Source organism: Netta rufina (genome assembly GCF_964035555.1).
Source record: "Netta rufina genome assembly, chromosome: 1".
Classification (NCBI taxonomy): Eukaryota; Metazoa; Chordata; class Aves; order Anseriformes; family Anatidae; genus Netta; species Netta rufina.
The window spans coordinates 203,409,140-203,527,322 of NC_140123.1; the positions used below are offsets into that span (position 1 = coordinate 203,409,140).

Sequence of the window (118,183 nt, forward strand, 5' to 3'; positions counted from 1 at the left end):
GTGCTGAAGGCCACGTGGAGATGGGACACGTGCTGGAGAGCACAACGCTGTTCTCCAGCTGGGCTGCTCAGCATCGGCTTTTCAAGCAATTTTTGTTGCACACGGGGACAGCGGGCGGGTTGTAAACCTGGAGGGCGGCTGCGTGCTCTGGGCTTGCTCCAGAAACATGCCTGGGAATATCACACAAGGTAACGACGAGGAGGGCTGCGGAAAGACCAAGGAAAGAAGCCCAGGAGTATATTGAGAGGGTTACAAAGAGACTGAGTGGGCTAGGCGGTGAGTAATGAAAGCGTCACTCCACGAGATGAGCTCTTTCGGTGCACGGAGTGCCGCTTTGTGTTGGGTGGAAATTTCCAGGTGTTTGGAACAGAACTGGATCTAAACCTCAGAAAACTGATTAGATATTAATCTGCTGCTGATTTTCCATCCTCTGTGAACCTCGTTTTATATCAGCTTCATCCTCCTGGATCGTCAGCAAAGATGTTAATGAAGCTTGCTCCTGAATCCCGACTCTTGTTCTACGCCAGCCGACGCGCCTTGCTCGATGCAGCACACCCTTGTTTAGGATTACTTGCTGCATTTCAATGTGTTTTCAGTTTGCACAAACCGTATTTCAGACCAGTGCTTTTTTTTTTCCTAATTTTTTTATTTCCTAAGACAAAGCAAAATGCATTAGTCAAAATAAAAACATATGTTCGCAAAGGCTGCGCTCCCTACATCCTCTGGCTCTGTCATTCTCCAGCAGCACTCCTCTTTGCACCAAAAAGAGCTGGAAAAGAAGAAAACCTGGCCATTTTCTGTGCCCATCATCCCTCCAGTCTGACTCTTGTCTCATGGTAATTTTACTCAGCATCTGGCTTCTGCAAAGTTTCTCCCTGTTGACACTATTGTGTGGACAGAACCAAGCTCTAAATACTTCATCATGATCTTTTCTTAAATATTTGTTCTATTATTTTTATAGGCTGGTGATTGCCAAAATTATATTCTCTCCTTTTCTGTTTTAAATCACCACCACATTTCCTTTCCACTGCCTCTCAGGATCACGTTGCCCAATGATTTTATAAAAAAGCCACCCAAGGATCAACATGCTCATTAACAGATCCTGCCATTAGCAGCTGAGGATGAATACCAGAGGATGTCTGCAACCTACACAGGTTGATAGCTTAAATCTAAAGTTTCCCAAAAACCTGCTTTTGGGAACTCGGAGGACAGGACTGTAAAGAGGGCACCGAGTGTTGGCCCTTCTGCCTTGCCAGCAATTCCATTTCCCTCCTCACTCGCTTCCCTGCTACACTTTTGGGTGTAAAAGCCCTTCTTCCATGAAAATACAACCAGTCCTGCTGCACGGCTCGCTGACCTTCCCCAGCAACCCTCGGCTGCCTCAGAAAGCTCCCGCTTGGCTCCCTCGGTTATTCTCCATCCCCGGGGTGGATGTTGACCAGGCAGAGGGCTGTGCCAGCTGGAAATGTCACCGTGTCCCAGCCACTCGTTGATGTCCTCAGTGCTCTTCACTGCAGTGTCAACGGCATCATCCTGACCCCAAATCCTTTGCTCCAAGCGATGCTGCTCCGTGCTGCAGCTGGTGGGTGGGGATGGACGGCTGGAGGGGGAGCAGGGCCAGTGGCACAGCTGGATCCGGGAGCACACATCAGTCCATGGCTCCCCATCCCCGAGCAGCCTCTTGAGACTCAGCCTTGGCCAGCTTTTATGTTGGACGCCCAACTGGCCTTCAGCCACGGGTAGAGCCTTGTTGGGATTTTCCAGCCTTCTCCCTCACTACTGGCTTCTGCATGCTCTTCTTGCTCTCCTTTCAAGCAGAGATTTAAAAAAATCCAGATTCCTGTTTTGCTTTCTAGCCCTTAGCAATCCTCTTTGCGGTCCATGCTGCACACCCAAGGTCTCCCATCCACTCCCAACCTCTAAGAAGCACATTTAGGAAGGGCTCCAAAGCGTAACCCGTCCATCGCATGGGTGTGTGCCGTGGGGTCTTGCACTGGGATGGGGTGCTGAGCTGGAGAGGAGCAGAGAGGCTTTGGAGGATTGGCTGGAAAAATACAAAATATCATACAAAATATGTTGAAACAGCAAGCCAACACGAGCCATTAGTGTTAGGGTGCTCCTTCAGCCTTGCAGGTTGAGCCATCCACAAGGCCACCGCAACAGATGGAGCTGATCAGGCTCCCCAGTGGCCAAGGACAGGCTCCTTTTGGAAGCACCGTGCCATCCCCTGGCACCAAAGAACGGGCAGCTCGAGCAGGTTGACAGCTTCGTCTTCATCCTCGCTGGCTGTGCTCCATGACCCACAGAAATCAGCCCTTTCTGATGGCTTCATCACCTTGAATGTGAGCTGCTGGTGAGGGTTGTCCCCAAAATAAGAGGGAGGAACCTGGCTGGGGGTCAGGTGTCCCCCATGTTGGCCTTGTTTTGCAAAAATTCCCCGTTTTGAACCAGTGTCTCTGTGCTCACCATCCAAATGTGCAGCTGGGGAAGGGGGAAAGGAGCAGTTCAAGTGCAGATGCAGCCCACAGAAAGCCCCAACACCAGAAAAAAAATAAAATAAATCATTTTGCCTTCATACACACCGTCGTGCTTAACTGCAGAACCCACGATGACTTAGTGTGCAGCCCTGCGATCATTGCTGAAATCATTGCCATGGCCATGCGGGGCAAACAGAGCAAAGATGCCAACCTGCATGCTTGCCAACGGTACTTTCCTTGTGTTTTACCTTCCAGGTCTTTCTCCTTTCCCTGCAAAGGGATTTCCCTGAAAGGATCGCAGAAACTGGGTGTGATTTTGCCAGCGGATCCTGGTGTGGGACGTGAGCAAGCTCATGCAAAGCCCCTGAAGGTCTTACTGTTTTATCTGCTTATGTTGGGGCTCAAGGAGACTAAGCAGGAAGGGAAGGTCACAGGCTTACGGGATGCTGGGGCTGGCAGGGACAAGCTCACCACAACCCTGGCTGTAGCTCTAGGGGGAGAAAAACCCCAGAAATGCCCCAAAACAGAACCTCTGCAGCCTTTTTCTGCTGGACAAGGAGGTCAATTCACAAGGAAACAACCCAGACAAGCCCCAAATACTCCATCAGTGCTCCTTACAAACTCTGCCCTGGCAGGGATGGGCTATTATTTTTCAAATCACAGCCTTTTCCCTTCTCTTTCCATGACAATAGGTGGTCCTTAGCGGGTGTTTTCCCTGCATTAAGCCCATGCCAGGGAGCTCTGCCGTCACTTATAGTGAGGGAAACTGAGGCAGAGACAAGATAAAGGAATTTTTCAATGTCAAGGACTTGAGACTCCTCCAACTTTCTCTCCTCCACCATCCTAACAATAGCTGGGAATCAAAAAATAAAAGTACTTAGGAAAAATTAAAATACTTAGGGAGAACATTCCCCAGAAAAACACTGTGTTTACAACCTATGTCCAAAGACTTTCCCCTCCTGCCCTGGGCAAGCCACAGAGTTTATTTGTGCATCACAAACAACGCTGCCTCCTCCTGAGCATCGTGAGGGTGCAGGCAGGAGAGCATTGCTAAAATCACCTGCTAACCGTGGATTTTGGAACCTGCTTCTCCTCTGCACCATTTAGCAACACTTTTACAGTTGCTGTCTATTTAGGAAGAATTATTTTGCGGCAAAAGCTTCCTGAGTGGTGTTTTGACACCTGCCTCTCCTCCAAGAGGCTCGCATCCAAGACGCAGATGTGCCATGTACAGCAGCGGATTGCTGAAGGAGGTTCAGCCCGAGCAGGTTTGGTGTACAGAGGGTCCTGATGTACATCACCTGCTCTCTCTGTGCTGTGACGATGCTGTTATTCGTGCTGAAACCACTGGCAGAGTTTTCATCGACTCGCCACGCTGCATCAAGGCCCACGGACGGCACTGAGCAGGAACACGACTGGTGATTTTACAAGCGCAAGCCAAAGGTGGGTGGAAAATCCATCCCGGGGACTGCCTTGGTAGCACTTGGCTGCCTTCTGGAGCTTCACCAGGAGGTAAAAAAAACGTACCTGGCACTTTGCAGCTGTAAATGTGGTCTTCCCAGCCACGTACAGCGCTTCCAGCCGCACAGATGCTACTTATCTTTGCGCTCTCCTGGAACAAAACCTCACTTTATTTTTCTCACTTCCAAAATAAACTTCCTTTTCTGCACTCCCACAGAGAATCACCACCGGGAAGAAAAGCTGTGCAGAGTTTTCCATCCAGCAGATTGCCTCTCTGCTCCCTCTACCCTGAGAACCTGAAAGCAGAGCAGGGCTACTGTTTACAGAAAAAAAAAAAAAGGGAGAGCATTTAAAGCTGTCTTGTTTCTAAATACATCCATTTCTGATTGAAAGAAGCTGAGCTAGTCGCACTGAAAGAGCTAATTAAAATGTAAACAGCACCGCTTTTAATTGCTAGCGCTAAAAATTGTCATTATTTATTTTAAAAGTCGAGGTGCATAAGAATATGTGTTTAATTGCAAAAAGGAGGAGGAGGTGAATGTTAAACGTGCTTTGGAGATGCTGCAGGCTGAGCTCTGGCTGGCTGTTTCCATGAGAAAAAAAAAGCAAAAAAAAAGCAGTGGGCTATTTTCCTCTGCAAGTCCTTCTCTGCCGTCACACGGTTTGATTTTCTTCTCTCATTTCGTGCATCTGTTTGTTTGTTTGGCCGTTCTTCCAAACCTCGTTTTGCATCTTCTGCAATTCTCACTCCTGGAGGAGCCTGGAAATCAGTCCAACGTCTCAGGATCAGCCTTTATTGGATGTTTTTCTTTTCACGCTGGTAAATGGCTCGATTCTGTGTAATTAGTTAAAGATGTGAAGTGCCGACTAAGTGCTAAGTAACGTTACATAAGTGTAAGGTATGGCAGACGCACTGTGCCACAAAAAAAAAAAAAAAAAAAAAAAAAGCATAATAGTATTTTGCACTTAACTAGCACCTTTTACCCCAGGTTGGCAGAGCTCCTTGCTCCCGCTGCTGGAGGCTGTCAGCACCCCGGCAAATTAGGTTATTGTTTTAATACGAGTTTACAGCTGAGAAAACTGAGGCAGGGAGCAGTCGAGGCAGCACGCAGCAAAGTTGGGCATCTCTTGTGCCACCGCCAGCTCTGGAGAGGAGTGATGCTCCCTGCCCAGAGCTGGGACCCCTAACCCTGAGGTGAGGAGGGCAGTTGGAGGATGGAGGATGTTTTGGTTGGGCTCCCTTTTGTAGGTGGGTTGAGAAGAGCATCTTCTGTTGCTCAGGAAGGCTTTTAGCCTGGAGGTGGGAATAGAAAGGGATGGAGGACCCAACTCTTCCTTTTCCACGTCAACTGCTTGTTAGAAAGAGTAATTTCCTCTGGGGGTGGCAGGGTTCTGCTTCCAACCACGTGTTTTTGTAGGGTTTCCTCCTCTTACTGGTGAGCGAAGCCTCTTGCAGCCTCTCCCTCCCTCCCCAAGGTGTCTTCTCCTGCCCTTGACTTGATTTTGTAACTGTGCCCTCTTCGGGTTTTCAACACCCCCTGGCAAATGTGATTTCACGCCGTGTTTGTACGTTTAGCAGGAATAATTCCGAACACCAAAAACAAGCCGTGCCCTGACTGGCGTTACATAGCATTTGTGATAATTGGATTCTCGGAAAGCCAAGCACTTTCTGGGTTTTAATGAGATTCAAAGTTTAATTACTGCGTCCCTTTCTCAGGCATGCAGTGGGAGCAGGGAGGAAAATGACCATAATCAGGTCTTCAGCGCGGTGCAAGGGACGGCCTCGACGGATTGCATTTGGTTCCCTAATTAGGGGGCCATGCACAGTTGGACAGCCACTTTCTGGTGCCTCGTGGCCAACATTTATACCCCTCAGGGTTTTGGAAACAAACCTCTGCCATCTCCTCTTGGAGGAAGGGACCTCTCCGTTGGTGGACAGCCAACAGAGATGGCTCCTGGACCTGCAGGACACAAGGGAGAGAAGGATGTGTCAAGGGTGGCGTGGACTTCCACCAGGTCTTGACCACAAGGGTGGTCCTTGGGGTCCTGCAGGACCAGCATCAGCTTCTTGCGAGCCTCTTGCATGGCTCCTCTCCTCCTGCACGGCGCAGATCCCGGGCAGATCTTGCCTGCAAGGCTCGATGAGTCATTTGCTGGCTTTCTCACTCCCCCGCCTCCATCCCGGAGGATGCGGTGTTTTGCCGAGCCTTATCTGCACCGAGGTTGGCGGAGGCAGATGAATGCAGAGGTTTCGGGTCTGCAGCGAGACGGCTTCAAGGGAGGTTTGGGGTTGTTCACAGAGGCACTCCGACTTCACCTGGGAGGCATCGAGACGCCGCCTGGTCATCCGAGAGGGCCTTTAAATTGCGATGTTCAGCCTGTGCGGTGGTGTTTAGATCCAAGACAAATTAATTTCAAAAAGAAAGGGCTTTGTTGAGACACTGTAAAATCAAATCCTTCACAAACGAGTGGATAAACTGCCTTTACTCTACTCTCACAACCACTCATTTTGTAGACGGAGAAAAACACTACCTCCATCCACATGGTCTTAATGGCCCCATGGCGTAGTATTCATTGCTCCCTCCTCCTTTAGACAGCCAGGGATTTAGGTCAGGGCCTTTCCCCTTGCTGTATTTGGGACTGAAGTCGGAGTTGCCATGTAAAAATTTCCAAGACTGCTCTTCTTTCCATTCCCCGACCTCTTTCCCAAGTTCCCAGCTATCTCCCTGGTTTTCCATCACTTGGAAAAGGTCACCGCTGCTGCTGCTTTCCCTTTCTCAGCAATCCGGAGGACACGCTGTCCTTGCTAATACATCTGAGCATTTTCTTGGCATTCCTTTTTTTTCATTGCTAGCCGCTGTTGCGCACTCCAGATGCCTACGCAGGGAGATGTGACTGCTGCCTGCTGGCATTTCTTGACTATTTTCTCAGGCTGGTGTTCTGGCAAACCCTTCCCCTCCCTGAAAGTGCTCTGTAGCACCAAGCTCAGCGTTCTCTTGTTGCTTTTCCCATCGCCTTCCCTTTTCCTGTGTAAACCTGGCTCGGTTCTGGCTTTCTTCTCCTCCTGCTTTGCCCTTTTTCATTTCCAGAGTGAATTATTTTTATCCTCGGAGCTGTGTATTCCTGGAGGGAGCCACGACAGCTGCTGGTAAGCGCTCCCCAAGCATCACTGGGCAACGTGTAGGGGTGTACTCGGTGAGGTTATGGCACACTCTCAGGCTCCCTCCAGTTCTTCACAGAGCCAGATTCCCCACTCTTCTCAAAGATGTCCTGTTTCATGGCAAAGGGCAGAAATAAGGGTCTTGGGGAAGGTAAGAGGACAAACTGGAGGGCTCCCATGGGCTTCAGCGCCTCACCTTAAAGGCATGGGCAGCCTTAGACCCTAGCAAGACAGATTTGGGGATCAAAATGCCCATGTAAAGGCTCTTACCATGGGGCTTATGCAAAACAAATGTCTTCTCTCCCTGTAGGAACTGAGGATTTTGACTTTCCCTCATGGATGGGCATGAGTATATCAGTAAATAACGTGATGACCTGTGCAGGAAGCAAGGTCCCTTAGGAGGTGCCCCGTTTGGAGACGGGCAAGCTGCCCTTCCTGCTGTGCACCCAAAACTGGGAGAAACCAGGATCTGTTTGGCTCATGGCAATGCAGCACAACTCCGGGGCAACCAGATTCCTTGCTTGGATGTCACCTCGTCCCCTGATCCAAACCAACAAGGGGAAACCCACGCTGGATGAGGAACTTGTCATTCTCCAGCACATGTTGGGTGAACGCTCTCTGGATGGGGCATTTCCAGGTGCCCACACTGAAGGACGTGGTGATTTGGGTCATCCTCTTACCTCCTCGTTCTCAGCCATGTGGAGAGGTCCCTGAGACCCCGTTAGCAGGTCAGGAAATCAGCAGGGATGGCACTCAGGCGGCTGCCCACAAACCCAGCGCTGGCTGCCAAGCCCACGCTGATGCCTGCCTGCAAGCAGGAGCCTGTCCCAAGCCTTCAGCAGTCACAGGCCTCTGTGTCCCTCCTCTCCCCAGGAAGCAGATTGCAAAATCACACAACCACAGAGACGAGCAGTATCGGAACGGGCTCAGGCACCACTCCATGCCCATCTGTGGCTCCTGGGAAGCAGCTTCCTATGGAGCAGGAGAAGCTGAGTGTGGTGAGAAGCGAAGCCTCCCGCCGGGTACGCGGCTCTCCTGCCTCCAGAAAACAGAAATGCTTCCCTCTAATGGGCTAAAAACGCTGGGATCTGTAGGAAATAATGGCCATCTCGCAACATGAGCAGCTGGATCTTGCTTCTGGACCATCCCTATGCCATCCCCCCCCAAGCCTGGCAGCCCCCCGGCTCCAGCAGCATTTCCCCTTGCTCCTGCGCATACAGACCCAGTGTGAAGGGCACAGGAGAAGCTGTGATGGCCTTGTCCCGTGTGCCACCCCTCTGCAAGCAGCTGCTGCCCCTGATTTCTCTTAGGGTTGGGGTTTGGACAGGACAGATGAGGCTGTTTGGGTGGATTTGCTGCTGGAGCAAAGTCTGGAGGAAAAAATGTGCAACTCGTGATGCCAAGAATGCCCTGCCCTGAAAGGAGATGCTTATTCCTTCATATAAATTTATCTGTTGGTTGAAAAAACTCATCCCACTTCATGGGAGCAGCAAGTCCCCTTTATTTTCCACTTGAGCCCGAGGGTCTCAAGTGGAAAGAGCATCCAAGCCATGGTTCGGAGGACGGTCGTGATAAATAGGTACATCCTTCCCCAAGCCCTGCCCTTCCCAGAAGTGCTGCCAGTATTTCCACCTCCTTAATACAAACACAGGAACAGACACAACAGGAAGCGGTTCTCGAGGATAAAGCAGGCTTTTAGAGACTTCAGAGGCAGAGGTTGGGCACAGTCTCTCCCCGGGGAGCAGTCGTGATGGGGCGGCGGGTTTGGCACGCGGCTCCTCCACGGCCGGCGACTCACCCACGGCGGCGTGCCTGCCAGCTTTCATATCGTCAGGGCTGGCAAACGAAAGGATGCTCTGCTTTTCCGGAGGTCAGGCATCACTCATCCTTACGGGCAGCTTGCAAAGAGGGGTGGATGCAAGCGGCGGGGAGGATCGGTTCCGGGCTGTCCGTGCTCCTCTTCTCCTCGCTCCTGGATGCGGAGACGTCCCTGCAGGGCGCAGAGAGGCTGCTGAGATGGTCTGCGGCGGGTTCAGCACTGCTGGGAAGATGAGAAGGGAGCTGGCATCTCCTCCAAGTGGCCTGTGGCTGGCCACTTGGCAGGAAACAGGGAGAGCCCAAGAACCTCCCTGGAAAAGTCATCTTTCGCGCGGATCAAAGCGTGAGACCGTCTCCAGGATGAGAAAATAAATAGAGAGCGTGAGAAATGTCAGCTCATTTAGAAAAGAGGCAGCAGGAGGAGAATGGGCTTCCCTGGCATGGCCAGAAAGCCCAGGAGCCTCGCTCGCAGAGGTGGGACACCAAATCACAGCAGCTTTTCCAGGATGGTGCAGGGACAGAGCTGAGGGTTGAAGAGTTTTTCTTTCTTTTTTTTTTTTTTTTCCAAATCCAACGTGGTTAAAAACATTTGTTTGTGAAAGCCCAGTGTAATTAGCAGTGAGTCACGGAAAGCACTGTTCCAGCCACGGCGAAAATAAGGCGGCGCTGAAGGGTCTGCCGGTCGTTTGAAAGCTTTGAGAGCTTCAGCCCAGGATTCTTTCCTTAGCTGCACCACTCTTGGGCACTCGCTCCAAATTAAGCAGGTGGGAGCAGAAGAGAGCTAAGGCACCGCTCTGAAAGGCTGACTCTTAACCAAAGCGTCTCTTGGACGTTTAACCTCAAGAAGGCACCATTGAAACCTCATCAGTTATCATCAACAGACACGAGGAAGGCTTAAAGTTCATCTTTAAAGAAATCTGCAGAATAATAAAAATTAAAGATGCAAAATCTCTTTTTAGGTCGAGGCTACTTCAGTCTCCGGGGAGACAGAGAAAGGTTTCTGTCCTGTGCTTCCCACCGTGCTGCACGCACGCAATAAATGCATGGCAAGAAAACTTTCCCCGATGCACTTTTACGACTCGGAGGATGTTGCTGATCAAGAATTATGCTGTGCTTGCATACCCGAGCCCTTTCTGTGCTGCCCCAGGCATGTTCCCTGCCTTTGTCATCATTCTCTTTCCAAAGTCCACCGAGCTATTGTCACAGCTCTCCTCCTGGATCACTGCTGCCCTTGGCATCCTCCTCCTTTAAACTCTTCGCCCAAGTTCCCAGCGTGACCAGTGAGTGGGAGCGATGATCCCGGGGACACCCTGACATCCCCGACTGGAAACCAAGACTGAGCCCTTCGCTTCCCACTGTGCTGCTGACAGCAGCACCACTTAGTGCTCCTGCCCTATGACGCATTACCCAAACACCAGCTAATTATCCCGCCTGACTCCTTAGAAAGTAGGCAATTAAGCAGTTGGCTCCGCTCTCCAGATGGGGAAACCCGGGCACAAAAAGAGGTGAAGAAAGGGGAAAGGCTGATCCCGTGGTGTAGGGCGGAGAGCATCCCTGCTGGTCGGAGGAGTGGCGTGGAGCACGGTGCTCATCTTACCTATCTCAGCTGCCTGCACTGCAGCTGGGCTTCTTCTGGAGTGGGCACCAGAAGAGCAACACCCCAGAAGGAATAATCTTTGCCCAAATTATGTCCTGTTGCTGTAGGTTCAGTCATCTTCCAGGAGGAGCACCCAAGGAGTCCACCCTTCTCCATGCTGCCAAAGGGAAGGTGCAGGTGCCCCGAGCAGGCATTGCGAGCCCTCTCCAAACCATAGATGTTGGCAGGATCAGTGCTCAGCAGCTCCCAGATCCTGGAAATATCCTGCTGGTGTTGCTTAAGCTGACTTTGGAGTGTGTTTTGGAGCACCCAAGGCCAGGGCACCACAACTCCCGGGGTGCAGAGAGCAGGCTGCAAACCCTGCCCTTGTGCTCCATCAGTGCCATGAGCTGGGGCTGTCTCTGGAGGCACACAAGTGCTGAAACAAGCTATTTTTAAAGCAGGGAGAAGGTGCTTAACAGAAAGGTCTTTAAAATACAGCAGCAGAAGGAGTCCAAGCCTAATAACAGGCGCTCCAGCCATTGTGACTAAGTACTCCATAAAAAGCGTAATTACGGCACTATAGCAACTATTGAATTCCAAGGCACATTTTGCATCTGAAACAGAGGCCGGAGCATCCTCTCCGGGTGATTCAGAGAAATAATCACAACGCCCAGGCGCTGCTCTTGGAAGAGGGAAGAGGCACCGAGGGCGCGCGAGTGCTGGAGAGGGTGGCACGGGGGTGACATTCGAGAGGCACATCCTCCCGAAGCACCCGGGGCAATATTTGTGCCCATCTCCGCAGCTTTTCCTGCCCTCCAGCAGCCTGTTTCAGCTCAGCCAGGGCTGAGCATGCCAGGGCACCAAGATCTTTTTTTTTTCCTCGACGTGGCTCAGAGCCGCTCGCATCCCTTAAGTATTATTTTCTGACTCAGATGCGCTTTCCCCCCTTGTCTGGGGCACGTTGCTTTGCAGCTGGAGATGGATGAATGGAGCTGAGTTACTGACCTTGACGCAAATAATATTAAAAAAAAAAAAAAAGTGTGCTTGTGCTTTGTAAAACAAGCCTTTTCAAGCTGGCTTTTATGCAAAGAACGATGCCAATACGCACGTGGAGGCTCCGGTATTTAAGGCCCCTTTCAATCTTCTGGATTGCCAGCGAGCTCTTGGGCTGATTTAAGCCTTTAACCAAAGGACAGATGCTGCGAGAGCTGGTGAAGAGGGCTCGGGCAGGTATTTAAGTGCACGGCCTGGGAGCAGATGCTTGGATCAGGGCCTCCATAAGAGCAGCTCTGTTATTATGCTGAAGGAGGCATGGTTTTACCGCGTTACAAGGAGTTACAGGTGATCCCTCTCTCCAAACGGGGGAGGGAGAAATGAAGCAACCCGTTTTTGAGGCTTGCTCTCACCCCTTTTTAGTATGGAAATGCATCCAGACCCCGCAGAAGATGGGTGAGCTTTTCCAATTTTTTTTTCCAAACCTCAATAAGCTTTCCCATTTTTTTTTTCCTCCATCATGTCATCAAAATGAGATAGAATAATTAGCGAGACCACTTTGGGGAGCGATTCTGGAATTACCCCTGCTCTTGCTCTGTCCCGTAAGTATTTTTTTTTGAAGATCCTATGGGAGGGAGCACACATTTGGCTTTGGGACATGCCAAGGCTGCAGCACAGCCAGGCAGGGTTCTACCCCCTGCAGCCCCGGGTTAAAACCAAGCCCTGGCTCTGCAGAGGGAGCTCGGCGAGGTGAGCAAGCCTTGCCAAAATCTGGTGTGACAATACCCCATCAGGCCAGCACTCCCCTTCCGCTCGCAGAACAATAGGAGTTTACACAACTGCAACCCACTGGAGGTTTTCGCCTTACTTCAGGGCTGAGCAACGAGACCCCAAATGTTACACAGCTCTGCCTCATGTCCTTGGCTCCGTCCCGCGCTGGAAGGAAACACGCTGTGACCAGCGCTGCCAATGCTATTTCCTCCCGCTCGTCTTTAAAGGTCTCTTTTTCCAACAGCTGATGGGCTCCGCAGCTCCGGGGAGGACGTGAGATCCGGCTGGCCCACGGTCTAGCTGGTATGGCTGCGTGCCATGTTGTTGTTTGTGTTGCTTTCATTTTTTTGGCGTTACTTGGCTCCTCCACGCAACTTGTTTTCATCCTGAACTATGCGCTCATTACATATCTCAACACCCACGCAGGTTTTGCATGAGGAAACTCGAAACACACGCGCAGCAGAGGAGCGCACACACACACACACACACACACACACGAGGTATTTGTCTCGAGGCAGACACAAGCAATCCTCAAACCCCTGAGCTGTCCGTGGCTGATGACAAGCAGGTTAACGCTGTGCACGCATCCTCCTGGCGGAGGGAGGCAGGGGACAGCTTTTGGGGTCACCCTGGCCTCTCCGGGTGATCCCAGCTACTGTCCCAGGCACCCATCCAAGGACCTCCTGGCATGCTCCTCCACGTGCTGCTCGGTTCTGCTCCACGGCCCCATCCATCAGGTCCTCCAGACACCAAACCCTGCTGGAGGATTTCAGCCAGATGCCAAGCGATGGGGACAGGAACGGCCCTGCATGTTTTTTGCTTCCTAAGTGCCCTTTCTGCATTATTTTTCCCCAAAGCAGCGGGTCTGAGAGGCTGCCGGAGGTGGCACAGGACAGCATCCCTGCCATCACTGTGAATCCCGTGTTGTATTAACGCAGCAAAAGCCTCGCAGAACAGGGTCAGGCACTCATGTTTTCCGAGTCTCTCCCATTTTTACGGCCCTGCCGCTGAGCTGGGGCAGATGCAGCGAGCTCAGCTGGAGCCTCGCGAGCTGTCCAAACCCGCAGCACACTGGGCTCCTCCTGGCCGTGCAAGGCCCTCTCTGAGCGTGGAAAAAACCCTCTCCTGCCACCGCCTAAAACTGCGTAGAGCCGGGCAGGCTGAGCCCGAGAAGCTGGGAGAGTCGCCTTGCAGCTCTGCAGCTTGCAGTCGCTTTGCTTCCTCGCAGCCTTCCCATGCTGCAGACGAATAAAGATATTTATTTTTTTTTCCAGGGCTGTCAGTACTGCGTATTTCACCAGCTTTTGCTGCGCTTTAAGCCCAAAATGCGCTAAAAATAAGCTGGCTTGGAGTCCGCATCCTGATCCAGGCGGTAACAGGACGCCGGGCGGAGAAAGTCCCGGGGCGGTTTGCTCCGTGCAGCGGCGAGCGGGGAGCTGCTGGCTCTGCCTCTGCCTCCTCCCTGCCGCAGGGCTGGCACTCACCGCTCGTTTGCCATCTCCAAAATTTCGCATTCGGAGGTTACAGGTCTCATATGGCATCGCTCCTCTCGGGCTGCTTGTTAGCCAGGCTCCCAGACGCCGGGGTAGCATCCCTTCCCCTGGGGTTGGGAGAATATTATCAGCAAGGTCCTTGCTGAACTATTTTCTCAAATGCTCCTGCAGTAAATGGCAGGGGAAAAAAAAATAAAATAAAAACAGACCCACGGGCTAGAAGAATTTTAGATAAGTGAAAGCTTAAATGCCACAGGAAGGCTACGAACTTCTAAAATCCTCATTAGTGCAGCAGCAGAGGAAGGTGGTGCATCGCGTGCAGGTTTTTGTTGTGCTCTTTCGGCACCGTGGGGCTTTGATGCACCAAAACCACGGTGCCCCCTGCTCCTGGGAAGGGGTCTGGAGATGAAGCCCTCACCGTTTCCCCTTGGTTTTTAAATACTCGGCTGATGTTCAGCCTCTGAGGCTGCTGGTCGAATTTTTCACCCGCAGCCGGGTTTTGTTGCCGCGTTCTCACTCGCTTTCCTAAAATAAAGGAGGGGGAAAAAAATAAAAATCCTTGCGTTAATTTAATCTAGCCAGGCATCTTGCTGTCCTGCCTGATAACATCTCCTCAATCTGTCACTTCCAACCGACAGCTGGTTAGTTGCTGGTGCTTTATTTTCTTCCTCCCCCCCCTCCGGTCTTGAAATATCTCTTCTGGTTTCTTGAGCATCCCAGAGCTGCCCCAGGATGTCCCAAAGCCTCCCCTGTGATTTAATGGGGGCTCTGGGTGAAAACTTTCCCCTCTTACAAGAAAAAAGGGGTAACAACAGCGAAACCTGTCAAGGAATATCTGATTTATGTGCTGAATTATGTACATGTAGGTGTTTGGGATTATGTAGGTGTTTGGGATTTCAGGTCCAGCCTCCTGGTGTGTGTCCACACAGCGGGCAAAAGCGCTGGAAAATATGGGGCTTCCCTCTAAATATGGGGCTGGGGAAAATATGGGGCTGGGAAAATATGGGGAAAATATGGGGCTGGGGAAAATATGGGAGCTTCCCTCTAAACCAGGGACAGCACAACGCAGACACCCAGAGGTCCTGGCACTGATGGTGAGCTCCTCAGCAGCATTGAGAGGAAAAAAAATAATAAAAAAAAATAAATTAAAGTTAATAAATATGACAATGTGCAAGACTTGGGAAACCACTTGGGTTCCTTCCCACCGTCTGGACCTCCAGGCTACCTCCCCGCCAAGACGAGCTGTTGTACGGCCTGAAGGAGAAAAAAAAATCACCCCCAAAAAATTTAAATCTGACTAATTCTGGGGCTGTTGGTCACGCGTTGAATCTGGGCACCACCCGGTGCCTTTTCATTTTTACTCGCTATTTACTTTTGTTTATGTGTTTCCTGTTATTTATGGGGGCTTTAATTACTCCAATTCCTTTCTGGGGGAAAAAATAATAAATAAAAGGCAACAAAACAGCCTGTTAAAACTGGCAGGATTGTCAAAACAAGCTTCTCCTGGGCCTTCCCACGAAGCAGACACGGAGCAACACCCGGCTAACCACACAGAGCCGGGGAGAAGAGGGACGGGGATCACTGCAGGAGTGATTTTGACAGGCCCTCTTCCCCACATCCTGGGCCCCATACCCCACTGGGCATCCCCCTACAGCCCCATAGCCCGCTATAGCCCCATAGTCCCCTACAGCCCCATGGGGAACCCCCAAAAGCCCCATAGGCCCCTTGGGCCCCATAGGTCATCACAGCCCCATGGGGCATAACCCTACAGCCCCATGATCTCCCTTCAGTCCCATGGGATGTATCCCCTTTGGGCCCTGTATTCCTCTACAGCCCCATATACCCCTTGAACTCCATATCCCCCTACAGCCCCATGAGGCATTTCCCTACAGCCCCATATACCTCTTGGGCCCCATATCCCCCTTGGGCCATTCCCCCACAGCCCTATATACCCCTTGAGCCCTATAGGACATTCCCTTATAGCCCCATATCCCCCTACGGCTTCATGGGACATTCCCCTTGGGCCCCATATACCCCTTGGGCTCTACATCCCCCTTGGGCCCCATAGAATATTCCCCTTCAGCCCCATATCCCCCTACAGCTTCATGGGACATTCCCCTACAGCCTCATGTGCCCCTTGGGCCCCTTATCCCCCTACAGCCCCATGGGCCATTCCCCCCACAGCCCTATATACCCCTTGAGCCCCATATACCCCCTTGAGCCCTGTAGGACATTCCCTTATAGCCCCTTATCCCCCTTGGGCCCCATATCCCCCTACGGCTTCATGGGACATTCCCCTACAGCCCCATATACCCCTTGGGCTCTACATCCCCCTTGCGCCCCATAGAACATTCCCCTTGGGCCCCATAGGACATTCTCTTCTAGCCCCATATCCCCCTACAGCCCTATAGGATATTCCCCTTGGGCCCCATGAGCCATTCTCCCGCAGCCCTATATACCTCCTTGGGCCCTATAGGACATTCCGTTATAGCCCCATACACCCCTTGGGCCCCATATCCCCCTACAACCCCATAAACCCCATATCCCCTTACCAACCCCATATCCCCTTACCAACCCCATATCCCCTTACCAACCCCATATCACCAACCCCATATCCCCATTCCCCCCCCCCACGTAACTCCGAGCCGCGGCCCCTTTAAGACCAAGCCCCTCCCCCTTTCCCCTCTTTAGCCCCGCCCCCTCCCCTCCCCTCCGCGCTTTCTGCCGGGCCGCGGGCGCCGACTCCAAGATGGCGGCGGCGGGGCCGGCGGGCCCGGAGAGCCGGGTGCTGGGCTACGGCCTGCACCGCTGGAGCAGCTTCTCCTCCTCGTACCTGCCCGAGTGAGCCCGGGAGGGAGCCCGGGAGCTGTGGGGGGACGGGGAAGGGTCGGGGGGATCCGGAGGGATCCGGGGAGTAGGGTACGGCCTGCCCCGGGGGGCTGCGGCCTGGCGGGGGGGGGGGGCGCTGAGGGGAGTTTGGGGGCTCTGAGGGGGGAAAAGAGGCGCTGAGGGGAGAAAGGGGGTGAGGAGGGGATGGGGGTGAAGGGAGGGGGGGTGGAAGGGGTTTGAGGGGGTTTGTGAGGGGAATATGGGTGGTCTGTGGGGTTTGGGGGCGGTTTGGGGGGGATGGGGGTGTTCTGTGGGGGTTTGGGGTTGTGGGTGAGGGAAATGGGGGTGTTTTGTGGGGTTTGGGGGGCTGTGTGAGAGGGAAGGGGTGTTTTGTAGGGTTTTGGGGCTGTGGGTGAGAGAAAGGGGGATAAAAAGGGGTTTGGGGGGCTGTGTGTGAGGGAAAGGGGTGGTCTGTGGGGTTTGGGGGGTTTCTGGGGGGTATGGGGGTGTTTCGTAGGGGTTTGGGGTAGTGGGTGAGAGGGAGGGGGGTGAAAAGGGGTTTTGGGGGGTGTGGGTGAGGGAAATGGGGGTGTTTTGTAGGGTTTTGGGGTTGTGCGTGAGAGAAACGAGGGTAGAAATGTTTTTTGGGGGTTGTTTGTGAGGGAAGGGGGTGTTCTGTGGGGTTTTGGGGATGCGCGTGAGGGAAATAGGGGCATTCTGTGGGGTTTGGGGGGCTGTGTGAGAGGGAGGGGGGTGTTTTGTAGGGTTTTGGGCTGTGGGTGAGAGAAAGGGGGATAAAAAGGGGTTTGGGGGCTGTGTGGGAGAGGGATAGGGGTTGTTTTATGGGGGATGGGGGTGTTCTGTGGGGTTTGGGGGTGTGTGTGGGAGGGAGGGGTGTTTTGTAGGGTTTTGGGGTTGTGGGTGAGAGAAAGGGGATAAAAAGTTTTTTGGGGGGCTGTGTGACAGGGAAGGGGAGTTCAGTGGGGTTTTGGGGGTAGTGTGTGGGGAATGGGGGTGTTCTGTGGGGTTTTGGGGTTGTGGGTGAGAGAGAGGGGGATAAAAAGGATTTTGGGGGGCTGTGTGACAGGGAGGGGGTGTTCAGTAGGGTTTTGGGTGTGTGTGTGAGAGAAAAGGGGGTAAAAAGGTTTTGGGGGGGCTTTGTGTGAGGGGAGGGGTGCGGGAAGGTTTTTGGAAGGCTTTGTGTGGGGAGGGATTTGGGGGGCCTCTCTGTGGGAAAAAGGGGTGTTCAGTAGGGTTTTGGGGGGCTGTGTGTGGGAGAAAGGGGGTGGGAAGGTTTTTGGGGGGCTGTGCGTGAAGGAGGGGCTGTTGTGTAGGGTTTTGGAGTTGTGGGTGAGAGGGAGGGGGTAAAAAGGTTTTTGGGGGGCTGTGTGTGGGAAAAGGGGGTGTTCAATAAGGTTTTGGGGGGCTTTGTGTGAAAGGGGGTGTTCAACAGGGTTTTGGGGGGCTGTGTGTGGGGAAGGGGGTGTCCAGAAGGGTTTTGGGGGGTTGTGTGAGATTGGGAGAGGAGCTGGAAAGGTTTTGGGGTGCTGCGTATGGCTCAGTAGGGATGTGGGAATACGTGTGAGAGTGAGGGGTGGTAGAAGAGTTTGGGGGGCTGTGTGTGGGGAGGGGTTTTGGGGGCTATGAAAGTTTGGGGGGGGTGATGAAAAGGTTTTGGGGGGTTGCGTAGGGGGAAGTAGGAAGGTTTTGGGGAGACTGTGTGAATGGGGAGGGTGTTTAGTAGGATTTGGGGGGTTGTGGGGTGATGGGCAGCTTGGGAGGGGGCTGTGTTTGGGGTCAGTGGTGAGCTTGGGGCTGTGTGGAGAGAAATTTGGGGGGGAGCTGTGATTTATGAGGGGTTTTGGGGGAAAGGGGCCACCTGGCGCCCCGCTTGCTGCGATTTTGGGGGATTTAGGGGCAGCCCAGGGTTGTGCTTCGGGTCGATGGCTCAGTGCTGCGCCGTGGCCGTGTGCCCACCCTCAGTGGGATCCTCGGCCTCCTGGCAGGGCCTGTTAACTTTCCCTGCTTACCGAAACCAAAATTTGGGATGAAAACAACGCGGTCTGGCCGTTTGGGTTTTGCTGCCCCTTCCCGCAGCCCTTTAGGTCTTGGGGGATTTTGGGGAATGCTTCGTTTGGGCACCGTGCTGGCCACGGAGCCTCGGCTCACCGAGTTCAGTAACCTGGGGCTGAGGTCGCTCTGCCACCCGGGCTCCCCAAGCAGCGGGTAATTTAGCTGTTAATTGTTAATTTCACGGATTATCTCCCTTTGCCAAAAGGAGGTGAAACTTTAACAAAAGTTTTGCTGCCTCAACCCGCAGTGGTTTTATCTTCCCGTACCTTTGCTTCTTTAGATATGAAAACGACCCGAGCTCCTTTCTAATTAATTCTTTTTGGCGATAATGAAGTAATCCTCCTGGCCTTTTTTTTTGGTTAAAAAGCTGTTAAAGCATTTTTTTTTTTCCAGCTCTGCGATCCTGCTTGTAGTTAGAAATTGTTGGCTGCTGAAGGAAGGGTGACAGTCCAGTATCGATCTCCCTGATGCAACACGCAAAGATAACTCTGCTTCTCCTCGATGCTCTTCTCTGAGGCTCCCCTTAGCCCTTTTTGCCACCTTCTTGCGAGGATTTAATGCTCTCGTGGCACCTGCCGTGCAGTCCCGGCGATGCTGGGGCTGTTTTCCAGCTCTTTCTGGGAGAGAGCTTGAACGTGGCCTGAAGGGGAAAGCCTACTAAGGAGTTATGGGGTTTTCACTAAGAATTTAGGGTTTCTACTCTAACCCTAAAGGCTCTCTGGTGGTCCCATACGTAGGAACACACGACTCTGTTCAGTGTGTGGCCTGCATTGGGAGCTTGCTGCTGTGGTGTTGGGAGTGGAGTGCATTCCCTATGTCAGCCAAGTGTGATTTAAACACGTGTCTTAAACAGTTTGGTGCTTTTAAATGTAAAACCCAAAGCTGAGATAGAAAAAATTTTCATCGCTGCCGTCCGTAGAAGGAACTGGATATCCAGTGTCTGTCTTCTGCATATGGGATGCTGGGGTGACACTGAAACTTTTCAGAACACCCAAAGTCATCCAATAACTGCAATTCCTCACTAAAAAGCCAACGAACAAAAAACCCACCCTGTTTTTCACACACCTGTCTCATTTAGGATCAGCAATCTGTTGATAACCGCCGGTTTTCTGTAAGCAGCCGAGCATTTTCTCGCAGTGAGCGTTAAATTTTCTGTTGTGCTTGGTTGGTACAAGGGGACTGGTAAGTGCCCAACCAATTTCTGGCCACGTTATCAGTGCCACGTTCATCTGCACAGCCCTTTCCACACGTCACGTGAGGATTGTCCTTCTCCAGTCTGCAGAAGAACAGCCCTAGGGGTTCACAGGTGGCTGGAGTTGTCCTCTGCTGCCTTGTAGCTACCAGCAGGTACACCGGCTTGGAGAAAGCACTTAAAACTATGCGTGCTGATCTGAATGAGTTGGTCTGATGTCTAATTTAGCCTGAGTTTTGGGGCAAGTTGTTCCTTTGGGAAGAAAACTTGTCCAAGAGCAAATCTGCTCTTGAAACGTGGTGTTTCCAGGGAGCACTCTGTAGCGAGAGGCTTCAGCCTGTCCAGCTTGGAAACCGTTCAGCCCAGCCAGTCGCTGACGCTTCCTCATCGGATCTTGCCTTGCTTCTTCATGGTTTCTCCCCAAAATAAAGGAGCCACGTGGGAGACAGCTGCCTGATGTCCCACAAGGAACCACCCTGAGGATTTCCCAGCCACCAGCAGTGTGGTCACTTGGTGCAAGCCACGCAAAATTCTGGTGTAGCTCCACGTGCCCTGAGAGAGGCAGACCTGGACTTTATTCCCTTCTCCCTCCTCCGGCTGTCCACAGAAAGCGATGAGCTCAGGCGCTTCTTTTTTTGGACAGGGAGGGAATAAACAATTTATAGAAGGTAATATAACCCCCGTTCAATCTTCCTTTTTTTGGTAAGGGAGAGGACCAAAAGCTCTCTCTTTGTTTTTGGGGAGAAGCACTTTGTATCCCGATCTTTCCAATAGAAAAGATTTTGTACTTGAAATAGAAAAAGATGCTTTTTGTACTAGCTCCACTTCAAACTCGCTGCTGGTGACTACAAGGAGCGGTGCCGTGCTCCCTGCAGTGGCAATCATGTGCCCTTCTCTGCTGGAAAGTGCCTCAGTGCTCTGTCCTAGGACCACGGCTTTCCAGTGGTTGCATCAGATTCCTGACTCATGGCATCTTGCAGCTGGCAAATGCGCCCAGGTCCTTCTGGCACTTTCACACGGACTAACAAGAGTTTTTTTTTTTTTTTTTTTTTTAAAAAAAAAAAAAAAAAAACAAACTGCATTATTCTGGTCATGCAGCTTTGCTAGGAGCTTTCATCCCATTGCCGTTGCTCAGATCTCCAGTCATTTGGGTCTTCCTGTGTGATACTTCTGTAGAAGAAGGTCAAAACATCTATATATTAATTTATTTTTATATTTTCAGACTTTTTTTTTTTATTGACACTTCTCTAAGTTATTTCTTGTACTCCTAAGACTGTAAGATGGGTTTCTAAGCTGATGATTCAATTTCTCAGCTGATGTTTCAATCCATCACTGGCCCTCTCCTAAAAGTCAGCCACTTTTTTGTTGCAACCCCTTGTTATTTATTTCCCTGTGGACTTCAGCTATTCCAGCAATTCCAGTCTTTTCCAGTGTGACACTTCATGAGGTGCTGTATCGAGTGCTGAAGCCTGGATAACTCTTGTTTCTTTCCTAAAAGGCTCACTGGAGAAATAAGGGGAAAGTAAGCAAAAGATACTTTGCTCATCAAATTAGGAGTGACTGGGAGCCTTCCAAAGTGAGAATGCATTTTTTTTCTTTTTCACTAAGTGATGGCAGAAAGTTCCAGCTCAGACAAACCAACCATCCACTGCTGGTTTACCCTGAACCAAAGATGTACTCCCTCGTGTTTCCAAATCTAGGATATTACAGAGCATTAGACAGCAGGTACTGAGAATGTGTCTAATGAGCTGCTTTTTGGGCAAGGTCCGTAGGATTTTAAAACAAACAAAAAAAACCCTGAAAATATCCTGAATTCCAGCTAGCTGGGGCAGGACAAAATGTGAGTTTGAGGCTAGTGGAAGGGGATTGCAAGCCCTTACTCCAAGCAGGTGACAGCGGTGAGTCAGGTCTGTATCTCGTGGCTTCATAAATCTTGTACAGATCTTGTTACAGATCCAGGTCTTTAAGGATCTCGCCCTTGAGCTGAGGTGGGAAATGTCTAACACAAAGGTTGGCTTTTCCGTTCTGTTTTCTGCTTGCCGAGTGCTGGGTCCAGCTTTCCTGGCAGGGCAAACTGCTCCTCGTCCGTTCGCTGGACGCCTTAATGCTGCAGCTCGTTTCTGAAGTACCTCTGGTTACGTAGCCCTGAGGACTTCCACATTAGCTGTAGAACCACAACTTTTGCACCTTTAAGCCTGCATGTCATTTTTTCAACTTAATTTGTCAGCATTTCTGTCTGGAGTTACGTGCTCATGCAGTATTTGCAGTTAATCGATGCTTTTACCAGTTCCTAAAACAGGCTGGGGATGCAAACACTGACTGCTGAAGAGAGCTGAGTGGCCCCATGTCTAGAAACATCCCCAGATCTGCTTCCCTTCAGCATCTATTTGAAAAGTTTTTTCACTTGTGTAGCTTTTTTTGGATGTTTCTACAAGTTTTCTTTTCCTTCCAGGCATTTTCCTCCTTGCTTGCATCACGTCTGTAGCCTAGAATTCTCCTCTGCGAGCTGAAATAGAGCACTTCAGATACAAAATATTTCTGCAGGAAATAGTTAACTCCAGGCTGAGTGCACAAATATTGGGTGATTTTCTGTCTGACAGCTCAGTGGAAACGTGATGAGAAAAGAAGATCAGAAGGGTGAAAGAGAAAAATAGCACAAAATGATCAAGTTCATGCCTTACATTGGCGTCAGGAGTCTGATAGCTCTTCGTGGAAGTCCCTTCCCAGGTGAAAGCACAAATGCTGTGTCAGGTGAAGAAATTTTTGTTGAAACACAGCCATTATTTAGGAGGCTGGGCAGTTTTATTTGCTGGCAGAAGGCTGAAGGTAAACTGCTAATTGCCGTGGTCCCACGGTGTGACGAAGCTGGCAGGATCTCTAACGTCCAACCCTGGCATTTTTGGGGAATCATTAAGGTTGTAAGATTTTCATAGGAGGTGTTAACATCGCCGGACTATGGATCATTCGTTCTGTGTATGGCTTATATCCTTCAAGCTTAATGAAAGCTGGCTAGATGGTGATTACTAATTAGTTGCTTAAGGACTAAAACTAGTTGGAGCAGAGCGCGTTTTCCTCGTGGTGACTGTTGTTACTGCTGAGACAGCATGTACAGTCTGATTCTTTTTTTTTGTGGCAAGGAATATAGCTTCGTATTCTGCACATTCATCTTTTTAGCAAATCGCTGTTGAAATGCGCTGTTAACTTTATCACCACGATTGATTTTTATGATGTGATCAAGGTTTTTCTGTTGAGGCTAAGTGGTGTTTTCAGTACTTAGCTGGAGGTCAAATTTTGTCAGCTTCCAAAGCAAGCCAGTGCTTGATTTATTTTAATTGCATGTTAATATAAACCTCTAATGATAAATGTATATATTTTGACTACAGCCTGTAGAAATTTGTAGGAGCAATGGCTTTTAAGTGTAGCTTGGTCTGAATTCAATAATACAGCTGCTGGGAGGAAAAGGAAGGAGCAGTGAAGACATTGAGTGGTTTGTCACCTTACTTAGTCGCTCTTTTAGCCATTACTTGACACTCAGCACGCATAATCTTGGAGAAATTATTCCCTGGATTGATTTTGGTCGAGGAACACAACCAGGTGTGTGAGTTGAGGACAGCAGCCAGTGTTCCAGGTGGGTTGAGAAGGCTCGCTGTGCCTGGAAAATGGCCTGAAATTGGTGGGGGGTAAAAACTGTGCCTGTCATTTTGGGTTTGGGTGTGCTCTCCGAACTGATTTTCCTCCCCAGCCTGTGTTTGGTGTTGCTGTCAAGCCCTGGGAGGCAGCCCGAGGTGGAAGGAAAAAAAGCTGGATTAGGTAAATGTGACCCGTGAGTAAGGAATTGCTGACTGAGTGCCCGCTCTCCTCTCTCATGATGGAGTGCTGTTGCTGACTTTCGGTTTGTCTTCTAAAAAAACCTGCCGTCTGGTACAGGATTTTGAGACTGCCAAACCTGAAAGGAAGGCTGCTTTGGGAGCTGTCGTGTGCTGGAGCATGGATTCATGTATCGTGCTGCAGAATAAGGAGTTATTCCATAATGCAGCTCCACGGGCAAACGGTTCTGACTTGTAGCACGGCTCCCTGACCAGCCAGTTCTTGAGATCACTCTGTGGTTTGTTTTCCTGGGCCTGGATTTTGTTTTCTGAACTCCCTGAGTTTGAATTAAAATGTCAAAATTTTAATTTTGAAAGGGAAGCTCACCCAGTGGAGGCGTTTCTGCCAGGAACCAGGAGGAATTTTTTATCCAAGTTAGATTTAAAAAAAAAAAAAAAAAAAAAGGTTCTGTGGTTGACCTCAGTTTGGACGTGAGGGGCTTCAGTCTGTTCTGTTGAACGTAGCCTTCTTTAACTTCTTTTACAGGCATCAGTGTTTTGGGTGAACGTTTTACTGAGTGTGAAGTTACAGCACTAAGGAGTATTAGAGAAGCATTTATGGCTTCTTTCGTGGCTTTACATCTTTACATGCAGTCAGTCTGGTTTCTGTGGATTCCTCCTTTGGGTGAAAAAGCAAAGTGGCATGTAAAAACATGGCTGCGGTGCTGTGAAATCATGGGAGTCCTGAGCTTGCTTCTTGGCCTTGGTCAGATTTTTCCATACGTGTGTTAGTTTAAGCAGCACCGCTCCCAACAAGGCTGTGTTGCTTTCAGAAGACAGCACAGGGACAGCACAGGGGATTCACCCGGACGCGTGCCTGATGCTGCTCTCCTCCAACCTCCTTGTGTAGCGTTAGTGGGCTCTGCTACCGGTATTTCAGCAAGATTTGGAAAGTGCAAGGTCAGGGACTTCTCTGTTAAATGCCATCAGTAGCAATCTCCATGTTCAAATACCAGCTAAACTGCATTTTCTTAGCAGGGTGCAAGTTTTTTTTAAATTAAAACTAAACTTTGTAATTAAGCAGCAGTGGCTGTTGATATCCTGAACTCTAGCGAATTTTTACTGCAGTGTTTCCTCTATTGACTACAGATCCAATGAGCCGCAGAGCATAATCTCCTCATCTTTGCTGAATATTGAAGGGTAGAGTTTGTGCTATTCTTAGTCTTCTTATCAGGCCTGGGATTTATTTCTGTTCTGGAACCCTCCAGGAACGTCACCGAAGCTGCCTGCACGCTGTGATGCTTTTGTTCGTAGTGTGTAGATCACTTAGGAAGCCGGATTTCAAACGTCCTTGAGTCTTAGATGTGTAGAAACGAGCACCTGAGTATGAGAAGAAATGGTTCCAGGTAGTCTCGTGTGCTAACTACATCAATTTGCTGGCTAGTCAGCTGCAAATAAAATCATCATGAAACCAGCACTTCATCATAGAGTTGCTGAGGTAGGAAAAGACCAATTCTGACATTCCCAATCTGGAGCCGAGGCCTCTCGCTGCTCAGGAGTTGGGTTGTTCAGTGTCTTGCTGCAGTCAGAAGTTCAGGCTGTGCTGTAGGGTTCTTGAGCACAACTGGAACAGAAATTAATTACTGGGGCACTCGCTGTGCTGGTACAGTTGTTAAAATGCTCAGCTCCTGGTGTGCCAGGAGGAAGAACCATCACAGCAGGACGAAGCCACGAGGGGATGCGCGGTGAGGAGGAACGATGGGGATTTCTGTGCCCACATCATTTTGCACTTAAGGAGAGGTTAATTTGTACCAAGGGCCTTCACCTGTCTTTGTATGGCAATGATAAAGGTATCAGAAGTTTAAAAAAACACGAAACCAACTGATCCTTGAAAGGTATAACTGAGAAACTGATTTTCATGACTATCACACCAGGGCGCAGCGGTGCCTGTTTGGCTGTCCAGCACAGCCAGTTGTGATCTGACGAGTGCGTTTCTGTAAGGTGGGTGCTAAATGCAAGTTTTTATACGCTGTACTTGCTTAGCTGCTTTTCTTTTTGACAGAAGTGCATTTGTAATAAATTGCACACGTTTGTGTAACGGCTGCTGAGAAGATGGAAATAAATTTGAGCATTAAGTTGGCAAACCTCACGACAACATAGTATCTCAGGGTGCGTGCTTACGTGCACTATTGTCTCGAGCTTCCTTTGACTTACTAAGCAAGAGGTCCTTCCTCAGCTCTTCGTGCTGGGGCTAAGAAATCCTCTGTTAACTATTTAAACCAAGCCTCAAACAGAAAATACCATTTCTTCACTGTATCCATGTACTACCTAGCAATTGTGCGTGATTTACTGTGTTCCAACGCAGAAATTTCCACATCCTCACGCCCTTCTGCCATGTGAGGCAGGGAACTTTCACAACAGAAGGAAAGAAACTTTGCAGTGAAATCTAGGAAGCTTCTTGAAATGCTTTAGGGGGGAGCTTGTAGGTGCACGTTGCTCTTAAAACATCACGGCAGGGCAGTTTGAAATCAGTGTTAATTAAAAGTTTGTGGGAGCTGCAGTGAGCTGTAGGGAGAAAAATTTCTCAAGTTGTTTCCAGCTCTATGGAATAGGGTTTAGGGCTTCTGGTGGTGGTTTTTGTGTATGTGGGGGGGTTCTTCCCCTTGGTTAAGACAGTTCTAGTGTCTGGGCTGGGCAAGAGCGTCTCTGTTGTTGCGTTGTGTTGGCAGGGCTCATGTTCTACGTGGTTGGCCTTGCACATCTCAGTCCTCCGTGGACTGGGTGGAAATTTTAGTCCCCGTTCTTAGTTGCTGAACTCTTGCTACTCTGCCCTGGGATGGTTCTAGGAAAAAATAACATAAAAAAGACGCAGGCAACCCTGACGAAAGTACTAAGTTGGATTCCAGTCAGCTGCTCCTTGCTCAGCACTCCCTCCCCTTTTTGCCATGTACCGGCGTGGTGCCTCGTGGTTTTCCAGCAGGGCTACGTCCGCCTTCCACATCCTCGTCAGGATGTGTGTGCCCTTTTCTGCTCAGATGCTCTCTGGCCGTGCCAAGCAAAGCTAACATTTTGGAGTTGTTTGTTCTTAAGGACTTCTTTCAAAAGTCATCGGCTTTTTTAATAGAAGCTTCATGAAAATACTCAGGCTGGGTGCAAATTATATCAGCCTAAAACCTAATTTGCTGCACGTTTTGCAAAGTCACCTCCCTTCTCACCCCTCTTCCTCAAAGGCGAGCTCACCCCTGGTGATTGCCACGTCAGAAACCACCGAGCTTTGCCCAGCAAAGTCCTCTGGAAGCGCCAAGTGCGGGGACGTTGCCATAATCCCGGCAGAGTTCAGCCCGTGGTTGGTGCAGCGGTTGGTAAACGGAGAATTTATCTGCTTCCGGCAGCTGTGAGAGCAGTGTGTGCATGGGTAATAAAAAGAAACTTCCCCTCGGTTCTTCCAGAAGCGTTTTTCAGCATGGCCTCAACCATCCTCTTCTCTTACTGGGGACGGGAGCGCTTGCAGTAAAACCTGAGACGCAAATTGCCTCGAAGGAAGCTGGCTCAGGGATTTAAGGCACACCCTAATGCCTCCGCACGTGTTCTCGCTGGTGGTGTGCAAATAAAGCTTCTCCCTCTGCGTAGCTTTTGGTTTGGGGTAGGAGTAGCCACGGAGTAGCTGACGTGCTGGGCCAGCCAGTTTCTCCAGAACTCATTCCTTTATGGGGGAGTGGCATTGGGAATTTATGCCAGCGGATCCTATCCTTTTTTTTTTCCCCTATTTTATGCTGGCACTGACAGTAAGCAGAACTGGAGAGCTGATGTGACTGAAGAAGTTATTTCTGCCAGTCTTTTTTTATGACGGCTGCTGGTGGAGGGAGGGGGAGGATCAAGCACGAGTGGGTGGACTAGTCCCTCTTGGCAGCGTTGTGGATTTATGCTAGACTAGCTCTTGTATCTACAGCTTCTGATTATGAATTATCTCAAACCACATTTAATGACTTCCCTTTTTTTCCACGGAGAAAGCCGGCACAACGGTACCGGTGCATGGAGTAGCTCAAGGGCTTACAAATACCTTTTTTTAACGTCTCCTAAAAATGGCGTGGACGGTCGCGGAGTTGGTGGAGTTCTCACTTCTGAAGTTTCTCAGAGGTTTTAATTGAGGTGTCACATCTGGGAAGCCTGCCTCTAGGTGCCGTGTAGGATTTCTGCGGTGTCTGGAGTGAAGGCTTTACGTGGCGAGAGGCATCTGTCCCTAGGAGACGTTCGTTTCTTGCTGTCTCAGGAATGCCTGAACTCCTCCAAGTATTTGAGCCCATAAATTTTCCCGAACCACGATGGTAGATTAACTTTGTGCATACCAAATTCTATCTTCGATGTTTGTTTAATCCTAATAAACTAACAACCCATGTATTTTTAAACATATTTATAACTTTCTCGATGCTGCTGGCTTTTCTGATTTCAATTTCTTTTTAGCCTTAATTTTGTGAGAGCTACGCTTTCTTCTCTCTGCAGGATTTTTTTTATTTTGTCTGGTTGTCCTCAATGAGCTCCTCGTTGATTGTGGCAAACTGATCTTTGACCCGGAGAAGCAAACAAATCCACTTCTAAAAATACGATCTTTGGGATCTGGCCCAGTTAGAAAATGCCTCTTTCCAGCAGGGCGTTATCTGACCGCGTGACGGTGCCAGCTCCTGCAAATGTTGCTCAATGTATGAAGGGCCTATCCCGTGATGTTTAAACAGATGCAATATAAATAAAACATATCCTATAGGGTGAATTGGCATTTGCATGCTGAGGTGAAGTTTCAAAGAGGAGAAAGCTGGACAGCGTCGTGTTTTTGTCTGCCTTCACGTCCATTAAGTATCAGTATGAGATTCACATCTCCTTCAAATACAGCTTTTTCTCTCTCTCTAGCTATTAAAAGGCATTAAAACACTTCAAAGTATCATTTCACCTTGCCTGTGGCATGGCATGGCCATGGGTTTGATTCTTCTTCCAAGCGCTTTTTGGTTTCTGGAGGTGACAGCACTGCGGCTGGCAACTTCTGGTCGAAATCAGCGCGCCTTAGCAGCTTCCAACTTCTCCTCTCCTGGGAGAATTTGTCCCTGCTGGAATTAAGACAGACAGGAGCTGTGTTTTCTTTAGGAGACAAGCTCTTTGTGTTGCAAACTGGATGTTCCCAGCTGGCAGTGTAACGGCCTGACCTTCCCTGTTCTGGGGTTTGAGCAAGAGGGCAGCGCGTGGCCGTAGCTGCTCCCGTGCACGCTCTGTGCATACACGACTCAATCAGCTGGCATTGCTGGTAGGAAGTGCCCCGCTGTGATGGCAGCTAGCTAAAGCAGAAGAGAGGTTGGGTTTTCTTCCAGTGCTGTAAAAAAAGAAGTCGTGGCTCATGTCCTGCAGAAGGCAGCCGCTGGGTCGACGCTCAGTGGTGAGCCTGTGGTGTGGGACTGCCTGGATCCCGCTGCTGGTGTGGTGATTTTGGGCTGCCCGATGTGGAAAGAGCGAGCTAATTTCTGCCTGGTAACGCTCAACCTCTGACTTAACCTCTTTCCCTTCCCGGCTTTCATACGAGCATTTTCTTTTCCTCCGGTCCTTTGTAGTAATCCAGATGCTCGTGTTCTTTTCCTCCTACACAGCAGATGGAGATGGCATAAGCCTTTTGATGACTGCGTCCTTCTTTTTACATAAGTTTTACGAGCTGGCAAGTTCTTTAGTTGGACTTGGTAGGGCTTTGTAAGCCCTGTCCAGCAGGTGGTGCGTTGTTACCTTGCCAGCAGGGAACAGAATAATTACATATTTTTAGTTTTTTTAATTTAGTTTTCAGCTTTTAACTTCTTTTGGAGGTGAACTCGAAGAGCCTTACTGTACTGTTACAGGAAAGAGGAAGGGAGGTCCTTCATAAGGATTATCCTGATGAATGTGTTTTGTTTTGGCCCAGACACTATTTGGAGTTGGTTAATTACCCCAGCGCTGTGCTATTTCAAGCTGTACGCAGGCAATTAAGGGATTTACTTTGCTAGGTGAAGAGTTAAACTTCAGCTTTTCTGTGCGTTGCTCTAGGCTTGTAGCTCATGAAAAATACATGTTCGAATTTGGCATGAGTTAGACGGTCATCTTCCACACTCCCAACAAAACTTAAGTAGGTTAGCAGCTCGCTCTCCCTGTTCCAGTATTGCCCGTCTAGTAAGGGACGGATTTTGGCTCGCTCACCGCCTTGCTGCTCATCGGTTTTAACCTCATTGAAAAGTTCCTACCCCGTCGAGGTGAATGAGACCGTTTTTTCCACTTCACTGCAGGCTTGGGCCTACGTAAATTCATCTGTTTCACATTTATTTCACAATTTGGATTTTTGTTTCGCAACGTGAGATTCCATTTCCCAACCACATGGCTTGGAGACTTTGTTTTAATGGGTCTGGGAGCAGCGTAGTCTCTGCCCAACATTTTGGGGAGTTGCATGGGAGTGTTATTGATCTCCGTGTTTGACAGCTCTTACTGGCGATGTAAATACAGTGTGGCAGCTACTTAAATTACTTCTGGCTTCTCCTTTTTAGGAATATTTTGGTGGACAAGCCTAATGATCAGTCCTCGAGATGGTCTTCTGAAAGCAATTATCCTCCCCAGGTAAGCACCCGAATCTCTGCTCCTGTACAGCTGCCTTGTGCAACTTCAGGTACAATGGATTTTTTATTTTAAATGCAGTCTGCTACTACTTGTACTGGATTCCTTGATAAGTTACCTTCTCTCACTTCAATACATGGTGTTGGTATGTTAGGTATTTACTTTTCCAGCAATCTCTTCACGATCTGTCAAGGAAAGATTTTTTTGCAGGGGAAGAGCTTCGCGTTTCATCCTTGAAAATCACAGTCACGCTGGAAATAATCCAACCTTACGGTTAGATTAAGCTGCTAATGAGGCGTGCAGGTCCCCCTTTGTTCGTGCTATTGGAGACTGTTGGAGGCTGCTGGCCTTGAGTCCTAGATCTAAGGAGCTTGTATTTGTTTCCCCTAATAGCACGCTTAGAAATGTAGCCTCTGTTAAAAAGAGACATGAATGTCACCTCTGCCGATGGTTAATCGGTGATTATTAAAACAGAATCTGCATTGATTTTTAGCTTCTAATTTGCCTTCTCATTATAATTACATTGTTAGATTATACAGAAAAATATACTTACCCTTTCACTTAATTTTTTTCCCCTCAATAAATGTGTTACCCTTCTCATTTTGGCAGATCTGTGTCTTATCACCCTGGTCCTGTTTGCTTAGCTTCTCCTGTATCTGTTACGCTGGGTGTTTTAAGTTTTTTTGTTGAAGTACTGATGCACAGCAGAATGTGTTGGGGTAACTCTCACACTGAGTTGCTGTGCACAGAACATAAGCACGTTTAATTCAAGTATTCTTCATGAGTTTAGCCCTGGGAATTTTCCTCTAGGTAAATCTTGCTTTTGCTCTGAAGATGTGCTAAAAATCTGTACTCTTCACTGGAAGCTGCAGATCACAGCGGGGTCATCCCATCCTGTTGAAAGGCTTCCTCCCGAATTTTCATGATTGTTTTCTATACTGCTGTTTGTGAAAGTGAGGGTTTTTTTAATATGGGAAGAGAACTATCTTGTCTATACTGTTGGCATGTTTCATAAACCCGCTTGTCAAGGCTGATAATTTTTCACATGCTTTGATCCCCTTGATGCCTGTGTGCATCTACTGCTCTTTTAATTTGATTTTTTTTTATTAATATAAATATTTTGTTAAACAGCCAGGGAGTTTAAAACTGCTTCAAGCTATGGATTAATCTGTCTAGGAACTACTGATTGCAGGGTAATGGGTTTTGAGCATGTGTTGCATCTCACTGAGCCATCCTTTTAGTTTTTGTGCAGAAAACACGTGTTTCTTAGGGTTTTTTCTTGTGTTCTCAAGGCAAGGTTGGATGTGGTGTAGCTTTAGACTGACCCAAGGTGCGCATAGGTCTGCCTTTTATTTTTTTGAGGGATCCTAAGTGTTTTGTTCTGTTCTTAAACTGATTCTGGACCAGAAATTCATCTCTTGTGGCTGGATGCTTTAACATATTCCCGTCCTATGCTTAAAGCTGCCAAGCAGTGATCCAGGTTGTTTCAAGCATGTAGATTAAGTGAGGAATAATCAGAATCACTTAAATACAAACTACATAAACTTGTTCAGGAGAGATCTTCCAGCAAGTTTGTTCATCGAACATGGCATGAATGAAGATGCTATTGCAGATCTACTGAAGCCAGCCCTGCAGAGCTGGGCACTGTCCTGCATGCTAAGCAAGTAATGCAAACCAAGCTTTTGATTGAAGAGTTACGAATGAAATATATATATTTAGATGTATGGGGGATATCCAGATAGCGACAGCTGAGATAAGGCAGTGTCCGTGTTGTATTTTATCTTCTTTAAAGACAAAAACAACAAAAAACCCAGCTGCCTAAGAGGAAAAGATGGTCCTGTTGGATTCTTCTTATTTGACTCTCTGTATCCAGCAGCGAGAATATAAAACACTGCTTATTGTCCATGTATTCAGCAAGCCCAATCTTGAGTGCTGAGAAAGAAGATGTATTTGCAGTGCCTCCTAATATGTATTTTAGTGAATTCTCGTGCTTCTCACCTGAGTGTTTCATCACTTGTTTAAAGCAATTTGCCAGTGTAACTTACCTGTTGTAAAAACAGCTGGGAGGAGGGAACAGGGAATTGAAATTTGCAGAAGCCTTCGTGCAAAGAATGCAGTTTCTGCTGTTCCTGTGCACGTGGAGAAACTGTTCCAAGTTATGTTGTCTCATAGGTGACCAAAGAATTTCACATTTGGTAAGATTTTGCTCATCTTGAGGTTTTGCACCTCTGAACAGCAAAATCTTAAGTTTTTAATCTGTGAGCAGTGAAAGATTGCCACACTATAATGCAGGTAAAACTTTTATGCAAGTGTTCTGCTTCCTTGTTTTCACAAAAGCTCTAAAGGCAGAATCTCAGCTTGGGAAGCGTCAGCTGAAATAATAATTGACTGAATTATAGTCGTGGTGGGCAGAGAGGCTGGGGTGAGATTAATCGCTTTACGTTAGCAAATGGGTATTTCAGATTCCAGCACTAATAAGTACACACGCACGTTATTTTTTTAATCCCCAAGATAAACAGGGAGCATCCTATGGGAAATGAAGCTGCGAAGCGTTTTATGGCTTTTGTGTTGGCACCGCTCCGTTTCAAAACCGGTCGCTTTTACAGTGACGCACTTGTTACAGCGCGTGGGCGGCCGTAATCGTCTGGGACGGGAAGTGCACAAAAACTCAGCGCCATAAAGCTTGCCTTGTCTCAAAACTTTATTAGCTGAAGCTAAGGCGAGGACTCAGCATGAGGACTAATGCCGTTCATGCTCGCTGGCACACGCTGTGAGATATTTTAATACGCTGCAGCCCCAATCGCTGGTGTCTGTCTCCTCCGTGTGCCTCACCGGAATGTGAGGGTTTGCTAACTCCCTGCCCAGGTGATGTTCTGTGCTGCCTGAGAGGTAAAAAGCACTGCCTAATATGAAGTGATCCCCTTTCTTTATTGACTGAAGCCGTAACACTTCTAGGCACCTTGCTTTGGGAGCATTCCCCTTGCTAAACATGAGTCTGTAAAGCTCCGAGTTTGTCCCGTGGCTCAGGGAAGATCTGTGCTTTGCAGCAAGCGTGGTGAAGCCCACGCTAAAACTTTCTGAAAAGGGAAAAGAAAATGAAAGTGGAAGTCCGGATATTTGAAGTACTGCCCCGTGGCTATATTTAGTAAAGGGTCTGCCTAGTTTGTGGGTATGGTAGAGTTAAATCATTCCTGAGGCCATGAAAGCCACGAGTTATGAATGAGTGCCAGTGGAAGGAAGCAGGACAGCTGTTTTTCTGTTTATTAAACTAGGTATCTATCTTCAGCCTTGAAATAGAATGACCCAGAAATTACATATTCAATAACAAACCTGTTATGTAGTAACCTATTCGGGCAGAAGAGGGCTGGTAGTTCTATTTTTGAAGGAGTTCTTACATGGGAAGTGTGAAGCAGCAGGGCTGGTAATGCCGAAGAGCACGGCCCTGCCATCCGTGCGCGTCCTGATGGCTGCAGCCGTGGTCTAACTGGGAGGCTGCGTGCAGGAGAACCTCTAATTACCCATAGTGGCTTGATGAATAACGTGCAGAACAAAAGGGTGGGATTTTTGTTTTAAAAGACAGAAGCTTAATTGCAAAAACATTGGGTAGGTTTGCCTAGTGGCTGCTGACAGCCCCTGCCGAGGAGCTGGGTTATTTTCTGCTTTTATTTTCACAAATGTCATTGCTCCCTAATTTAAAAAAAAAACACACACACAAAACAAGTTTGCAGGGCTGCATTGCAAAGGTTGATGAGCAGAAAATGCTAAAGAGAAATAAGTTACTATAATGTGATGCGTGTCTAATTGCCCAGGCAGCTTGCACAGTACGCTTTGGAATCCGGTCGAGCTTATTTGATTCAGAGATGGAAAACTGAAACCAATTGTTCGGGGAGAGCCGCTAACATCCTACACATGCTGTAGCAGCGCCGGATTTGTATCTGAGAAGAGCAGTTTCCCCCTCTTGATTTCCATCCTGCTGTGTAGATCATATCAGGAACTAATTTAAAATCCATTAATAAAATTTACACTCGGTTGTGTGATGCAGAAGCGATGCATATGGTTGTCATCAAATGGTAGCACAGACCAGAGCTTCGGGAAAGCTTGGAATGGGTTGCAGCTCCCGGTGCCACGGGGCTGGATTCGCTTTTCTGGGGGCCTGTAAGTGGCTGCCGAGGTGCTGAAGGGCCGTATGTGACTCGCCGTGCTCTGCTCTTTGTGCATCTCCGCTTGCAAATGTGTTTAATCACCGAGCAGAAGTCTTGCTCTTCTGATGCTTTGTAGCATCTTGTTTGCAAGGGCGGTAATTTGAGGCTCGACAATTAGGCTGAGGTTTTTTTTTTTTTGTGCAGTTGCTCCAATTAATGTCAGTGCGCCGTGCCTCTAATGAACAAACACTTGAGCTTCCAATTTGGATTGCTGGACTGCTTCCTGAATGCTCGGGTGTTAAAGGCACTGACGTCGCTTAGAGCAGCAGGACTGGAAAGTGTTATATAACTCGGAGGTTACGAGGTTAAGTCTGTGAGGTTTCAGACAAATATATATATAACTTGTTCTCCCTGGGCTTAATAAATAATTTGAACTTACGTGCTCTTCTGTCGCATCTCTCAAAGCTGGAGAGAATAGTCTGTCGCGTCTGAAATCCTGGTAAGAGTCCAAAACATCCCTGCAGCCAGCTGTTTGCAGCACTCGAGGCAGCACTTCGCATTTTTGGGCATCTGTGAGACGTGCAGCCCGCAGCCAGAGTGGCGTGTGCGTATAGACACATCCATGAAACCGTGCACGTGTGGATGTATTTTGATATATGTTGTGTAAGCATACAGGTGCGTACACCCCCAGATCTATTAAAATACAAAACGCACAGATTGTTTCAGGTGTCAGGCCGCAGGCTTTGAAGCAAACCTCTCTTTTGGTTCCCTGTCAGTGAGATAAATTCACAAAGAGGTTGTCTGGAGCTTCTGTGCCTAATGTCCGCGTGACTCAGCAGCACTGGGCTGCGTGGGAGCCTGGGGACGGCTGCAGAGTTCCCCCCCTCTGTCCGTAGGCTCGGGAACTAATTGCTGGCCGTGGGGAATAATTGCTGTGCCCTGCTCCGTTTCAGACCTGCATGCCAAGGTAGAGGATTTAACTGCAGCCCTGGAGTTCTCTCCCTTGATTTAGGGTAAGAATTGAGTAACGCAGGATGAAGAGCGTGCCAAGCTTCTGCAGGGTGGCTGAGAAAGTCTGTCTCTGTGACCCAGGCATGAGGGCTGCGACTCCAGCAAGATTAAAGCACTGCAGTCGCTGTTGCTGGTGGTGCTGGCGTCACTTTTTCATCGCGAGGAGAAAACTGCAGGGAGGCTACGGTGGTGGAGGAGGAGTTCGTAGACATCGGGGCGTACTGGCTGTTCTGCACAGGAATTTTGGCCGTGGGCTGTGCCATGGATCTGCTGTTGCCCTCTTCCAGGACCATCCACTTGCTCATCCCTTCCTTTTCTCTGTTTCAGCAGCTTTTTTACATAGAACTGTTGTTCTTTTCTTTAAGAAGTTTGGTGATTACTTTGAGATGGAAGCGTGGCTTACTGCTAGTTTAACAGACATTGGGTTCTGACACTTGGGTGGGTAGCACAACACTAAAAAGTGGTCACAGAAATACTTAAAAATATCTGGAAGAGCACCAAAACATTCTTCCATTGCATCCTAACGCTGCTGATACTGGCTTGTTTTCTTCAATCTGGAAAAAAAAAATGAATTGCTGGAAAGATCCTTGGCAGCAATTCCTCCTTATTCTAACTAGGTACCTGTCTTGTCTGCATTATTTGGGGTAAATGCTGTTTGGGGGAGTATTCCTCCTAAGCTAAGCTCTTTGTAAACATAGTGAGAACCATTCCTTGAGATCCTGCATTTATCCTGATGCTCTCAAACATTATCAGTACTGCTCCTTGGGTTCAGAATTGCTTACTTTATAGGGCTGTGGCAGAAGGACCAAGAAATAAACAGCAGGGAAAGCTTCTTCCGTTGCTCACCCCAAAGATGCACTTGGAGGGTAAGCTTGCCCCACTGATGGAGCTGCTCAGCACAAGCAGAGTGGTGCAATGATTTTTGTATCTCCCGAGGACCTACAGAAGCATGCAGATAACTGCTAAATGCTGATGAAAGACCCAAAATACCGCGTCTCGGCTGCTTTGGCAGTGCCCCTTTTCGGAGGCAGGGGCCACCAGGAGTGCCTGCAGTGGGAGGTGTTCCACAGCGCCGTAGCTGTCTGCTGGGAACGTAGCCTCGATCCTAAGGTTTTGTAACAAAATCCAGGGCGATGAGTAATTGGGATTCTGCTTTCCGTCTCATTTCTCTGCTGTGTGCTGCTTATTTCTGAGAAATTAAAAAAGACAATTAACCACCTTGTTTTTTAGGTATGAGTTTTAGTGTATCCTGCAAAGCAGGGTGTCTCCAGGCTCCCTCAAGGCTTGCTTTGTAGGGGAAGGTTAAATAAACATTGTGCTTGATGGTCCCTGATGGATGGTGCAAACGTTTCTCTGCGAGTGATTTTCAAGGGGAATAGATCTTTTCCTCCAGCAGCGCTGGGGAAGCTGGTAGCTGGGGCCTGAAAATAAATTATTTGACTTAGGTTTGTGTGCTGTGGGGGGACATCTGTGCACAGGGGAGAAAACGTTCAAAGTGAGAACATTTTCATCATTATATGTGTAAAGCCCTTTCTTGTCAGCGAAGTGGTTGGGTTTTATTTGGGATGGTTATTAAGCAGTTGGCCCCTGCGTTAGCCACAAATCAAACGTAGTCTGTGTTCAGTGGTTAAATAGTCTCTTCTAGAGAGGAAAAGTAATTTGATGTTCTCTTAGCATGTGGAACATGCTGTATTTATCTAATTGTGCATTCAGTTTAGGTTTTCTTTCAGGCTGGAGTGGGCGTTTGAATCATCGTCCTCCTTAGCTCGATCCTATTTGCCAGATTTCAGGAAGTCTTGCGTCCAACCTGAAGGAATGTATGTAAGCCTTGAATAGCAATGCTAGGAATAGGCCCTTCAACCCAGTCTTTTTCCTGGATAGGTTTTTAAAAAACTAATATTCCTAAAAAGTCTTTGGTTAGTTCCAAGAACTAGGGAGAAAATATGATAATTGGGGGGGAGGAGGAATCGTCTTAATTTTCATTTTTTTTGGCTTTATAACTGAATATTTGAAGGCTGTGTTGCTTCTCCCTTGGTGTGTTGTGCAGCCTTGGCTTTAATATTGAAATTCACTGTTCTCTCTTCCACAGTATTTGATTCTGAAACTTGAAAGACCTGCCATAGTCCAGAGCATCACGTTTGGCAAGTACGAGAAAACGCATGTCTGCAACTTAAAGAAGTTTAAAGTCTTTGGTGGGATGAATGAGGAAAACATGACAGATCTCTTATCGAGGTAAGACGTGATTTCGTCAGCTGTGGGAAGCAGAAAGGCTGGACCAAAAAGCTCTTCCCCTTCACTCCCGAGCAGACAGTGTAACAGAGCTGTTTATGTGATCCTACAATTAGCTGCCCCTGTGTTTGTGGTCAGGTCAGTGAGCAACAAATCTCTGTGCTCGCTCCAGGAAGCCTTCCTTATCCTGCCCTAACCACAGAGGATTTGTGGAGAGTGAACTCCTGGAGGTCTGAAAGAGCTGAGAGCAAGGTTCAACACTGCTGTGTTTGCGATTCCTTTCTTCCTTGTGCCTGAGGCGCAGTAGAAATGATTCCCCAGGTGTGGGTAACTTCAAGAAGCTTTTAAAAGCACAAGTAACCTGCCTATGTTGAGAACCTCCTTGCAGCTGTAAAGCTCTGGCTGGTCAGCTGCTCTGCCTCGCTTCAAATGGGTAAATAAATAGGATAAGAAAATAGAAAACCTTTGTATTCCTTTTTTTTTTTTTTTAAATGAAGGAGCTTTTTGGATATTCGAGGCTGATCGTGAGCTTCCGAGTAGTTGCTAACAGAAATTTTCACGGGCCTTTTAAGGGGTTTTCTGTTTTAGAAAGGGAAGTGATGCTTAACTATCTAGGAGTACAAGAGCAATGAGGAGCAAGAACTAGTTTTGGAGGCCTACAGAAGGAAGCTCCACCTCTGGGGAATGTACTGGGGTACGTGATCTTTACTCAATTAGAACATGATCTTTACTCAATTAGAACAGACAGGGGGAAACATGGGATGATCTCATTGTAGGTATCCTTCAAAGCCATACAGAGACTAGTCACAACCTTCCCTGTCCCTTCCCTCTCTTTAGGTAGACCAATCTAGCAGCTTCACTTTACTGCTGCTCAAATTTTGGGGGAAGAGATTTTAGTAGCACAGTAACTACCGATACCTAATGTCACAAATTCAACAAAAATCCTTGTTTTGGGACCTGTAGCTGCATCTTCAGTAGAAATGGACTTAGGAGTTTTGATAAGTTATAGCAAGTATTTGGTATTTTATAAAGTATTGCTCATAAATGGATCACAAAACGCTTTGGCAGTGTGATTAGTCTGCCTCCAACCTACCCAGGAAAGCGTGATTCAGATCGCTTGCTGAAGTCGCAGGGACGCTAGCACAGACCAGCAGCATTGGTCTGATGTCAGTTCCCCCTGAAACCACTAGCCAGTGCTTGCCTCCCAGGGAGATAAGATGGTGGATAGCAGTCCAGGCGTTGGTCCAGCATGGGTACTGATGATTTATAGCAATATGAAACAAGCGTCACATTTCAGGCATGACCTAGATTGCATTTATTAGCTAGTCCTAAAATACAAGGTAAGATTTAGTAACCTTATTTATTTTTTCCCACAGTGGCTTAAAGAATGATTATAACAAAGAAACATTCACCTTGAAGCATAAAATTGATGAACAGATGTTCCCCTGTCGATTCATTAAGATAGGTAAATGCATTTTTTCGGCATTCTGAGTAGAAAATAATCTTTTCTGATACTTGTGCCAGTCTTGGCACTTGTGACTTCATTGTACTCAGGCAAAGTATCCAAAATAGCTGTTCCATTTCATGATCTCTTAGGTTGGTTAGATTGGAACACAGTGAAGTCCTGTTACTAAGAAATAATAGAATTCCTAGGGACTGAAAGCAAAATACTGTACTTTTCAGAAACGCAGTTGTTGAGCCAACTAATTACTGGAGAAGCTGCTTGCTGTCCTACTATAACTTGCTATATCGAACTTTAAAAAAGATAATAATTAAGTTAAATACTAGTAAAAGTTCCAGTATTGGTAACCTTGGAGTTTGACGAAGTTTCCTCTTTTTTTTTCCTCCAAATACGCTTGCAACATAAAGCAATAGCAGAAGCCTTTCCTTTTGCCTTCTTGCTGCTCTAATCACGAAGTCTCACTTGTGGCTAAAGATGCTGTCCAGGAGCAGAGAAGAACTATGCTCCGTGATGTCCACCAGTGTAATTTCTCTGGCGGGGCATGCTAGAAAGGGTACTAATTACTAATTACTATGACTTGTGATGGGAGCTGGGGTGGCTGCTCTTTTCTTGCTTTGCATGGGCTAGAGAGAAAAAGTGTCTTACACTTGCCATTATTGATGCTGGTTGGTTTTAATCCAATAGTTTAGAGCCTTTCATCTCTACATGGCTGAGTAGATTTATCTTCCCCTTCCTACCTGCTGAGACAGTAAAAGAACTACTGTTTTTATGCTCTTTAATTCTTTTTGTTTTTTTAAGAGCAAGGAGATAGTTGCTGAAAAATGAAATGAGATCTCGTTGACTTAGAGGAATTTAGGAGCGTTTTGAAGACTTAGGTAATTCCTTTGCCAAGATGTGGATGACAGTGGCTGTGTAGGGGCTGTGCGTGAAAGTTTGTTTAGGAATCAAGTAATTGTATGTCATAAACCACGGTGTTTCCCATGTTTAGGCAAGTGGAGAAGTGAGTTGTTGGTTGTTTGTCTTTTTTTTGCTACTTTTGGAAGCATCTGTAGCACTTAGCTTGAGGAATCCTGAAGTGGAGCAAATGAATGGTTTAAAGCTGAGGTCATGGAAGCTAAATCGATTTTGAATGTATTCTGAAGCTTTCTGTGCTAGCTTTCTGGGGGCATGATATTTTTTTTTAAGGGCTAACAAGCAGCAAATGGTTACTGTAGGGCTAAGGGGTTGAATGGAAAGATTCCTAGCTACTGCTCTGGAAGATTTAAGTTATATTCCTGCAGAATACGTTGCAGATACGTTCAGATGTTACGAAGCGTAGCGTGAAGTTGGAACTTGTTAGGAAAGTGAAATGTTGATTAATTCTACTACCAGCATTTTTTTCTCTGACATGACGTGAGTGGGTATTAGGTTACATGGCTCGTTTTGTTGGGATGGGTTTCTTACTTAAGGAACGTAAAATTAAGTATTCTTGTGTGACAAATACGTATATATTTGTCCTTTTTTCACCAGTTATGTTTTGAGTTTTCCATTTTAGCTCTATCTACGGCCTCTCATTTCTTGAAGCTATTTTCTGCGAAGGAAATTCCTGTGCTAGGAGAAAAATTGAAATGCTTTTTTGACCAAACCCTGTTAATTTCTAGTTGGTTCCTAGCGTCGTTTTGTTTATAAAGTTGCGAGTGTTTTTCTACTGTGAAACAACTGTAAAATGATGTTATGAAATTGTTATTTTTCAGATTCGCAGCGTGAAGATGTTTTCAGTTTGTTAAAATTTCCAAGCTGCTAGCCAAAGTAACTCAAAATTTGAAATACCGTGCTGTGTTCCTTGTAATGCTGCCAGTAAACACGAGGCCAAAATCTGCCCTTTTGGACTCGGAGAGGCTGACACCACACGAGTTACTGTTATCAGCGAAGCTTGCGTGTTTGGAGGAGGCATTGTTTAGTTCGGCAGCCGCTTGCAAAAGGCATTTTCTTTATAATTCTGCAGATAAACAGATCTGTACGCTGCTTTTAACAGCACAACAGGGAGGATAATATATTTTTTTGGGGGGAAACAGGAGGAATATGATGGGTAGATCTATGGAAAGTGGGAGAAAAACTTCTTAAAACTTCCATTGCCCACGTGACGTTTGGCTGGTAGGAAGCAGAAGTAAGTTGCTTCTCTCAACTTTTGTCAAGACGAGGCTTGCACTTCTTGCAGTTTAATTAGTTCAACCTCAGTTCCTCAGCACTGAAATGCCCAGTTGTACAGGCTCCTGACCTACTTGACAAGTAATTTTGTGTTTCATGTAGCACCTTGTTAAAGAGCTTGGGAGGGGAAAAGATGTTTATCTGGACAAAACAGTGAAGAACAATTTTATAATGTTGTGAGCTTTGTTTCTGGCTGTTTGCTTGTGTGGTCCCTCCAAGCAGAGATTTTTATATCGTGCCATTGAAAGCAGAAGGTGTTGTGAAGACTGATTGCCATGAAGGAGCTCGAAGAAATTCTGAGTGCAGTTCCCATGCCAGTTTGTTACTAGCATGGGAATTACTAACTCTGCTTTGAGGCTTTTGAGCTTTTTTGTATTAAAAAAGAGCAGTGCTCCTTTATGGATGTTTCCAGTATTAGTTGGATTGACTACATCCATACCTGCATTTTTCCAAACATGCCCTGTTTGTGTGACTGCTGCTGGTAGATGAGGGATACAGAAATTATCTTGAGAGGTGTATTTGAAATGGACTGTTCAGTGACTCTGTTGTTTTCTGTATTATACGGGGTTGTAATCCTCGCCCAGGCATAGCTTACAATTATTGAGAAATATCCCCTAAAATCAGTCTTGTGTGGGTAAAAAACCAAACAAACAAACAAACAAAAAAAAAAACCTGTTTAAGTGACCTAAATACCTTTTGTTTCTGTTAAAGGGCTATTGATTTTTTTTTTTATTATTTTTCCTCTCTGCTGGGCACCTCTCTCTGTGTGGTAACACGGTAGGCTGAACAGTCGTTTGCATTTCAGGACAGATGCAGCAAAAAAAAAAACAAACAAGCTGAGGTCGCTTTTTGGTTAAAAACTGGAGAAATACTGGAGTGGTAGGTTTCAGATTCAACACTTTTAATGGGAGCATCTTTCTCCCTTAAGGGTGTGTGTCTGTGGAGGGAAAAAAGCAATATGGCAAAGAATGTGAAGAATAAGGTTTGGCCCCTACAACTGTATTGTAGGGTAGAGTTTCCACTATATTTTTTTTTTTTGAGGGGGACAAATAAAAAAGCAGCCACTGGGAGACGTGAGCAGAGAAATGGAGTTGCACTTAGGAGGGCTTCCTCCAGCATCTTAGGCTACTTTTACCTCTGTACCACAGAAATCGTGATGTAAAAATCCCTGTTTCTGATGAATTGTTGATTACTCAAGCTGGTAGAAGTTGGCATAAGTTCTCTGAATTTATACCAGAGGCTCTGCTGGAAGGAAATCGAGGTGGACACCTCTGCTTTATTTTATTTTATTTTTTTTTCCCGGAAAGAGGTGGTAAAGTGGTAATGCTTGATTTTTTTTTTTTTTTTTTCCCCACCCAGTAAAGTCAACACCACGAGATTGGCCTCAGGTTCACCGTCAGGAAATCGATGGCCTCAGCCCATTTGAGGTGGTCTGTGGTTTGGTTCAGTGTTTGAGTGCAAGGAGCTGGTGAACAGATTGGGATTCCTTATGGCTGAATGAGCACCAGATTTAACTTCAGTTTGGGCTGTGCATTCCGGTTTGAGGACAAATTAAAGGGGTTGCCTGTACTCGTGGTATTTTCTTAGTCTGTCATCCTAATAGGTAGGATGCCCTGGGTTGTCCATGAGCTCTAGGGTTTGGCAGTTCGCTGTCCTACAAAGGAACATGAGAAAAGACTCGTGTGGTTGCTGTTGATGCCTTTTTGTGTCTCTGTGCAAGGAGGGTAGCATTTTTTCATACAGAACACGCATCAGTTACTGTATCAGTTCCCATATCTCGCTGGTAACAACTTTAAGCTGATGCACTTGGAGTTAAAAGTAGTAAGGTTTTATGGCATTGAGATAAAATACCTTGCTTAGCTTTGTCCCATGGAAGACAGGCTTGGTTTTCTTTACCAATTCTCTTGTCTGTCTCCACTGAGATGAACCTACTAGGGGCTGCTCTGAGAGCATCTCACCCGAAAGGTTGAAGGATCGAGTAGAAAGGAATTATTTGGGGTGATTTGAGAGATGTTAACATACGAAGTACCTACGTACTGATTTTAGAACCTGTTAAGAACTGCATATGCAGAGTCTGTTTGGATCTTTTCTGAAAATCTGTTTTCCTGATGACTGTTCCTAGAAGTTGTCACAAGCCTTTAGCAAGAGGTTTGTAGAAACACCCTTTAAAATTTTAGGGTATTGTGCGTTTGAGCATATGCTTTGTGCCCACATGCATTGTGGCAAATAAGGGGTGTAGCTTGGGGAAGCATAAATACTTCTGAACCTTTAACAGGAACAACTTTAAGACAAATCTTGGCTTCGATTTCTTCCGGGGGTGGGTCAGAAAGCCCCTAGTTGAACAAGTCAGCAGTCTCAATGGCATTTCGTGGCGGTTTGAGGGGTAACAAGCAGCTTCTCCGTGGGAAGAACAGCTTCTGTGGAAGGGAGGAAGCAGTGGACTCCACGCTGCTGCTGGTTACTACTCATTCATCTCCAGTGCTATCTTTTCCTGTTTATCAGTTACGGTCAAATAGAGAGGAAACAGAAGTGTTTGAGAGAAGCCACTTGATTTCTCTGCAGTTTTCAGGAGCGAGCGCTCACGTAAAAGCAGTGCGGGGGCTGGCAGTGCTCTGAGAAGCAGAACAAACTCTTAATCTGCAGGCTAATCGATAGATCGATGCAAGACCGTGGATGTTACCACAGAGAGGCCTTAAGTGAGAGGCTGCAGTGTGTTTCACAGGTCACTTAGTGTTTTAAATGTTTGTTCCGATAGCCAGATGAAACAGGATTAGCCAAAAAGCTGCTCATGTTTGAGATTTAAAAAAAATAATAAAAATTAGATACAGTTTTTAAATCGGAGACTGACAGTTTTCCCTCCTTCCCTCCTCCACAACTTGCAGACGTTCCTAATTTTGTAAAATTTAAAATACCCAAAGCTTCTTGTCTTCACCATTAGGGAAAATAATTGTTGCTGACAAATGTGAAAATAAATGTACTGCGAGGAGCAAATACTGTCTCTGGTATGCTCGTGATTCCCATCCATGTCAAAGCTTGTTGCCTCTCCGAGCTGTTTTAAATGATAGGATTTTTGCTCTTTTGCTTAAAGCGAGCTGCTGCTTTGCCATGATCTGCTGCGTTAATGTTGCTTAGTACAGGTTGCTTTAAATGACAGCTTTACTGTGATGCGTGGTGATTTTTTTCCTAAGCTTTCCTAAACCTAAACTTATGTAAAATCATAAGTACTGAATCTTATTTAACCTTCAAAAGCATTCTGTTGAAATAGCACTGTGTATAGCCTGATAAGACGAATGCAATGCTTGTTTGATGTTGATGCCTCCTTTTTCTCCTTTTCCTTTCTCCTCCAGTTCCACTCTTATCCTGGGGACCTAGCTTCAATTTTAGTATCTGGTATGTTGAACTTAATGGCATTGATGATCCAGATGTGGTCCAGCCATGCCTCAACTGGTACAGCAAGGTAGGCCCTGCATTTTAGGTGCCTGTTTGCGTGAGGATTTGTCGTCTCGGAATCTGGTGAAACTTCTCGTGCTGGAATTATGTGACCTTTTCATTCCTTGAATATCTGCTATTGAAACAACAAACACGCGTAGTTAAAACTCAAACCTCATGGCTGGCTTGGACTCTGAGCCTTGCGCCTGTAGGTTCTGCAAAAGAAACAAACAAAAACCTGCTAGGTAGACGTTGCAAGGAAAACTCGAAGGAACGTGGAGTCAAAAGGGGATGATGTTATTAAAATAATTTGTCGTGGAAGGGAAATAAATATTAAAGATCCCGTTTCTCCCTCTTGTTGCCTTTTAAATAATCATTCTTTTACCATGCTAGTCCTTCTGCAGAGCTGCGTATGCAAGTCTAGAGGCTTCTGGTTTATATATGCAGCTTTTATGCAACAGGGGTGAGGTTGTTTGTAGAGATCCCACTTCAGAGTCTTAACCTATTGCAGATCTTTGCACATCTTATGTTTACCTCTCATTGGCTTTTTCTTGAAAATCCTGAAACGGAGGGGAGCTGACGCCGCTGGACTGAGATGAGATGATTTATGCCATTTGTCACTTTGATGGATAGCAAGTTTAAAGGGCTCTAAACATTATTTGTAAAAGCTGTCTTTAATTGAGCACAGCAGACGCCTGTTCTGTGGGCGGGAAGCGCACTCTCACAATGAGAAATCAGTTTGGTGCTGTTTTTTTAATGCCTAGATCTTCTGGAACAATTCATGCAAGTCATGTGGTGCGTTACAGAGAAAGACATCCTTCCCTTTTAAATACGACTGAGTGGTGGAGCAGCATCTCTCTGCTTCCGGAACGAAAAAGTCAAAAAGGGGGTAAAGACTGGTGGTAGATGTGATGCTGCTGACTCTATCAGAGCCGTTAGCATGGCCCCAAGGTTCTTTACCCCGCTATCTGGCTCATAAACGTTTGCACCAACATCACAAGTGACTTCGTGGAGGATTTAAAAGCAGCACTAACAGTCACAATAGAAGCTGTCAATAGCAGCTTTAATCGTAATGTGACATCGTGGTCATTACCCTGCTCCTTACTCGTGTCCAGTTCCAAAAAGCCCAGCTGACAGAAGCTGCTGATGGTTTTCTGTGCTGCTGCTTCCCGATGGGGGCGTCTCCGTCATTTTTGACTGGCTGCTGCAAGTAGGAAGCTATGGGTTTTCTTTTTTTTTTTTTCTGTTCTTTGATGATGATGTCAACATCTGTTTTGTTCTCTCACCCCATGGAATCAACACATTTCACGGTCAGCGTGTCTGCAGTGACAGCTTCTTCGAGGGGTGCCAGCATTGTTCTTCTAAAGCTCCGAGCCCTAAAGCAGCGAGGCAGGGACTTAGTCATGACTGTCTGGATGAGTTGCCAAGCTTTGGGTGATCAGCGTGTGTCACTGATGTTTTCTTCTCTCATGGTCCTCAGGCCGCTGTTCCCAGAGCCGTGTCAGAGGGTACGTGCTGACCCTTAGGTAGGGAAAAGCCAGGATTGAGCTCTTCCTTCCATTCCTTCGATGTAGTGTGGGTATTATCTCGTGTGTTCGTGGAAGCCTGAAAACTTTGCAAATCGAATAATTATCCTCTATTGTCTGAAGCCTTGGACAAGAAGGCTCTACGTGAAGTTGCCCATCCGTTTTGTGGTGTGTGCTTCAACCAGCAACATATTCCACTCCCTCCAGGAATAGGAATTAGGTGCAGGAGATGAGGACAGGGAAGCAGCAGGCACGCTCCTCAGTTGGCTCCCTGCTCCTGCCTCCTTACAGCCTGGCTCAGCCGACAGCCTCCTGAAAGCCTTCCTACTCTGGTTTTACTGAAGAGCAAGCAGACTTTGGCAGTTCAGTGATGACTATCATTTTTGGTTTTGATAATGAGCATTGAAATATTTTTAATTCTACCTGTGTGTTTGACAGCGTGAATGTCTTAGTCTCATGCTCTCATTAAGATTTTAACCAAAGGAATTATTTACAAATTCAGATCAAAGCCATTCTTTGGTTTGTCATCTCTTTAAAGCTGCATGACAGCATGTAAAAAAGGAGCCTTTTATATACTTTTTAGACACCATTTGCGTACAATATTTTTACATTTAGCTTCTGTAGTACTACTGTGATGCCAATCACATGCAAACTTCTACATTACATCGAGTGGCCAGCCTGCATCCAACAGTCATTTGATGTTTCGGGAGCCAAATCCATCAATCACGAGAGGCTCAGCGGAAATACACACAGTCTCAAATTTGTCTGATGGCTGAACTAGAGGAGCTGAACGTGCTAAGGTGGTTATTACTGATGTGCAGCTATCCTTCTGCTCCCTTGGCCCAACAAAGAATCCAAGGTGCTTTTGGCCTTGACTCATTCAAGTGAACATTTGCTTAAAGTCAGTGTCTTAGGAATCTCTTAGAAAGGAGGAAAAAAAAATCAAGAAACCCATTTTTTTTTTTTTTAATTTGTGCTGTAAAGCCATGTTTTAGCTTTACTATTCCTTTGCCAGCGTATCCCACGTTTTTTATTGGTACATGTCCTTGGCCTTTCTCGTGTGGGCTGGGAACCGACTTTCTAAAAATGCATGGTTCTGGCTATTTGCAGCTGTGAAATACTGATGGATTAAGAACTAAAAATACAGCTCGTGGCCGTGCTCTCGTTAGCTGTTTCAGTTTGAGATTCTTGCTATAGAGCCATTACTTCAGGAGCACTAATGTGTTTTGAATGTTGGTATTAGTTTCAGGGTTTCCGAAGGATTCTGCTCATTTAAATGTAAACTGAACTTTCAGCAGTGGCTTCCACTGAAGAATAAAATCTTTTTATCTGTAGTTTGATCAGTCTTAGAGGTTCTTAACTTGGATTTGTTTTTGACTGCACTCCATGATGCGTCTTAAAGATGGAAATTGAAAGTTTTTCTTTAGTGCCTTGGAACTTGGGTTTGAAGGGTCTACATAAAAAAAAAAAAAAAAAGTGGTTCTGAAGGTCTGAGCTGCTTAACATAAAAATCTGTTGCTTGTGCATATTGTTGGCAGCTTTGAATATGCAGTGGAGGATTTGGTAGGTTAACTGCACAAGCTGTAGTTCTTAAACAGAATTTACTATTTTCTCCTCCTTCTGTACCTTGATTTTTGATCTAGCGGGGATTTTTCTAGCCATCCTTGTTCCCCCAATCGAGTGGGACGCGGACGGCTTTGACTGATCCGTAGCATGAAAGCAGGGGCTCTGCTTTAAGGCATGTGGAACTGTTCTGAAGGTAAAATTTTGGCCTGACTGTAAATTCTTGCTGTCGTGGATTCAAAACCCTTGCGAGCTTTGTGGTCAGCCATACATTCTGCTGCTCCACGGCAGGAGCAGCGGTCACCGCCGGTATTTCTATTCCAATGTGTGTTTTTTTTTTCTCGTCTGCTTCTAGAAAAGCTGTGACCTACTTACTCTTCTAAATTATTTTGTTACATAAGAGTCATACAATCAAATTATGTAACGCTGATAGCGAAGGCTTTTTCCTGCTCTGCCTCATGGAGGCCTCAAACAGCAGGACCGGGTGGATGGGGGGGGAGATAATGGTTACTTCAGAGATCCGGGACGCTGGGCAGCCTCCTCTTGTGTGCCTGTTAACCTGGGTGGCATGAGGCTGTATAATTTCTGTGCTGCTGGAAAGGAAATGTCTGCACAGCTTCTAATGCCTTTCATACAGCGTTCCTCTGTAAGCTCACGCACGGTTTATGTGCAGCGTTTAAGAGCCTGTTCTGCCTCCAGACAGGTTCACAGGTAGTCGCCAGCAGGGCCCGTCAAAGGCAAATCTACACGTCTCATAGGCTTTCTTGTGTTCCAGTAGTACCGTGAACAGGAAGCCATTCGCCTTTGCCTAAAGCATTTCCGTCAGCACAACTACACCGAAGCTTTTGAGTCGCTGCAGAAGAAAACCAAGATTGCGCTGGAGCACCCCATGTTGACAGACCTGCATGACAAGCTGGTGTTGAAGGGAGACTTCGACGCTTGTGAGGAGCTGATAGAAAAAGCTGTGAATGGTAAGGGAAAGCGGAGGCAGTCGCGTATATTAATTAAAAAAAAAAAAGGCATTGAAATGTTACTGCTTTACATGTTAATGTACACAGCAGTGGGATTGTCTAGTCCATGTTCTATTCATATTTAGCGTGTGGTGTCCTATCCACTTCTGGACTTGTATGTGCATGATGTAGGCTTAAAATTATGAAATCATTTATCTCTGCTACTTTTGAATCTCTCTTTTCCCCTAAAATGACAACGTGGTGCACTTAATGGGTGAAGATAGGTCCTGCATGTAAGTATTTGGAAAGCTGAAGGTGGGCACAGCTATCAGGAAGGTGTTCCGCAAGGATCTGCATCGTGATCTCCGGTCAGGGCTTTCCACCTGCTTGGTATTTCAGCAGAACTTGAGATTGTGAACGCTTTCTTTGGGAGCAATGCTCCCTGGAGGAGAACTTAGGCGAAGTCATAGAGCTTGGAAGCAGAGGCTGGCTTTGCTTACCGGTTTCATTCTAACTACTATTAATTTTTTACTTGGAACTTTTCATCTTAGAAAAGCACTGCGTGCAAACAGCTTTCAACCCCTAAGATGGGCGAGATTTACTTTCTGTTGATGGCATGGGATGCACGAATTGAGCTACTGCAGTGAGGTGTCTCCAAAGGCCAGTGCAGCATTTGGATTGCAGCTGGATAAACAGAGGTCCTCATGCCTGCGGGTGTCGAGCGTTTTGATGACGTGCGATTGCTATTCCTGGGAAATCTGTGCTGGCATGAGAGCTCCTTGTGCCTACGGACTTACAGACTTAGTGCACCAATTTAATGGGTGTCTGGCACCAGAGTTTTGTTTTTTAATTCTGGGCTAATCAATCATTTTGGAATCTCTCTTGGATAGATGGCAGTCTGCCTGCCTGGCCACCTCCGTGCGTTTTGTACCACTGAAGTTGCAAGTGGTTCTTGGGATGTGATAGAAATGATAGCTTTAAGGTCTGTATTCCATGAAAACCACAATGTTTTCGCGAGGAAGCCGTTCAGCGGAGCATGGTGTTAAGGAGTTTATTGCAACAGGTTGTCAAAAACTGCAGTAAGTGGCTTTCTGTGAGTTTTGGCTCCAGGTTTCTCAACCGTAGAAGCAAAACAGCTCAGCTCTGCCCTGTGCTGAGCTCTCTGAGCAGCTGCAAGCATTGAGACTACGTTCATCCTTGTCCTTTGGAGTGCTGCTTGCCCTCCTGAGACTACACAGTGTTGTTGGCTGGGAAGGGAGCATAAACAGCTTCCTGCAATGCAGGGGCATTTTGCAACCGGCAGTTTTCTCCCGAGTCTAAGGGCACGCTAGGGTTGCAGGAGGAGAAAGCAGCAGGGAGCTGTGACTGGCTGCTGCTGTGTTAGGCACACGAGCGTCAGGGGCAGCCGATGAGCCCACCGAATTGAGTCAGGATCTGCTGAGAGCCCGAGGGGTGCTATATGCTAACGGGGATGGTTTTGCCAACGCATCGGTCTGCTGCCTTGGCGGCTTAATCTCATCAGTGCCTAGAGGCCATCCTCTTTCCACTTCATCGCAGGGTGTAGTAGAAACTGTTTCTTGAATGAAATTTCACTAGAGGTCCAGAATGTGCTGAATAAGGTCCCTCAAAAATTGACTTTTTTTTTTTTTTCCACGGGCGCTAATGAATTGAATGTTTGTGGCTTTATTTTCTCTGCTGTCTGTCACATGTTCATTTCTTTCACTCCCGAGCATGCTGCATTTATTCCCTCCAGCAGTTTTTCCCTAGGGCTTGCATCGAGGTGGTGCTTCTGTGTCTCCCTGGTTCGTTGAGAGCGGGGTTGCTGTCTGCAGTGCTCAGCTTTTCCAGGTGTGGAAGTACTGGCAGTAGACGTGCCTGGTAGAAAAATCTGTCTTGTGTTGCGCTGGCTGGCAGGTGGACGCTTTCTCCTTGTCAGATTTGATGTGAATAATCCTGGTTCTTGTAATCATGTCCCTTCTTGGAGGTTGGAGAGCTCTGCATCTCTTAAGCAACCTAGAGAAATGCTGTAGTTTGTTTTTTCAGTCCTTTTTTTGTCCCAGCAAGTACAGAAGCAAGTATTTTTGGTAACAGGCTATGGGTAACTTAGCAGGAGAGTCTTCAAGGAGCACGGTTAAGTTTCCTCACTGCTTCTGAGTGACAGAATAATATGCATGGGCATATTTATATTGCTTTCTTTTAATCTAGCACTGGGCTACCTGAAGTTAAATGTCAGCTTGTGCATCTCCCATTGCTCTGTTGTTTATCCTTAATGATTTTGCTTGGCTTTGAATACATTAACCTTCCTTCCCCTATCCTTTTGCGATTCTTTTTGCTGTCTTCAGCTTTTGTACCCGTTTAAAGCTCTATCACCTCCCAGCAAGCACCCTTTGGAGGGAAGTGCTATCTATCCCGAGACACCGAGGCTGCATCCCGTTCATGCTGTAAGCTGACAGAACTTTGCCTAACTGGGTCAATCCAGCCCCTGCTCAGGACAGTGTGTCCCCTGGCGCTGGTGCTCGTGCTGCCACGTGGCGAACCAGGTCAGGGAGCTGATCCGGCTAGGATGGGGGAGAGGGCAGGAAAACCCTCTGTTTGCCACAAAAAGAAGCTGAAACTGCAGCTGAGTTTGTCCTGAGTTGTACCAGGTGACTGTAAATCAAGTAAATGGATGTATTTGGTACCTAACAGCTGGGTCCTTCTTCTCCTTGGTAGGACGGAATAGGTGTTTTCAGTCTCCAGCTCTTTCTCCTACAGCATCACTGCCATCTGCCATCTGCTCCCTGTGGCCCTCCGTGGTTACCTGTCCTTGCTCCATCCTGCACGTCTCTGAAGCTCCTCAGTTTGAAAGAAGCTCGTCTGCACCCAGCGTTTTGCCTCTTTTTAGCAGCTTCGTTGTGAAATCTTGGGAGCTTGCAGCTGAATCTGGAGGATGCGGGGTGTTCTCGTGGCTGAACTCCTCTCCGGTGCGGTGTTCTTTCAAATAAAAGCAGGTTAACTTCAGTCCTGTGTAGGGCGAGTGCAGTGGAGTTCAAGTGTAGAGTTAATTGAGGCACACAGATCCTTAAATTATCCCTGAAATGGTTCGAAGAGCAAACTGTTCTGTGACAGGCTGGATGTGAATATGTGAACTCCTGACCTCCCGCTGTTCTGAGAGCCCGTAGCCTTAAAGGAACAAACAGCAGTGCCCTGAGGTTGACGGAGATGCTGCTTGCTCCGCGCAGCCTAAAATCCTGATTGTAGAGGCCGATATTTGCTGCGGTAGGTATTTAAGAAGTGAGAAGTGATGCATCTCTTGCAGGCTATTTCCATAGGCTTAGTCATGTAGAAAAAGTGTAGGTGGTCAAGAATTAGCGCTAGCAGAGCTAAACTCTTGTTCTTTTGCATTGCTAATGATGAACGCTGTCTTCCACCTCACGTCACCAGATGATTTCTTTTGAGAGCTCAGTGGCAGGCAGCCACACTTTTCCCGCAGATTCTTTTGACTTGTGCATTACACTTAGAAAATGGGCAAATGGAAACTCTGGCAGCTGCCTGACTTCCTCTCAAAAATAAAAAGGTTCCCTAAACCTCAGCTGGTTCACAGACTTGGTTCAAATGCTTAAAATTTGGATTCATTCCTATAGCTTTCAAGCAGCCTATATTATTGAAGGGAAAAAAAATCTGCTTAATATTCCTACAGAGAGCATGCGGCGTGCAAATCACTTGGTGGACTGTTTGCAACTACTGTAAACACAGAAAGCTGCCTGAAATGGATTGAAGATCGGGTAGGTTTGCTGCCTATTAGTATTCCAGGGACCGAGGTGTTCTTTCTGGCAGTTCTCATGTCCACATGAGACGTGTACGGGGCTGACTTCTCAACAGATAGCGCGACGAACCAGGAGATGTGAGGTAAAACCTGCAGGCTCAAATGTCTCCCCAGACTTGGGATATATGGGAACAGCTGTATTCTCCTGGAAGTTATTGACATTGACACTTTAATTTTTACCTTCAAATACTTCTGGATTCACGTCTGAGAAAGTATAGACACTGATTGCTGTTTTTATAGTACTGGGTTATATGGAAGGGAGAAGCTTGCTAGGAATCTGAAGCCTGTGTAGGTAGATGGTAGGGTTTGCTTAGAAGAAGTGTATCTTTTAGGAGAACGAACCTGGATCCTGCTTCATTTTCCTTAAGATGTAAACACGAGGTGATGTGACAGCTTTTGAGGCTTGAAAATTCATGTATTTCCTTGTTGTGCCCACGTCTTGTGGAAGTTACCTAGAGGCTGGACTCTTACCTGGCATCCTCTTTGTTTTCTGCTTCAGATTTTGTTTGGAACCATCAACAAAACAAATAAACAGAAAACACCAAACCAGAAGTCATGGGCTAAATGTTACTCTGAAGTTTTTCACACCATTAGCCATAAAGTGAACAGAATTCAGTAACCCCCTCTGGAGGCATGTGTTGTCTGAAGTGAAACCTAATACAGCTTCTACCTGTTCCAGATCAGCTTCACCAAGTCAAATATTTTTGTCTGCAGTGTTTGCTTTAATCCTTTCTAGGTAACGTGTAATTGGCTGACAAAATAAAACCTTCACTTATCAGGGAGGTGGAATTTACTAGGCCTTAACTACTGTGAACTTGGTGTTGTCACAAGCAAAATGCGTCACAACTCGCTGCGAAGTGTTTGAAAATAGTACAAAATAAAAGTTGTCTGGCTGCAGTTTTACAGAGTAAACATGGACATTGAAATGAGAGACCTCAGAGGCTAAGGAAGCGACTTCCTTTAAAGACTGGAGCTTACCACATTTTCTACAGTGGAGTTGAAATTTATTTTAAACTACCGATTCATTGGAAACAGCTGACAGATGTGAGCGGGCTTAGTTCTGATCTTCAGTGCCTTGCAGAAGCTTTGGAGACTTTTCGGTCAGCAGCGCTATCCTGGCAAGAAGCAGAAGGAGTGCACTCGAATAGGTCTGGCATCAGACACAGAATCCACCTCGAAATTCTCCTTTTTTTTCCCCCTGTGGTGTCGGACAGGTGGTGATTCAGCTTCCAAAACAAGCCGCCTCTGGTTTGCGGTGCAAGTGGAATGAACGTGGAACGGCTCCCAGCAGAAAGAAACATTTCTGGGAAGCAAGCTGGAGTGCTTCCAAACCAACGTCCCATGGAAGACAAGAAGCATTATTAAAAGAGGCTGAAGGCACAGTAGGGGAGAAGTGTCATATCTTGACAAGTGCAGCCTGTGGGTGTTGAGCATGGGAGGGAGGTTAAATCACCCTTTCGGATCCTATGTGGTGTAATTCATCCTCTTGAGCTATTTATGTCCAATTATCCATTGGCTGCCGTGGGGATGAATACAGCTTTGCGTTCCGTCTTGAAGACCCAACGCTAATGATAACCAAAAGGCTGAATTTCTATCTAGGTTTGTGGCTAGAAAAATCTGAGTCAGTGTGGGGTTTCGTACAGTGCATACATTTGTTCTGCTGGAAGTTGGCTCTCGTGAATCAGGACTCACGAAACCTCAAGTTTAAAGCCTCTCGAGTCCTGTCCCAGCTCTGCAAGTCCTGAAGAAGTCGGAGTAAGAGCCCTAGTCTTAAAACCAAAACAAGCCCTCCTACATGTGCTGAGCAAACTTTTGGCTTTCCTCAATTACCTAATGCTAGGGGAGAGCTGCTGTTTTTGGCTGCAAGGCAGGTGAAAGTAAGTCTGCCCTGCTTTCACAGTGTATTGGATCTGAACAACTTGCAGAGCTGAGTTGATGAAAGTTGAAAGCACTTTTGTATTTTGAGACCGAATTCAATACCTTTCAGGAGCTCCTGAGTGCCTTTACTTTGCTATTAGATGGTCTTTAAATAGAGTATTCATCTTCTCCCAGGAAATCCTTGCAGGCCTGGGTTTAATTAAAACCTGGATTTCAGTCACAGAATCACAGAATAGAAGGGACCTTAAAAATCATCCAATTCCACAACCCCGCCATGGGCAGGGACCCAAACACCTATAACCATCATGAATAACCATCATGACAAACTACAGGATAGCAGGAAATGCTTTAAAACATTCTCTGAACGTTGTGTCATGCTTGGAAAAGATTCTTACCTTTTGGTAAATAAATAGGTACGAAGGCACTAAGGAATTTTCTTTCTTCATCTGTGTGCTTACCAAGGGATTTTGTGTAAATAAATGGAGGCATTCGTGATCTGTTACATTCTTACCTCAAAGCCGCAATTACTGGGGTTGGAAGAACTGAGAAATATCATATACAACTAAATAATTTCATTTTTCCTTCCTACGTTTTCCATTTCTTCACAGAATCACAGAATTCAGTGATTCTGTGATTCTTTTTTTTGTGGAACGTACAACTGATTCCTGAACTAGTTTGCTGGGTCCCATCCTGCTGAATTGTGAATCTCATTACATCATTATGTGATTTAAATCATTAAATCATTACATGATTTAGGGCTTCTGAACTCATTCTATATCTGAGCGAGCAGCCGACGTGCAATGTACTCTTTTACTACAGAGCTGTGCAAATCTGACGTTGGAGTTCTGAATTGGTCTGTGTTAGTTACAGTAGCATACTGGTGTAAAACTGGCTGTCTGAACTCACTTTTTTATTTGATTACTGTATGACAAGTGTTTGTAGTGCATTTATAAAGAGCTCGTGTCTTGATATGGTGGAATATAGGCAAGTGAGGGCTCAAGGAAAGCTGTGATCGAGGGACTGGCCCTTAGGAGGCTAAGGGTTTGTTATGCATGCAGAAAGTTAGGAAGTTTGTCTTATTGGAGTCATCTGAAGGCTGATAGCAACAGGTTCCCCAAGCTCCTTCTCAGCTCTTTCCAAACTGAAGGGCAGTCCTGGAGAACGTGGGTGTTGTGAATCCCCTCTTCAAAAAAATTAAATGTTTGTATAGTAGACTGATGACATACACAGATCAGAATTAAGAACTGACCTCTGGATGCTGGGAAAAAAATGTGTGGTAGGTGTACAGAGGGAGAGGAAGGCACATGGGGAATGTGGATAGAGTGGTGCAATTAATGCTTCTTACAGAAATGCTGCAGTTGGCATATCTGGCCAGTGACCTAATGGTGCTTTGGTTTAATTGCTTAAATCTCTGAAAAGAATGTAAACTAATATTTTGTTTTTCATCTGCTGCTTGGTTGTCTCATGTTGTAGCATTTAAACAACCTGCTTTTCTTCCCTTTTCTTCTTGGATGAAGCTCCAGAGATAGTGCCTCACCTAGTTTCAACTTGACGCGTACTAGAAAGGTTGAATTTTACATGCACTGGCAACTTCTCTTTCCCTTAAGTGAGGGGGTGGGATTCTAATCTGAATTAAATACACCACACTGGAGATTTATGGATAATTGGCGTCACCTGACAGGCAAACAGGGTAATTCTTGATTGATCTAGTAATATGTATTCTTTTTATTATAGTGCTTACACATTTAGTTCATTATCGAGTTTAACAAACTAAATGATGTCTGTAGAGAATTTATTTAAAATGAAGACTTTGGAGAAGCATACTGGATTGAGTGTGGCTGAAATAACCTGCTTTAAAAGTGAATTTTTGCTATACTGGAAGCATGAATGTTTTGTACAGCGGCAATTTTGTTTTGCAGATGGTTTATTCAATCAGTACATCAGTCAACAGGAATACAAACCTCGCTGGGGGCAGATTATCCCCAAAAGCACCAAAGGTAAGGATATTTCTTAAGATATAATTCTCATCCTGCTAGTTCTATCGTGTTCCTTTTTGGATACAGAGCAAGAAAGCCTCCTGTCTGACAGCTGTTCAGGGGAAAGTTTTACCATTTGTGAAGTCGGTGAAAAGCAGCGTGGTCTCAGGCTGAGCAAGGAACGCAACAGGAACACTAGCTGTAACTTTAAGCATAGCTAATCAGTTCAAAAACGAAACTAAGAATGTAGGTTAAGCATAAGAACAGTTAGCTGTGAGACTGGATTTAATGCATGGAGTCATCTTAAAGGGCAACGTACAGCTAAGAGTGGTAAATAAATGCTTTATCTTAACATGGAGTACTTTAAATTTGAGACATCTTATGAAATCTTTGCCTATCATTCAGAAAATTCTGCAATTTAGGTTTATCTCCGGTGTTATCTGCCTTGAAAAAACGTCTCGTAACAGCAGCCTTGACTACAAAATACAAAAATCACTGTCATATATCAACCCTCGTATTCAAAGTGACAATCACCAAACGTGGAGGCCCGTACCCAAACCTCTTGGGAAGGGTTATCTATGACTACAAGTAGATTTCTCTTGCAGCAGAACGCGGGTTGTCTTTCTAATGTTGCTTCCCACGGGTGATGCCTGTCCTGAATGTTTAAGAAATCTGAAGTGCTTGGGAAGCTGCTTTAATTGGACAGTTGGAATTCCCTTATGTGAGAATAAATAATTGGTGCAAAGCTAACAACTCTTCTGTATCCATACCATTAGCTCTTTGCTTCCATCCCTTGGGTACGGAGCCGTGTCATTTGAGTATTTGTTCTCACTCATCTGCCTTCAGGCAGCTCTGGGTGAGAGAAGAAAGGGGAGCAAAAGGTTCCGTGTCCCTGGCACTGCAGAGCTTCAGAGAGAGCTCAGACCTCATTTGTGGGGACCTGCATGCTTCAGGAGCTCCCGAGCTCTGATGCAAGGCTCGCAGAATTGCAGTGTGGCACTGTATTCAATTTAGCTCTCTCTGATACAAGCCAAACCGAATATTTTTATATTGCACGGAAGAATGCTACCTGGAGAAAGCTTTGTTAGTGTTTAAATGGCACGTTGTTAAGTTGCTCTGCTTTTTTATAGTACTTAAGTTATTATATATTAAGCTGTATATTTTTCATGCAGAGTCTTATTATGGACCAACACTCTCTCCTTCCTCTTTTTTTTTTTTTTTTTTTTTGTTTTTCCAAGGTGATGGGGAAGACAGCCGGCCAGGGATGAGAGGAGGCCATCAGATGGTTATAGATGTTCAGACCGGTGAGTAGTTGCTGGGTTTCTTAACTACCTTAATTACTTAATGAGATATTCTTCATGTAAATGTGCAAAAGTGTTCTTCAGGGAATGTCTTAATTTAAATTTCTGAGGTAAAATTGCACTTTTTAGTAGTTATATTAAATACTGTGCTTTCATTTCTACTCCAGCTGCTTTTCCCACCCACTTCTTCCTGCTCGTTCTCCTTTAGGCCTGTTTCGCTAAGAAACCAAGAACAATTGGTTTTAATTCTTGTTGTTCTTCCTCTTCTTTTTGAGCAGATGCTTAGACAAGAGAAAAGAAATTAGGGATGATTGTTTCCCTTATCTATTACATATTGCGTGCTTTGGAATAGCACTCAAGCAATAGAACTGATGTGTTGAAACATTCATTCTGTTTTGGTTAGGGTGGCTTCTACCTTCCGCTATTTTTGTGCAAGAAACCATTTAAATATAAATTATTTGAGGCTTTTTATGGAAATGCTTTCTATAGCAGTTTAAAGAATGGTTCAGCTTCTGTTTCAAAGAGCCCACAAAGAGAAGAAAGGGGGGTATTGGTAACAATTCTGCTGGATATTGTATCCCATAATTTTCCATAGCTTTGTCTTGCTTTTATTTAATCAGATTTTTGGTACATTATACCGTACTAAAGTAATCTTTCAGTTATGCAGCCCTGCTTGCATCTTTTCTAAGCAAAGGATTTGTATGAGTAAAGCAACTTTCCTTAGGTAAGGAGAAACAAGATCAGGGTCGTCAGTAACAAAAAGGTGTCAGTGGGGGAGCTGGCACAAGCACTACTGTGGCCATATCTGTTGTGGTCATATGGAAAGGGATTGAAGCATGTGACAGAACAGCACCTTCAAGAGTAATTTGCTAAGTCATAGTGAACAAGCAAAAATGCAGCAGTAGCTGCAGTCTTTGGCTTTTACTCGGAATGTAGTTACCAGGCTAGAGAAAGCACCCGAGTTATTTTGTAGATGAAAGCAAACTTTTTCGGTGGAAGAGATTCATTAGAATAAAATGCTGCTGGAGGACTGCTGGTGTTTGCCTGCAAAAGAAGCTGTGAACGCTCCCTAGTGGTCCTGGTGAATAAGTAGCAGTGTTTGACGGGCGTGCTGAAGTAAGAGGAGGCATGTGAACTTGGCAAGGGGCAGTCCTTTAGACCTGCTGAAAGCAATACAGCTGTGATACTGTGTCTTCATTTCAAATTGGTTTGTTTAAGTCTTAGCAAGCATATCATCTCTGCCTTAGACTTAGGTTTTCACTCAGCTCTAATAAGGCAGTAAAAAAAATTGATAATTTTTTTTTTTTGACTTAAAACTGGCTGGAGAGCACGTGCAGAAGGAGTCCCAACGCTTCAGAACTGGATCTCCCTCTGACATCAATCCTCTCCTGCTGCAGCTCTCTCCAGTGGGGGCAGGATACCTTCCTTCAGGAAGTTTTGCAGTGGGATATTTGGGATGTTGCCCTTAGTTTTGCTTCCAGGCCCACTGAGGCTTGTAAAAGCTCATATGTTATTGAAATTAAAAGGTTTGCCCTGTAATTCAGCTTATGGACAGGCCAAGGGGAGTTCTTGGTGCTGTTTGAATTCTTAAACCCAGCTGCTGCTGACTGCTTGAGTTTTCCTTTTGAACATAGGTAGCATTAAACGAGACCATGGGATTTGGCCAGCTATGTCAGGATGTGTTTTGCAGACTGGAGCTGGTCTCCCTGGCCAGTCTCGAGTAAATCTAGTATTAATGGAAAAAGGAGCAGCAGCACGCTCAAAGAAATCATCCCTTCCTTACCCACACGCTTGTTGAGCTGTATTCTCAGAGGAGGTGAAGTAGTAGTTCACTTTGTATTCCTCATTAGATCAGGGAAGTCCTTTTCAGAAATTACTCTTTTCCTCAACTTTAATCCTCTGTAAGCAAACGCAACAAAATCAGACTCATAAGGAGGCTCTGATGTTTCATATCACACAGAACAGATTCTGGAAGCAAACTTTAATCTCCGATGTCAAGCCCTGCTGTAGCTCTGGATATAACTGCAGAAGGTTCTGCTTTTTGATTAACCTCAAAGAAATATGAGCCAGTTGTTACTGATTACAATGACAAACGTTTATTTTTACTAGGTTTTGTATAGAATTGAGCCTGCCAGATGCACGTGTTAGTGTCAGGATAGGGATATGGGTTGGTAAGTAGTTGAGTTACATCTCAGGTTACTGATAGCCAGTTGAGTCACCACATCTCTTGTTTATGCTCTAAGTTTCAGGCAGAATATAGTTTAATTTCGCCTTAACTGCTTTTTAGCATGTCTTATCTTCCCGTTAGGGGAGGCTGAAAGTAACTAAAAGAGCAGTTAAGGCATCTCTGCTGGCAATCAGTGACTTGTGGTGGTGTAGCTGGTTTCTGTCTGATGTTCACGCACTTAATACTTGCTGCAGCTGTCTTGGAATAAGCACAGTGCTCTTTGTGCTTTGAAAAACCTCCGTAGCATATGGAAACGAGGGCACAGGCATTTTCGGATGCGGAACTGAGAAGGCAGCTTGTTGTTGTCCCATGTCAAAAATGTGGTAATCATTAATTCTCACAATTTTTTCCAGGCTTTTGTTTGCATTAGCGCTCAGACTGGAATGACCCTGGGTGGCGGAATTAGGAAGCTGTTCTTGGTATGCCTATAGAGAAACGTTTACAAAGAGGCATTCCTACTTACAGTTGGAAACCGCTGGTGTGTACATTAAGGCTCTGGGCTGTAAATGAAAACAGAAGATTTAGAAGATTTATGCTTCTGCTTTGCCTGCAAGGCGCATGCCTCGTGTAGCTCTCTATAGGAGGCCGGGGAGTTTCCTGCACTCTTTTACGAGGAAGGAGACGTGTTAGGGTAGTCACAGCCTTAAACAAAAAAGCATCCCCAAAACACCCAAAGTGAAAACAACCCTAAAGCTGTACAAGTGCGTTCTGCGTTAAGTGAGCTGGATGTCTGTCATGAAAACCTCCAATTTATGTAGGTCCTGGTGAAATGCCCAAGCACTAAAGGGTAGGCTTGTACAGCACAGTGCTTTACGGATGCATCAAGTGCTGATAGAATGATTGCCCAAATGCAGTTTTGGAAAAAGGTCTAGGTGTCTGTCTAGCATTGAACCTTGATTATCACACCGCTGACTATTCCCCCTCAGGCCTTTCTGCAGTTCAGATATGACGTGTTACGAAATGCCAAGCCTTACCCTGGAAGAAGGTGGGAATGGGTAAGCAGACTGCCCCATTCAGGCTTTAAGGAATACCATCTGTATTTCAGAGGAATATCCAGACTGGATTTTGGATGTCTGGTATATAATTCCATAGGTAAAGTGGTTTTTTTCCTCCTCTCTTGTAGAGCAAGTATAATTTTATATGAATGATAGTGTAGTCCCTCAGGCCACATAATTTGTTTGGGTAACAGAACGATGTTTTTAGGATTTGAAAAGAAAACAAACTAGTATGAAAGTTATTCTATTTAAAAGAGACTCTTCCGTGATATATTCTAATTATTTTTCAAGGTTCATCTTTATTTCATTTAGATAAAGCCTCCGTATGTTTTCTGACTAGCCCGTTAGAAGTAATAGCTAAGCAACCAGTATGACTTTTGTCTGCATTTCTCCTAGCTATGGCAACTGAAACATTTTCTGAAGGAAAATATTAGCGAAGCGATCTTTATCAGTGTTTGTGCTACCTCTGTTCGGTCTCTGAAGTGAAACTAATTTGTGATTTCAGATGTACATTATTTCCCCTTTCCCTTTTGTGAGGAATTCTGCTCGCTTCATTATGTTAGATAAGTGAAAAGAAATCTGTAGGCTGGAAACAGTGGGAGATTGAAAACGGTGGGCACGGTATGCCCGTGGTCTACGTGGAGATGGTGAGACTGGCCCAAAAGAAGCATAGAGAGATAAAAAAGACGAAGTGAGAGCAGCAGACACGAGAAAAAGATGCTGTTTTGCCTGAGGAAAACACTGCTATCCATAAGATATTTTATTTAAAGACAGGGCTTGTGTACAAGATGAAGAGATCTCCGAAACAAAACACAGATGGCTTCTAAGCTCTGAAACACAAACAGCTGCTGCATCCTGGAGGTTACTCAACTTCATGGGGCTTTTGCATTTGGGAAGACTTTTTCTGCGTTGTGTGCCTACCCAGACCAGCCTGAGCCTGGAAAAAAAATGCATCCAGCCAGCATCTGCACTGAACAGTGATTCAGAAACCGAGTGACAAAGGTTGGAAAAGCCCTCCAAGATCTGGTCCAACCATCCCCCTACCACCAATGTCACCCACTAAACCATGTCTCCAAGCACCACGTCCAACCTTTCCTTGAACACCCCCAGGGATGGTGACTCCACCACCTCCCTGGGCAACCCGTCCCAGTGCCTGTCTGGCTGTGCACTTGTTCTGAGTGTTCCCTTACGTGTGCAGCTTGCAGATAACTAAAGCTGTGCTCACTACAGGAGGTGCCATCCTTTAGTGGAAGGCTTTTCAGGTGCCTTGCACCCAGCTTTCCCGGGACAAGTCCTCCAGATCTAGGAACGCTGATTCTCAAGTGCACCCTTGGCAAGTTTGGGGTGATAGCAAACCACGGAGGGAGCTGATAATAAACTGGAGGACGGGACTGTAATCAGGGGCTGGAGGAGAGAGCTTCTGTGGGAGGCTTAGCAGAAGCAGGGCCAGGAGGCTGGGACACATTGATGTCCCTCCACGTGGTACTTGTCTGGCTGCCTATGTAGTGCTGTGGTACAATAAAGGTGACCTCCTGAAACTCAGTCCAGTGAAAGGATGGCTGGGGCTGGAGCACCTGATGTATAAGGAGATGTTCAGGGAGCTGGCTTAGTTCTGCTTGTGGAAGACAAGACTTAGGGGAGAATTTATGTTTTGTCTTCAAACAGGTGCTGGAAGAGGGTGAAGAAGATGGACGTTCATTTTGGGGGTGTGCAGGGATTGGATGAGGGGCAATGGACACAAATCGCAGCAAGAGAAATTCCAGTTAGATAGTACCAAAAAAATACCATAATGAAGATGGTCAGTAATTGGAGCAGGGGTCCAGGTATTCTGAAATATCCATCCTTGGAGCATAGCTGAATGTGTCTGTGCATCCTGCTCTACTCCAAGGGGTTGGGGAGAGGACTCTTGGACTAGATGGCTTCCAGAGGTCTTCGCATATGAAGTAATTTTGAACCTGCAGAGGACTGTTTGGCATGCACATGGAAATACCATGTGGTCTGGGGGATTTAACAGGGATTGGAGGAAGGCTTCTTAATCTACTCTTCTGAAAAATGGAACTTGCAGGGAGGCCATCAGGAAATAGGTTAATTTTTTTCTCTGATACTTTGCGGGTTGCTCCAGTACCTTCCAGTCTTTTGGGGAGTAAGGAAAAAGAAGAATTCAGACACTCCAGAAACATTTCTGGCTGAACGAGCAGTTGAGAAATTTTCTTCCAACGTATTTAATTCAAAGTGTTGGATTTTTTGCTCAACAAGGAATGTGCAGGAGATAAGGCTACGATGCTGGAGGAGAACTGGTAACAGCTTTGGGTAGACATAACTGCTTTCATGTTTTTCTTGTTGCCTTGCAGGTAGATCTGAAGATTCTTCCAGTCTGTCCTTAAAGCAGAAGAGAGGCTTGCTTTAATAAAGCAATATCAATATTTCTGTGTTACATAGCACTTGGGTACAAGGAAGAATCTCTTCTCTGAAGAGAGGGATGCCGTGCTTGCATCTCGAGTTCCCTAGTGCTACCGAAGTAGAAATAATTACATCGATGGGAGACTGATGTTTCCCCTCAAGCTTCACACTCCAGCTGCCTCTGAGTTTGTGCTCTGTTCCCTCTTTCTGCCTGTCCTCCTCTTTGAGCATGTGCTGATAATGTTGTTGAGATGTTGTGGAAATGCATGGGAATACTGGACGTGTACTCTGGGTCCATCCTGCTGGGTGATTTGCTTGAAGAGCGAACAGATTACCCTTTCCACAAAATCTGTTGAAAAACAGTGGGAGGTATGATGCTGGTAGTGGAACAGAGCAAAGTTCAAATCTGGTTTTGGAGGGAAAAGAAGAAACCACGAATTTTTCCTTATACTTTGGGAGAAGAGTTATGAACTTCAGAAGAACTCTGGAGAAGCTATTTACCTGGCATTACCAGCAGCAGATGAATTAATATATTAAGAAATGTTCCTGTAAAAATACAGAAACTTGCCATAAAACTGTATGCAACTCTGTAATAAGATTCACAACGATAGTCATTCTGGATCTAGGTAGTGGCGGAGCCTTTCTTCATCTAGACAGTGTTTTTATATCAAGATGAAAAATAAACTTGGTAGGCAGTCAATGTACCCTCATGTGTTGCTCTTGGACTCTGGGGATGCTCATGGTTCACCCTATAAATATATGATTCTTCTCCTTTTTCGGTGCTTACATGCCACTTAGTTCAGCCAGCTTGGTTTAGGTAACTTAAAATCTGAGTTTTCATGAAATTCATTCAGGTTTGCTATTAAATTTCATCCGAGACGACAAAGCCTTTGCAGGCAGGCATGACGTTTTGGCAAGGCCCCAGTAGGATACTTAGCTGGTGCCAAATCTTTTATTTTCCTCGGCTATCAATGAAGCTGTTGTGGTAATGTGGGTTTTGTGAGCTGTGAGAATTTATGCGCACAAAGGGACCTGCTCTTTGCAGGGAACACTGGGAGCCCTGAGTCCAGGAGGAAGGGTAATTAAAGTTAATGAACCAGGGTAACCTTTCCATGGTGATGACCACTATCCTGATGGTAGGTGAGGGTCAGGGACCATTCCCGGTTTATAATCGCACTTGTAGCTCTGCTCTTTAATTGGGGTTGGATTAAAAATTGGCCGTTACCTTCGTAATAGAACTGGCTTGTGGATTTTTAAAGGAGTTTTTCAAAGCTCTGCAAGTCTCCAGTGGCTTGTTCTTCTTGGACTTGGTTGTATGTTGGGTTTTAATGCAGTCAGAAGACGCAGTATTTTTAGTATTCGAGACCAGATAGTGAAGTTTCAATAATGGAAGTGGCTTAGTCATCTCTCAATGTCAGAACAGAGACTTCTTCCTTAGATGCTTCCCATGTTCGGGGCTTCATCTAGTTTGATCAGCAAGTCAAGGAAGCCTTTGAACTTGGCGTGCTTGGAGTGGTTATGAGTTTAAGGTAACGTGCTCTAGGGATAGGCCTGTACTGCTGAATTACGTCTGTTACTGTTCTACTGGCAGGCTTTTGTGGCATCAGGTAAATTACATTATGCAAGCTATTCCCCTTGAAGAGGATTTTATAGTCGAAGTAAATTTTCCTTTATAAGGGATTGACTAAACAGGAAAGCTTTGTGGCTGCTCTCTCAGAAGTTGTCTTGGGCTGTAGGTTTTGCATCAATCAGGGACCAAACTGCGATTTCACTGACAAGGACTAATAACGCATGGCATCCAAAATGTTAAATGCTGTTAATTTGCCTGTCTTGATTTTTTAATCAGAAAGCTGTGGATTTGATTGCCTTGTAAGTAAAAGTAGAAATAGAAAATGATTCTTCAAGAGTTGGTAGTATATCAGTCCTGAAAACTTCAAATACTGAAAATCAACACTTCTTTCTGTCCTGGTGACTGGTTCCAGTCAAAGAGGAACAGTACTTTGTAAGAATTGGTTTCGCTTTCTTTTCCGATGGTCATTAAGACCTACAGTCTATTTGTCTAAATTGTTTTTTAAGTATTAACCTGTTTAGAGGCATTCTCTATTTAAAATAAAGAAAAAATTAACGTGTTCTTTTTTTTCTTTTAATTAGAAACTGTTTATTTGTTTGGTGGCTGGGATGGAACTCAAGACCTGGCTGACTTTTGGGCGTATAGCGTGAAGGAAAACCAGTGGACTTGTATATCCAGAGATACCGAGAAAGAGGCAAGTTCTACATCCATTCTGATGATAATATATGTGTTATTGTACGGAAAAATGTCATGCTTCTAAGTGCTCGTATTGATATATAGTGTGCTGAAAGAACCACAAAATTCAGACCATAAATTTTTGAAGACTTTTGAAATGCTCACCCTGGGAAAATGTGAAATGGATGTGAATTTGAAGTGTTAAGCCTTTCCCCTCCGGTAATCATTATTTCTCAAGAGCAGACTGATCAACCAAAATCAGCTCAGTGATTAAAACATGAGTTTAATAATTTGATAGGACTGAATAACCAGACTGCTGAATAAACATTTCAGACCTGATGCTGGTGCTGAGCTTCAGAAACAAATTATTTTTTAGCTTCTGTCAAAAATGTGAGTAGAAATAGACAGCTAGGAGTTAGAAATGAAGAGAACAGAGGGTAACTGCCAGAGGCCACACAATCCTAAGAGTTTTTGTGGCATTCAAGCAGTTTTCCTTGGCCTCTTTCGCTTTCTATTTGACGTATGAAACCTCTGAAATTAATGTAGCTTGGGTTATAGAAGGTAGCAAAAAAAGTGCAGAACCTTTGGCTCATGTAATTCACATTACTATATACTGTGAAATGTTAAAATTTCCTGTGGTTATTGTGTTCCAAGTTCGTTACTTGTTTGTCAGAGCATAACTTAAGGAAATTCCTGCAGACTCCTCCTGAAGGTCTGAAAAGTTTGAGATTCCACTGCTTTTTGACAGATAAATTCAGGAGTTGATTTCCCCAACTATTTGAAAAAGGCATAAACATGTCTTCCCATTTGAATTTTTCCACGTTCTCGTCACTAGCTTATTTTATGAGCTTCTGTGCTAGATTAAATAACGCTTGAATATTGCCATTTTTTTTCCTGGCAAAGGTGTTTAGAGGTTGTAATCAAGTAGGACAAATAGCATGAGCTGAAAATCTCGCAGTAAGGCACTTCGCTAGCCTTTAAACCTGTTTGTCATGCACATACTGTTTTCAACATCCTTTACAAAATGGGCTATAACAAAACTGAATGTGATATTCTAGTATCTATCTTCATATTGCTACGTAAAGGTAAAATTGTCCTTATGTTTCATATCCTTGTGCATAAATTTTTTTTTACTCTTTTCATCACTGCTCACAGCTTTGTCATTCTCGTGGCTCCTCGCTTGTTTAGTGATAAGATACTCAAGTTGGATTTGGTCTTTCAGGGTCCAGCTGTGTAGGCTGGGCTTGTGTTGCCTCTGTTTACATCTGGAGCTGTGGGTTTCACTTGACGAGAAGTTGTCACCTAATGGGTAACATCCCTAGGATAACAAAGGCTGTGTGCGACATAATTACGAGGAAATTGGGACTTTACCACATGTTGACAAAAGAGATTAAGATAAAGCTAGACCTTCCTTTGCTCCAGAAAGTAAAGAACCAGCAATATTAAAAATGAACAAAACCAATTTTAACTGTCTCTTCTTTTTCTTTCCTTCTTGCTTTGTGTACCTACCTAGCATGTACGTTTGTCTCAGGGTGCAACGTAATAGGGCCTTCCTGTGTAAAAGGCTGGCCGTGCTTTCTCCCTGCCTGCACCAGGGTGGGTAGTTCTGGCTTTTCTTTAAGGGATTCATTTTCTTTTTTTTGCTGGGATCCTTTCTTATCCGGTTGAGCTTCTGTAGAGCTTGGGAGGCCTGGCTGGGATGCAAGGCATCAAGCAGTGCCAGAAACAGCGTATGTTTTCTCCAAGTTCCTCATGCCTGACTCTAGCAGGGTAATGTTGGGATGGGAACGAAGGAATACAAAAAAAGGACGGCTATGGAGGAGACACAGATTTTGGAAGGAAAAAAATTAAAAAGTGCGATGGCAGGTCCAGAAACTCAAGTGGAAGATGGAAGGGTCTTGGACTGAGAGGAAGCAAGGTAGGAGAATTAAAAAAAAAAACGAAGATTGAATTAAATGCATGGGTAACTTTGAAAAATTGATGGACTTCCTAGAGGAAAGTGGGAAGAAAGCGTGTAGATTTAGAAATGGAGTTCCAGAAAGGTTTTAGGTGTGGATATAGTCTTTGGTAGATGTCAGAAGGCAGACTACTGAGGCATAGTCCAGGATTTTGGCGACTTACTGAGGTATTGTGAACTGGCTGCTGCTAGCACTTAGAGCAGTCCAGCAGTATTTTTTGTTTTAATTAGATCTGGATAAAACTTGATTTAGAAATGAAAAGGTCAATCTCAAATGGAGAAGTAAATTCAAAAACAAAGACTCCAGATGTTTCTCTAATAGGAACATCAACTGTTCACAAACAATTTGCTAAAAGGAAATGTCTGTTGACATGGAATTTCTGAAAATATTCAAAGTAGATTCCAGTAGAACTTCGTCTTGTTTTTGTGTTATATTGTGTTTGTTCTACTTCTTGCTTTTTTTTTTTGTTCTAATTAATCAGTGACACTGGTGAAATTAGCCACCGAATAATTAAGCTTGGACAAGAGCATAATACGGTAGAAATTGCATCTTATCCAGTGTCGTCTTAAGGGTAACATAGAGCAACATTTTGGGCTAAAGGGACTGATAGCTTCTGTTGCGATGCCAGATTATCATCGTCTTCCCCTTGGCATTGCGTTACAAAGCTTGTGGTGACCTTTTAGTAAACCGTGTTGCTGCTGTTTTTCGGAATTTGCTAGCGAGTTGGAGAAATGTTTCTTTGTCACCTTAAATTGCATTTGTGATTTTTAACAGTTCAACTACCAATGCTAATTTTCCATAGCCGTTCTATCGGAAAAATGCTCACAGCACTACTGGAAGAACTGATCACCCATGTTCTTTGTTATTTTTAAATAAGTGTTAAGGACTTGAGCGTGGTGTTGGGTTGAACCACCAGTATACACATCACAGCTGCCGATGGACAAACGGACCTGAATTTGACCTTCCCCACCATCCCTCCAGTGTATGGAGCCAGCAAGGCTTCTGCAGTCCTTGTCAAGTCCTCCTCTACAACTGCATCCTTCCAAGGGAGGTACACCGTGACCTTTTAACTGGCCCCACAACTTCTGTCTCCTCCTCGGAGTGCTTGGGCATGCAACAGCTCTACAAATCAGTTGGCACGAGGCATGGCCAAAATACATGAAGCCTAAGAGCCTCTAAGAGTTTGTACTCTGAACTGAGTGGAATGTTCTGACAAATGCTGTTGTCTCCAGGGTTTGTTAGTGGTTGTAGATTAGCAGACCTTTTCAGGATTTGGGAATAAATAGCTTTGAGAAAACAAACATTGTCATTCTTTGGGCATTTTGGTCCTAGGCCAGTGTCAATTAATAGAGAAACTTAACGTGCATATTTTGGTGTCTAATATTTCTAATTTCCAAGCAGTAGCTTGCTTTTGGAAAGGGTAATTCAGTGAAAGTCAGTACAGGAGCACAGTTGAAGTGGATAGGTGACTGTAGGAAAAACTTAATTTGGAGTAAATTACTAGTTACATGGACTTACAGGATCAAAATGCTGAGAGATGTTTATGGCTTTGGAGATTTGCTAAACAAGAATCTAGAAGCACAATAGTAGGCATTTTGTATGTCACTGTTATTCCTGTGCCTTGTTTCAGTACTTCCTAGATATCAGAAGAGATGAAGGATCTTCCTTCAAACATTTTTATTGTGCAGAGTAGTAGCTTGTTGTGCATGATATGTTGACTCATCCGCATTTTGGCTTTCTTAGGCTCGCACACAAGCTCTGTGAAGGACGTGGAAATTGCATAGATGGTTTAGGTGACACTGTATTTCCCAAACTTTTAAGTGTTTCTTGTCTAAGACTGTTAGGTAGCAGACAAGGTCTTTTCAGGGGTTAATTGGTTAAGAGAAGAAATCATTTCTCACAATGAAGGAAAGCGTAGGTCAACAAGTGCCTCCTGTTCAGGAGGTTCAAAGTGATCCAGAAAATCGGCATATGCTAAGGTGACAATTTGCTGCTGACATCAAATGCTTTTCCAGGATACTGACAATAAAAGCTGACAAAGGTAGAAAGATCTTAGGGTAGTGAGAGCCAGGGCGAATTTCATCTGCTATTGTATTTCCAGTTAAATTTTTTATGGTGTATGGATGCACTGCTTTACGTTTGTTGACATAGTTGCATTTACCCAAAGTTTCCGGTGTCATATTACCACACAAGCATTTGATGCATTTGGAAATGTTTCTGACACCTGATTTATTTTTTTTGTGGAGTGGCGTGATGCTCAAATACATCAGCTCATCCATGTAAAGCTTTACTCTCTGCTGTTTTGAAGTGTAGAACTTGAATTAGTCTCAAATATTGACTCCTTCTTGCAGATGGTGATGTAGTTTGGAAGATGCTTTGAGCAACTTGAGGATTTTCTGTTTTGAATACTCTAATGTTTACGGGCTTGGGATCTAATGCACTGAATCTGCCATATCCGAGTAGTTCCAGTTGTACAGATGCTCAGTTGTACGAGATGCCTGGTACTGCAGGAGCACATAGGGAGAAAGCAGCTGTCCCAAAAAGCCTGCAATAGAAACTTGGATCCTGCGGGTATACCTCTGAGCCAACTTCCTAAATAGTGTAAATGCCTACAAAATTAGGGACAAAGAAGGCAGATGCCGAAGTGAACCCAATGAAACGTGTTCTAGGCTGATCCTAAATATTCCTGTTTTATTTCTTCCCCCCTGCATAGAAGGATAATGATATAAAAATGTTCTAGCCTGTATTCATTCTCCTAAATGTCAGAGAAACTTTTAGATACATCTGACTGGCTTCTCCACTGCTTTCCACATAGGTAGCTTAAAATAAAAAGACCCTATTCAAGAGTTTCTTATTTTCAGATTTTTTAAATGTTTTCCACTTTTAAAGGTGACTTTTTGTTTATGCTAGCATGTGTGACTAAGAGCTCTGTCCTCTTAGCTCTTGTTTATTTGTCTTTTAACTGGCATTTTTATAAAAAGAAAAGATAATCCTTATTTTAAAACAGCTCAGAGCCTTAAGGTATTCAGTTCCATTGCTAAGTGCCTGTAGTTCTTGCTTCCAGCATGCAAAAAGTGCAGAAAACCGGCCAAACTTGAGTTATTCCTAACACCAGATGTTTCATGTGTGGAGGTCCCTTTCGGATTTTGAAGCCAGCCTTGTAGAGAAGGGAGTACTTAAATAAATGCATTATGCACGGGGTTCTGAAGGCTGCGAAATTTTGGCAGTCTTGGGGCTTGCCTGTGCCAGTCTTCGGATTATACGTGGACTTCCAAAGCATCGTGAAGCCTTCAGTTGCAAAGTTCGTGGCTTGCAAAGTGAAGAACTACTTCTAAACCTTGGAGTAACGTCTCCTGAATAGCTGATCTGTGGCATTTGTGCAGTGGTTCAAAACAAAACAAAGCCCACCACGGTGACTACCTTACAATGGGCTTACTGGGCTGATTCCCTTATCTGGAATTTCACTTTTATGGCTGTGTTAGGAAGGTGTTGCATCATCCAGTCCCTTGTGAATTACCGATGAGGCACGATGCAGAGATGTGCTAGGGAATGCATCTGGGGGAAGATTACACGTTTTCAAACTGCTTTAAGTATTACAGAACTTTCAGGTAAGGACTTAGTAAAGCGAAGGATATTGATCTTAAGAAATGTTGATTTACATCCTTTTGGGTTTTAATGACACTAAAATATGCAGCTGTAAGACAAAAGCCAGCTTGAACCCCGTGTTCCCCATTGACTGCATGGGGAAAAAAAGATTGAAACAATGATTTTAAATAGAGGAAGGTGGGAGGTAAGCGTGATCTCTTGCCAACAAGGTGAAAGTAACTTCATACACCAGTCAACTTTGCCTTGGGAGTACTCTTATTTCAGCTAGCAGCCTGGGAAAGGCTTCTGTTACATTAACACTCCTCAAGCTGTACAAACACGGGAATCTCTAAAGAAATATCAGTTTTTATCCCAGTGTGGTAACACGGGAAACGTTCTCAAGTAGCATCACAGATGCATCCTTAGCTAAATCATCTGGATAATAACATATTTGAAAATCTGGTTGGTTTTTATGGTTCTGCCACCAGGTTCCGAAGCTGATTAGGACTTAAACTTTCTGGACTGTCTGTACAGCAAATATTGGCTGAAAGGATGGATAGCACATGGATACGTTGAGCTTTTGGACTTGAAAGCGTTCAGTATGTTTAGTAGAAGAAATTGAAGACACCTTGTTCCTGAAGCCGTGACAGAGCAGAGACTAGCGGTGTGCTGCCCTCAGTGGTAACCGATGCATTCCTGCAGCTGGAAAACCAAATTGTGTTCTGAGAGGAGCTGAAAGGTGATACGAACAAAAATTTCCCAAGCTGCATCTTTCCTCAGCTGTCACTTACTTTGAAAGAAGGCACGGCCATCTCCACAGTGCTGTTTTTTAACATAAAGCAGACTATTTATATGTATTTTTCTTTACATGTTGTTGTACAGACTTCATCTGTTCGCTGTTAAACCCTACTTAGTACCTGTACCCTTGGATGGCAATCTCTCAGCCATGAGTTAGCTCGAGGGGAAAATGATACAGACACTTTAGTGACGTTTTAACACATCTAGGTACGAACTACTCTTTGGTCCTCTCTTTAAGACTATCTTCACTTTCTCAGAAAGGTCTGAGAGCCTGTGGCTGTCATAAACTGCTTAGGCTGACAAGTTCATATTGATCTATCGCCAGCTTTTCAAAGATAATTATAATAAAAGAACAAAACTCTTATTTCTAGCCCTGCTATGTCCCTGTGAACAGGGGGAAACTGTTAACATGTCTCACGTTTTTGGTTAAACAGTCGGTAAATGACTAGTTAAAGGATCTTCAGCCTCCCTGCCTGTGGGTCTGCAGCTCAGCTGAATAATTTGCATCCATAGAAGAATCCCTCCCTTGGCTGGACTTTCTTTTTTGCGAACCTTTGTTACGGGTAATGAGAGGACAGCGTGAACTTAGGATGCGTTTGAACATGACCTCATTCAACATCCTGCAATTGTTAATGGTTAGTGAAATTCAGCACACGAGGGATGTTGTCCTGAGGGCCCGGCTCTCGGAGCTGGTGAAAGCTCTGCTTCTCTGGTAGGTCGTCTGTTTTATTTCAGCAGTGTTACTGAAAGCAAAGCTGAGCTGATAATGTGTAACAAACCTACAGTTTGCTTGTTAAAATTTAATAAACTGCAGTTTTTACTACTCACATTTCACCACTGTGAGTAGCGCTTGGTTTGCAGGTAAATTGTGGCTTTTGTTAGGAGTAGCACAGTAATGTCCTTCCATTGCAAGGTTGTTTTGTAGAAAGGTATTGCTTCCTTCACCTGTTAGCACTTGGGAGCTGAATCATGTAGGCTGGATGACATTTTTGACTGTAAACTGGAGCTTAAGCAAGACTTTCATACGTGTTCTTGCAACCTGCTTCATAGAAATGAATGAATTATTATTGCTTGTTCTTCGCGTGCTTGAATTTGTTTCTTTTTTGCTTTTTAACTTTCCTAGAAATTCTCTTGGTCATAAGATGATGTGGTCTGCTGTAACGTGAAGTTATGCAGTGCTGGAAGTCCTTGATGATAGCTGGGCATGTGAGCGAGCCAGGTGAGAGCACGCTGCTCACACTGACCCAGGACCGTGGCTCCCTGCATGGGCAGTGTCGCAGCTACAGGTTGCCAAAGATGTTCTGCACAGTAGCTAAACCCACGCCATACAGCTGTCAAAACAGGATATCTGTGCTTCGGATAATCCATGAGCCAATTTATAGGGCATGTTTTATTTCTTCGGAGTTGGATTAATCGGGGTTCATCGGAAGCCGATAGGTCGCATGCCAGTTCGTTCGCTTTCTGCAAACACCTTGCCCTTGGTTATTTCTTCAAGCAGGCCTGCCAGGAGACTAATTTTTAACAGGTAATTTCATGGGAGGAGAACAGGAGGTTCTGCTCATTTTCATAGCCACGTTCATGTGCTGCACTGAGCCTCTGTGCTCATCCGTGCTGTAATGAACCTGCGCTGATCCCCGCGGGATGGAGCAGGCAGCCTGAGTCAATTCTTCCGCAGGGCAGGAGGGGTTGGCCTGCCCACGGGTCACCAAATCCCACTCACCCCTGTTTTAAGGGTCACGCCGTGCATCTCTGAGCTTAATCATTTGATTTATAAGCTCATTGAACTGCCTTTCAAAAATAGCACACGGGAGCGTTTAATTGCGCTTTAAGCGAAGAAAGTCTCTTTAGGGAACGTTTAGCTTGAGGCTGTGTAGTCTCAGCACTGACTATCCCAAATGTGTACATGCTTTGGGGAAAAAAAAAGCTTAATCCTGTTTAATTTTTTTTTCCCCCGTTTAAAGTGAGCGGAACAGATGAATCAAAACGGTGTGCTAAAAGCTGCCTCTGACTTTAATCTGCTCCATCATGTCTGAGTCAGATGCCCAGAAAGGACTTTGCAACTAAATCTATTTAGTTGCATTGCTATAGGAGGGTGCTCGTAAGCAGATTAGCCATAGCTCAAATACTATGTCAACTGTCTGACTGACGGAGAGCTTCCTTGTCTTAGCTGAGACTCCATTTATTAATAGCCAGCTATTTGCAAATACTTGTCAGAATCTTCCTGATATCCAAGCCTAATATTTGTCATAACAAACTTCACATTGTGTGAAGCGTGATGTAGATCCGTGTCTTCCCAACACTGGTCAGAGTTTTTAAGCGTTGTGCTTCTTAGCCAGGTTCTGATCCACTTAATAGATTTCCCAAAATATTTATTGGCAGAACATATGTAACTCGTGTACTCTCAAAGGATCTTCTTTATGGCTGGCACAGCAACTATAAAATCAAATTGGAATATCCCTTATCCCCTATAAATAGGGGCAAGAGTAGCTTAAGGTTAAAGTGAAGACGAGCGGCTGCCAACCTAGCGTAGCTGTTAGCTTCATTGCTCCTTAAAGCTTTTGCTTAAGGCAAACTCGCAGAGTAATTGAATGAATGGAGTGCACATTGAACGTCCAGGATTATTTTTTGGAGCTTTCTTGTGCTCCTAAACATTTGAGATCCCAGTTGAATCCTTTTCTTCGTTTGAAGCAAAGTTAGAAGGTTGGATTTTGAGTCTAGTGGTGGAGCTCTCAAGCCATGGACATGAAATGAGACCCAGCACTGATTTCTGCCACCGTATGGGGTGGGGAAGGGTGGCTGGGGTGTGCTGTTCGTGGGAGGCTCTCGCACCCTATAGGAGCCATCGCAGACAGCACCCACCCGTGGGGTGCTCACGTGCCGGGCTCTGCTGCGTGCCTTGGCACTGGTGGCATGTGCTCGGTCATGGTACGGGCGTTCAGAGCAATGCGTCAGCCTCCACTCACTTTTATCTCGTGTTTTGGGCTGATGGGCAACGCAGATGCCCTGTGTTTCCATAAAAAGCACTGGATTTATTCTTTTGATAGGTTTCTGGCATCTGAAGTTATGAGGGACTTAAAATGCCTTCTGTGAGCGACTAAAGGGTGAGGGTTTCTTTTTGTTTTGCATTTCTTTTGTATGGCTGTAGCTGTTTCTCTCGCTGAATTCAGCGCTCATCTGAAGTAAAGCAAATCCTTTTGAGCTACTGCTTCGATTAAACATTTGGGGAGTACGTGTCACCTGAACGCTGGCATCGTTAAAGCACTAAGAAGCATCTGAAGAAGCGTATAGACTTGATTGAATGCCAGGGCTAACATGCAATTCCTTTTATTTTCACCATCGTGGAGAACTTGCTCCTTTTTTCGGGGTGGTGCAGGGGGAGGAGGAAATGGCTTATCCTCTGCATCTGCCGAGATGCACGCTGAAGCTGGAAAATGAGCCCAATTAATCTCTGCAGTTGTGTGTAGGCAGGAGGGACTATTTGTTGCATGACAACCTGCTCTCAGAACGGGAAACAAAGTAGGTTGTTTGTGTCTTTATATGTCCTCGTCCCAGTTTGCTTTAGGACAAGAGCATTTACCTCATGACGCTTATTTTTGAACTTTATACTGGAGGCAATGTTCACATTCCATTCAGTCTTTTAAAGCACCAAGAAGGGAGAATTAGTCAGCTGTTCTTTGTTTTTATTTCCCTGACTCTTGAACGGGCTCCAGGCTCGCTCCTGAGGTTTTTCATCTGGATCGGTCTGAATAAAACAGATTTCCTTGCAACCGAAAACCCTTTATTTGCAAAAGGTTATGATAACCGAGAGAAGCCAAACTCCCCGAGTTTTTTTTGTTCGGGGGGGTGGGCAGTGGAGGTGGCTTCCCGCAGTCCTCTTCACGTTCAGGCGGGTTTGTAGGACATTTATTTAAAACACGAAACAGACAAATAAAAGCTATCATGGTTGTGCCTTAGCAGAGCATGCCAGGATGCTGTTGCTAAGATGATGCATGGTGGTTCTGGCATAAATAGTTATTTGAGCAGGCCCTACCCTGAGGAGTCCCAAGCCTTTCTCTCCTGCATAGGAACAAATCAATTATTCTAAGGAGGCAGTGTTGTTTCTCCGTGCCGTTGTGTTGCTTTTTGAAAACGTTTTGTAAGTTAGTCCTTAAGTGGGATAATTGCTTTCAGCATTTGCAAGTTAAATGAAGAAAGCTCTAATTAGATTTTATAAAGTGGCTTAGCATGTTGAGAAGGCTTTTCATAAAGTATACTGTGTATGCGCTTGGCGTTGCACAATTGAATTTCGCGGAGGGCTGACGAAACCCAAAAATCCTATTTGGCCTCGGTTGTAACCTGGGCACTTAAAGGATTGCCAGGCTGTCTTAGGGCCTCCTAGCTAGACATACTGTTCCCTTCCCTACCCAAATCCTCCTCCAGGTGGTTTATCTCTTATTTTAGAGACTGGAGGAGTTGCAGTCGAGCCCAGCCTGCTAGAGGAGGAGCATTAGGGTAGGGAACAGGAGCTTGGCACCCCTTCAGAATGGTGCCTAGCGTTTAATCTGTCCTCGCTGTCATTATGCTGCGCTAATTGTGCTGGTGCTGGGTGGCAGCGAGCCACTTTGTTCAGGTTAGTCCTAGCTCCGAGCGGGCGCTTATTGAGCCGCACAGAGACCAAAGTGCCCGAGCTTGGTGTTGCTCGGTGTCCCGTAGGTTGGAAATGTGATATGCTAATGCTTTATTATTGCCCCCACAGCCTTGGCAGAAATGGAGGGACCGGCCGAAGCGGCGTAACTCATTGTTTGCCCTCTGAATAAGGACTTAGCCTAGTCACAAGCTTCTTTCACGTGTGGTTTCTGCAGTGTGCATGCCAGGAGCTTCATGATGAGAACTGGGAAGAGTTCCTAAAGGCAGTATTTGTTCAGATTGCGTTTCGGCGCTGTTCCTGGATGTGACTTACTAGAGCCTGTTGTAACTAGATGTGCTCTGCTGGGAAAGTAAGACCTCTGCTAAATCAGCCCATCAGTTCCTGAAGCTTTGTTTGCAAAAGATGTAGATCCTGTGTGCTAGCAACTTCTGAATAGAGTTCAGTGAAACTACGTTTAAAGACAAATTACTTAATAAAAAGTCTTGCGTTGACCTGTTGTTGCTTGGGATAACCAGGTAAACACAAACTAGTCGAAATTATTTCCCTTCTGCTCTGCTCAAGATGACTTGAGCTTGTTTAATTTTCTCTTGTGTTTATCAGCTTGCAGGTGAAATTGTGTTTAGTACCCCAGATGTTTGGGAATGGTAGCTAGTATGTCTTGTGGAGTAACAGGTACCACAATAAACACTTCATATGGTGTCAGTTTATTTTTGGTAATAAGGCCCCAGATTTTAGCAAGGATGTAGAAGTGCCTAGCACAACGCACTCACCTTGGGGGGATATTAACTGGTGGATCACGGACCAGTTTGCATCCTGGTAGGAGTGGAAAAAGGTTGTTCTGCTCTCTAACCGTACTTGATCTCTTCAACTATAAATAAAGAGAGTCGTGGCTATTACAGTCCATTTTTCTCACTTCTTACTTTATAAGGGGTCAAATTCCTTGAACACTTCTGGCATCAACAAACTCGTTCCCATTTGAATTTGGTGGGTCACTTTCTCCATGACAAGTTGTAGCAGTGTGTTCTTTGTTCGAGCAACAGGCTCCCTATTGTAGCTGCGTCAAGTACGCTTTGGATGAACATTTGCAACCGCCCACGGGCTCTTGATTCATTTAACCACATGTGCCTTGAAGTTTTTATTCATTTCTCAGTGGCTGCCCATCTCTGTCTTTGTAAATGGACTTTGTGTCTCCCATTGGAGTATGTTCGTACTACAGTGGCTTCTGTAGGCAAATCGAGAAGCCTTCATGTGAACTGCATTGCTTAAGGGAGTTATTTACTCATTATTTACTCATTTACTTATTATTGGTAATCCTGCAGGCTCAGTTGGAAGCTGTTGGCAGGTTCCATGTGACCTTGTAAGTGGTATAGAAGAGTAACTTGGGTTTTCTTTGAGAACAGATGATGAATTGGAGGAAGCTTTCTATCCAACAAGGGACAGTCCATGCTATGGGAGGTTCTGCAAGTTGAAGCTCAAAGTAATTAACTTGAGGTGAAGGTTTTCTGCCTGTATTCTGTATAGATCAAACGGTCAGACTTACAGTTTTTTTTTAGTTGTTATTATTATAAGAGACGTGACCGATACATAACTCTTACCCTTATGAATAACACAGTTTTCCTGAATTTACTTCTCATTTGAACATAGGATTTGAACTTTTTCTTCTCTACTTCCCCAATGCAGTACCTGGGCTGCGGTTTCCAGTATCTTGCAGCTGGTGCTGCAGGGGCTACGTGTCTAAGCCTCATGCCTGTGCTCAGACAAATTTCAGTTGAAACTCTTCTTCAAGGCAAGACAGGTTTGGAAATTAACAATTTTGAGACTTATTCCTCAAAGCGCCTAAGACATGACTGAGCAAATTTGGTAGGATTTACTTTAGCCCACAGAGACCATACAGCGTTGCAGGAGTGTGGAAAGATCCTAAATCAGCAGCTTCAATTAAAAAAATGCAGTGACACGACAGAGACGAAAGTTGGAAAGGCCCAATATCAGATGGGCAGGTCTTAATATTTCATCTACGTGCTGGCTGTGCCAAGGCAATAACGTGCTCCTTGGCAGAGGGACAGTGGAGTATCCTTAAGTGTCCCGGTTGCATAACAGGAGATGGATGGACTTTGTCTGCAGGGGTTCCTCTCTTGGGAATCAGAGAGAACCTTTGTGAATACACGTCAGTGCCGCTCCTGCAAGGAAAGAAACCATCCCATGTGTTCTGAACAGGGTTCTGTGGAAGATGCTAATCTGTATTTTCTAGGAACAAGGTGAAGCACGTTGCAGTCTTCTGGCAGCTTCTTCCACGTGAACAATGGCAATGAATGAACTTCTGCTGCATTTCAGGATTTCATGCTAATGTTTCACTTCTATGAGACTTTTTTTCAGAAAAGAAAATTATCTTAATTACCATGAAGTAACTAATCCTCAAAGCTGTAATTGTTGCTGACGTAATTTATCATATTTACCAAATATGAACAATTTAGTTCACCTCTTCAGATTGTTTACAGTTAACTCAAACAACAGTTTCCTGTAAATATCCTTTAATCAAGAAATTGAATTCTCTAACATGAACGTTAAAGCTATTTGATTACAAAAATGTAACATTTCCTGTATTTTTATTTAACTTAGTTAAGTGTATCCCATCAGTATATTTTAATTTCAGTAATAGGTTCAGTAGATTTTTACATGAAATGTACAATTAGGACGATTTTTTAAGTGAGGCACTATTTGGTAGCATGTGGAGCAAATACTGTGATCATTTGGTGTGGCACGACTAATTAACCGTACAGCTTCTAACAAATGGTAATTTATGTTGCATCTTTGAATAGCTGGGCAGTCTTTATTTTTCAATAGATTTGTAGTAGTTGATTTTTAGTCTCTCGTACTTTGGGCTCTGTATGTAGATCTTACCACTTTGATTTGGCACACGAAATCTTCTCACTTTTCACGTTGGTTTCCAGGCTGCCTGTTCAGATTCCCGGTACTGACCTTTGAAACTTTCTGGTCACTTTCCATGCAGTTTCTATTTCTTCTCCTCCAGACTCTTCTGAATATTTTCAAGGTTAGCTGCCCAGCCTTGTTCTGGCACTCATTTAAACATGCGCTGAAATTACATAATCTAAGATGAAATATATAACAAATACGATTTATCCATAAGTGTGACACCATTTATCTTCTTTTATCCGATCTTTTGTAAATAAACATTGTGATTTCTGGGGTTTTGGAGCACAACAACATCACTTATGTGCTTTAAGATGAGTGTACGAAGGCACTCTTCATGTCTTCATGTCACCGAGTAAATTACTCTGTCGTTTAAGTTGAGCACCCCTGCGTGTTTAAGTGCATAATAATTTGACAGTGTCCCCCTGTGCTCCTCTGAAGATCATAATTCACGGCTATTTTGCTTACCGTGGGAAACTTCCTTGTAGCTGGAGGCTGGAGTGGCCGTATCTGCTGGTGAAGGACAGGGAGTGCTTTTGTTACCTTCGCAGCCCCATTACCGGATCTGGTTGCTTGGGGGAGTGCCTGGTTATGATCTGTTAGAAAACAGCCTATTAATAAAACAGAGCTTCATGCAAGAGAGCACTTCTTAATCTTCTTCCTAGGCAGTTATTTATAGGCTGTGACATCTTAATTTGCCTCTCATGTGCATCAACTTCTGTTATTTTAAAAGATCAAGTAGCTTTCGTGTACCTCTGAGAATCGCTTCTGGAGGAAACGGTCTGATCTCCGAGGAATCTTACAATAAACTTTTAACATAAAACCTTTTTGTAAACATTTATTTATTTTGCCGTTGCCTTTCTGAAGCACAGAAGCTACAGAACGTCCTGTTATATCACTATTTATATATTAATGCTGCATTTGCCTGATACACATTTTCTGGAATGCTCAGAGGATTTCCAGTTGCTGTTAATGTTGATTCACCCTGAGTGGGTGGGCAGAGACCTACCCGGAGCAGTATTAAATGTATTATGCTGTTTATTTTTGTTGTTCTTTTCTTTATTAGAGTGGTCCCAGCGCCAGATCTTGTCACAAAATGTGCATTGACATTCAGCGAAGGCAGATCTACACGCTGGGACGCTACCTGGATTCCTCCGTGAGGAACAGCAAGTCCCTGAAAAGTGACTTCTATCGCTACGATATCGATACGAACACATGGATGCTACTAAGCGAAGACACCGCAGCGGATGGAGGTCCAAAGCTGGTGTTTGATCATCAGGTCAGCAGCACTATTTTAGCATAAGTTCCTGTTTATGCACCACCTTCTCAGTGTTGACGGATCATGATTTTGATCGTAGACTCTTAAAATTTAAGATTGTTATACCAGGTAACGTTACAGTGATATGGGGGAAGCTGTGGGCTGCACTCAGTTAAATTTTAATAGCATCATTGTCTGATGCCATTGACTACTGGTATTCCAATCAAATTGAGTCAGAAGAACCATAAAAACCCTTGCAAAGTAATTCATTTTATTTATTAAGGCGTATTTTATTAAAGCTCAAAGCACAGTTCATCTGGTTTTAATCAGACTTGCTGAGCTGGCTTTGCAGATCCAGCCTCCTGAGTAGACATTGGGGAACAACTTGCAAAGCTGGGTGTGCTACCTTCAGGAGAATACTGGAAGCAAGATACTGACATGAGGCCAACAGGATCAGGATTCTTTCAAAAGCAGTTCTCTTAAAAGTTCTCTTAAATTTTGTAGAACGTGCTTGTTTTATAGAGACTGAAATCTTACAGGAGTAGCTGCTAACCTTTTGAAAAGCTGCACCTCTCCTTGTGTTAAAACATGAGTAAAAAAAAAAAAACATTTGATCTGATGCTCAATGGCTTTTTTGTCCTTGAAAAAGGTATTTTGTTCTTAATTGTTTTTATAAATCGTGGCCAAGAGATAGCACATCAGTATTCATTTTTAAAGTGTCCCAAGAACTTTTTATTGGTACTAGCAGTTTTATAACCGAAGCTGCTGTCTGCCAGCACAATATGCATTTTTGCTGACACCAAAAATAAGGTGTGTTGTATGCAGAACAAAAGCCAATCAGTCTTTCTGTTCTATTAATAACAAATATCAGTCTCCCAGGTGTTGGGCAAAAGGCAAAAGTAAATGATCAGCTGGCAAGGCTGCTTTGCGTACCGTTTGCCTGCTTCTGAAATTGTTTCTTTTTTCCCTGCTGTCTCCTAGGAAAGAATGTACTCCCTGAATTCTTTATCAGTCTAGGGCTCTTCCTTTTCCTTCCCTCAGTACCTACTGTGATAGCCGTTTTTGTTTAACCTTCAAAAAATGTGCTGCCCAAGAAGTGTTTTATGTAGGCGTTTCTGAGTAGCATCTCTGACTTGCTGCAGTCCTGGCTCTTTTTTTTTTTTCCCTTGGTGTTTTATAACCCTCTCTGTTGCACCACATCCAAAAACATCACCTGGAGTTTTGTTTGATTTGTACCGTGGTGCATCTTGTGTGTGCCATAATCTGAATTGGGGCTTTGGGGATAAACATTTTGCTGCTGCTGTCTCATCAAGGATCTTCGGCCAAGTTATGGTCCTGCCCCTCATTATGTTAAAGCAATGAGGATAACAGTAAATATATGCTTGGGATGAAATCCAAGGAACAAATCACAGGTTGGGTTTTGATCAATTGTGTGGTATTCAGTAAATTAGCAGTGACTTTGATTTTTGACTTTGATTTTTTTTGCTCTTGCATAGTCATTGTCAAAGGTGATAACTTTGGGGCAGAATTGGCTGTGGATCCCGGAGACTAGAGGCAAATTTTTTAGATGACATAGTGTACGTATAGCCCTCTTCTGCTCATTAAATGGTCAAATTGAAATTAGACTCACACTTTAAACTAAGAAGCTGTTTTCTGAGATTAATATATGTCAACCATGAAGATGTTCTCGCTCTTTTCCTCTATTAGAGGTTCAGGTGTGCAGAGTACTGTCTAACTAGATAGCACTTGCAGGGAGGGATGCTTAAACCTGTGTGTTTAACTCTTAATGTACTGGCTTAAAACTACTTCTCTTGTCCTTCCAGATGTGCATGGATTCTGAAAAACACATGATATATACCTTTGGAGGCAGAATTCTGACCTGCAACGGCAGCGTCGATGACAGCAGAGCCAGTGAACCGCAGTTCAGCGGGCTGTTTGCTTTTGACTGCCAGTGTCAGACATGGAAGCTTTTGAGAGAGGATTCCTGTAACGCTGGACCTGAGGATATCCAGTCTCGAATAGGACACTGTATGTTGTTCCATTCTGTAAGTATCCACGCAATACTTTGATTCATTATGCCTGACCTTAAGGAGAACATCTGGTTTTGATTTTTTTGTGAGGCTGAAGCTCTTTAATCTCCCAAGTGGTGTGTTGTCTCGCTTGATTTTATGTTCACTGACAGTCTGATGCTTTTTTGGTAAGTGCAGGTGGTATTAATTCAAGTCTTAGGCAGAGCTTTCATGACTTCAACTGAATATAATTTCAAGTAAAAGCAAGGTGAATTCTAAGTAGTTGATTTTAATTTAATAGTGGCAATTGAACCAGAGGCCACCGATTCAATTTAATCTAAAGTGTTTTCCTTTTGAAATGGGTAAAATGTCTTAGAATCTTCTGGTCTAGAAAATACCCCGTGTAGTTACAGGAATGGTAAACTTGGCTATTGCAGGGCTTACCTGTTGTGCTTTCAGAAGTGCAGGCACCCTGCTGCTGCTTGTTCTCCCGAGCAGCTGGTAAGTTCGCTACAGACAGCATTATTGGCTCTTCATCCAGAACCTGATGGGGAAAACCAGAGGTTTGGGGGGTGGGAGTTGTGTGGCACTTTATTATTGGGTATACTAAAAAAAAAAAAAAAAAATTAAAAAAATTTTCCATTCCTTTTCAACTTGGGCTTATCAGCCGTATGTTTAAATGCAGGATAGGAGTTGCAGGATCAGGGTGATAAAGGAGGGATGGTCAGGATCTTGTATGCTCTATGTTATCTTTCCACGTGTTATTTTATTGAAAGCTACCTTGCAGAGGGGAATTGCATCGACTGCCTGCTTACACAGGCAGATGCAGTGCAATGGCACTTCTGCACTGAATTTACATGCAGGTTTCTTAGTGGCAGCAGGTGGAGTTTGCAGAGTTGTGCTGATGTTGAATTCCAACTTGAGAACGGTGAGGAAGAGAGCTGAAACGAACAGTGTGGCATTCACATGTGTGCTGATAGCACCAATTAAAAACTGCCAGTTTGAACAGCTTACAGAGTTTTTTCCTCTGTCCCTTCCAAATAGGAGATCAGAATTTTCATACTGAAAGCTATGCTTTCGCAGCTTTCAATTTCATTTCTGTTTTTAATGGCTCTCAAAAACCACTGCCACACAAACTAATGTGTAGAACCAGAGGATTTGCAAAGTAATGTCCACAGTAAATGTAAGAATGTAGGTTTTTATAAGCATGGTTGATGGCAATTGATCGTCTTCACTATTTTCACAACCATTTGAAAGAAAAATAATCAGTTTCTTAAGGACTTTCCACCTGGCAAGCTTGAAAGAAGTAATAAACCTGACTTGCTGTTTATTTTTATGTTCTAAGTGTGTCGGTTATCTGGATGGTTTCTCTTACAGTTCTTCTTTGTTCCTGGTTTAAACAGAGAAATTACCATCTAGTGGATTTCTGACATTATACAATCGTTAAGGGTAGAAAAGACCCTTAGGGACCCTAAGGCAGGGACACCTCCCACCAGCCCAGGCTGCCCCCAGCCCCATCCAGCCTGGCCTTGGGCACTGCCAGGGATGGGGCAGCCACAGCTCCACTGGGCAGCCTGGGCCAGGGCCTCACCATTCTCACAGTAAAGATTTTTTCTTATATCTAATCTAAATCTCCCCTCTTTTACTTGAAAGCCATTCCCTCCTGTCCTATCCCTACACCCCCTGACACAGAGTCCCTCCCCAGCTCTCCTGCAGCCCCTTCAGGCCCAGGCAGGCTGCTGGAAGGTCTCCCCAGAGCCTTCTCTTCTCCAGGCTGAGCACTCCCAGCTCCCTCAGACTGGCTTCATGGAAAGATCAAGAATTCAATCAAGAATTACGAAGTTTTTACTGAGTTTGAGAACAATAAACTGTTCTGCAAAATTGTTCCACTGCAAATCTTTGCAGAGATGGAAATAAAAAATACTTACCAAATGAACATCAATGGAACTCAGGTAGCTCAGGCATGATTTTCAACTTAGAAGAAAAAGAATTGTTACTCATTGATTCATCAATGTTTCTGTGAAACAGAAATAAGTACTTAGTAAAGAAATATTTTTGTTCCTTTCTAGAAAAATCGCTGCCTATATGTATTTGGTGGCCAGAGATCGAAGACTTATTTGAATGACTTCTTCAGTTACGATGTAGACAGCGACCACGTGGACATCATATCAGATGGTACTAAGAAGGATTCAGGGATGGGTAAGTCTATGACTACGTAGTAATTTCCTCTTACTGGTACATCTGAGAAACGTGTTGTTAAGTAGGTGAGCAGCCAGCTGCAGTGTCCTGTGGTATCAGGTTAGCATCCTTAACTAGCCCTGTGTACCCAAGTGAACTCCCCGGTATATAGGTTAAACTTATGCCAGCTCTTTTGTCCTCCGTGACATTTGATATTCGCCATCTTTAGCACAGTACAAATAATTGATGCGTGAAACCATATGCCCGTCGAATGAAAACAAACAAAAAAAAAGTCAGCGTGGTTAAAAACAGTGTATTTTATTTGCAATTTCAGCAAAGACAAGAAAAAAGCTGGAAAATAACTGTCCTAAAACAAAAGCAAAAATTAAAAAAAAAAAAAAAAAAAAAAGATCTCTATGTGAAAGATGCTGTAAAACAGAAGTAATTGGCTCAGTTTGAGATGCAGAAAGGCAGATAGGATGGCTGGAGACAGAGAACTGGAGTAGAGGGGCAGAGGTTATTTTGCCTGGACAGCTGACGAGAAAGATGAGGCTGCTGCTGCTCGTTGTGCTGATGTTCCTGTGCTAAACTGGGGCTAAGCAACAGTAGGAGGCTGGAGCTAAGCGTCAGTCCTGCTTGGTTCACACTGCTGGAACTAATGGATGCCAGAGTTGTATGCACCAGAACCCTCTAGAAACACCCAAAAGGCGTTGTAACACAAGCATGAAGAATTGATTTTATACCTCTTCTCTTCAAAATATGACATAGAAGCACGGTAACTTTTCCCAAAAAGGATCTCTGCATATGTTAGCACACGTTTTCCTCCCTTGAAGATATCCTGATTTTGAGGCTGTGCCTCCGAAGCTGAAACTTGTGTTGTTGCACTGTGTACTGCTATGAGACAAGCTATTAATGTTTTTCAAATTATGTATATTTAGGCCTGATCATGTTTGCTGTTCTTCCAGCTACCAAAATCCCAGGAAGCCAATTTCCCTTGAAATGTAGGCTTCCCTCCTCATTTTGATCAGGCTTAATTTGAACAAGTAATTTTGCTGAACTTCTGAAGTGAATTATTGATGGTTATGAGTTGTTTGCTCATTTAATTTAGGTATGCCAATGAGGGAGAAGAGTACCCAAACATTTTTTTCTCTGGAGTGACTTATTTACTTGAGTGCTTCCAAGAAAGAAACAGCTTGTATTGTTGACAGTCTTACTTAATAAGGTGCCTGCATTTTGCCTGATGCTGCTCTGCACACGCCCACACACTGCTTGTGGTCCTTAGAGCATTTAAAGAATTGGTTATTTTTTTCCCCACCTGGAATTGCTAGCATTTTGCCATTTTTGCTTTACAAAAACGACCTTTTCTTGGTAGCCAGAAGCTTTAAAAATATGTGACTTTCAGGTGGCCCCTGTGTTTGCTTCAGATTTAAAGATATATTAAGCTTGCCTTATGGCTAGTGAAGACATCAAGCTCTGCTCCTCAGCACCAACAGCAAGGTTCGGTTAAGCAAATGAGAATATAGAGAAAATATATGGAAAATTTAGCTCTCCTCCAAATTCCCACGGGCCCCAGGATGGTGAAGAGTACACTCTGTAAGAAAATGACTCATGGGAAATAATTCACGAGTAGATTTTCAGTTCACTGTTCTCCTGTGTGCGGAAAGTTAAACAAACGGATTTGAATGTTTCCCTGGCCCTTGAAAGAAAACGCTGAGATTATTTGCATTTTCACAGGAAGAGAACAAAATGCCTGTTACACACAAGAGAGTAAATGCTGACAGCGTTATTTTCACCCCCAAAGAGCAAGTCTTTAGCATCTTCTTGTTAGGTGATGATATATAAAGGTTTGATCTGCCTGAACAAAGTGATTCCCTGCCTGCCTGCTGCAGAGCCCCGCGCCGCTCGGTGCGATGAGTGGAGCTGAGGATGCCTGACCTAAATGTTCCGATAAAGTCCTGTGATTACATTTTGTTCCTGGCTCGCGCGTGGCATTCAGTTCTATTCTTAGTTGAGCTATTTTGATTTTTACTCTTTTTGAAAACTTAATTGGTCGTTTGTTAAAAATTTCCATTAGAGTAGTGAGAACATGAAAAAATGTAGTAAATGTTAAGGCATATCGGTGATATGGAGTGGTTACAGCACTAGAAAACTATGGTGATATGTTGGTTTTGCTGCTGTCTGACCTTCTGGATGAGGTATTTATGCTATTTAGTGATTTTCTGCTCTTAGAGCACAACTAAGTGTTGAACCTGGCAGGTCTCTAGTGTAGGTGATGTGCTTGAGAGAGGGGCTTATCACTTACTGGGTGATACATCTCACCAAAATTTTCCTTTTCTCTGGAATACAGGGCAAGAACTACAGCAAGTTTAGCCAGATTTTTTTCATTCCTTGGAAAAAGGTTCAAATTTGACCAAGGTACAGCTTCTGAAAGATAGATTTGCACATAAACAAATTTTGACAAGCTCTGTTTGCTACTAAAAATCACAGAATCACGGAGTATTAGGGATTGGAAGGGACCTCGAAAGATCATTTGGTCCCATCCCCAAATGCAAATCTCTCGTGGCTCAGTCTGCTTTGAGCGTGGGCAATCCTTGCAGCTCCTGGTTTCTGCCTTCTCTGCAGAGTAAGCACTGGTGCTTTCTCCTCCTCACTGCATCAAAAAAAAAAACACCCTGGTGCCTTCTCTCTGCTGCCAGAGGAGGGCACCAAAATGGATTTAGGCTACTGGTGGTGATTATCTTCCTCCTGTGATAGGTGTTAGGAGCAAGGAATTTGTCAGGTCAGCCGGACAAATGGCCAAAAAGGGAATGAGGAAAAGACTGCAACAGCGATAAAGAGTCTGATATGCAGAAAGGCTGTGCTGTTACAAGTTGGAGGATGCGTGGTGGAAGAGTAGAGCCTGTGGTTGGAGAAGAGGCTGAAACGTGTGGCAGGGAACATACCCTTTTAGATACGGGGAAAACCAAAAGAGCCAACCAAAAGAAAAGCCCTGAACAACAACAAAAAGCCCATTGTGTATACGCCAGAGCAGATCTACGAGGCATATGCGTGGTTTGGAGATGTCACCGGTATCAGATGTCTTCTGAAGGCTGCACTGACAGCTTGCCTGACTCGCTCAGCACGCAACCCGTGACTAATCGCGGGCAGTCGTTTCGGGTCCAACGGAGCTAATGGGAACACTTGTGGGCAAGGTTCCTGTGATAATCCAGCTTGGCCCCGACTCAGATGATGTCCGAGCCCTTGGTTGGAAGGAGAATTTCCTGCTGGAGACCCAAGATCACCTCCCATCCCTTGGCACTGAGCGACCTCCACAGTCAAATGAGATCAAGCCCTATGTGTCCTTCCAGCTCCTTTTAATGGTGAAGTAGTTCTCGTGGACAAACTGCCCCTGTTTTATCAACCTGGGAAGTTCCCAGCTCTCCTGCTGGAGCAGATGCTCCTTCCAGACATGAAGCCATGCAGCCAACAGAGCTGAGGCTTCGTGCATAAGTACCACGGACAGAGACGACACTGCCCAGTCTAGGAAATCCTGATTTAAAGTAAGAGAGTGTCAGAAAAACATTAATCAAGTTAGAAAACACAGCTAGGAGCCAATTCAGACAAGTGGTCTGAATATCCCATTTTGTTTCTGTTTCTGATACCTGACCTGTCTTGCCCTGTGTTCAATTTAAGGTCTGCATTGCCAGTGGCCATGGTGAATTTTGCCATGGAAAGCTTCTTTTTTTTTTTTTTTTTTGGTGTGTGTGTGAGGGACCTTCTATGCTCGTTTATGCTTCTATGCTATGGGGTGTTTTGCTAAACCCATCTCAAGTATTTTGCTCTGTCTATGGAGGTGAAGAGGAGACCAGGCAGACGCCAAACCCTAAAGGTACCTTACAGGGAAGGCACAGCAGCAGAACTCCACTGGAATTTACCAAATGACCCGTTTTCTCCAAAATCCCATCTAGCCTGGGAGAGAACTTGTGCGCTGAACACCGTGTTGTTGCTTTTTCAACACGACGACCAAAGAGCTCCAGACGGTCTCCTTGGCTGCTCCTTGGCCGACTTCCAAGCACAGTCTCATCATGAAAAATCCAAGAGGATAATCATTATCTTGCTGTGTCAACAGCTGGCCCGTACGCTCTCCCTATCACTCATCAGGGGCTGCTCCATTAAAATCCAGGAGGGGTGCTGCTTCAGCTTTGTGAATTACAAGTGGAGGTATGCAGTAACTTGCTGACCTACTGCTTTTTTTTTTTTTTTTCCCTTTCCAATTAATCCATCAGGGAGGTGTCAGGTGCTGGTGAGCAGCGCTGTCCACGTGATGTAGCTTTCTCCTGCTCTTCTAATCATGAGGCATCACAAGGAGGAGGATGCCAGCGAGTCACTTGCAGCGAGATTAGCAGCAACGTGTTCGGAAGCGATCATAATTTAGGTGGCACTGAAGGGCTCTGTTGATGAACTTGCTTCCCTCAACTATTCTTTGTGAATCCTGCAGAAGTGCTCTGCAGACTACGGGGTTTATATTACTGTTTTGCCATCGCTCTGTGTTCGGAGCGTGTTGAAAAACATGCCATAATTCCTCCTCCAATGAGAGAGACGAGATTTAATTTCCAAACCTCTGCCTGGTATTATGAGCACCACCTCTGCGTGAACTCCAATTTATTGCTTTGCAAATTCTGCCTCTCTGTAAAAGCTCTTTTTTTTTTTTTTTTTTTTTTGCTTAGATGCTGGCAGCAGCCAACGCTGCGCTCGAAACAACTGTGGCTGTTTGCACATACAAGCCAAAAAATATTCAGCTTGCTGAAATGATCACTATGATCAAATAAATGCCTGTAAGTAGGGACTGTAGTAGCGGGAACATACCTGTCGCATGATTAGGTGTCACTCTTTTAGAAAAGCATTTCCCGTGCATTATTATTTAAATAGAAATTATACTGTACACGGTTACACAGCATCTTATCAAAGCTTTTTCTGGAATTATTACTTGTTTATGTAACTGGCTGTGTTCAAAACTCAGGGCCTGCGTAGCTGCTTGTTATTTTCACATACGGAGGCCACAAGCTCTTCGTTTTTCTTACGTAAAAATAAAAGGAAATGTTAAGTTTCTGAAAGAGGATTCAGACCCCTTAATTTCATTTAGCTATTGCCTTCCTATGCTGGCCTGGTTAATGGGATCGTGGGGGAAAAAGATGCAACAGCACATGAAAAACGTTCTCCATCTTTTAGACTTGCTTTTGGGCTTGCTTTCTGTTGAGCAATCCCTTGGTACAGCTTTTCCTCTTCAATCAGTGATGTATTGTCACTGGAGCCAAGTTGATAGCGCTCTGCGACGGGCCAGCGTCGTGGTCAGAGCAGCCAGGGCTAAGTCCTCGGTTGCTGTTTTATGTCCTTGGAGCCGTCTGCCCGCAGCTGATCTGAGTGATAGCGGGGCCTGAGAGGCACTCCGAACAGCGTGAAATTGGGGAGATTTGCTCCAAATCTGACTTATTTTGGCAGATAGAGAAGTGGAAGAGTGAGGGCACTGCCACGCAGCCCTTCGTACTGCTCTTGGACTCAATACCTTGCAAACAGCAGTTCCTGCAGTCCCCTGGCATTACTGGGTCTGATTCTCATCCTGCGGTATGACTTCTTATAGAGCCTTAAGATTTAAAACAAACAAAAACCAACGCCAAAAACAAACACAAAACCCAAACAGCCTAAGCAATCCGTTACAGGTTCAATTGAACGTCTCGCATGCGAAACGGAATTTCCATCCCAGCATATGTTTTATTAGCTAAATATCACGGGGACTTCTCGCAAGTTTACAGCCCTTGTCCCTCTCGAATATGCTGACCTCAATCATTTGAATTCCATCCAGCATCGACTGCAAGTCAGCTGCACTTGCAAACGATGAAGCTCTCTTACCCCCTAGTGGAAGTGTTTGTCACTCATGATTTTCTGTAGCCCTTTTGCTCTATCAAGGCTCGGAATTCATTGGCAAACGTCTTTTTGATGTTTCTCTTGTCTTTAAAATACCGTAGCATCTCCCTCCTACTGTGTAGTAGTTTGCCTTATTTCCTTTGATTTATATTTAGGGACTTGTTCACCAAATTTGTGGGGTTTTTGTTTAATTGTATTGCATCAAACTTTTGGTAGGCTTCTGCAAAAGACTGGATTCCAGCTTTGTGTGGGCTAAGGCACTGTTTCAGTAGGGCTTTACGCAGTTACTTAGGTCAGAGTTTATGCAAGTTGTTCCTCATCTTAGGCCCCTACTAAATGCATATTATATATATTTTTGGATGTATTTTTTCTAGACTTCCTGCATTTGGAACAGTCTCAAGAGGAGATTAATGTACTGCTTAGGGAAGCTCGGAATTACTCGACTTGAATTTGGTTTTGATTGCAGTTACTGCAGATGAATCATATTTTATTACCAAGATTGAAAAAACAGAGGCACTGAACTTTGGAGACTTTTCCCTCCTTCGTTATTTAAATAATAATTTCAGCTTCAGAAAAATCAAGCGAAAGCTACGTACAAAATGCATTTATTTAACAATATTTCAGGAGGAGGGATGAGACTTCCGTAGACGGGTTTCATATGCTTTCTGTATCAATGGTAATGTGCTAACCAGATTCTTCGTGATTATAATAATTTTCATTTCAGTGAGCCTGAGGTATTAATGCTCTGAAGATTTGCATGCTTTTTTTCTAAAAACACGGCATGGTCTCGAATGTTCAAAGCAGCAGATAGGGTTGCGTAGACGTTTGCCATCTGCATTAGCATTGCTGATCAAATTTAGATGGCTCTCCTGCCAGAAATATCTCAAATATGCCTCGGATTTAATCCTTTTGGGTCAACGATTCACTCCCTGACTATGCAAAGAAACATGTTACGTGATACTTACCAAAAATTAATAATCTTTGGTCTTTGATTGTCTTCTTGCTCTCGATTTCTTTATTGGGTGACTTTCACAGTACTCTTTAGTCTGATTTAAAAAACTTCCTTGTGGTTTTGCAGCTCAAACAAGGTACGTAGATGTTCTCGTGCCAGCATTGTTCCCTGCTTTATTTTCCTCTGCTCTGTACCAATTTGCTTGTAAAGTGGATGAATTTTCCTTTAAACTTCATGGCAAAATTGAAGGTCAAAATAGGGAGGCTGATGCTGATGAGGGCTCTGAAGGCTTTTCCATAAAAGCAATGAGCAAGGAGTTTGCCAACAGGGCTCTGAAAACGAAATACCCCAATATATTTCAGTTTCTACTTGCGTTTACATAAGAATTAAGCATTTTAAGAAATGTTTATTTTTTGGCTTTACTAAAGATTTTGGTAAGGGCTTACGCTGGAGAAAACCAAATGCTGCCCAGAATTTTTACATTGACATTTATTACTTTCCTGGCGCACCGAATGAAAACAGAGAAGCATGAGACCAAAACCTATTACAGAAGAGGCTTACAAAAACACCGGTTTGTGTATTCTTAAACAGCGATATTAAATGGCTTTATTAGCACAGGGCTTGTTTGCTAGGCCGTGTGTGTCGTTCGCAGTTAATTGCAGGGAAGAATTTGCAAAATACAAGAGTTCTGAGAATTTTTCATGCCAAAATCTTGATCGGAGGCCAGGACCCTTTACCAGCCTTTGTAAACTGACCCAGAAAGAGAAATGAGACAAACAGGATCTGTAAACAAAGATCACGTGCTCTTCACAAATACATTTTGGAAGGATGGTTGCCTAGGGAAACAGGAAATGGGAATTATACAACAAACAAAAAGGACTGCCAAACAAATTTGCTGACCTTTTTTCGGGGAATTATGATGAAAACTGCTGGAATCCTCAGTATTTCACCATACTTCCAAACCTGAAGGTGGAGCAGAAGAATAGCCTGGTAATTATACCACGACTATTCAGAAAATACAAGAAACAAAACAAGACAACCCTTTCCTTGAAATATTTTTCCTAAAAGAAGCAACACAAAGCTGTGAGCTATGCAGTTGTGAGTTCATCTTGAATTTTTTTTTGAGTTTCCAGCTTTTTCATTTATGTGGGAATCAATGCTTCCTTTTACAGATGAGCTAATAATAATTGTTCCATTCATATCTTGCAGGGATTGCCTAGCTCTGTTGCAATGCAGTTTTATTCTAATTTTGGACACAGCAGTTTCCCGAAATCTTGCCCTAGGAAACAGCAGCTCTGGATGTTTTTTTCTGTGCCTCCAGGCATCACAAATAGGAAGGGAATCAGAGAAGTTGCCCAGGACTTGTCCTTATGGGGGAAGGAAGGAATCAGCCTCTGGATGATGTTTCTTCCTCTCACGTGGTTTTGGAGGGCACGTGCGAGAAGTAAATGGTTTGCTTGGTGACTTCTACAGCTCCTCTTTAGAAATGTGCTGTAACAGTTTTAAGTTGTGGCAATTAATAAGAACCCTGAAGGAGAGAAAAAATACTGGCTTGGCTTCACTCAGTCCATCGGTATTGGCTTTATACGAAAGATGAAGAGGTGAAAGTACTTAAAAGGAAAATAGGGAAACTAAGTAGTGAGGTTGGACTTGAGATGCTCTTTACCCCAGAAGTTAGTTAAATGAAATCTCGTGCTTGTACCTTGGATATTGGAAAATCTGCTGAAGTTCAGAGGGAGGGAAATGCTTTTGTCGGGTGCTCGGATCCCTTCTTGTGTCCCTCCTGCATTTTTAGTGTGTAACTTCTTTTTTTTTTTTGTCAGTTCCAATGACAGGTTTCACTCAAAGGGCTACCATTGATCCGGAACTGAATGAAATCCATGTCTTGTCAGGGCTCAGTAAAGACAAGGAGAAGCGGGAAGAGAATGTAAGGAATTCTTTCTGGATTTATGACATTGTCAGGAACAGCTGGTAAGTCGATGAAAGGAGTACTATTTCTAACCTCCACGCAGATTTCTTTAGAAAGCAATCCTACACAATCATTCCTCCCAAGTCACTCAGTAACTACTTATAACCATGCAGCGGTTGGTAATCTTAAAGACAGCTGAATTCCTTTCAGGCACCTCTCCCAGAGTCTTTAGAAAAAAAGATGCATGAAAGGGGGAAGCTGTGTGAGTTCTTCCTTTACCGGAGGATGGAGGAGAAGTCCTTATATTAAGTTTTTCCTGTAGGAAATGCTCAAGGCCAGGGTTCATTGTCAGTGCAACAAATTCAGTCAAAATGGAAGTTGTTAATTCCAGCGTATGTGGTACTGTTTATTAGAAGTGAAGGAAACTGTTCTACTCTTTATGAATGGGGATGGAGAAAAGTTCATGCTAGAGCTATCAGCTCTTTCCTGTCTGGATTCAGTATTAAATCAGGTGGCTGCTAGATTTGGTATTCTGAGAAAACACCTCCATCTATTTGCTGTATGGTAGTTGGTTGCCACTGCCCCTTTCTGGAGCTGGCAGCATTGTTGTATTTAAGTTCTCTTCTAACATGAGGCCAGTCACTCTGAAGGCACATGTGCCTTTTTTTTAAAAATGGGTCTTCAGTTGGAAAAAAAAAACCTTAAGCCTGCATGGAAATCAGTGATTGAAATCATAGTTTTGTTAAAGTTTGTGGCCTAGGTTTCCCGTATCTGTAACGTGTCCAAGATGCTATTCTCCATAATGAAAAATATTTCATAGTGACCATTCTGCTCCCAAGTAATGCAACATCTGAAGATACTACCGAGGTACTAATCATTACTTATTAATCATTACTTATTGTCGTATATTACAGGTCTTGTGTCTATAAAAATGACCAAGCAGCAAAAGAGAATCCAGGTAAAAGCCTTCAGGAGGAGGAGCCCTGCCCAAGGTTTGCCCATCAACTGGTATACGATGAGTTGCACAAGGTGTGTGGGTTTAGATACATACACACTGATTTCAGTTTTGTTGCTCATCCAGCATGGTTGATTCTTCACAGGTGGTACATTTTAATACAGTTTTTCGTCTCATGTTCGTGTTTGGATTAATCTGATGGGTAAATTTCGGTTAACTCATTATTGTGTTTTGATATAACCAGTTAAGATACTTTCTCCATGAATGCAAAGTAACTGTGATATCTCCTACACGCAATCAAAATGTAGGCAGTGAATTTTACTAAACCTGCAGATGTTGTCCAGCAGCCAGCTACTGACTGTTCTCGTACTTGAAAACACCTGAAGCTTTGTGCATTATCTTCCAGGGCTGGATTTAAAAACTTGCTAGCAACTGGAGTTTTCTTTAAATTAAACAAAAACTGTTGCATTCATCCTTCCAAATACTCTAAATTTCTATGAGAAAGCGTGTTTGAACACTGTTTTCATTCTGTTAAGAATCTGCTGCAGCAAGTGCATTACCTTCCCCTGCATGTCAGAAGAAAGGATCATTCTTTAGAACTATCTGATTTTAATGGACAAATACCTGCTTAATTATGCTTTAAATTGTTTATAGTGTATGCATGACTGATGAGCAAACTTAGGGCATTGTGCAAGTTAACCGATAAAACCTAAACCCAAGGATTATGTTTCTGTAATTCAGTTATCTATGAGTTTAAATTAGTGACAAATTTACTTCAAATTTCAGGGATATTATGTGATTAAACATCATAATTTGTTTAACTCAGTTTGAAACAGCCTAAACTGAAGAAGACAAATGTAGTTATCATTCTGTAGGATGTTAATTAAATACGGGAAAGTTTGGAGGTGAAGGGGGGAAGTTTGAGGAAGAAGAGGTGCAACTTCTGTATGGAGACCTTGCGTTGTTTGTCTTCATTGCATGCATTAATGATAGGCTGTAAATACTATTCCATCCTTGAAGTGTAAAGTACCATGAGATGGAGAGCAGAATTCTGTAAATTATTGTGAAGGTTTCTAAATCGTGGCAGTTGCCCAGCTTTATCTGAAGAGCTGTTTGATGTGCTTGTTTTGAAGAGTCTTATTTTTAGAAACCTCTGTTCAAATGACCTTTCTAAACTCCTCTGATATAAATAAGGAGAGCCTACATCAGTGGGATGTAGAATACATTGTTTTGAGTGATTATTTTTAAAGCTGTGTAGAAAGGTAGCTTGTTAAGCTTCTTGAACCTCAGAATTTGAAGACCCTTTGTGTCTGTTTAATATCAACAGTTCAGAGCCTGAAATACGAAATGATGTGAAGAAAAAAAAAGTGTAGAAACGTTTTTTTTTTTTTAATGCTTCCACATTCCTTGAGATTTTCCTCATTCTGCAAATATAGCTTTGCATTTCAAAGATGTTGCATCTGAAGCTATCGGATGGGCTGTTAAAGACTACTTCATTTGAGCTACCTTCAAACTAATGAACTCTGCATATAGTTGTAGTTAGTCTCTCCATGATTGGTGTCTGGATTGCTAGATGATCAGTCACAGCAATGGTTGGGACTGACTCCAAATGAGATTTGAGGTTTTCCTTTTTCTCAGCTCTTCTTAGCATTATAGTTTTCCTTTTTTTTTTTGTTTTACTCTTTATTCAGGTAGATCTTTCCCTTGTGTTACTCAGGTAGTAATTATATCAGACATCTTGCAGCTAGGCTGCCAAATTAAGGTGAAATAAATCTGTCCTTCTAGAGAAGATGAAAATATTTCTGTCTGCAAGACAGATTAAGGTTGTCTGGAGCTTACAGGACTTGAGGGGGATGCAGGCCTATTGTCATCTCCCAAGATTATGGTTTGCAGGACTGGATTTGTCCCTTTATTTTGAGCATCTTTAAGACTTCCCACTCACTTGGCCAGTGGATCTTGTTTTTGGGGATCATCGTGGTCTTCTTTGACTCAAGGAAAATGCTGCTTGCCTGGAGTTGGTGCTTCAGTATTGTACCTTCACTGACAGTGCTCTGACTGGACTCAGTGCATTAGTCTACAAAATCCCTTTTTCTCAGTCTACCTAACAAGCTTAAAATTTTCTTCTTCAAAGATTGAGTCTTGATTGCTGGAGTCACCTCACAATTACATGGATACAATCCATTTCACCCTAAATGGTGAAAGGCCTTAATGCAGGTGCCTTAATTTTTACGGTCTCATGATGATGGTAGTTTGGCCTCTCTGAGGACAGGATTGGAAAAGAGGTTGGTCACCCACCAGTTTGTGGTGTTTGCATCAGGGATTTGGAACAGGGCAACAAGATTTGAATCGGATCCTTTTCGACTCATGTTATGTACTTGAGTATTTATGCTTATAATTTTTTCCTAAAGAAAGAGATTACCTTGTTTGTGGATGTTTTATTATCTTAAAATATAAGCACTTCAGAGAATTTTATTTCCTAAGGGATAAAGTAAACCTAATGAGGTTCATAATAAGATGGAGCAGCTTATCTAAAAGGGAGAGTTCTTCCAGAATAAACCTCTCCAAATATGTTGACACAGTCGTTGTTTAATGGATGTACATAAACAGCCAGTTTCTTCATCTGCCTCTCGTTTGCGTAGGTTCATTACTTGTTTGGAGGGAATCCCGGCAAGTCCTGCTCTCCAAAGATGAGATTAGATGACTTCTGGTCTCTGAAGCTCTGTCGACCTTCAAAGGAATACCTGCTAAGACACTGCAAATACCTCATAAGAAAGCACAGGTATAGAAAAAAAATGTTTCACATTTTTCTTCTCAGAAGTCCTTTTATTTTTTTTTCCTTCAAGTTTCTAAAACTTAAATACCTTGTAAATTGTTTTGGTGAATATCACTTCACCGATTAAATGGTGATCTGCAACTTTGCTGATTATTTTCAGTTAAGAAAAAAAATTAAAAACCAGAACAGTTCAACATTAAAAGCAGTAGAGCAGGGCTAAACAACAAAATTGGAATCATTGACTTCACTCTGGTTTTACTATGTTGTTCTAAAACTGAAAAACCAAGTCTGCCTATTGTGTGGGGAGTAATGGAGAATTTTTAGATTCCGTTTTCACTCTGCTGCTCATCAACATGTGCTTTGGTACTGTCACCTCCCAAGAAAAGGAAGTGCTTCCGAAGCAGTGTGCTAGGAGATAGTAACAGCTCCCAGGGATGCTAATGAAGTCTGGGGGCTGAATTCCTTTGCACATCTGAGACTCCTCCACGGTGAGGTCATCAGTGTTTCTCTTTCAGAACCTCTTGAAAGATCTCACTTATGCAGAATTCAGCTGCACTGTGGTGCTTGCACTCTGGATGTCTCAGAGCTGCCTTATATTTGCTAAGGGGCAACAGCTTTTAAAATCAAGCTCTTGCGGTTACCTTAAGCAAGAAACTCTAGCAGTTAGGACCTTTCAGGATTCAGCAAATGATTTGAAACCAATAAATTCTTCTTTTCTGCATTCTTGGTGAGAGTACTTCGTTATCAGGTCCTGCCAAGAGTTGAAGGTCAGTTTTTACTAATGGTATCTTCTGAGGCAGCAAGCAAATTGCTATACTCAACTCTCAGTCGCTGCGGCTGGATGAGGCTTTTTCCAAGTTAGTGATGCATTAGATAAGAATACCTACAAAAACAAATCCAAGTCTTGCCAGTAATCTGTGAGATTTATTAACTCCCGTAGTAGTATGCAAATGCAGCTGTACTGCCTCCAGAGACAGCTCTGAATTACTTGTTTTCACTTGCATAAATTGCGCTCAGAGTAAATATTGTTACATATTGTCTGGCAGAAGTTGAGGTTTAATGCACCATTTTCCCATTTCTTGGGGTATGTGAGGGAGCCAAACATGCCAATTTAGAGCTGGTATGACGGCTGCATTGCTGGAGCTCTCTGCATTGTGACAATATCATCTAAAAAAATCTATATCAATGTTTGGAGGAAGTAGTGTTTAATTACCCAAATGTTATATGCATCAGGTAACACACATAGTCTTTGCATTCTGTGGACAAAGCGACTTGAATTTTGAGATGATTTTGAGGTGTCAGCTACAGATGTACACTGTATTATCAGTTGGGTAGCTTTAATCTATTCAATGTGGCCCATTTTTACTTGAAATACCTTGTCAATCTGGTAAAGGTAATTAAAGTATATTATGAATATATTACATTCTTGTCAGACAATTGATATACGGCAGTTAAGCCACCAAGAACGTGATTTTTAAGGTCCTTGTTGCTGGAATTCAAAATTGTCAAAGTTATTTTCAAGGAAAGGCACATTGGTGATTCTCCGAAGATGACAACACGGAGTTTAATCCTGTACTCAGCAGATAGGTGATAGGAGGAAAAATAGATAATTTTAACTCTCATCCTTTTTAGGATTATTCACCCAGCTCAGTGCTCTAGGGAAGCAGCTCTGCTTGCTGAGGATGCTGAGCCCAGAGTCCTTTTCTGAGTGTAGATGGCTGCGCGTGCTTCTTTGGGAGTTCATAGCAGTTAATGTTTCCCCTTATTCAAAGAAAGCGAGAAAATAATACTGATGATGCATACCCAATGTTTACATGTGTATGCTTGTTTGAAAGGTGGAATATCAAAGTACAGTACTTATTTTTCACCCCCATTCTTCTCTATTTTGTTGCCTGGCAGAAGCGGGGAGCGTTCTCCATCCTTTTCCTTGTAGCCAGGTTCCTGTGCGGTCAGGAATGTAAATATCCCTGGGGCTGCAGTGCTCGAGGCTTGTCTGTCTGATCCGTGCTCCTCATGTGAGGTGCTATGCATACTTCTACTCATGGGAAAATTAACTATGCTAAATATTTTATGCTTATATACAGCACCTTCTTAATACATACGCTTTTGGGTGTTTTAAGTAAGAGTACAATACTTAGTAACTCTCTTAAAGCCCCTAAAACCACTCCTCTGTGTTTCAGGCTGGCTCGACAGCACGCATTCTAGCAAATATGAGGCTGAGCTGCCCTTAATACTGTTTTGTTTGGAAATATTTGGCTGAACGTTTTGTAGGGTGGGTTTTGCTCCGTGTAGGAATAGCTGTGTTTAGCCCTAAAGGAAATAGTTGTGCTCAAGTTTTGTGTCTCTTCGTTGCAGGTTTGAAGAGAAAGCTCAGACTGATCCTCTCAGTGCACTGAAGTACCTACAGAATGATTTGTATGTAACTGTGGATCACTCAGACCCTGAGGAGACAAAAGAGGTAACAAGGAACGATCCTTGTCTCATAAAGAAATGTAAACTGTGTTCTCACGTTCTAGCACAGATTTTAAGCCTGTTACATTTTGTTTTTATTCAGTGTGAAAAGCTCAAACAGCGCACGATACTTTGCTCTATCATTTCCTCCATGCTAAGGATCGCACTGCTTTAGAAACAGGCATTTTGCAGCTACACATCCAGATAAAATAGGTTTTGCGCTCTTAATAGCGAAGACTAGACCTTTGTTTTAATTCCAGCGTGCTGGTGTGTATTTTGGGAGCTTTAATTGAAACATAAACTTGCTGAAATGTCAGGAGTCTGTGGTTGGTTGTGTGGTAGAAAGTGAATAGAAACTGCTATTCACGCTGCATTTTGGCTTGTCAATATCAAATAGTTCTGGGGGAGGCAAGGAACTTTTTTTCTCGATTATATCCATTTCTGGAAGTAGGTTGTAATGCAAGCTGCTCGCTAAACCTTAAAACTCTTATTTCCTCTGTTTTGAATATTATCCTGTAGGCATGTTCTTTGATTTGTTCCAGGAATTTGCTCCCACTTCCTGTTTTGATTCCAGTACCGCAGTACGTGTCACTTTACAGCAGGAATTAAAGAAGTAGTGTAAAGTGTCAGATAAGGTGGTTGACTTGACTCTGCCATTAATTTCCACGTGGAACTTGGGGCAGCCAGCTAGAATACACACGCATTCGGCTCTGTGGTTGGGTAGATGAGGAGGAAGAGAGTGCAGATCAAGAGAAATGATCTTTATACAGGCACAAAAAGCTATTTTAAGGGGAATTTTAAGGGTTATTTTAAGGGGAATAGCCTTCTTGCATAAGCACGGCATAAAATTGTAAAGTTACTGAAATTAAGGAAAAAAAATTTACAAACATTACTGATCACATTTGACTGTTGTAAATTCTGGTTAGGCTTCATGAATTTGTGGTCCAATAAAACGTGCAATTGCTGTGCCTGCAAGTTTTCTGTTCGGTGCTTTCTCACTGAGTCTGTCCCATATCTCAAGTACTTTCACACCTTTTCTAGCTATTTCTAGCATAGGAAAGACATAATTACTCCTCATTTTCTTCAGCTGGAAAAAGAGATTTTTCCCATGCAGCACGCTTCAAGGAGGCTCAGCCTAATTCTACCCAATCTTACCAGTGTCATAGCACTTTCTTCTTCCAATTTGGACCTGTAATAACCTATAACACACGACAATGATTCTGGTGCTCTCTTATCTTCTCCTCTGCCACCTGGGACATAAGATGATGTCCTGTGTTCAGTGCTTTGCATTTCTCTGTGGCATGTGTTCTGGTAGCCTCCTTGTGCCTGTGAAGGCCATCGGTATCGTTGGCCAGCTACTCCCAAAGATATCCTACATCTCTTGGCTGCTCGTGCCTTCCTGTTGCTGGAACAGAAAATGTTTGTGGTATGACCAACAAGCTCCTCTGCCTTGAGTACTGTACCCAGCAGCCCAAAGGAACTGCCATTAAGGCTGTACCTTGTGTACGTAAGGAATAGGGAGTCCCTTCATTCTTCGTGTTTGATGTTCCCAGTTCAGTCTTTAGTATTGAATTTGTCCACCTTGTGAGAATGAATTTCCTGACTGCGTGGAGTCAAGATTTGGGGTAAAAATAGCTTTATCATGCAGGGTTTAAACAGAATAAAAAGTTGAAAACTAATTACTCCTTTTCACAGGACTTACTGGTGTTCTGCACATTAATGATCTAACACACAAGCTGAGGTAGCTCAAACCAGCTGGGTGAATATGGTGACCCCTTCCTCTGCAATCCTAATGCCCGACCCAAGGAAAATTCAATAGCTTCTGTCTGTCCCGTGGGTCTGCCAGATCTACACTTGCTGTTCGGCAGAATTTAAAGCTCAGTTCCAGCGGTCTCCTAAAATTATTTAACAATTTCTGGGAGTCTTTCTTGTTTGTTTATTTTGCAAAAAAGTTGCTGGTCGAAAAAGCTTGGACTTCTGGAGCTTTTTGCCTTGGAACAGATCTGCCTGGTCAGTGGCACGGGGCCAGCCGCCGCACTGGTAGCGACTGGGTGTATTTCCAGTTGACGTCAATTTACCTTCCGGTTATCACATCGGGTTGGCTTTTTGCTCTGGCATTACATCTTCAAATAGCTCGTGTGCTTTCCAGAGGACTGACGCAGGCTTTTTGGATTCCATATCAGATTTCAAGCAGCAATTTGATTGTGCATCTCGGCGCAGACACCTACATGCTCTGTCTTTATTTGTAGCTGAGATGGTCGTAATTAATACCAGATTAATATCTAATTGTCCTGCTCTGTGCAACCATCAAACGCCGTGTGGCTTCTCAGCGTGGCAAGTTTTAAAAGAAATCACCTTCCTTTCTGCGTGTTCTTCTCCCTCTCTCCAGGCCTGCTGTTAAATCTGGAAAGGACAAAACTCTATGAGTTCATCCTTGACTTTGTGTTACAGTTCTCTTAGAGACTGGTCTGTGGGGTATGATATTACAAGCAGAATTTCACTGCAGGGTAAGGCTTGCTTGTTTTATAATACAAGTAATTTCTTCTAACTTTGTTAGGCAAGTCTCTTCAGCTGTTTTGAGTTGGATGCCAAAGAAAATAAACAGACTGTTCTTGAAGCTAACTTTGGCGTTAGTAACCAATTTTGTTTAAAGTAGCATGAATGATTGACAGGAGGAACATACCCCCAGATTTTCCTTTCTTTGTTGTGAATTTTAGCAATGTTAACGGGATGGCAGTTTTGCTTCCTTTTTAATTTTTATAAAAGGAAGTCATAGATGCCTGTGAGCAATAGGTGTCTCATGGGTGCTTGCTTTAGTGGCCACAGGCTGGATGCCAGCTCCAGCTTGGCTGTTGCCCATGAATGCAGATCCAGTTCTCTTTAACTGTATTTCTGCTTGAAATCACTTAAATCTCTTCAATGCTTCCAGATCTTTGTCATTTACTGGCCGTGGATTAATAGCTCTGATGCTTTATGTAAGGAGTGTAGATCCCCAGGGCACATGGAAGTTTGTCTGCATTATAGTTCATGGAAAGATGAAAGTTGTACAAAAAGCTGGCATTGGTAGTTCTTGATTAAAAAAAAAATAAATAAAATCTGCCAGCATGGGTGTGTTCTTCTAGTTCATATACAAATAGATGTACCTTCAGTGATGGTTTAGATATTCAGAAGAAGAAGCTTTTAAAGACATAAGGAAGATCAAAATGGGAATTTATAGTGAATTCCCTAGTTTTTAACTTACAAACATGTGCTAGTAAAGCAGGAAAACATCAGTCAATCACATATGAGGCTAAGAACAACATGTTCCTCGAATGCTGGAGCGATCACACCCAGAACACTGCTGCTGCTTAGTGGTCTGCAGAAGAAATGAAGGTGCTGGAAAAAATGACCAGTGGTGCTGGAAAAAAATGACCAGTGCTGCCCAATTAAAGGGGAGTGAGATGATTTTGTACAACGAGATCGAGATTTGCGTAGAGAATTCTGCGTTTGGTGGAGAGAAGATTTCAGCTGGACCCTGTGATTGCCTACAAAGTGCAAGTAAAAGCTGCTTTCTGTTTTTCTTGGAGAACAGGAGGAGAAGGAGCAAGGACCTGGAGGCCAATTTGAGGCCTGACTAGCTCGTAGTCTGGGCTGGAGGCCCCTGTTCGAGGCTGCTTCATACTTTCCATTCTTGAGACCTTTTCTTTAATAAACTTGCCAGATAAAGCCAGCGGAGCCCAAAAGTATTGTTTGGGTCTGCGTTAGACTGAAATTTCTGGGAAAATTTAAGCCCAAATAGGAAAAATAGTTCTAGGAAGGAGCTAAGAAAAGCACGCTTCTGTTCTTCGTGTCCTGCTGTGATTCTTTGTAAAGCCTCAGGGCCTGAGTGCTGCAGGAACAGAGGTTTTGGAGCCAAGGAGCCTTTGAAAAAAGTGTTCAGCCCTCCCAGACTTCAGCTTGTGACGGCTCCATCCTCAAAGAATTCGAGCCTCTTGCTTCTTCTTTGTGCCTGCACTGCGAGGCACCGTCCCGACAGAATGGGTCAAAGCGGAGCAAAATTGCTTTCTGCTGTGATCTGAGCACTCAGAGCACGGGGAGGAGGAATTAAGTCTGATTCATGCAACCCGCCAGGTATCCCAGCCGGGAGTTACTTGGTGTTAATGGGTCTGTTGGTGCAAACAGCTGAGCAAATAGGCTAAAACCTGCACGGGTTACCACACAGTGGAATTGTTTTTTGTTTTTTGCTTCAGGTAGAAACCAAGGTTATGTATGCGCAGTACTAAAAGAGCGGTAACAATGGAAACACAAAGGCTGGAAGTCAGAAAATGCTGGAACTGATATTACTGGTGTTGTCTTAATTTGTCTTTAATGTGGTTGATGCACCTTCCGCTAGTTAACCAGATCTGTTTATCTCTAAGGAACCCTAATCCCAGCTCAGAAGATGGGTTGGATCTCGGATAGAGAAGTTAATTGAGTAACGAAGGAAACTTGTCTTGTGAGTGGAGGCTTAATTTGGAGTAGCTGCAGCCAGTGAGCAAAGAGGATGTCAGAAGAAAATAGGTGGAGTTGTGACGAAAGCAGTTGGATGCTTCTGCTGGATAATTGAGTTCTAATTCTAATTGAATTCTCTAGAGAGATGCTTCGTGACGTTAAGCAAATGGCTTTTCCTAGATGGTCACTAATCGGGTCTTTCATTCCGGTACCCAGTGGGAGGCATCTGATGGGTGGGTTGCTGAGGGCTTTGCTCTTCTGGCTCTAACTGATTTCAGGGGAAGGTGTTTGATACCAAATGTTTTGAAAAATCAAATGCTGGTAGTTTCATATAGCAGACCCCAAAAGAATTAGAACTTAAAGTGCTGTCTGACAGGATAGCAGGTAAGACGGTAGAAAAACTGGTGAAGAAATTAATTGCTTTAGAGCACAGTTTGAGCTGCTTGGGGAAAAGAAAACAAACAACTGCATCAGATACACGCTATAAGAGTGCGCAGGAGACCTGGTCTTGAGTAAGCCACAGCCATGCTATGCATGGGGGAAGAAAAAAGAAAGGGCCCTTTGGGAAAACATCACAGGGCTAGCTGACATTGTAATGCAAATGCAGAGTGAGCCAGCTTAAGCATCAGTGCTGTCCGTAATTGATGTTCATAACTTGTGTGCTTGACTCTTCTATCAGAAAGTGCTTTGAAAGCGTGAGATGATGCATAAAACATCCTTTTAAAGGCAGTGAAAACACAACACTCAAGGTTAACTGAAGTGCAGCGGCATCAGGGGAAGGAGACAAGATACTCCTTCCCCAAAAAGCTGGAGAGGAACTCGTAGCAGTGGAAATTTGTCACGCATGGCGTGAAGAGACAGGAATACTTGGCAGAGGGTTTGATTTTCGGTCTCAGTTCAGCGAGTTCCTACCTGGATCCGGCTGTTTGGTCTCTTAGAGCTGGGCATCCTGAGGCCTGGCCCCAAGCAGGGCTCACTTCTGTTTTCACTTCTGTTTCCAGCAGGATGGTTGCGGTTGCTGGGGGAGGAAGGAGCCCCTCGAAGCACGTGGCATCTGCCCTGTCCCCGCCAAGCTGGCTTAGCATATCACCAGGCAGCTGGCAGCAGGCCCCGAAGGCAGTTGTGTGCTCAGGGGAAGGTGGTCAGGACATGGCACTCGCAGTCAGAAAGAGCACGGGTTCAGCCACTGGTTTTATAGGAATTTTGGAGCTGTTTAGGCTGGGCTTCTGTTTACATACGGTACTGACGTGGAGCCAAGTTGCTCTAGCAGCAAATACTCGTGTAGCATTGCAGTCCCTTTTGATTTCATGTAATCAGACCTCGCTGAAGAGGGTATTTAATCAACCTCTTCCCCCTATTCTGCAGTCTGTCAATTCTGTATCTTCCTAACTTGCTCTTAAATGCCTCTATTGATTGCTTTCTGCGATAATAGCCTCCACAAAAACCTGCAAATTTATTCCAGCACACCAGTAAGAAGGCCTTACTTTAGGCTGTTCTTTTTCTTGATGTCATACTGAAGTTGATCTTACCGATTTTTGTGTCTTCTTGCACTTAGTTGTAGATTTACCTTTTTGTAGGTGCCTTTCACATTTGTGACTTGTTGTTGTTTCGTTCTTGGACATTCTTCCGTGGAGGCTGTGCAACCCTGACTCCTTTTAACCTGATTAATAGAGTTTGATTTTCAAACCACTTGATTTTTCTAGTGCTTTCCCTGCGCGCTGCTAATTGATATAGGGCATCCGAAAGTGGTCACCTTATTGTGGATGAGAACTTAAGAGCCTTGATAACAGAAGGAGCACTTGATTTACTTGAAGACCTACTCCTTCTCATGCATTTCCTACTAGATTTGCCACTTTTGCAATAGGGTGATCCAACAGAACGTGTCCTGCTTTGTCTGATTATTCCTGGTTTTGTTGGTTTGTGCTTGGCCCTAGTGAATTGCATCTTGATCCATCATTGTAACCTGGATGAAATGGAAGAACAGGCTGAAGGCTGCCTGCTACCGTGCTGGCAGCCTGTCTGGGCACAGTGTGAGCTTTGTGGATGAACGAAGGTGGACTGTCAAGCCAAGTTACCCTTGCAAGCCCTGGGGTCCTCATTAGAGAGCTGTCCCTTTCCCATTTATGGCACTGTTTCGGTGTCAGAGGATTGATGGCAACCCCCAGTGAAGTTATTTGACCTATTTGCCACTCCCTGCTCGCTTAATCTTTGCAAATCCTCACTAATTTACCATAAATAACATATAAAAACATACAAAGTGCTATGGAAGTCAAGATGGAAAATGTCCGAGTCCCATCCCTAGGGCCTGCTGCCCTGCTCCAGAATAAACTAGATTGAAGTGATGCAACCTGTAGTTGCCAAATCTGCTTTGGCTGCTACTTGTCACCTTCTCCATACTCTGTTCCATTTCTTCTTGAAATTGAAGTTACACTGATGGATATGTAATTCCTGGCTGTTCTCCCCGCCCTTTCCCTCAACATATTTGCTTCTCCTCTGTTTTTAACCTCCTTTGCTTGGGCTGCATGCTGTAAAGACACACGCAGGAGACAAAAGATTGCAAACCTTTAAGGGGTTGGCTAATTCTTGGAAGAAACATGACAAAACGGCTTTGCTGTGACACCAGGAACTGCCAGCAGCAGCTGGGGGCAGAGGAAAACTAGTGCTGACTGTCTATCGGGGAGGCATTAGGGGAGAATAAAGCTGTGAATGTGTTAGTTCAGCCACTTTCACTCTTGATTCTGATGTTCCCAAGCAAGGGACTTTTTCTTCTTTTTTAACTTAAAAAGACCTTGCTTCGAACAAGCTTGTGATGGGAGCTGCTCTGGCAATTCCGAAAGGTTATCACCATTTAAGAGCTTTCCCTGTGTTCAAGAAGTTGATGCTGCACTTGAGCAGTTAACCTGTTTTTGTGCCATCTAATCTTCCCTTGCAGAGGCTGTACCACACTCATCTCTACGAATGTTGCTTGAAAGAGGGTTTACCTGACTTTTGTGCTCTGATATCTACCAAAGAGGCAAAAAAAAGTTAAAAACACATATAAAATTAAACGTTCACGCTCTCCTGGTCAAGTACTGATCATTGTACTGATGTTGGTCTAACCAAGACCTCTTGGAAAAAAATATCTTGGAAAAAATACCCATCTTATGCTGCCAAGGTGACAAACGGTGTTGCTCATATGAAAGCACTGCTGTTATTTGTATGCATATCACAGTGATTCTGAGGGTTGTGCAAAGAAAACCCAGCAACTGTAAAGCCACCTGTGCCACTATGAATCTTTTGGTGTTTTTTTTTTTGTTTTTTTTTTTTTTTTTTTTTTTTTTCCCCACGCAGTTAATAACACTTGTTTCTTCTCCCACCTCCTCTTCTGCAGTTTCAGCTTCTTGCCTCAGCGTTATTTAAGTCTGGCTCGGATTTCACCACTCTTGGTGAGTATTGTGCAGCAGAAGAATCATACTAAGTATGTTCCCTCTCGTAAAGATCATTACTGTTCATTTCTGCTCTTTTTTAAAATATATATATATCAAAAGCTTAAAATTCTTAGGAGTATTGTGAGCCCTTTTAGCTTTGAATACACAAAGTGCCACATTACAGGCATTTGATAGGGAGTATAATGACCAGTGTCCAATGCCTCAAGCCCATATTTAAAACATCTGTCACCAGTGGTTTTAAATCCATGCCTCTGGGGAGTATTTTGTGTCTCTTATTACATCTGAAGCTTTACTGTTACCCAAATAAACAGAAGCCTTGGTCAGAATAAAGTAACTCCCGTCATGTCACTTTGGAATCTCACAGCATGGCTACGGCTCTGTTTGCTGGGATAGCTGCAATTCCTGGAGTAGTTTGGTTCGCTCTGTTCTTTGCAAAACGAGTTCTTTGGGCAGGATGTCAAGACTGAAGACAGCAGTGGCGTGTAGGTCTGAAAACAGGAGGCCTGAGCCAAAGCCATAATTTGTTTTGCTATTCTATCCAGTTAACTCTTCTCCAGGGTTCAGCTGTTAATCCTGGGCGAGCTATAGGAAGACCATTGGCATAATTCACGTTCCTGTGATTGTGTTGCCATCCTGTTACCGAGCTCTTCTTGGGAGCATGGATGACTTCACTTTTTTGACAAATGTGTAATTCCCAATCTAAGGAACTGAGGGAAGGAAAAGGCCACTGCTCTGTCTGCCCTGCTGGATGAGGAAGCTCTGGTGAGCTTGTTTGCTTTGGAGGATGTTACCCAGTTCATGCTATTTCTTAAAATACGGGTTTTTGAAGAAAGACAGCACTTGATTCAGGAATGCTTGCCCTCCCCTCTCAAGGTCTAAGTGCTCTAAAAGATTAATTAGTTTATCCTGCAGTAACACTGCTGTGTTTTACAGTACAATGCTGTATTAAGAGATTGGCTTTACAGATAGGAGGACATCATACATCAAGTAGTGCTGCTGAAATAAAACAACCAAGCCCTCCTTGATTTGATTAACTTGGTTGGCTTTGATTAACTGAAGAGTGAATTAAAAAGCATTCTTTTTGAGATACCAGTGATTTAAGCAAATACAAAGCAGAGGAAATTGTTGCATGCCCGCTCTATTGTTCTTGCTGTTGATGGTTTAAGTATGGGGATTTGGATAAACAATGCTGCTGCGGTAGACTAAACCCTCCCCTGTCGGGAGGAGGCACTTCACAAATCGAGTTGGCGAAGACCCTGTGCCAAGACTCAGGCTGGGACCTCAGTGCAGTCCAGGGATTAAATAACAGCTCTTAACTTGGGACTCCTACCATCAGCAGAGCTTGTCTCGAGAAAAAACTGCAAGCAGCACAAGTACCAGTTCTGGCTAAGACAGCCGTGAGATAATGAGGAGAGCCTGAGGACAGAAGAAACGAGGCACCAAACAAAAATAGCTGCAGAGATCTTGTTTTCTGGGACATCAGAACGGTCCCCTGAGGACTGTCACTTCCCCAATTTCTTTAGGGACGTCTACGGGCTTGACAGCCGTTTGCTTATTGCTTTTTATGGAGTTTTAATTTCGGTGTTGGCTTGGGGTGACACGAGCTCTGTGTGTGCAGGCCTGTAGTAGGTGGGATGGGGAGCTGGCAGCCTTGTTGGTACGACACTACAGATGTGAGCTGGGCTGCAATGGGGAATCAAGCTGTTAATTAACACTCAGCACTGGCTACAGCAACATGTTCGTGGGCAAAGGGGTTAAAGCAGAAGCAGCAGATAGCCAACAGCCATCCAGAATCAGAAACTGATGTATTCTGCAGCTAAACCATTTAAAGCAGTCAGTGCTGACGAGCTTTCCCTTCTCTTCCTCCCCCAGGATTTTCAGACGTCGACCACACTTATGCGCAGAGAACTCAGCTGTTTGATACACTAGTCAACTTCTTTCCAGACAACATGACCCCTCCGAAAGGCAACCTGGTAGACCTCATCACGCTGTAACGGAGCAATCACTGGACACGTGGAAGAGGGGGAAAAGCATCCATTTTCAGTATTTTAATTTTTTTACTGCATTGATTGACTGCTGGGATGAAGTAATATAGTAACCCCTAGGTGTTTGAGAGGGGTTTTATACTTGTATGGTGAATCCCTGAAGCTTTTCCCTTGGAGTAGGTTAATAAAAATGTAACTGACGTACTTCTGACTAAATACATATATTTTTTCTGACTTTGAATTTTTGAGTTAGCAAATGTAAAGAGAAAAGAGGGGGGGAAAGAGAAGAAAATAAAACCCCGTCACGCGGTGATTGTTTTTTGCCTGTCGGGAAAAATTGAGATTCATGGGCTGTCTGGAATTAAAGATGATGGGTTTTATTTTGGGTTTCATGGGAGAGGGGGTGGTGGTTCTTCGCTCATGTAGCTAGCCATGATATATTGTTTTGTCCTACAACTTCATTCTCAGCAGCTGAATAACTTGGCAGCAGGACACTGGCGTGTGTTGAGGTAATAGTAATGTATGTGTCTCCAGTCTTGTAATCGCAGCGTGTCATGTGAAGGGAGCATGTGTTACAAATTGTCTGTCTCCTTGTCTGAGATCCTGGCTGGCAGCAATGTCAAATCGCATTTGATATCCATTTCAAACCTAAATACCTGAACGCCTAGCTTCCACTCTCTGGAGCCTTCCACTTAGACCTGACAGACAAGGGGGAGAAACTCTGGAGGAACTGTCAGAAAATGGGAGTGCTGGGGTTTGTCTGCACAGGCTCCATTTCAGGGATCGCTCTGTTCTTGCTGCCGTGCTCTCCTGCTGAGAAACCGTGCAGGTCCTCGCAGAGCTCTGCAGAACTGGGTCTTCCACGCGCACACCCAACCTCTGCAACCTGACCCCGCGTTGGGTGTAGGATTTCTGAAGCAGGTTGTCTTCGTTTACATCCACCTTTACGCTTCTGTGTGCGTTTGTCAATGTGTAAATGTGAAGAGGTCTGCTCCAAACAGCTTGTCTCCTCTCTGTGTAGTGCAGCTTACTCACGTTTAAACGCATTTTAGACCTCAGTCTGAGCACGAGGGAGGCCTTTCTAGCATAAACCTCTTCAAAAGCCAGCTGATGCATATGTATAGAAAATATATTCCTCCTCGCTGAAAGCCTTCTTTATGAATAAGGTAAGGGCTCGGTGCTGCACTGTGAAGTGGAACGAAGGACGCGCGTACCCAGCATTAGCAACTTGCATTCAGTGTCAGTAAGCATTCAGTACAAACTGGCTGATGTAAATATTTGTGTGACTGCAAAGCTTGATGTCCAGAAATGTTCATGCCGGTAGGGTGTCATTGCTGCCCTCACTATGGCTACACGGCTCCTGTTGAACTTGATGGAAGTCTTGTGTGTGCAAAGACGATTTGGACTCTTGAAATAAAGAGTTAGTGAAGTGTCTTTTTCAGAGCTCGAGTGTCTGCTTGCTTTGATTGCATTGTTCTGCCTCTTTATCATGTTCTTTGTGTGACTTCCGTAGGTCTGGCGCATTAGAAATAAATTGTAAACCCCCATACCAGTGTTAAATCGCCCAGAAAGGAACAACGCAAATAGAGGTTGGGCTTGGCTTTGTCTGCAGGGAGGGCTATCCAGATGCAATGCTTTTAAGTAACCTGTAACTTGAGGCTGTTTAGAAATTGTATACGTTGGTGGATGGCAAATCAGATGTCTGTGGAAGAATCCGCTCTGTACGTAGCGCATAAAGTGAAATCTGATTAAATTGTTTCTTTGAAACATGGGATTTTTTTTTTTTCCAGTGACATGGAAAGTTTTAGGTCATTGCAAGGTTTTCCAACGTGCTAGGTTTGCAGATGTTTTGTTATCAGCTAGTTACAGTTTGGGATATGAATGTAGTTAGCAGTGGTGCTAACCCTGGGGGAGTTTTCCAAATTGAGTTTTCCACCGAGGTTGAACCGAGCCCACCTGACACAACCAGCCAAAAAGCTGCAGCCCGTACCTATATTCACGCACCTCTGAGCCTATAAAAAATAGCTGTGCTGAGGAGCCGTGGCAAGTAGGTGGTGGGAGTTGAGAAATGCTAAAGGCTGTGTGAACAGAGTGGCTGCTGAGCTGGTTGGTGTTGGAGAAACTCGATCAAAACTCACTTTATCAGGGTGCACGCAGAGCCTGGCTCGGTCACCGTGCTGCAGCGTAGTCTGAGCTAGGCGAGCCTTGCTTTTTGTAGGACAGGCAATCCTAGCGAACGAGAGCACTTCAGGATGATCAAATATTGACCTACCTTTATCCCGAGCCGATCGATTTCATCTCACATGAGCACAGTTTATGGATTGCAGCTGGTCATTAACCAACAGGAACGATTTGCTTGGCTTCGGAGTATTCGTGGAGCAGCAGAGGCACCCTGTGGCCGGGGAAGTTAATCCCAAGCGAAGGCTGCTTGTAGCTTTGCCAAGGGTATTTCCTGGTCCCCTGTCCTTAAATTGAATTATTTCGTTGCATTGCTATATGCTACACTACCTGATTTTAAAACCAATTAAAAAATTCTGAGCAGGGAAGTGTAAATTTCCTTTCAAAATAAGCCAGTTATTAATGAGCAGGAACAGAAAGTTCGACTTGAAATACACTCAGATCTTGGTGGTGATTCAGGAAAGTGTTAGATGTGACCATTAGGGAAATGCTGAAGTAAAAACAGAACAGAAATCTCCTCGATCTGAAAAGAGACGCCTGAAAATGTTTCCCAGCACAGTGCACTGTAGCAGGGGTTGCTGCTTAGCATAAAGACAAGCACACTACTTGCCTTTAGCTTATATAAAGAGGTGACGTTGTGTATAGATTTAACACTGCATAATTTCGCATTACAGTAGGTTAAATTAATATATTAACTTATTATTTTGTGGATCAGCTCTTTGGAAAACACTTAAGTATTCTGTATGGGAAGAATTCTTTATTCTTCACTTCTGTACCTGTGGAGTGATGTTGTCCTTGAGAAATGAAGCCCGTCAGGTTTGATTTTGGCCACTTTAATTAGGAAAAAAAATAAGTTTCTTAATATTTATACAGCTCCTCATGGTCATCCCAAGGCAGAAGTCCTTCAGGGTTCTTCCAGAGTGACTTACAGGAGTGAGTGCTTCTATCATAACATGAGTTGTAGTTTTCTGGCTGTTTTAAATGCAATGTTTGTAACGTAATTATTCTTCCTTTTTTTTTTTTTTCTGAGCATAATGAGGAAGGAGAAATTTTGTCCTGGACAAGTCCAGTTTGCCCTTTCTCCAGGCAGCATCCCGGAGTCGTATTTAGGCAGTGATACCCAGCCATGTAAATAATCATCGGGGTCTGATTCTGTTTGCCCAGGATTGCCTTGGGCGCACACAGGCACGTGCTAGCTCAAGGACTGAGCTTGGACTTTCTGCCCTTTTCAAAATAAAGGCAGGGTTTGGCCAACCGAGCTGTGAAGTCCCAATTTAAAAGGTTTTTCTCTCGAGGGTATTTGTGCCTTGTGCTGTAGCAACTAGACTGAAACAGGGGAACTTTCCTAAAGAACTTACTGCAGCTTACCTGCATCGAGTGTGTACTGAAATAAGGTTGCAGAGACGAGCCTAAATTAGATTGCTGATTTCTTTTTCTTTTTTTGCTCACTAACTAGAACAACCCAGCCTGAAAAATTAATGACGGGGGAGTCTGTTAGTAAATGCCTCACACCCACCTTACCTGCAGCCGTGCAGGGAATTTCGGAGGCGTGGGGCTAGTGGCAAGGGCTGGTGATAGCTTTATCTCTGTTTCTCCTTAATAAGCAGCCACAAGTGCCAGGGTCTCCGTTAGCTGCTTCTTCCAGAACAGGCTCCTTCCACGGCAGGGTAATTACTCTGCACGAGTGTTTTCCGCAGGGCTTTGTGGAACAGCTGCTTTCTGAATCGTTTTCCTGATGCCTGCACATTTTTAGAAGGGAGTTTTCTTTGTTGCTGCGCTCTGCGCCCATCTCGCCCTGCTGTGGAAGCTCGCACCGGGGAACGCTGCAGGCAACGGGCGATAAATTCAGAGCTGGGTTCTGGAAAACACTCGAATCATCTTGTCTCCATTGGCTCTTCCTCTAAGAAAAGCATTAATGCCACTTGTTTTGAAGGCAGGGAGGTGGCAGGTACCTGTAACACTGTGCCTTTCAGGATGGAGAAGGACGGACTTCATAGAGCTCCTTGAGTTAAACTTTTAGTGTGGATTAGCTCTGAGCAGCCTTGGGCTTGGATGCTCCTACATCTCCCTTCGTGCAGTAATTCTGTTGATGTAATGCTGTGATGCTTTTAGGAAAAATGGCAAAAAATGTTATATCTACGTTCCCAGATACGTTTCCATTCGGTACCTTTGTATTTAGAAGTGGGAAGACATCGTGAAACCTTGAGTCCCGGTGTATGCTTTGAATTTTAGCTTATTCGTGAGGATTGTCTTGGGGCTGAAGAATATTTGCCTGTTGTCAAGAGATGCCCTAACGGTAAAACTAATTCCTGTACGTCTCTGGCAGTGCTCGTGCTGTTTTGTAGCTGGAGCTGTCGCAGAAACAGAGGTGGGCCCACTTTAAAAATAAATTTTTGCTGCTGTGATAAGGAGAAATTAGCAGTGACAAAAACTGAGCTTGGCCATCCTAGTAAGTGTACGTGACAGCTTGGAGATGTCTTATTTTGTGAGAGGAGAGTTTAAGAACAACAGCGATGTGACTTGCTCTTAGGATAATTTAGTAGTACATAAGTGTAAATATTGTTAAAATATCAATGTACTTTTGGAAGCTTGTTAGTGTATTTAAATGCCTCTGGGGATGGTAGCCCTGATCATATTGTGATGCGGAAAACATGCTAGAAACTCAAGTTGTGGTCATGACTTCTGGGCAAAACCCCTGATTTACTGAAAACTTTTATTGTAGTGAGATGTCAGAGTGGAATGAGTAGCGTACTGTACTGGGACTGGTACAATAGTACGTGGCTCAGTGCTTAGATAAACTGACTCCACGTGCTTTTATCTGTAGGTAAAGCATCTAAACCCAGTTTCAGAGTGGCTTTGGAGCCAGTTAACGACGTGTTTGTTGCCATTTGAAAGGGTTGCACCAGAAAATGTCACGGTTGATGCCAGGAGGCGGGCATCTCTTGGTGTTCTGGCAGAGCTCCGAGAGCTGGATGGTGTTTGGGGTTATTTATGAATGCCTTGGTTATATACGGAAACCTCTGACAAGGGGAATAGTGGTCATGGGGCTGTATGTAATGCCAGCTGTATGGCTTGGGACTGGAGGTCTGCAGGGCAGCATCGGTTCATGAAGGCAGCATATTGCTGCTGTCCCCTTTTGCTTTCACATATCTGCACTCAATTTGTTGGTGTGATGGGCTCCGAATGCTTGCTGTGACCCAAATTCAGCGCTTTCCTTCCCAATATAGCCACGGACTTGCAGCAGCTGTCAGCATTTCACTCCAGCACCTTGAAATCTGAATTTATACTTGGTGGAGGCGAAGGGTTGTGTTGTCTTGGCCCCCAGCTGTTTGCTCTAAGATTGGCTCTACCCAGTTAGATTTTGGGTTTTGCTGCTGTTTTAAAGGAAAATCTCACTCGTGTGTTTGCTGTCCAGGATAACGGGCAAAGCGTGGTCCCCTCTGGGTGTTCCCCTATTCACTCTTTTTCCCCCCCACGTGATTATTCACTGCAACCCAAACAGTTTGTGCCTCCAGATTCCCCTAAGGTCCATGGTTAAAGTGGATGCAGCATCTGCATCCACATTTAACAGCGTGACCAGCAGGGCTAGGGAGGTGATCGTCCCCCTGTACTCAGCTCTGGTGAGGCCGCACCTCGAGTACTGTGTTCAGTTTTGGGCCCCTCGCTACAAGAAGGACATCGAGGTGCTTGAGCGGGTGCAGAGAAGGGCGACGAAGCTGGTGAGGGGCCTGGAGAACAAGTCCTACGAGGAGCGGCTGAGGGAGCTGGGCTTGTTCAGCCTGGAGAAGAGGAGGCTCAGGGGCGACCTTATCGCTCTTTATAGGTACCTCAAGGGAGGCTGTAGCGAGGTGGGGGTTGGCCTGTTCTCCCACGTGCCTGGTGACAGGACGAGGGGGAATGGGCTTAAGTTGAGCCAGGGGAGTTTTAGGTTAGATGTTAGGAAGAACTTCTTCACTGAAAGGGTTGTGAGGCACTGGAACAGGCTGCCCAGGGAAGTGGTGGAGTCACCATCCCTGGAAGTCTTGAAAAGACGTTTAGATGTAGAGCTTAGGGATATGGTTTAGTGGGGACTGTTAGTGTTAGGTCAGAGGTTGGACTCGATGACCTTGAGGTCTCTTCCAACCTAGAAATTCTGTGATTCTGTGATCTCCTGAAGGATTCAAGGATCCTCCTCCACAGGGGGAGCACGGGGTGCTGAGCTCCAGCATGCTCCTAATTTTTTGTCCCCTTTGCCATGCCGGCATGCAGGGCTGTGGTGAGCCTGCCCTCCTGTTTTAGCATCTTAGCGAAGAGAAGGTGATGATACCAGCCCTCCCAGCTTCACCCCAATCCTTGTTGTAGGGTTTCTACCTCCCACTTGCATAATCCTGAATCCTTTACCGCTGTAGACAAGCAGCAGGTAGCTGGGGAGTCTTTTATTTCCCCCGTGTAGCAGGACAGAGGGGGAAGTGGACTTGGATAATGCAGTAGTAGCTCGTGAGAGCGCATGTTTAGGGCATGATTTCTCTTTTGTGGAAGAAATTGAAGGTTCTTGGGCAGCTCTGATATTTTGTGCAAGTTTTTTTTCACGTGACTTGGATCCTCTGGTTCCCTTTCAAATAGATCCTGGTCTTGTACCACATCTTCTAGTCCTGGAGCTTCATCCTGGGCTTTAGCCCCACCAGCATCAGAGAGAGAAAAGCCTTGAATAAACTTTCCTTAGCTCCCGTCCCCATCCCCTGTCCCCCCAAGTCCCTCTGCAGCAATTTGAAGGAGAAGCCAGCTGGGCTCAAACTCCTAAATATATCGGGGCTGTGCAGCACGATCGACTATCAGACCATGTCTCCTGGCCTTAAAAGCTTGCTAGAACCTAAAAATGCTCTCAGCTTTCTTGTGGGGTGATTAAGGGAATTTCAGCTACATTTTTAATTAACATGATGGTGGGAAGGCCAAACCAAAACGGTGACCCCAATGGTTGCAGTCATCTCAACTTCCCAAATACCAGTGAGCAGGTTTTTCTCCCCAGTGATGAGAAAATAAACTTTAAATAACCTGACTTTGTAACGAGCTGCCCAAGGGATTTGAATCAATTCATGTTTCACGGCATAGAAAAGTGCTGCAGCGTGTGACCGGGTCTGTACACTGAAGAACCTACTTTGAGGCTGAAAAGTGACTTTTTTTGAAGCCTAGAAAACAAAACAACACAACACCAATCTCAGCTCTTAAGAGGCAAGTGTCTTTTTATCAATCTCTGCTTCCTCAGCTGCAAGGCAGTGGCTTGACTTAATTTCCCCTCTTGTCTGCCCTGGTAAGTGGAAAGGGACACCAGCAGGGGATGCTGAATTTCCTCACTTCCTCCTCCTCCTTAGCCTTCCTCCCTCTCTCTCCTTCCCGTTGATGTTTTGACAGGCCAAGCACCTTCACTTCTGAAGCTGTGGTGCTGGAAAACAAAAAAACCTAGCAAGTAGGAGCTGTTCCTAACCACCAAAGCTGTATTTCCAGCGAGAAGCGATGGGATGCTGGGGAGACCTTCAGCCAGAGCAAAGAGCTCAGTTAAACAAATGCACCTGCTGGGTGCAAACTTAATTCCTGGGCTATGGTGATTCCCCATCCTGCCCCTTCCAGCTAAATGGGTTATTTCTGTCCAGCCTGGGCTGTTCATTTGCTTCCTTGGCGTAATTAAGTCACCTTTGGTCCTTGCTGGGTTGACGTGCGAGCCTCATGCTGTACCCGAGTGGACGAGCGCTGCGAGGAACACCTACTGTAGTTACGTTGTATGTAATGTACATACGGAGAGAATGTATTTTGTTCATTTTTCTTAATAAAAATGTATATGCTAGCAGGGGTGTTTATCTTAGATCTGTTGTAAGAGTGCTTGCTTCCAAGGGTGGAAAAGGAGCCGCGAGCACCTCGTACGTGCGGTGCCGGAGCTGTGAAACCGGGGATGAACGGGCAGCTGGAACAGAGGCTGATGCAAAACACTGGCTTTTAATACTTAAATTCTTTTTTTTTTTTTTTTTTTTTCCTCTCCCCCTTGCATAATTGGAAACTTGCTCCATCCAACCTAGAACAAAACCAAAGTGTTTTATTTTGGGCACCTAGAGGCAAATGGAAATGCTGCGGGCTGTCCCTCCTTTGGAGGATGCTTGGCACGGGGTCACCAGCTTTGCTTTCGCAGCCTGACCCAGCCGTGAGGTGGGCAAAATGCAGAATTAGGGGCACTAAAAGGGGATCTCCCCCTTTCCTCCTTGCTCAGAGGCACCCACAAATGCTG

The 118,183-nt window shown here is 44.6% G+C and overlaps 1 protein-coding gene across 2 annotated transcripts; it reads left to right on the forward strand.

Moving 5' to 3' along the window:
• Positions 1-16,474: 16,474 nt before the first annotated feature.
• On the forward strand, positions 16,475-111,193 carry MKLN1 (muskelin 1). 2 transcript variants are annotated; one of them, XM_084282613.1, is made up of 18 exons: positions 16,475-16,593; positions 30,195-30,264; positions 37,504-37,646; positions 39,020-39,108; positions 44,640-44,749; positions 48,589-48,781; positions 56,363-56,440; positions 57,658-57,723; positions 65,494-65,606; positions 80,550-80,762; positions 82,565-82,786; positions 84,820-84,949; positions 93,605-93,752; positions 94,605-94,719; positions 97,285-97,424; positions 99,774-99,876; positions 107,710-107,764; positions 109,640-111,193. In XM_084282613.1, exons 1-18 carry the CDS (start codon positions 16,502-16,504, stop codon positions 109,759-109,761), a joined length of 2,202 nt encoding a protein of 733 aa, XP_084138739.1. In that variant the 5' UTR covers positions 16,475-16,501; the 3' UTR covers positions 109,762-111,193. The 2 variants fall into 2 exon arrangements, with proteins under 2 accessions (XP_084138739.1, XP_084138740.1); XM_084282614.1 differs by lacking the exons at positions 16,475-16,593; positions 30,195-30,264; positions 37,504-37,646; positions 39,020-39,108 and having other exon boundaries at positions 44,646-44,749; positions 48,586-48,781.
• Positions 111,194-118,183: the final 6,990 nt, after the last annotated feature.

What these genes read in the sequence shown, in the direction of transcription:
- MKLN1 (XM_084282613.1), top strand. Translation starts at nt 16,502, where the DNA reads ATGGCGGCGGCGGGGCCGGCGGGCCCGGAGAGCCGGGTGCTGGGCTAC. An exon ending in GGTTATAGATGTTCAGACCG is followed by an intron (nt 57,724 to 65,493) that starts GTGAGTAGTTGC and finishes TCTTTTAATTAG; the next exon opens with AAACTGTTTATTTGTTTGGT. An exon ending in TAAGAAGGATTCAGGGATGG is followed by an intron (nt 84,950 to 93,604) that starts GTAAGTCTATGA and finishes TTTTTTTGTCAG; the next exon opens with TTCCAATGACAGGTTTCACT.